This window comes from Stegostoma tigrinum, chromosome 21, assembly GCF_030684315.1.
Source record: "Stegostoma tigrinum isolate sSteTig4 chromosome 21, sSteTig4.hap1, whole genome shotgun sequence".
In the NCBI taxonomy this organism is placed as follows: Eukaryota; Metazoa; Chordata; class Chondrichthyes; order Orectolobiformes; family Stegostomatidae; genus Stegostoma; species Stegostoma tigrinum.
Genome location: NC_081374.1, coordinates 34,443,020 through 34,572,629, shown reverse-complemented (window position 1 = coordinate 34,572,629; position 129,610 = coordinate 34,443,020). Strand labels below are relative to the sequence as shown.

At 40.6% G+C, this 129,610-nt stretch overlaps 1 protein-coding gene and 1 long non-coding RNA gene across 5 annotated transcripts; one reads left to right on the top strand and one right to left on the bottom strand.

The window, feature by feature from the left end:
• Positions 1–23,687: 23,687 nt before the first annotated feature.
• Positions 23,688–47,168, bottom strand: LOC125462943 (uncharacterized). Its single transcript, XR_007249732.1, has 3 exons — positions 47,066–47,168; positions 33,017–33,205; positions 23,688–23,818 (listed from the first exon to the last, which is right to left on the bottom strand). It is a non-coding gene; the product is annotated as an uncharacterized LOC125462943 (long non-coding RNA).
• LOC125462942 (adenosine receptor A1-like) lies at positions 46,457–127,491 on the top strand. Of its 4 annotated transcripts, XM_048553464.1 has the most exons (3): positions 46,457–47,012; positions 121,977–122,192; positions 126,053–127,491. In XM_048553464.1, the coding sequence occupies exons 1-3, from the start codon at positions 46,651–46,653 to the stop codon at positions 126,087–126,089; spliced, it is 615 nt and encodes a 204-aa protein (XP_048409421.1). In that variant the 5' UTR covers positions 46,457–46,650; the 3' UTR covers positions 126,090–127,491. The 4 variants fall into 4 exon arrangements, with proteins under 4 accessions (XP_048409421.1, XP_048409420.1, XP_059509423.1 ...); XM_048553463.1 differs by lacking the exon at positions 126,053–127,491 and having other exon boundaries at positions 121,977–124,921; XM_059653440.1 differs by lacking the exons at positions 121,977–122,192; positions 126,053–127,491 and adding an exon at positions 68,892–69,093.
• The last annotated feature ends 2,119 nt before the right edge of the window (positions 127,492–129,610 follow it).

Genomic DNA, 129,610 nt, shown 5'->3' with positions numbered 1-129,610 from the left:
ACTGTTTGACTGTTAATATAAATAGCAAGGTACTGACCACATCCAACAGCCTACACTTGCAAAACTCACCACACAGTGTTTAACATTTGCTGTGAGAATGCAAAATTAGATGATGTTTGCTGGGTAGTCCCGAGTGTGCAAGGAAGTGTGCCGAGAAAAGGAATTGTAGTTGGGCTCACAGCATTTGGGACTCCTAGAAACGACAATGTTCTGGTCTTTGCAGATGGAAAGACCATTTAGATTCACTACAGTTCCAAGTCAGCACAACAGGTAACAACCATCTAGCTGGTTAATTTTTTTAATACAGGATGGTACTCTGATCAGAGTCAACCAGCGTTTACAATTTAAACAAATGTTTATTTAATTAATGTCAATCTGCATTTGTGGGTGCGTTCTCCATTAGAATGCCTCCACCAATCAGAGTCTGATTACCAAGAAACAAGCACTCGCTTCTCGTGTAATATAAAAGTAGCTTTCCTCTCGAATTTGTATTCTTGAAACTTGTCCCATTGTGGGAAAACAAAAGAATCCAATAAAATATATCTTTTCTCAGCATTAAAACATGTGTCTTAAACTAAATCATAAATAAAACACTCCAATACCTACAGTGCCTCTTATAATTCAATTTCAAACATATACTGTGGAGCCAACAAGAAAATGGGCTAAATCCTACTGAACTGTGCCAGACATTTCAATTAAATATCCCATCAGATTTGGGGCCGCCTTCACACTGAAGGATGGTATGGAAAAAGCAACCCAGATAGTGATAGAGGTCGCAAACTCATCAACGGCCTGTATGAGGCAAGACTGTCCTCAGTCTTAACACTGCAGAGTTGTCCTCAATTCCAAACAAGAATTATATTACATATAAACCAAAAGAAAATGATGGTTCCGTGGTTAGCACTGCAGCCTCGCAGCACCAGGGACTCAGGTCCAATTCCACCCTCGGGCAACTGTCTGTGTGGAGTTTGTGCATTCTCTCCATGTCTGCGTGGGTTTCCTCCAAGTGCTCTGGTTTGGTCCCACAGTCCAAAGATGTGCAGGTTAGGTGGGTTAGCCATGCTAAATTGCCCATAGTGTCTGGGAGAGTGGAGGGTCAGAGGAGTGGGGTGGGGCTGGTTGGGATGCTTTTTGGAGGCTTGGTATGGGCTGAATGGCCTGCCCCCACACTGCAGGGATTGTATCCTTTCATTGCAGAGGCTGGAAAACAGAAATTGCTGGAAAAGCTCAACATCTGTGGAGAGAAATCAGAGTTAATGTTTTGAGTTGAGTAAGTCACATACCTTTGGCAGAAAACAAAACCAATCCTCAACCATTGATAAGGACATTCTTGTTTCATTCAATGGAAGCTGTCTGGATCTTGCTCATGATCACTCTCTAACATGTCACTCCTGCTATTTGCATTCCTCTTTTTCACATTTCCCATGCTGACTATCCCATGGCTGTATGTTGGTAACAAGCATTGCTGGAAATAGAAGTGGGCTTGACCGTATTAGTTTGTGGAACTGTGAAATGTACTGTACAATGGGGCAACTGAAAAATTTATAACTTAACGTGGCCCTCCACTGATCACTGCAGTGGAGGGACTTGGATGAATTCAGAGGGCAAAATGTAAGTGAATATGTTTCTTGGTGTAATTGGACATCAAAATTGCTATTGATCAGAATGGTGTGTGCTTGAACAGCCACAAACTCTGGCAGTATATTACAGTGTTAAATGATTCCCATTTAAATTTAAAAAAGGTCAAAATCAGTCATTGCAAAGTTTGGTTGAAACAGTTTTATGATCCTTTCCACGCAATGATCCATTATTGGAGACAAATTACATTGTTAATAGTCAAGTATCACATCTCATCAATCAGTGAGGTCAGCAAAGGAATTTCTCATAAAATTCATTGTAATGTCAGTAAACATTCCCTAGGGATTTCAGTTGGCAGATAGTTGTAACCGAGTCAGTGCTATAAGATTCGTTCCGAACAATTCAGGCACAGTGTCAATGCTACAAATTACAATTTCATCACCAACAGCCTCACAGCATTGACAATGGAGTCAACATTGCAGCACGACTGATCTCATGATGTGTCTAGTCTGCATAAATATCGCGTATTCTCCTAATGAACTCGGTACCATGTTATCCTCAGGAGCTGCACCAAATGTGTGTGCACAGTGCTCAACACAGATGTTGTTGCCACCATGCCTTCTGCCTCGACATAACATACACGGATGCTGTGACATTAGGCTTATTATGATCCAGGTCAATCATACAACAAGAAGGAAGGAAGGGAACATTTAATCCAGATGGAATCAATTCTGTTAATTCCCCTCCTGATTGCTCAGTTTGTGGCCTTGAATAAATAGCCTTATAATTTAAAAAAAGTCTCGCAGTATAGTGTTTGTCACTTCATCAGTGAGGTGACAAAGGACAAAGGCAATGTACAAGAGGCAAGTCCAGGATTTAGTTTCTGGATCTTCCTTTTATTTTCAAAATATGTCATGGCATTGTAATATAAATTTGAATACGTAATACATAGATAAGTCTTGATTGTGTGTTCTTAACCACAACTGAATAGACCCAAAAGAGCATAAGATATTGTAGCACAATTAGGCCATTCAGCCCATTAAGTCTGGTCTGCCATTCGATCATGGCTAATATGTTTCTCAACCCATCTCTCCTGCCTTCTCCCTGTACCAATTGAAAGTCTATCTATCTCTGTCTTAAGTGCACTCAGTGCCTTGGCTTTTATAGCCTTCTGCTGCAATGAGCTCCAGAGATTCACCACCCTCCAGCTGAAGAAATTCCTCCTCATCTCAGTAAACCAATAGGACAATGCTAAACCTCACTTGTCCTGCAGTGGAATAACAGAACTAGTATGTATTTACTGCAGCTTAACTGGCAGCCATCTTGCATCTGTGTTGTTCAAACCTCACTATACAGACCTGTTGATGGATTCTAGACTGAATCTCCAGTGCTATACTGAGGGAGTGCTGCATTGCCAGAGATACTGTGTGCAAGCTGAGACATTTAAGTATTGAAATAACTGCACACAGCCTAGAACCCTAACACCAAGTCACACTTTATTTACATGTGTACAGCACATGGACTCTGACTAGTTAGCTCAAAGCCAGTCCCTACACTGAGGGGAACTTTTGACACTCCTGTTTATATCTGTCAGCCAGGGCTCCCTGGTTGTCCCAGGTTCACAACCCCAATAAAGGATCTCATAGTCAATAAGCGCTACCTGGCCTTTGTTCCGATCACTAGAGTTATATTCCATTTGCCCTCTCAGATGGATATTAAAGATCCTATTGTACTATTTTTGAAAAACATGCAAAGACTTCTCCTCTATGACATGCAAATCATTTGTTGCTTAACATCACAAATATAACTTAGTTGGTAGCTGTCGGTTTGCAATGCAAAAATTGGCTGGCGCGGTTTAGGCGTTGCAACAGCGTCTATTTTCTTTAAAAGAAGTAGTTAATTGATGATAAAACTATATGGGACATTTTGAAGTTTTGAAAGATACTATCACCCAGGTATTCTGATAGCCAGAGAATTGTTGGAGAATAGCAGACTAAAGTTGCACTTTGAGACCATATGGAATCCCCAAGGCATTTGATTCCATTTCAGTTGCTTGAAAGATTGATTTTTCTAATGGTCTAACTTTCTAATTCTCTGCATGTCAAACCTTTCAATAAAGCCCTTTAAATTTGGAAATTTCGGATTGTTCTAACCGACAAAAGCAAGATAGGTAAAACATTAATGTTAAACGTTAGCACTCTGACTCCTGGGTAGCCATTAAATTGACACTGCTAATTCATCACTGGCACCCTACAACTATATCCCTGTGTCACACTGCTACTGGCACGGCCCCACTATGCAGATGAAGCTAACAATCACCCTTCCCAAACCAGATAAATCCAACTTTCTGGAGTTGGCACTCAGCCCCAGCCCATCCAGGCATGACACAAACCTCCCTACACCTTCCCTATTCACTTACCAAAGCCCCTGCCCTTCATTTTCCTCACCAAAGTCTCTATCAAAAGTGCCTTTGTGATCTTCTAGGTCCTGAAATACAGCAGCATGTGCTGAAGTTTATCTTCTTACTCTAGTTTGGTAGTGAAAGGAAGAGGATTAGCAGACTCAGATGTAGACCCACGTATTCAGATTACTGTCGGAACAGTTTTTAACCGATTGTAGCCTGCTTTAGAATTCTCAGTTTACCTTTTGCCAGCATTTCTTGTCAAATTCTCAAGTCTGGCTTGCCCCCAAATGCATGCGTCAGAAATAACCTAGGAGGAATCCACCCGATGCAGCAGAACATAAGAGCATAAGAACTGGGAGCAGGAGTAGGCCATCTGTCCCCTCAAGCCTGCTGCGCCGTTCAATAAGATCGTGGCTGATATTTCGAGAACTCAACTCCACGTACCCACCCACTCATCATAACCCTTAATTCCTTTGCTGTTCAAAAATCTATCTCTCTTTGCCTTAAAAACATTCAACGAGGCAGCCTCAACCACTTCACTGGGCAGGGAATCCCAAAGATTCACAAGAATTTGGGTGAAGACCGTCCTTCTCAGTTCAGTCCTTAATCTGTTCCCTATTATTTTGAGGTTGTGCCCCCTGGTTCTAGTTTCACCTGCCAGTGGATACATTCTCCTTTCTTCCATCATATCTATTCCCTTCGTAGTTATAAATGTTTCTGTATGATTTGCCCTTGTTCTTCTAAATAAGTAGATGAGCAGTGCAGCATTCCAAGATGTGCTCCCATCTCTTAAACATAGAACATAGAACATTACAGCACAGTACAGGCCCTTGGGCCCTCGATGTTGTGCCGACCTGTCATACCGATCTCAAGCCCATCTAACCCACACTATTCCATGTACGTCCATATGCTTGTCCAATGACGCCTTGAATGTACCTAAAGTTGGTGAAACTACTACCGTTGCAGGCAAAGCGTTCCATACCCTTACTACTCTCTGAGTAAAGAAACTACCTCTGACATCTGTCCTATATCTTTCACCCCTCAATTTAAAGCTATAATTTATCATCTAGTAAAAGCATGAGACCAAACCAAAAAATTGCAATCTGGCAGCATCTGTGAAGAGAAAACAGAGTTAACGCTTCATGTTGAGTGACCCTTCCACAGAACTCTTATGAGGAATGGTCATTGCACTCAAGATGTTAACTCTGCTTTCTCCCCACAGATGCTGCCAGATCTGCTGAGTTTCTCCAGCAATTTCCATTTGTGTGTGTTTTAGAGCTCCAGAATACACATTTATTTGTTTTGTTTTACAGTAAACTAAAGATCTGGCACATTATCGGATAATATTCTGCCCTTACATCTGAATTCTCTTTTAGTTTTCAGTTCACGGAATTTGTGTACTGCTGGATGGGTCAGCATTTGTAGGTAATCCATCATTGTCAGTTCTAGGTAATATTCCTAATATAATTCAGAAGCTTTACAACAATTTATCACTTATGAATACCTGTCTTAATTTTCAATACTGTACATATCAGCTAATTCCACCCTCTATCCCAATGTAAACTTTAAAATTGAAATGGAAATTCAATTGAAAAACACAACAGTATTTGTGAAACAAATGTCAATTAGTTCACAATCAAGGCAAACATTTTGTGTAAATATTTGGCTCTCTGAATTCTTCCAAAGGTGATAGAATATTCCTCACCCAATCAATCAGTGGGAAGTGTTCGAAAAGCAGATTGTTTTGGCTCCTTTGCAGAATGGCCAATTCTGTCAGTGAAGAACAGAAATACCACTTTATGATTCCACTGCATAATATCTCCATAGATGGTGACTGGATTGCGCTCTGAAATAGTTTATTTCACACGTCAAGAAAATTAACTTATGCTCAGTCAGCTTTGTTTCTTTTAGGTAAAATAGTGGCAGTTTGCAACAAAGCTAATGATAGTAATTCATCAATGCAACGTTGAGAAAACTGAGACATGAATTTTCCCCATCATAAAATATCTTTCATCATGTAGCTGAGGAATATGAAGCTGAATTAGGCAATGTATTCAGTTAAATGTTATGAAGGAGCACCAAGGACGTAGTGTTGTCTGTTAATTACAATGTTTTATTGCACAAGATGAAATTCACATATCATAACACATGGAAATGCTTTGTAATTGAATACTGTATTTAGTAGAAATCTAATTAGAGTCAGATATTGATAACAATCAAACATGGTGCATTATGTAATGACTTTGGATAGGGATTAAGAAAGAGAAAATTCCCAAGAGGGAAGAAATCAGGACGGAATGATTTATGAATGATAACGCAGCAGGTGAATGATGGGTATGTCCATCTGTTAGGGCACCATCATCCTTCTCAATGGTGCTGTATGTGCAGCTAAAGTAGAAGTGCAGTTCACCCTATGGGATGTTTGCTGCCAACATCCTCCGTAGGGATTCACAAAGACTGCTTGGTCTTGGGTGCTAGAAGAAATTCACCTAGTGATCTAACAAGAAAAGGCTCTTGTCTTCAGTACAAAGTGGTTTATTGCATTTTAGCAATAAACATCGGCATAATGGACACTGTCCCAGAGACTATGAGGAGGATCCGGATGTTGGGTTTCACTCCTTTGAGATTCAAAGTTGTTGCTTCCAGAAGCCCACATGACATCATCATGTTGGGTGGTGTTTATGGCAAATCTCTGTATTATCCCTTTCAGACCTGTAGAAATCAAAAGGTGACTTTAATCACACTCTGCAAGTACTACAGTTGGGGGTGGCTGGGGGTGCAGTTTGCACCATACAATAGCATGTTAGTTTTCAATGAGGCAACACAGGGAGTAACCACACAGTGCAGTGCTTGGTGCTAAAGGAACAAAATGATAATGAAGATAGGTTCAGGGACATGGAGTCCAAGAGAACAGGATCCATGAAGGGAGATAGGAATCATGCAACCTGTGTTAACTGAATGGAGCTGGTTTCTTGAGGCTTCAAGACAATCTAGGGAACTCAGAATTAAGATACCTACAAATATAGAGATAGCTGTGTGGAGTTCCTGGAAATGTGCACGTCAGGGGCCATAGCCTGGCAATGGGGATGAGGGAGACCGTGGACATTGACATTGGGTACAGAATAATGGTTAACTGGGTTTAATGCAGAGTCAGATGTTAGAAAGGTGATTCCTGTTTCTCTTGGCTCCACAAGTGTATACAATATTTGTTGTGGGTGATCCCTTGAACTGATTTTCCTAACAAGCGCAAGCATACTTACTAGCCACTATTTACAGATGAAAAACTGAAGTATTTGCTTTCTGTTAATGTCCTAGGGTGACAGTCAGGATTTTTTTTGTTTTGGTTGATCAATATTTTAGAAAATGTGAATAAACTTGTGCTTATTTTCTCTTGACAATTAGAGATTTCTAAAACACTATGGCTGTGTGTCTGACTTTTCATTAATCTTCAATTCCGAGGGTTGGTCCATTGAATTTGTTTGGACTGGTTCAAGCTTGAGGATAAAGTGCTGCAGTGATTTGCTATGGTTTGCAAAACATAATCATAATTGAGAAAGGAGTCTACTTAGAATGTCACCACTATAATTTAGAAATACTATTAAACTATGCTGATTTAAATTTCTCCATTAAGATTTCAGCGTGACTGAGGTTAGTTTACCTAAACCTAAAAGCAAAATTCTCAAGCATTTCTTTCAAGAGTTAAATTCAGCTATCATTCCAACCATCGCTGAAGGTGTTCAGCATAATTACTACAAAAATATCTGCATAATTCATTATTATGTCCATGCATTTTGTTGAGGAACCCTGGAAGTCAAATTTATTTCCTGTTCATATTTATAAAGTTCAGATCCTGTTTCTGGCATCAAGCAATTGCACATCAGGTGGTTGCTGGCTTTTTCTTAATTGCCCAACGGAGGAATAGATTCAAGTTGTTGCACCTAGCTCTGAGAACAAGTTTCTACTGCAGACTGTAATGATTGGTTGTTGGGGAATTAAAATATAAAAATATTTAAACTCTTGCACATTTGCTTTCTCAGCCTCAGGACGCCCTGAAGCATTTTAGTGTCAATGACGTACTTTTGATGAATGGTCACTAGTGTGATTAATGCAAATACCAAGGCTATTTGCACACTACATGTTAGAATGAACAGCTATGCAAATGAATTTATGCTGCAAACTGCAATGATTGGTTATTGGGGAATTAAGGTGAAAAAGTATAAAAAAGGAATTTGCATTTATACAGTCGTTTTCACAGCATCAGGATGTCCCGAAACATCTACATTATGGTAATCAGATCTGGTATTTTAATAATGTTTGGACAAACATTTACTAGGACTGTGGTATTTTCTCAGTTGATCACCACTCCTGACACCTTGTGGTATGTGTGAGTGATAATGGGAACTGCAGATGCTGGAGAATCCAAGATAATAAAATGTGAGGCTGGATGAACACAGCAGGCCAAGCAGCATCTCAGGAGTACAAAAGCTGATGTTTCGGGCCTAGACCCTTCATCAGAGAGCAGTCTCTGATGAAGGGTCTAGGCCCGAAACATCAGCTTTTGTGCTCCTGGGATGCTGCTTGGCCTGCTGTGTTCATCCAGCCTCACATTTTATTACCTTGTGGCATGTTCTACCTTACCACCACAATAAAGTTTTTTTGATTTAGGTCTCAGCTATAAATCATTCATTGTCTTTGCTTTGTCTTGGGCTTTCAAGTGACTTGTAGTAAAGGATATACCATTGTAGAGTATCCAAGGAAGAATCATTTTTCTTAGAAGGAAGGTTTGTTGCATGATAATATTAAATGCACCTTAGTTGTAAATGCTAGTATCTTAGGGAAATGATAGATATACCTGCTCTCTCTGAATGCTCAAGTAGAATTCTTTGGGTGTGATTTCCTAAGCCTGCCCAGTGCATTCACAATGTGAGGCCAGGGATCCTAAAATGGGGAGAAGGCAAAATTTCTGTTTCCTAAAAACATGCTCTCATGACGTTCTCAAAACATTCCAGGAGGGTTGTGTTTTCTAACTGCATTCAGTGGGGACCTTTACTGGCATTCATTAGTCTGTCGAGCATTGACATTAACGCCCCCAGCTTGCTGCAATTACATTGAGCAGTGTGATTGTGTTAGCCAGAAATGGGAAAGTTGTCTGTTCACTAGCCCAACTGTATGGAGGAGGCAAGTGTTGACTACTTGCTCCAACCTCTGGTCAGTAAAAACTTTGTCACTAATTCCTCAGAAAAGAAAAATCTGCCTCTTTGCACAAACTCTTGCAGAGTTAGGCCTGAAGTCTTTCCATGTTCATACGTACCCAGCCAACACGAACTGAGATGCCTATAATGTTAGGGACGCAGGCTGAATGGATCCATTGCCCTACCCCAGCGAAGCAGCCATACTGGCTGATTCTAGCAGATGGGACCAGACCAGAGAAATGGGGCTCGATATGAAAGGGAGGATAACTTAAAATGGAAGATCAAGCTAAACAGGCTTCAGCCTAAAAGGGTGTGTGCTATTGTGAGTGGAGAACACAATGGAGTACATTGGTGTGCCACCAGGCAGAGAGAAAAAATGGTCAAAATGAATGGGGAACCTGTAAGTGGAAGGATGTGCATGGGATCTCGATGGGAGCGGAATCAGAGGGAGTAACAGAAATATCATGGGACACAGTGAACATGTCAATAATCAAAGAGAGGAGGGTGATTTGAAGAAAGTCAGAGGGGATGAGAGTCAAAAGAGGGCCGTTAAAGTTAATGGGGTCAGCAGGGAAGGGTGGAAGGTGAAAGAAAATCAAAGTTAACAGCCACCGGCCTTTTTCCAAATGAAAGTTTTTAATCTTGCACAGTACAAAAACAAGGACAGCATAGGGTCAGGGGAACTTCCACTCAAATGAACGTTCCAAAACTAAAAGTGCCAAAAGCTATTGCACAAGCAATTCCTTAAGGCCCTTGCCTTGAAGGCATAGAATCACTGCACATTAAAGGCATTTAAGATCTAAAAGTTACAAACAGCTAGTTCTAAATCATTCCCATTGTTCATCTTTTATAGGCAGGGCTGATATGATTCATCAGCACTGACCCATGCATAGGAGAGTTAACAGCTTTGGGATGAATCAATTATTCAGACTGAAGCTTTCAACACGTCAGTACTGCATTGCAGCGGGCAATGAAGGGCAAATAAATTTACATTGTGCTATTTGACACATCCAGGCAAAACAATGTTAAGATAATGTGCACAGCTATCTTGCATGAGTCAGCATTAGGATAGAAGTGATTCAGTTATGGGTGATACAGTTTTCACTTCACATACAGGTGATGGCAGGCCAGACTTTCACCCAACGCTAAAGCAGGCTGATATAAGGCCAAAATTACGATATGAACAAGTTTACACTGCAAGTTGTAATGGTTGGTTATTGGGCGGAAAAAGTGCTTACTTGGATTTTCTTGCATTGCTTTCACAGCCAAACATAAAACGTACATCTCATTCCTGCTCTTGCTTCACAGGTAGTCTATAGGTATTTAAGGAATAAAAGAATGACGAAAGTAAGGTTAGGGCCAATCAAGGATAGTAGCGGGAAGTTGTGTGTGGAATCAGAGGAGATAGGGGAAGCACTAAATGAATATTTTTCGACAGTGTTCACTCTAGAAAACGACAATGTTGTCGAGGAGAATACTGAGATACAGGTTACTAGACTTGGTGGGATTGAGGTTCACAAGGAAGAGGTTTAGAAATCCTACAGAGTGTGAAGATAGGTAAGTCCCCGGGATTTATCCTAGGATCCTTTTGGAAGCCAGGGAGGAGATTGCCGAGCCTTTGGCATTGATCTTTAACTCGTCATTGTCTACAGGAATAGTGCCAGATGACTGGAGGATAGCAAATGTGGTTCCCCTGTTCAAGAAGAGGAGTAGAGACAACCTTAGTAATTATAGACCAGTGAGCCTTACCTCAGTTGTTGGTAAAGTGTTGGAAAAGGTTATAAGAGATAGGATTTGTAATCATCTAGAAAAGAATAATTTGATTAGGGATAGTCTGCACGGTTTTGTGAAGGGTAGGTCGTGCCTCACAAACCTTATTGAGTCCTTTGAGAAGGTGACCAAACAGGTAGATGAGAATAAACCGGTTGATGTGGTGTATATGGATTCCAGCAAGGCATTCGATAAGGTTCCCCACAGTAGGCTATTGTACAAAATGCGGAGGAATGGGATTGTGGGAGATATAGCAGTTTGGATCAGAAATTGGCTTGCTGAAAGAAGACAGAGGGTGGTAGTTGATGGGAAATGTTCATCCTGGAGACCAGTTACTAGTGGTGTACCACAAGGCTCGGTGTTGGGTCCACTGCTGTTTGTCATTTTTATAAATGACCTGGATGAGGGCGTAGAAGGATGGGTTAGTAAATTTGCAGACGACACTAAGGTCGGTGGAGTTGTGGATAGTGACGAAGGATGCTGTAGGTTGCAGAGAGACATAGATAAGCTGCAGAGCTGGGCTGAGAGGTGGCAAATGAAGTTGAATGCGGACAAGTGTGAGGTGATGCACTTTGGTAGGAGTAACCCAGGCAAAGTACAGGGCTAATGGTAAGATTCTTGGTCGTGTAGATGAGCAGAGAGATCTCTGTGTCCATGTACACAGATCCTTGAAAGTTGCCACCCAGGTTGACAGGGCTGTTAAGAAAGCATACAGTGTTTTAGTTTTTATTAATAGAGAGATCGAGTTCTGGAACCAAGAGGTTATGCTGCAGCTATACAAAGCTCTGGTGCTTCTGCACTTGGAGTATTACGTACAGTTCTGGTCACCGCATTATAAGGAGGATGTGGAAGATTTGGAGAGGGTGCAGAGGAGATTTACTGGGATGTTGCCTGGTATGGAGGGAAGGTCTTACGAGGAAAGGCTGAGGGACTTCAGACTGTTTTCGTTAGAGAGAAGAAGGTTGAGAGGTGACTTAATTAATGACATATAAAATAATCAGAGGGTTAGATAGAGTGGATAGGGAGAGCCTTTTTCCTAGGATGGTGACGGAGAGCACGAGGGGGCATTGCTTTAAATTGAGGGGTGAAAGATATAGGACAGATGTCAGAGGTAGTTTCTTTACTGAGAGAGTAGTAAAGGAATGGAATTCTTTGCCTGCAATGGTAGTAGATTTGCCAACTTTAAGTACATTTAAGTCGTCATTGGATAAGCATATGGACGTACACAGAATAGTGTAGGTTAGATGGGCTTCAGATTGGTATGACAGGTCGGCACAACATCGAGGGCTGAAGGGCCTGTACTGTGCTGTAATGTTCTACATTCTATAGATCAGAATTTCATGTCAGATGTTTTAACTGCTGGGCCCAGGCATTATCTTCACATTGATAAAGCTAAGAAGCTGAAGGATGAAGAGAACGGAAGAGCCATAGCAGCAGAATCAGAGACATGAGGCTCAGGGGCTTCAACAGTGAGTAAACAAGCAGTGTATGAAGATGGGAACCAGGGGCTTCAGCAACACATCCAGATTACTGAGAAACAGTGTACAAAAGGAGTTCCAGCTATTTTCAGAAGAGTGAAGTACAGTTCATGAGATGACTTTACAAGACTAGGGAAATTGTCACCCACACCTGGAGCTGTAGATCACAGCAGAATTGAATTTCTATGCCACTGTGTAACTTTTAGATAATCTGGGGTGACATAAGAGGATCAATTAAGGAAAATCTTTTTAAATGTAAATTGTTTTGAGCTAACTTGCTTAAGGTGTTGATGAAGTATCAGAGAAGATTGATGTGGGTAATGCAGATGATGTGACGTAAATGAAGTGCCAAAACCTATATGAAAAAGGTTTTTGAAGTTTTAACTTTAATGTACTTAAGGCAAATAGAATGAAAGGGATAATGGCAGCATGGATACACATTTGGCTCTCTAAAAATAACACGTAGTGGTGAACTTATGGAACACAGGATGCTCTGTTATGGACTTCCCCAAGGATAGTCATTAGGAAAACTGTCATTCTTCATCCATATTAATGATCGAGATTTGGTGGTTCGAGGTACAATTTCAAATCTTTCAGCTTCTGCAGCATCGGAGGTGGGTGGCTGCAGTATCTCAGACAAGAGTTTATGGAATGCCGAGGAGTGGCAGATGCAGTTTAATTCAGATAAACGTGAGATGCTGCATTTTGAAAAGGCAAATCAGGGCAGGACTTATACATTTAATGGTAAGATCTTTGGGAGTGTTGTTGAACAAACAGACCTTGGGGTACAGGTTCATAGTTCTTTGATAGTGGAGTCGCGCGTGTTTAGGATATGAAGACGGTGTTTGGTATGCTTGCCTTTATTGGCCAGTGTATCGAGTATAGGAGTCGGGAGGTCATGTTGCGACTGTACGGGACATTGGATTAACCACTTTGAGAGTATTGCGTGCAATTCTGGCCTCCCTCCTATAGGAAGGATGTTGTGTAAATAGAAAGGGTTCAGATAAGATTTACAAGGATTTTGCTGGGTTGGTGGTTTTGAGCTATAGAGAGGCTGAATAGGCTGGGGCTATCTTCCCCAGAGCATTGGAGGCTGAGGGGAAACCTAATAGAGGTTTATAAAATCCTGAGGGGCAAAGATAGGGTAAATAGACAAAGTCTTTTTTCTGAGTTTGGGTACTCCAAAACTAGAGGGCATAGGTTTAAGGTGAGAGGGGCAACTTTTTCAAGCAGAGGGTGGTTGATGTATGGAATGAGCTGCCAGAGGAAGTGGTGAAGACTGGTACAATTACATTTAAAAGGCATCTGGATGAGTGTATGAATAGGAAGGGTTTAGAGGGATATGGGCCAAATGCTGGCAAATGGTACCAGATTTATATGGGATATATGGTTGGCACGGATGAGTTGGACCAAAGGGTCTGTTTTTGTGCTGGATATCTCTATGACTCTATGATTCTGTGAATGCTCAAGGGCAGTTATCTTAAGGACTGCATGCCTGACAGCCCAGCTGCTGATTCACATGCTGGCCATCTGCTGAGATAGGGTGATTCAGCTGGCTTTCTCACACTAGCACTCTACTGGTTAAAGAATGCATATTTAGCCATTGCCAGTCATCCTGAGAGATGTCAGTTTATTAAGTTTCTTCAACGGCGCAGTTAGCTCTGTGAGATTTGGAACTGACTAATGGCTAATTCAACAAGATGCCCAAGAACTATTCAAGGTTACGGGGGGAATGGACCGACTCAGAGTAACTCAATCATCTGCCCTAACAATATGTCTGTGGCTGCTTGAGAGATTTCAGGGACGCTGCATGATATCACATTGCCTGTTGACTATCAAACTCACTCTCCATTGACTACTGTTGAAATGCAGTTCTTCCTTTTCAAAAGGCTGCAGGCTATCTTTAATTAAAGTCCACTCCCAGGGCCCTACCTACGTCATGAGGACAGATTTCCTGACCTGTGAATTGCTCAGCTGCTGATTAGGAGGTAATTAGTACTGGCAGCTCACTTATTCAATTTCAGTGAAATGCAATTTCACTGGGTCAGCAAAGTTAACATGCATAAGTTGCACAATACTAATTGGAAAACAAGGTTTATATTCACAGCTCAAGTATTAGCGGTAATGGCTAACACAGTGTGGAGCTGGAGAAACACAGCAGGCCAGGCAGCTTTGGAGGAAGAGGAAAGCTGACGTTTTGGGTCTGGGCCCTTCATCAGAAATGGGGGAGGGGGAAGGAAGCTCCAGAATAAATAGAGGATGAGTGGGGCTGGGGGAGATAGGTGAGATGGTGATAGGTGAGTGTAGGTAGGGAGTGATGGGGATTGGTAAGTTAGCTGGGAGGAGCGGATTGGTGGGAGAGAAGGTGGACAGGTTGTGTCAGGTCAAGGAGGCAGGGTTAATTATGAGTTGAAGCCAGGGGGTGGGGAGATTTTAAAACTGGTGAATTCCATGTTTAGGCCATTGGGTTGTAAGCTTCTGAGGCGGAATACGAGGTGTTGCTCCTCCAGTTTGTGGGTGGTGTCTTTGTGACACTGGAGGAGGCCCAGGATGGACATGTCGCTCAGCAAGTGGAAGTGGGGCGTTGAAATGTTCTTGCTGTCTCTTAGTGGTAATGGCTCCTTTTACAGGTTTCCTCCCTGATGCTTTCATGACAAAAATCTAGAAATAAATGATCACAGTTTGAGAAGCCAGGTTTCAAAAGCAGATTAAGGTGAACTACTACAAATCTGAAGTAAAAATAGAAATTGCTGGAGAAACTCAGCAGATGTGGCAGCATCTGTAGAGTGAGATTAGAGTTAATGTTTCAAGTCCAGCATGACTGTATTTCAGTTCTAAAAAAGTCATATTCGGCTCGAAACAGTAACAGTTTCTCTCTCCACAGATGCAGCCAGACCTGCTGAGTTTCTCAAGCATTTTGTTTTCAAAATACAATGAACTATCTAAGTTTGACAGGTTGAAGGTAATTTCTATTGCAGTTTATTACAGGAGATTTTTGTTCTTGTTTGCCATCTATAGCTTTCAGAGGAAGCACGTAGCTGTGCTATTAGTTCAGTAATTGGTATGTTTTGATGCAGAGTCACAATTTGGGCTGTACAGAGAAGAAAAGAAAAAGATGCTTTGGTATAAGTTTTCAGACCTGCTAGGATGTGTATACAGCATGTGATTGACATACCCTTGAACTTGCTCCACAACTGGCAAAGCAGAGATTTGGATTTATTTGCAACCACTGGTTTAGGACAGAAATGGCCACCCCATCATCCTTCTGACCACCTTCCTGCAGCATGGCTGGTGGTGAAAAACTTCAGAGGAAGAAGAACTCTTTTTTTTAAATATCTCCTTCATACCATGCTCCAGAAAAAGAGCTCCCATAATGGTTTACATTAGTAAATAAACTGATTTGTGCACATCATTTTATACTCATTGCAGCTTTACATCAGCGTATAACGTGATGGGCAGAAATAAACCTGCTTGCTCATTATGCCTGCACCATGTCATCACAGTAAACATATCTTTCATCCCCAAATCTCCCCATTGTCACCAATCCACCCTCCATCCATATAATCTGGGATGGGCAAAACAACAGAAAATAAACTAGAGTCAACAGTGCAACTCCACTCTGACCTTCTCAGTTAATCAACAGAAGTCCCTTCCATGCCCTCTGGCTCAGCTCCTACATGATGTAATCTCTGCTTTGGTCAGGGAATGGTTTAGCTCCCTTTGGAAGCATGATAGAAGAGTCAACGTCCATCTCACCTGGTGACAAGGGGAGGTGATGGTATAATGGTCATGTCACTCAGTTTGTAATCTGACAATTCACAGAATAACAGGATATTTACACGGCCAAAGGAAGCTCGTCAGCCCATTATATCTGCACCTACTCTATTATCTAGTCTGGATCTGTTATCTCGTCTGGCTCTATTATCTAGTGCCAATCTTCTGCCTGTCCCCCATATCCTTGTATCCATTACTAACCAAAAAAAGTCCAACTCCCTCTTGAATTCCTCCAAAGAACCTGCCACCACCACTTCTCTAGGCAGTGCATTCCACACCCTAACTACCTGATATAAGGACAGGTTTTTGACATATCTATTTAAATTTTGCAGAAACTATTGTTTCTGAGTACAAATCATCTCTGAATTAAATGACATCCAATGATGACGATGGCAAATCCAGAGACTGAATTTTAAGATGGCCAGTTTGCATAGCATTCTATCAAAAGACCCTGCCCGCCCCCATCCCAGGGTACCACAATGACAATATCATGCTGGACCTGACTTTAACAAAACAACCACAAATTCTGATTTGTCTCTGCATTGTGAGACTTCTGGGCTTCACCAAATTAAAATCTTTCCTTGTGAACGGCTGGTTAATTAGCTGAATAGGACCAGCAGTATGAGACCTCTCCCCTAATGACCATTGCTGGGACTACGAGCAGTTCTAAGAAGAACGGAGGCAATGTGGTTACTGGAGATTTTGGTGCCCTGTGTGATTGGGATCCTGAGGGAAAAGTTAAGGGGAAGGCGAAAAGGGGGCTGGTAACATTTTGCCGGGGCATGGGGTGTCCTCTTTAAATGAGGTAGTTCTTATTCTTTCCCACCTTTTCACCTGAGATGAAAAAGTGGTGGTTTAACCCTATCTTCCCCAGCTACATATGTTATTGTGGAAGTGGTTGGTAAAGGAGCCCTTCACTGGTCATCGATTGGTCACCTAAGGGCCTTAGTAGGTCCAAGGTTTGTGTGGCTGCATAATATCTTAATATTACCCATCATATTATAGGAGATGGCTCAGGAGGGACAAGAAAGGCAGGGTGTTAATGATCCATTTTATTTTACACCAGCACTGCTGAAAATACCTCTAAACACCCTGCATCAGGGACCTTTGACATTACTCCCCCAAGTATATTCTCCCCAAAGTCTTAAACACAACTTTCTCATCCTTGCACTTTGGGTCCTTTGCAATGAAGGCCAACATATCATTTGCCTTCCTAATTGGTTGATGCCTGAATTTCTTTTGTTTTTTGTTTTTGTTCGTGTTTTAATTTTCAGAGCTGAATTTTCACTTTGGGATGGGAAACACGAGCAGGAGTTTTTTTTTAATTAACTGTAGTAATAAAGATTTTACAAGCATAATATTCAGTATACTTTACAATGCATTCTCCCCGAATAGCCAAAGGCATGGTATACTTAGAGTCTGCAAGCTGATGCATGTTTGGAAAGTGAGAACTGCTAACCACTGTTATATCAGATGTTTTCAACATCACATATTGCCTTACATAAGTTTATGTTGTTAATGTGTTAACTCCTCCCCTGCTAATTTTAGGCTCTCTGTGCCTGCATTAAATAGAGAACTTTGGGTCACATATATTTGTTTTTTCAGGTAAACATGGTGAATATGATTTAAAATTGGCTTCAGCTGAAACCAGGGCCCTCTGGCTTTTTGTTAATGGAATGGCCAAAATTCTTTGGATGTATGAGCAATTTTAAACAGTGGCAGTTACATTTATCGCTTTGCTCTTGTTGCTGCTAGAACGGAGAAACAAATTAGGTCAAAGCTTCATGTCAGCTGGCCATGTCTTCCTTCGAAATACCAATGCACAGGAATCAGCAGGCTACTGCAGTAGGCAACAAAACAAAATTGGCTTCAAATTTAGCTTTTGAAGAAGTTCTTTCTAGACTGGCCAGTTGTTTAAAAGACATTGACGGATAGCAAGAACCAGACTCAATAAAATTTCAATTAAGATGAAAAGACAATGCACTGGTGACTTGCACTCAGCTGGGGTAGGAAACATCTCCAGGGAGAGGAGACGAGTAAATGTTTCAGATTCTTTTTATCAAGGCTGTAAGCTCTCACAAATAAATAGCAATTAAAAAGAAGCACAAGCACACTTATCATTTTGTTTTCCCCTTTTACTTTCATCTCCGGAGAAATGCACTCTACAGTCACAGTCACAATCAAAAATTCATTGGTTCCATTTGATTTCAAATGGTTAAGTGCTGACAACTTGCCGACCATTGAAACCCCTGCAGTGGAGTATTCCTTATCTGACGGCTATACACTGCCACAACCCACCAAGTTTCACTCCAGGACTCAAAACAAATGTGATGTGATTTTGAATTTGTCTCTGAATTGCAAAAGCAGACCAATTTTCTTCAGTGACTGTTAAAACAGAGATGAGGAGAAACTTCTTCAGCCAGAGAGTGGTGAATCTATGGAATTCACTGCCATAGAAGGCCGTGGAGGCCAGGTCATTGAGTACATTTAAGACTGAGACAGATAGGTTCTTGATGATCAAGGGTTATGGGGAGAAACCAGGATAATGGGATTGAGGAACTTACCAGCCATGATTGAATGGCAGAGCAGACTCGATGGGCCGAATGGACTAATTTCTGCTCCTATGTCTTATGGTCTTTAAAAAAACGCCAATTTTAACAAGAACAATAAAAGAACAGGGCTTCAAATTTATTTGTATTAAACTTTACCCTGTTTAGAATTCCCACGCACATGCAAGTATATTCAAACAAAACATAAACAAAAATATACCAACATCAGGAGTGGAAAGAACTACTGTAGTCAGAGGAAAATATTATGTATAATGAGTCCAAAATTACAAAATAAGATGGTTTATTTTCACAATCCTCAATCGTTCAATGATACATTGATGTCATCTACACAATAATGGTCAGTCTGTAGTTTTCATTGGATTCTTGCTTTGGCCCATTGCTTTTCTGTTCTGGTCGCCTCATTACAGGAAAAATGTGGAAGCATTGGAAAAGGTGCAGAGGAGATTTACCAGGATGCTGCCTGGAATGGAGGGAAGGTCTTACAAGGAAAGTTTAAGAGAGCCAGGGCTTTTCTCTTGAGAACGACAACAGATGAGAGGTGACTTGATAGAGGTGTACAAAATGATCAGAGGTATAGATAGAGTAGACAGCCAGAGACTTTTTCCTAGGGTGGAGGTAGCTGTTACAAGGGGGGATAGTTTTAAAGTGAGTGAAGGCAGATACAGGGCAGACGTCAAAAGTAGGTTCTTTACTCAGTGGTCGGGATGTGGAGTTGGCCTCATTAACGGCATTTAAGTGGCTACTAGGTAGGCATATGGATGATAGTATAAGGTCAGGGTGGAGATTAGATAGACGTTAGGATTAGGGTAAAGGTTTGGCATAACATCGTGGGCTGAAGGGCCTGTACTGTGCTATACTGTTCTATGAAAGGGGATATTGGAAATGGATCTTGACCCTATTATGACCTGGTGAAGAGGAATGATTTTGTTCTTTTTTCAAAATTTCCTCAGTTGATCACAACAAACATTTAAAACCATTTTAGCACACAGCTACATCATATTTCAATTAAAACACAGTTTGCCAGATTAGAACACTGCAATATATTCTCAGCAAGTGCATTGTGTCATCCTGGCATGCACAATGGGAGGAGGCAATGTTGCCTTGTGTTGGATGCTGAGGAATGGAGTGAATGGGAACAATTGTCTGATGGGTGGATCAGGACATTGAGGAGGAGGGAGCTCTCCTTCTATGTGACAGAGCTCAGCTGCATCAGGCACTACAACAAGATTGATACCAGGTTTCAGCAGATGGGAAACAAAAACAGAAATTGCTGGAAAGACAGAGCAGGCCTGGCAGCATCAGTGGAGAGAAATCAGAGTTAACTTTGTGGGTTCAGTGACCCTTCCTCAGAACTGAACTAGGTTCCAGTAGATGAAAGCTACGTGCAGCAAACAATTGTGGATTGTAAAATAGTGACGGGTCACCATTGCAGTATTGTGTTTACAGTGTGGGGGGTAATCTTTACTGAATTTGTTTGCGTTAATGTTTGGTGGCTATAAATAAAAGAATCATCTGTGGAATTGTCTGAATGCTTGGTCCCTGTTGGATAACAATAAGATGCTGGTGTATCACAGACACTGGGGTCAGAGTGACTGTGACTTGATGAAAAATGGAATATAGCTAAAGCCAGGTAAACTGTATTGTTGGGACATCAGGCCTGGGGTAGGAAAAAGGAGCTGAATGCGCCAGGGAGTGTCAGCCTTGTGCTGAGATCAGCTTGCGTCTGGGGCTACTGTGCCATTACAGTGCCGATGAAGGGAAACTCTGGAATGCCAGCCATTGGCTGGGTGTTTGGAGAGTATTTATCAGGGATGCCAGTCTATTCTGAGATAATTGAAGAGTGGTGTGTTTTTCCAGCTGTGGTGAGCAGTAGAATTAAGCTAGCAGTGGATTAGAGAGGTGCTATAGTTAATGGATAGTAGTTAATGCTGTGAATTTTGCGATCATACAACAAGGAAGATTAAGAACCTCATGGAGAAATACCCTCAGGGAAACTCAATAAACTTGCCACAGCCAAAATATAGTAAGTTTCAGACCACAATCTTTAAAGTTCTCTTCTAGAAAGATCAATGGAAATGGGATCCGTGCATATATTCAAGGCTGGGTGAAGTATGTTTTGAATCTATAAAGGAGGCAAGGAATTTGAAGGACAGGCAGATAAAGTGGGGTTAAGTTTGCAATCTGAAATAATTACACTGGCTAGCAGTGCTGGCATGATGGGCTGAATGGCCTACTCCTGTTCCTATTTCTTACAATTTTATGATCTTATCATTACAACAAGCTGAATAAATTCTCTTTCTGTTTTTGTCCAGCTGAATTTAACATTACAGGCTTATTCTTGCATTTGTTCAAGTAGTGGACCACAGTGATAATTGGACATGCTTGGCCATAGCAACAAAGTATGAGTTTACATTCACCATATTCACCCACCAATGCTTAATATCCACTGAGCCAGAGGTGGGAGAAAGGGGGCAACATACAGATCTCTCCTGTTTAGGGGAAGCAAACTACAGAAAGCAATGAATTACCAGGAGGCATTTTTACATATTTGCCATTGGCAAATTAATACATCAATTAACTAAAATCAGGGACTTTGTTTCTGACAGTTCTGACACTGGGGGGAGATGATGATGACCTCAAATCTTAAGATGTATAATGGTAATAACAGCAAAACTAACAACAAAAACACTGGAAACTCTGAACTTTTATCTCCTTAACTAATCTTGTCAGACATGTGCCTGACTACTAAAAATGTGCATTGGTGCCACACTGTAATCTTAGTGCTTTGATATTGCAATATGGTTCTTTGGAATCAATGTAATTATAGTTAAAAGTCATAACATTGAAACAGTCTGGTGTAATCATTTTTGCCTCTCACTTACACAATATTTTTGTAAAAAATGAGCCAAAATGCAATGATGTAAGGAAGATGAAGGGATTTTTAAAAGTTGTCTTGTCATTTTGTTTCCCTTTAAAGTAAATCCTCAGAAATCCCTTGTGTGGTTCAATGAGCTTGCCTGAGCAGAGCAGGCGCCATGATATGATTAGCCCCAAGAAATACTAATATTATGATGTTTGGCAAATTGTTGAGTCAATCATAGGAACATATTTCAATCCGCTAAATTGTTAGCCAATTCAATGGATGATCAATCAAAATCATTCACTTACTGAATAAAATGGTTATGAATCCTATTACATAGCAATTAGGTGGAGAGAAGGTAAAATGTCTTTAAGCACCGGTCAATTTCCCCCAGTTACTTGGTGGTTATTGGGATTAGTCAGAGTGCTATTAAGCAGAGTGCTATTAATGTTAAATCTGACCCTTGTCTCTGCTGTATCAGCTAATATCAAGAAGGGCAGCAGATAGGGGTATATATTAACACAAGTGGGTTGCTGTGTTGGTGCTGGGGATGCAGAGGTGGGAGGGGGTTAGAATTTCAGATGGGGAAATTGAGTCCATATTTTGCAGAGATTTAACTTCGCAGAATGAGCCTTCTGACCTGAACACATTTCTTCTGCATATCATGATAGCAACTCAGCGTTCATGCAGTTCCACAAGGAAGACTCTGAAGTAGATCACAGTGTGAGATTCAATCCCTGATAATGTAGTGAGTTTGATGCAGAGAAGAAGCTAAGAGAGAGCGAGAGCGAGAGCGAGCGCATGTGTGTGTGTGTGTGTGTGTGTGTGTGTGTGTGTGCGCTTGTGCAGTCTCTCACAAAGCTGTCCTTGCTTCCTTTGTACTGCCAGGTTTTCAGAGACCTGAGAAATGCAGCTAACCATTGTGAAAGCTGCAAGTCTGCCAGCCCAGGAAAATAATTAACTTGCAACACCACATACTGCATGTGGGTTGGCTCGGTACCCCAAGATTCACCTTAATTAAACCTAAAAATAGAGGCCCGTCTGGATCTTTAAAATTTCAACAGGTCCAACAACTCCAAATGGGACCTGCATGAGGCAGTGTGGGCCATCAGCATGCATAGAATTGTATCCACCTACACTGGTATCTGCATGACCTGAGATATCACCTACAGTACCATTACCACCACTGCACAAACCATTGAATGAAGAGTGCAGGAGTGCAGGCCAAGAGCAGCACCAGGTGGACCTAAAACTGAAGTGACAGCTTGGTGGTTACAAAACAGGAGGCTACTTATATGCTATACAATAGAAGTAGCTAGCAACAGACAGAGCTAAGAAATCTCAAACCAACAAATTAGATCTAAACTCTGCAGTCCTCAGACACACAGTTGCAAACGATGGTCGACAACTAAATTACTAATAGGAAGAGGTCAATTCTCAAATATTCTCATCCACAATGATGGGGGAGCCCAGTACATTAGTACAAAATACAAGGCTGAAACATTTGCATCAGTCCTCAGCCAGAAATGTCGAGTGGATGATCGATCTCAGCCTCCTCCTGAGGTTCCAACATTACAAATGCCAGTCTTTAGCCAATTCATTTCACTCCATGTGACAGCTTGCCACATAAGTGCCAGGAAATAATCATCTCCAACAAGACTGTATATAACCATCTCACCCTGATGTTCAATGACATTACTGTTGCAGAATCCTGCATTATTAACATCCTGGAGGTTACGACTGACCTGAAACTGAACTGAACCAGTCATATAAATATATGGCTGCAAGAACATGTTCCAGGCTATGAATCCTACAATGAGTAACTCAGCTCCTGACTCTTCAGCGCCTGTCCCCAATTACAAGATACATGTCAGCAGTATGATGGTATATACGCTCCACTGGTACGGATGAGTGTAGCTCGAACAGCACTCATTAGGCTTGATGCCATCGAGGACAATGCAGCCCATTCACCATTAACACTCAGTGGCTGCACTGTGCACCATTCACAAGATATGTTGCTACAACTTACCAAAACTCCTTTAACAGCACCTTTCCATCCCATGACTTCTACCAATTAGGAGCATGAGGAACAGAAGATGCATGGAAACACCACCATCTGTAAGTTCCCCTCCAAATAATACACCATCCTGAGTTGGAACCTTATCACCATTCCCTCCTGTTGGGTGAAAATCCTGGAACACAAGAGCAAGTAGCGATGGGTAAGAAATGCTTGTCAAGACACTGATATCTGCATCTCATGAACAAATAAAAAACATCTGACCCACTGTTCTAATCCACCCATTTTGAAAAGGGGGAACATTAACTGACTCCTGATTATTGTCCATTCATCTCTGTGGTGACATCAGCATATTGTAAGGGACCACATCCTTTGGCCTGTAGACTGAAAATGAAAAGGATGGGCACTGCTTTAAAAGCAAGGAAAATTAGAGGGTGTTGTTTTCCAAAGGAAGCTAACTTATCAAACAATGATAACTTTTGGAGTCTGTGAGCCCATACAAATTGGCACCACATTTTATGGATTCAAGAGAGCTCCCCAAAGTAACAAGCCTCTGAGTGGTCAGGTTGCTGTTTAACACAGACTCTGTGAGGGGATTGAAACAGATGAAGAGAAGTAAGGAGATCTCCAGAAGATAGCTGTATTGGTCTTTCTCCAATTTAGTAACAAAACACTGCAAACTCTTTTTTTTGCAAAGGACAAGTCACATTGAGATTGGTGGAGTCGGATCTGGGCAAATTTGTTCACCATATCTTACCAAACTCACCACTTTAATTGATATTGAGCTTCCCTGGTGAGCAACTCACCCTGTTTCTAACCCATGTTATTACACACTGTTCCTGGAGCAACACACCACACACTGGAGACCAAGGATTGAATTACATCCAGTACACTGGCACCATCTTTAAAAGGCTCTTGTGCGCCTGGACAAACATTACCAATGCGGAGCTGCCTCACACAGTTGCTGACATTTGCCCTGAACATGGCAGACTGGGGCAAATATGTACTCCAGATCTGGCCGAACCAGGGATTTGTACAACTGGAGCATTACTTCATGGCTCTTGAACTCACATTAGTTGGTGATTTCACATCATCCAACTAATGGGTTAACCACATTTCCCTGTTGGCAATCTGAATATTTTGTTGCAGAATAGCGGAGAGATGATGGGCTAATTTTAGGATGCTATTCATCTTATTTAAGGTGATATTCATAATCTGCAAGCCAACGGAGAAGAGCTACACGCAGTAACATATTTGTTGAATTTGTTGCTCTGTGCATGGATGCAGTCATCATTCCAAAGCCCTATGATATCCTGCCACTCATGCCTGAGATGGATATGTCCAATCTCTCTGTAGCTTTGCACTGTGCTTGGGGATCCTATCAGCACATTGTACTTTGCCAGTGACTGCTGCAGAAGTATTCTGTTTGTCAATGGCCCCGAGGTATAGCACCTGTACCCAGCTAACAGCTTGAAGGATCCTGTGCCCTCTGACACAGGCTCACCATTGCTGCTCCTGACTCCAACATCTGCTCCTCTTCTTGTGTGAAATATGGGCCAACAAGTGAAAGCCCAACTATCTGCATTACCGGCCCCAGCACTGGGGTGCATCTGAACTGGAGAATGGTTTGCCTGAGTCCTGTGATGGTGCACCCTCAGGGGAGTAAGCCCTTCTGAGGAGTTGTCACTATTGATACATGATCTGGACCACATTCTGAGGGATGGATGAAAGCTACCTGCAAGATGAAAGATGTGAATATGTACAGCGAATGTAAGAAGGTGTGGGCTCCCTAGAATGCATTTTCCATTGGCGCAGCAATGTAACCGAAGGTGTAGCAGCAACATCAAGAGTCATAGACTTCGAGGAGAGAGCAGCATCAATCTGTACCAAAGAGAGATATGCTACCTTACAGTAGAGAATATACTATAGTGGAAACAGATTCTACAGACACCTGCCAGAGTCAGAAAATAGTCACGCTTGAGTAGAGACATGCCATAATTGCTGGAAGAGACATCCAAATAGAATTTAAATGCAGAACCTCATACGATTAGGCTCACAATTATGTTAATTCATTAACTGTTGTTATCAATGTGCATTTCTTACTCAGAACAATAATCTTAATAATTTGATTTAAAAATCATCTACAATTCAGAGGTCATACAAAAAGCAACATTTTTCATTAGGCTTATTTGCAAGAAAAGAGAATTATTTATTCTCTTTGTTACCTTTTTTTCTTTTAGTTAATCAGTAACTAGACCAGTCCATATATAAAACAAGTGTTTTATAAGTATTTTCATGAGTGGTGAAATAAAGTGAAAATAAAATTATGTAGTGAAGCCGTGAAAACAGTAAAAGTGATGCATTTTCTTTGTGGTTAATACAGTTTAAACTATTGGCTGTGACTTCAGAAAATACTAATAAAATACAGCAATTTTCACAATGTAAAGAAATCAGCTATTCATTGGAAAAGAATTGTAAGATAAACCCATTGAATAACTTTGTGATGAACTTGATAAATGGTGATCTTGCTTGGCAATCACTTCCACCTATTTTAATCAATCAATTTTAGCTTAAAACCTCCAACCTGAGCTACAGATGGCTATCTAACAGTCTTTCAGAGGAGAACGCATTTCTGATTTATTCTCTTTCAGAAGAGTTTTTTGAAACCTTCCTTCAAAGACTTGGACATATTTAATTTTTGTACAGTCCAACTGTTCATTTAACATTTCAGTTCCAGCTCTGCAATATGGCAGCATCAATTATGTTACAATTCAGGAAAAACCCTTAGTCAACTCATACAAGATTCTAAGGTAAGTACATTTGAAAGGGTAAATTAGAGGAGGCGTTCTTAAAATGTCACAGTGTACATTCATCATTCAGTATCTCTGAAATCCTCAGGAAAAAAAAGCCAATCTGTAACTGACAAGATTATATTTCTATGAATGTTCTTTATAATCAGGCACATTAGAGGTAATTTCATAAAAAGGCTCCCAACTCTTACACTGCAAGTGAGTATAATTTTATGACATGTTAGTATCCTCCATGGGATACTGCATTCACATACTTTAATGAAGCCCTCACAGAGCAAATGACTTATCCTCACACTGCACTACACCTCTCTCTTGATTCCCAGCCCATTCGTGACAATACTAGGACTTCTTAAATATGCAGCTTAGAGTTTGATTGGAGTGGATACAGAAACTAATTTATTATTAAGGGTCGTACTGTTTAAAACATGGATTGATATCGCACTTGTTTACGACTCCCCTCCCAATTGCCGGAGACTGTGCTGAACGATCCCATGGTGAGGAATAAACCTTTCCAGCCTCTGCCAGGCTATCAATCCAGCCAACATTGAAAAACAGAAATTGCTAGAACCTGAGTAGGTCCAAAAGCATCTGTGGAGAGAAAGCAGAGTTAACGTTTCGGGTCCAGTGACCCCTTACAGCGAAGGGTCACTGGAGATGAAATGTTAATTTGTTTTTCTCTCCACAGATGCTGCTAACCTGCTGAGTTTTTCCAATAATTTCAGTTTTTGTTTCTGACTTCCAGCACCTTACAGTTCTTCATTTGTTTTATTTGGTATCAATCTGCCCAGATAAAAAGCGTGCAACGAAACAAAAGTAAACGATATATGGCCCATTTAATTTGTTTACTGTGGCTTCGGTAAGTCCAGCCTTGACAAGCTATTTGGTTATTTTTGACCTCCCTTGCCTTGTGAGATCACTGGGTCCTAACTGCCCATATTTCTGGGGTAGAATGGGATTGAACAAACATTTTTTTTAAAACTTACAAGCAAACATGCTATAATTAAACAAAACTCTTCTTCTCTGGGCAGTTAAATCTCAATCCTGCTCTAAAACCAACAAAACACAATGATTGGGGATCCTATTGAGCTTCCCAAGCTCTTTCTTGACATAAATATTGAAGGTTTTACAATGTCATCTTCCACTGTTGCACAACATCATGTAGAATTGAATTATTGACTTTTCCAACCAGTTCCTCGCCATGAATATAAGCAATGTTGAACACAGAACATAGAAAATTACAGTACAGTACAGGCCCTTTGGCCCTCGATGTTGCGGCGACCTGTGAAACCAATCTGAAGCCCATCTAACCTACACTATTCCATTATCATCCATATGTTTAGCCAATGACCTTGCAGTGATATAGAATGCTATAGTTTCCTCCTGTGGGTTATTTGCAGCGTACTTCCTCCACTCTCAGTTTGTAGCTAAAATTAAACTCTCACTTCATCTGCTGCCAATGGTTTCCACCTGGTTGTCTCACTGCTGGCAGTCCTTTCTATGTTTGAATCCATCTGCTTCATTTAGCCTCTTTGGAAATACAGAATTTTTATTGCTAAAGGATGAATTTTAGTACAAAATGTTTTGTTCCATAATCTCCGGGAAGTGCTTTGAAAAGAAGGCAATTTGCATTTAATCCGAGCACAAGGACAACTCATTATTTTACATAATTACATAAATATGCAATGGTTAATGTACTTGCATGTACTAAAAAAAATTACCTTAAATCATTTCACAAAGACAGTTTTCCACATGATTTAGCTCATGCTTGGAAAATTACCCTCATTGCCTAGTATAGATTTGTTAAATGCTGATATCAGTATCGTGTAATCCTCTCCAACTGATCATTATTTTATGTTTCTCTCCTTTTGTTCACTTATTCCTTTTCGGGTTTAAATTGAGGAAATTAGTTTTCAATCTGCCTTTCATTCCACTAGTACATTTCACTTTTCACCCCATTGCTTATTAAATGTTAGAAATTAGATCTTCTGGCTTTCAAGAGTCATTAAACAGTCTCAACAATCAACAAATCATAAGATTCAACATTATTTTGTAAAATATGCTTAAATCTTTAATATAGACATTATATGGGCTTTACTACCCGAAAGAACAATGCAGATGAAAGAATGTCAGAGAGCATTTTGATCCACTTGAAGGACTTGCTCATTAGCTTGTGTAATTCGGCTGTGATAGACTAGGCAATATTCTAAAATATACATATTGTAAGTTATAATGGAAACAACTTGAAACTAAAGTATACCACGCCAGGAAGCGGGTGCACTTGTGAGATACATGCGGTGTAAACAAATACTGCAGCCTACAACGATCCTCTAATTTTAATGTGCTACAGAACTGGCCCAAAGGTAGAAGACAGAGGGTGGTGGGGGATGGCTTTTCAGATTGGAGGCCTATGACCAATGGTGTGCTACAAGGTTCGGTTCTGGGTGCACTGCTTTTTGTCATTTTATATAAATGATTCGGATGTGAACAAAGGAGATATGGTTAGTAAGTTTGCAGATGGCACTAAAATTGAGGTGTACTGGACTGCAAAAAAGCTTACGTCAGAGTACAACAGGATCTTGATCAGATGGGCCAATGGGTGGCAGATGGAGTTTAATTTAGATAAATGTGAGGTGCTACATTTTGGAAAGGCAGGAGTTATATACTTAATGGTAAGATTCTAGGGAGTGTCATTGAACAAAGTAACCTTGGAGTGCAGATTCATAGTTCCTTGAAAGTGGTGTCACAGGTAGACAGGATAGTGAAGCAGGTGTTTGGTACACTTGCCTTTATTGGTCAGTGTGTCGAGTATCAGAGTTGGAAGGTCATGTTGTGGCTGTACAGGACTATAGGAAGGACATAGTGAAACTAGAAAGGGTTCAGAAAAAATTTACAAAGGTGTTGCCAGAGTTGGAGGGTTTGAGATTTAAGGAGAAGCTAGGGTTATTTTTCCTGAAGCATCAGAAGCTAAGAGGTGACCTTATAGAGGTTTATAAAATCATGACAGGCATTGATTGGGTGAATAGGCAAGGTCTTTTCCCAGGCTAGGGGAGTCCAAAACTAGAGAGCATAGGTTTAAGGTGAAGGTCAAGATATAAAAGGGACCTAAGGGGCAACTGTTTCATGCAGAGAGTGGTGTGTTATGGAATGAGCTGCCAGAGGTAGAGGAGACTGGTACAATAACAACATTTAAAATGCATCTGGATGGGTATACGAATTGGAAGGGTATAGAGGGAGATGGGCCAAATGCAGGCAAATGGCACTAGATTTATATAGGACATCTGGTTGGCATTGTCGAGATAGACCAAAGGATCTATTTCCGTGCTGCCCACCTCAGTGACTCTAAATATTGGCCATAGTTTGGTCAAGAGAAAACATGCTCAGCAAGTAGAAAATCTGCAAAGGTTCGTAAACTCAGATTAAAAAAGGAGCTTGAGGTAGTGACAGGAAAATAAACTAATTGTTTCCATGATGACATTGAAGAGATGTAGGCAGCACTGTTCTTTTTGGCTCTGCAAATCATATTACAAAAGATGCACTAAATGTCAAATGGGTTATTGGAGGTGAAGGACCCTCTTAATAAAAGCCACCACCAGGAAGAGACTGCCAACTAAATCAATGCAGTCACCCAACTCTGATTTTATCAGTGCAAATGAAGACTAAGCATACTGATGTTAAGAGCAAAGGTGAAATATTAGTCTGTTTTTCAGTTTTCGACACATTTCTTTAGACAAACAATGACAATTGCGTAAACTTTTGTTGGAAATGGTCTCTTACACATTTGAAGCATTATGGCATTTCTCCTTTGCACATTGTGTTACCTTGCACAAAGCTTCATGGGATATGTTTCTGAAAGGTGGAAATAGCAATCAAAAAGCAACAGGCAGATCATAAGGGATCCAGGGTATCGTTTCTTATGGAATTTTAATTGACTTACTGACCATGGTTGCAAAGGATGGCCTAGTTCTCTAAAGATCCATTCATCCAATGCTTTCTTTCTTTGAAATAATGCACCACAGCCACAAACATTTACTCACTGCACCACTAATGCTCAGAGCAGATGCAGTGCACTAAAAAAATTCACCCCAAAGATCCTTAGATAGCACCTTCTAGATGCATAATAGTATCCATCTAAAAAGACAAGCACAGTATTTACATGGGAGCACCAACACCTGCAAGATCCATACAAGCTACTTACTGCCTGACCTGGAAAACGAAAGTCCTGAAATTCCCTCCATAAGGGCTTTGGGGATCAATCTAGAGCACGTAGACTGCAGCAGTTCAGAAGGGAGCTCACCATCATTCTCTCACAGGCAACTGGGGACAGGTAATAAATGCTGGCCAGCGCATGGTGTCCACGTCCCACAAGCAAGTAAATATAAAAAACTTACATCTCACGGAATTGTCAACAGTGAATAATCATGCCAGATGCCACATTGATAGGGTGATAATGTGAGACCAAAACATTTAGAGGCCATTGTATGCGCACTAGTCAGTCCTTCGCAAACATCACTTCCTGATCTCAATTACACTGCATACTTGGAATTGCCATCCTTACCTTACAGTGAACTTCGGCATCAAAGGCAGCTGTGGTTAAGAATTAATATGCAAAATGGAGGCCCAGTTAAACAAAATCTAGTAATGAGTAATAAATCATAAACCAGTATTTAATACAAATATTTATTTTTAATTCTACCTTCTCCACTTTTATGGATGGGGTTGTTGTCATTGGCAGAGATGCACTGCATACAGTTAAAAAGTCACAGGTTTGGTCTTGTGGAGTGTGCCCAGCTCTTGTGGACTTTTACACGCTGTCCCAGAATGGTACCACAAAAAAAAATGGTTTGCCTTCTCAGGTATACGTAGAATAGATATATGAAAGATAACCAGTTCCGAGGAAGGGTCACCAGACCCAAAACATTAACTCTGTTTTCTCCTTCACAGATGCTGCCAGACCTGCTGAGCTTTACCAGCAACTTTGTTTCTGTTCCTGATTTACAGCATCCGCAGTTCTTTTGGTCTTTATGAAAGATAACCTACTTGGCCTCAGGACCTCATTTCTCTGCTTTCAGTGTAAGAGCAGCTATACCTAACTCGACAAGCTTTGGAAATGTCATCAATCAACATAAAGAAAAGATGATACTCTGCTCTCTCTCTTACCTTTTGAACCAGGGAGCAGTGCATTGCATAATTCGAACTAGTTAGCTCGATAGAAGGTGTTTGAATTTGATTAGTTGTCTTCACATATTTAATGCTGAGTCACATTGACACAGAGCCATCTTACAAAAATTACATTTACTCATGGTTCATTTGTGATTGACAAAATTGACTTTAGTATTTTAATATATTGTGAATTTATTCATTTGGAGATGAATTGAACTTCTTACCTTGGTTCTCCACATTTTGCCTGTTGCAATTTAGAATGTTTCTTTTTTTCCAAATGTAAATAAAGTAGTATGCATTCTAAATATGGCTCCTGCTCTGCCTTATTTCATCACATGATAACCTCATTATTCCTTCTCAGGAATTATAATTGGCGCACTTTTGCCTGATCCTAATAGCAGCTGTTCTTTTCCCCAAGCATTTTAATGGAGTCATATTTTGTGCTTTTAGTGCCATTTGTATTATTTTCATTTTGCCATGAAATCTATCAAAGCACACATTTATTAAATTAATTTGGTCTCTGGCAGATTTGTTTGGGTCAAGTACCTTTTACAATCACACTCCAACTGAAATCAATAAATATTTTAACCTTGTATTTTGAAGATGAAGTGCTATTCTGTGAATTTTCTATTCAATGTTAAACTGAATGAAATTATATGCATTTTAACTTGAGAGAGTTATATGTTAATTATATTCAACCCTTTGGTGGTTGTTAATTTATTATCTGTTCTTTTCGTTTGCCTTTCAACAATATATTAACTCATTTTGGGATTTAACTGTACAAGCATACACCTGGAAATTAATGTCAACAAATTGTTTCCCAGTAAATCAGCCATGTACAAGTTTTATCCTAGAGATAATGGGAACTGCAGATCTGGAGAATCCGAGATAACGAAGTGTAGAGCTGGATGAACACGGCAGGCCAAGCAGCATCTTAAGAGCACAAAAGCTGACGTTTTGGCCCTAGACCCTTCATCAGAAAAGTGGGATGAGGAGAGAATTCTGAAATAAATATGGAAAGAGGGGGAGGCGGATCGAAGATGGATAGTGGAGAGGATAGGTGAAGAGGAGACAGACAAGCTAAAGAGGCGGGGATGGAGCCAGCAGAGGTGAGTGTAGGTGGGGAGGTAGGGAGGGGATAGGTCAGTCCGGGGAGGATGGACAGGTCAAGAGGGCGGGATGAGATTAGTAGGAAGGAAATGGGGGTGTGGCTTGAGGTGGGAGGAGGCGATAGGTGAGAGGAAGAACAGGCTAGGGAGGCGGTTCTCATGAGTCACACGTGCTCTCCAGAAGGGACCACTGAAAACCAGATCTATAACTCTGACAATTCTTTCAAGAATGTCATGGTTCGTAACATACTGTTCATATGCCATGCCAACACGAATGTAATCTGTTGTACCCACCTGCACGATAACATGCTGCCTCCATTCCTTGATGCTTATACAAGGCCACCGAATGCAAAGGTGGGCACTAAAGCACGATGTCTTGTTTCTCAGCTACTTGACTGTTGGAGAGTAGATCACACTGCTACAAGAGATCAGCTTCAAACAAAAACAGAAAATGCTGGAGAATCTCAGCAGGTCTGGCAGCATCTGTGGAGAGAACAAGAGTTCACAATTTGAGTCCATTGGACGATTCAGAATCCAGCTAAAGATTATCTTCTCACACACAATACAGTGATCCTTCACATTCACTGCATTATGTTCAAATATGAAAATGGCTATAATTTGATGTATCCTGTTGGCTGACTAACTTTTTGTCAAGGTACAATGCATAACCAACAACAGGTAATGAAAGAGCTGCTGAATGGCAATCCAGCACATTGCATAACTCTCACCAGTGTAGAGCACAGTTTAGGACAGTAAAATTCATCTCCACTTGTCAACTGAGAGCTAATGGATCTGATATTACAAACCTGATGCAGTACTACAGCGATCACTACACCCCAAGTATTCAATATGGCATTATGAACTGATTACGCATGATAATGTAGCATTGTTTAATTTTCAATGTTTCAATGGTTCTTCCAACTAAATACATGATACTTGTAGAGCACCTTGCAGGAAAGGAAGGGTCTGGCTGCCAGGTCATTGCTGTGGTTTTGTTTTACATTTCCATCCACTGGGAATCTGGGATCTCTTACAGAAATTAGTGTCTGGATATTAGGAATCCTGAGATACTGAATGTGTAAAGTCAAGTTAACAGAGTAAAGTCAACAGAGAAGACTGCAGAAATTCAAAGAAGAAATTTGCTCCATACCAATGTTCCCTCTAAGCAGCAGCCAGAATGTCTCCATGAAAGACAGGCCTTGGAATGTTTCCTTTAAATTATAGAGGGATTGCATGCACAGCCAGGTTCAAAAAAATAGAGTTGAGTATTTAAACAAATCACTCATGCAGACGGGGGGGAAAAAGAATTAAATGCAATATTGTTCTACACCAGTCTACCCAAATCATTTGTTCCCAATATTTCGAAGATATTACAGATAGTTCTGCGATAACACGTGTCTCTAATGCAAACTGGCTTGTCGTGATTGATGAACAGTGAACGCTGTTTGGATAATGCCAACTTTTTGCTGTAGAGGTATTGCGATTTTCTCTTCAGATTTCCCTACAACATGATTTTCTATAGCGGTTTTCTATTGCGTGAATTTCTACAGTGTGAGGTCATACAAAAATATAACTCTCACATTACCTGAACTACCTGTATCAGAACGTTCTCAATTTAAGTCATTCTAAGCTTCTTGAAAGTCTATTTATGCACAGGTTCCAAATATGTCACTTATTGTAGGTGACATTAAAGTTCAGTTCATCAGGGATATAATAGCTGTTGTGCATGGGATTGAAAAGGTTTATATCTGCAAGGGTGTGACACACTCCACCCACTGTAATGATGTCCCACAGTCATAAGTCACAGGCACTGTCCAGGGAAGTATTTAGAAATTCTTGTGTAACCTGTGCATAGTGCAAAAAAATCTTTTTCTTACCATTCTCTGGCTCTTGAGGTAGATAACCTCCATCCACCACAGGTCATTACAGACAGGCAGCAGAGTGCACATCAATAGGTCCATGCCTCTTTTGTCTATTCAATCTGTCTTCCATCACACTGTTGCCACAAATATGCAACATTAGTACCAGCTTGGCTGTCACATCCTTGTCTGCTTCCTCTCATGCACTTTATTTAATCTACAAATACTAGGGTCAATTGTAGTATTCCAGTTGCCGGCCTAACAAAGGAATCATTACTAACTTAGGTTCAGGTCAGGGATATTCATGACTTAGTCAAGTCAGTAGCAAACCAAATACCACTTTTTAATTGATTACAACAAAAAAAATTCATAAGTTACCGACAAGCACATTATAAAGCAGTTAAAGTCAAATTAAGTCAACCAATTAGTTATATCACAGAAAATATAATAAAAATATCATATTTGTTAGTTTGAATATTGTAGTGTAAAGTGCTTCTATCTAAATGCAGAATTGGAACATTTACTAGATATGACCGGAAGCTATACATATGTCATATCAAGCAAACCAAATACCCATTGTTCAGCAGCTGAGCCCTCATGAGCAATGTTACCTCTCGACAGTTGTAGTGTGCTTCTATAGTCAAACCCAGACTACGTGCACATTCATTAAACATGGAAGGAAGCAGTCATGCTTCATGTCTCTGTACCTAACTGTAATCTCTTTGATCAACATTTATTGCCTGTTAGTTTTGATTAGAAGGACTGAACAGACCTTCAAAGCTTCTGAGTTCTCTGATGATTTAGCACTCAGTTATTTCTGTTACATTACACTCAGAGTAAACAACGCACCAGCTGAATCTGAGATTTGAACAATGCTCTTTGAGAAGTATTCTTAAATTGACTTAAAATGATCTAAAGGCAATAAAACTATGTTATTTATACAACAAAGTGTGAAGCTGGATGAACACAGCAGGCCAAGCAGCATCTCAGGAGCACAAAAGCTGACGTTTCGGGCCTAGACCCTTCATCAGAGAGCTCTAGGCCCGAAACGTCAGTTTTTGTGCTCCTGAGATGCTGCTTGGCCTGCTGTGTTCATCCAGCTTCACACTTTGTTATCTTGGATTCTCCAGCATCTGCAGCTCACATTATCACTGATGCTATGTTATTTATATATTGTTTTCACATTTATATCACACAACACATGGCATAGAAAAATTGAATCTCACATTTCGTGACATAAGCTTGTATTGTTAAAAAACATCTATATGATTTATGTGAGGTATGAGCTTCCTAAAGGTACTCGCATCTCAGTCAGCGTACAACCTAGGTTGATATGACAATGCTGCACTACGTCCCAACTTCCAAATCACGTGTCAAACTGAGGCCCTATCTGTTTTCTGAAATCAGATAGAATCAATCTTCTAGCACTTTACATCAAAGAAAAGGGAATTTCTCCCACAGTCCTGACCAAAATTTGTCACTTAACCGAACCATTGAAAGCAAATTATTTGTCCATTATTTTGCAGTTCTGGAAAGTTGCTCTGCACTATTTGGCTGGAGAGCTCCTTACATTAAAAAAATGACGAGAGCAAAAATCAAATCCCCAGATCTCCTAAATACTTAACAAATTTTAATTACAATTTTTTTATATGACAAAAGTTGATTTAAAATGTGAACTCAGTGACTGCTGCTCACATCTGGTGAGGAACTAAAAATGCTTCAAACAGATCAAAATGCACTATAAACAGTACTTTAATCTCCTGTGATCATCTCTGGCTGTGAACATTATGGCTAGAAAGACAGCAGCATGGACAAGATGTACATTTGTATTTCACCCTTTCAAGAATACACAGGCAAAGAGATTAAAAGTGAGCTTTAACTGTGGTCTGAATATTAGTGGATTGATGTCTTGATATGGACTAGCGTGTTGTGAGGGTCACAGCTTCATGAGGTGCCATCTAAACATCCCTGTGTTGCAAAGGAATGTGCTGTCAGTCAGCCACTGGCAAGAGCAATTGGGACAGAAAGAGTTTCAAACAAGCTACAAATGTTCAACAATCAAAGTCAACACGACTGGTAACATCCACTGCACTACATTCAACTGATGACAGCAGCTGCCACATTTCCTAATGGATCTCCAGAAATGACTCTTGGATTTAGGTGAGATAAATTATCCATTTTTCAAACTCCTGATTGATATTTAGTGAAAGTTTTTGGAACGTACATGTGCAAATATCAAATGAAAATTGGCTCATAGAATCACAAAATCCCTACAGTGTGGAAACAGGCCCTTCGGCCCAACAAGTCCACACCGAACCTCAGAACATCCCACTCAGACCCATCCCCCTATGGCCTACCCAATCTACCCATCCCCAAACACTACAGGCAATTTAGCACGGCCAATCCACCTAGTCCGCACATCTTTGAACTTTGGGAGGAAAGGGGAAGGAACGCACGCAGACACAGGGAGAATGTGTGAACTTCACACAGACAGTCACCCAAGGTTGGAATTGAATCTGGGTCCCTGCTGCTGTGAGGCAGCTTTGCTAACCATTGAGCTACCATGCCACTCAGGTTGTGATACGTTCCTGTGATGCTCCCTTTAATCAGATAGCCCATTGATATATAATATCTGGGCTCTGTAATGAGTAAGAGGGGGAAATAATTGCAGAGAGGCCAATATCCCATGGCCAAGTCACTTTTATTTGCATGTGCACAGTACATGGCTCTGACCAGCCAGCTCGCTCCAAATGAGGAGATTTTCTGCATCGCCCGTTCACATCTGGCAGCAAGGGCTCCCTGAATGGCCCAGTTTAACAGCATCAATCAAGGGTGACCTTCCTTGACCCTCCTTCCAATCGCTACAGAGAGGTTCTTCCTTGAGGTGATATAGAGCTTAACTGCTGCATAAACTATCATTCATAAGTTTGAAACCTCTAGATTTGACTACTTCAGTGCACTCATGGATAAGTCCCCAGTTCTGCCAATCACATACATGATGTTTTATAAAATTTTACAGCCAATACCTGAAGTCACTCCAAGTTCGGTTGAATCATTGTCCCCTGTTTGCTGCCCTACATTAACTGGTAATTAAGTTATGCCTCAATTTTAAAATTCCCACTGTTGTTTTTGAATGTTCCTATGGCCTTGCTGTTCCCTGTGTCTGCAACCTCCTCCAATCCCACAAACCTCTGTGGCATTCTTCCAGTTCATATGGCCTCAGCATCTCTGATTTTTATTGGTTGGGACCAAACTAATTGTTACTGCTGTTTATCATTCCACAAAAAAAATCCAAACAGAGCTGCTAGGGGATGAGGGAATGGCAACAGGATGGGGGGGGGGGGGTGGACGGATAGGGCAAGGTGATTATAGTGATAAGGTTAAAAAAAAAACGAGGTAAGCCTCTTCAAAGTATTTTATGGGGTTTGCAAATGTGTGAGCAATCACACAGTTAACAACTTATTAATACCCTCGATTTTCTGCTTGCTGATCTTGTTGCATAGTTTGGCCTTTTTAAGACTATCTGCTGTGCATGTATGTCTCTTAACTGTTGTTTGCATAAGGCTTATTGATCCCTGCACTGCATTGCCATGTAGCTTTGAAATCCACAAGAAACAATGAGTACCACTGCATTTCTAATAAGGTTTGCCACAACAAAGGGTTGAACTTTAAATTATTCAGGAGTTTTCTCTTTAAGCACAACCTGAAAGCCATACCTTAAATGAGGCAAAAGCAGGCTTCATTAAGCCAATCTCCAACCATATACACTTATTCCTCTCAGTCTCATTAGACCAAACACAAACCTAACTCTGAAAAACCTAATCGAAAATGGGTATCATCCTTGGATTTTATGTTCCAACTCATTAATCTAGTATTGACATAGAAATCAAGCTGAGTGGATTGAATAGCTTGTGGAGGGAAGGCTTGTCAATTTTTAAAAGTGACTTATGATGGATTTTTATGGCAAAGTATACAAAATGAATGCAGTCCAAATTTTAGTGAGAATCTTTTCTTCTCAAATGCTCGAAAAGTGCAGGTAAACAAGTAATAAGAGGACAATATTTCCTGCTGTCGGAATGCCTGGTTGCAATGAAGAGTCAAGTGCAAGTGAAGGGATTTTAACAATGAGATTTGGAGGCCTCGTCATTTCTGGGGAGGTCTTCTTCGCCAATGGGGGCGCCAGTGCCAAGGGCAGCATTTGTTGCCCACCCCTAATCTCTCTACAGAAAGTAGGCAAGAGGAATTCTAGTGGAGGGTTTGATAGGTGGATCTATAAAGATCACCGAGTTTCTTTTATATTGCTCTTACATGTGTGAGTTGTGGCAGCAATTTTGAAATTCTTTAACTCTGGGAGCAAATAATAATGGAGCTTGAGGACTGAACAGCAGTGAATCCCTTCAATGTTTTAGCCAGCGTATGTGATGCCACTTTAGGATAAAATTGCACCGGCACCATGTGTTTATACTGCAGCATAAACTCTAATTAATTCCATTACCTCTACTTAGGCTGAGGGTAGCTTTTTACGATATGACCACTGCTCCTATCAAGTATCATGTGAAAGAAATGCAGATTATCTTTGAATCCAGGTGGAAACACTGAGGGTGTAAAAAACTTCATGCTTGAATTGTGGTTGTGTTATTGTGTCAGGTGAAGCTGTGCATTGCTGTCACTAATTCTTAACCTTACAAGCAGCAGTACTTTTATTGATCTAACTCTTTTAAGCGACTCGAAGAATCTTCCTAAGGATTTTCATAGAACGTAAGCAGAACTAAAACATGTTGACATTCAGCCAAAGAAGATTTCAGAACAGGTTACACAGCTGGATTTTATGAAGCGTCATAAATAGGAGAGAGAAGCAGAGGGTTCAGAACAACTATATGACCAAACTCATCTGAATGATAAGTTATGCTTTAAATTTGCCCACCAGAGGATGTCTCGTATGTATGAGCAAATAAACAGCACCACGTCAACCACCAGACTTACAGAACACCACTCACTATGTTATGACAGTGGAAATCCAACATCTTGAGACTCTTGTCATTAACAGGTCTGATTACAGAGCAGATCAAATTTCAAGACAATCCAACACATTAACCAAAGTGTTTTATTAACAATAGACTACACACAGCATCCAGTCATTTGGATTTTGCACATGAGACAACCGTGTCACAATATTTGATTTTAAGGCATTCCTTCACACAAAGACTAGTACCTGCAGGGGGTTCATTCATTCACAATTTCAAAGCTGAGATCAAGTTTTCTTTCAGTTAAGGGTATCAAAGAATATGAAGATCGGCTCAGATCAACTATGATTTAACTCAATGACAAAAATAGACTTGAAGGACTGAATGGCTTACTCCTACAAATTCCTATCCCTACAAATTCCAGAATCAGGTCTCAGTATTAACATCAAGTATTACATACAATGTGCACCCTAATAAAATTGGGAATTGAACAAAAATGACAGTAAAGTTGTAGCTACAAGTGGTCTTTCTTTTGACTAAAAAAGCATTTACGAGTGATCTTTTGCTTATAAATAAATAAAGCCTAAGAGTTCTAACCGGGATAATGTGAACTGCAGCTGCTGGAGAATCCAAGATAACAAAGTGTGAAGCTGGATGAACACAGCCGGCCAAGCAGCATCTTAGGTGCACAAAAGCTGACGTTTTGGGCCTAGACCGTTCATCAGAGAGCTCTCTGATGAAGGGTCTAGGCCCGAAATGTCAGTTTTTGTACTCCTAAGATGCTGCTTGGCCTGCTGTGTTCATCCAGCTTCACACTTTGTTATCTAGAGTTCTAACAGAAACATATTTTGCCAAATCTATTTAAAACACTGGTAAGGTCCCAACGAGAGTATTGTAGTCAATCACATGCAACAAACTACAGATAGAATGTCAAATCCTTAGAGAAGGTACAGAGGTTTACAGGAATGGTACCAGGGATGAGGGACTTCATCTATATCATAGAAGATATGATTAACAGTTAAATTGATAGACATGTTCAATATCATGTATAGTTTCAATTAAGTGCACAAGCAGAAATGATTTCCAGTGGCAGAAAAAAAAGTAACCACAGGGACACAGGTCAAAAAAAAATTAGCAGAAGAACCAAAGCCAGCATGTAGAAAAATAAATTGCACAGCAAGTTTTTATAAATTAGCATGTACTGTCAAAAAGATTGGGAAACAGATTCAATAATAATTTGCAGTGGCAAAATGTGCAGGGGTTCTTGGACTGTTACAAAGCAGGATAGAGATTAGCTGCAAAACCTTTCCAAAGAACTGGCACAAGTCTCTGTGCTCAACATGGTCTCTTCATTCTGCCTAATTCTATATTGACAGCATACAAAATGTGATACTGTTCTATTTTCAGGGAAATGATTCACAGAGGGGAAAGCAGAAATGTATGGCTTGCCTTCACCACTGGTTTTAGAAAACAGTCCTATGTTGCAAATTCCAGCTTTTTTTAAAATAAGTCTATTATTTAGCCGTTCGAGTAGCTCCAGAGTACATACAGAACCTCAGAAATACCTGAAACGTCAGCTTTCCTGCCTCTCTGATGCTGCCTGACTTGCTGTGTTCCTCTAGCTCCACACTGTGTTATCTATATACAGAACCACCATGCGTGTGCGTGCAGGCCCTGCCTTTGGGAGCATACGGCAGCCGTGGAGATATTTTTAAAAACGCTGTGAGTCTCACACTATCATGCAGATTTAAGGGGAGGCAATGGTCGAGTGGTATTATCACTGGACCGTTAATCCAGAGACCCGGATAACATCCCAGGGACTCGGGTTTGAATCCCACCAGGGCAGATGGTGGAATTTAAATTCAATAAAATATCTGGAATTAAGAGTCTAATGATGACTGTGAATCCATTGCCAATTGTCGGGAAAAACCTATCTGGTTCACTAATGTCCTTTAGGGAAGGAAACTACCATCCTTACCTGGTCTGGCCTACATGTGACTCCAGACCCATAGCAATGTGTTTGCCTCTGAACTGCCCTCTGGGCAACTAGTGATGGACAATAAATGCTACATAGCCAGCAATATCCTCATCCAGTTAATGAATAAAGGAGTTGGACACAATAATTGTAGAAATCTAGTGCTATCACAGAGGGCTCCAAGCGTAAAAACAGGCCCTTTGGCCCAACTTGCCCATGTCACTCACTTTTCACAATTTAAACTTGGTCCCATTTGCCTGCATTTGGTTCATATGCCCACAGACTTATCCCATCTATGTTCCTGTCTAAATGTTTCATAAATGACAAAACTGTACTCACTGCCATCATTTTACACTATCTCTTTTTGAAGGCAGCCATGAGGAGAAGAATGTAAAGAAGAGAATAGAGATTCAAAATACGAAAATGAGTTATCTCTACACTTCATTTGCACCAAGTTAGTTGTGATAATTTATTATGCGAGAGTGGCTTGTACGTCCCAGAGTGCCTATAAAGTAGATTCATTCTGTCATGTGCGCCATATTTATTTCTGCTTTTAAACTTAGAGGCGGTCGGATCATTTTGGCCTTACTAACTTGTTTTTTTTGTACGATGATTTGTGTTGAGATGAGGAAACATATATCTATAAATGCCCGGCTGTTCCCATGTACTGTTTCAGTGGCTGAAGGAAAATGGTGCAATTATATTTCTGATTACATAGCTCAATAACAAATCAAACCGGCATGTCTGATCGCATCTTAGGCTGTGTTCATCCAGCTCCACACTTTGTTATCCCAGATTCTCCAGCATCTGCAGTTCCAATTGTCTCTGGCATCCCTGATCCCTCTCTCTCTCGCTCTCTCTCCACAGACGCTGCCAGGGTTTTTTCAGCATTTTTTGTCGGTGTTCTCTTTCCGCTTAGTGTATCCGCTGAAGTTACAAAGGAGCTGAATGGTGCAGTTGTGTCAGTGATAACGGGAACAGCAGATGCTGGAGAATCCAAGATAATAAAATGTGAGGCTGGATGAACACAGCAGGCCCAGCAGCATCTCAGGAGCACAAAAGCTGACGTTTCGGGCCTAGACCCTTCGTCAGAGACGGGGATGGGGAGAGGGAACTGGAATAAATAGGGAGAGAGGGGGAGGCGGACCGAAGATGGGGAGTAAAGAAAATAGGTGGAGAGAGTATAGGTGGGGAGGTAGGGAGGGGATAGGTCAGTCCAGGGAAGACAGACAGGTCAAGGAGGTCGGATGAGGTTAGTAGGTAGGAGATGGAGGTGCGGCTTGAGGTGGGAGGAAGGGATGGGTGAGAGGAAGAACCGGTTAGGGAGGCAGAGACAGGCTGGGCTGGTTTTGGGATGCAGTGGGTGGAGGGGAAGAGCTGGGCTGGTTGTGCAGTTGAGAGATAATGGGAACTGCAGATGCTGGAGATTCCAAGATAATAAAATGTGAGGCTGGGTGAACACAGCAGGCCAAGCAGCATCTCAGGAGCACAAAAGCTGACATTTCGGGCCTAGACCCTTCATCAGAGAGGGGGATGGGGGGAGGGAACTGGAATAAATAGGGAGAGAGGGGGAGGCGGACCGAAGATGGAGAGTAAAGAAGATAGGTGGAGAGTGTGTAGGTGGGGAGGTAGGGAGGGGATAGGTCAGTCCAGGGAAGACGGACAGGTCAAGGAGGTGGGATGAGGTTAGTAGGTAGCGGGGGGTGCGGCTTGGGGTGGGAGGAAGGGATGGGTGAGAGGAAGAACCGGTTAGGGAGGCAGAGACAGGTTGGACTGGTTTTGGGATGCAGTGGGTGGGGGGGAAGAGCTGGGCTGGTTGTGTGGTGCAGTGGGGGGAGGGGATGAACTGGGCTGGTTTAGGGATGCAGTAGGGGAAGGGGAGATTTTGAAACTGGTGAAGTCCACATTGATACCATATGGCTGCAGGGTTCCCAGGCGGAATATGAGTTGCTGTTCCTGCAACCTTCGGGTGGCATCATTGTGGCAGTGCAGGAGGCCCATGATGGACATGTCATCAAGAGAATGGGAGGGGGAGTGGAAATGGTTTGCGACTGGGAGGTGCAGTTGTTTGTTACGAACTGAGCGGAGGTGTTCTGCAAAGCGGTCCCCAAGCCTCCGCTTGGTTTCCCCAATGTAGAGGAAGCCACACCGGGTACAGTGGATGAAGTATACCACATTGGCAGATGTGCAGGTGAACCTCTGCTTGATGTGGAATGTCATCTTGGGGCCTGGGATGGGGGTGAGGGAGGAGGTGTGGGGACAAGTGTAGCATTTCCTGCGGTTGCAGGGGAAGGTGCCGGGTGTGGTGGGGTTGGAGGGCAGCGTGGAGCGAACAAGGGAGTCACGGAGAGAGTGGTCTCTCCGGAAAGCAGACAGGGGAGGGGATGGAAAAATGTCTTGGGTGGTGGGGTCGGATTGTAAATGGCGGAAGTGTCGGAGGATAATGCGTTGTATCCGGAGGTTGGTAGGGTGGTGTGTGAGAACGAGGGGGATCCTCTTGGGGCGGTTGTGGCGGGGGCGGGGTGTGAGGGATGTGTCGCGGGAAATGCGGGAGGCGCGGTCAAGGGCGTTCTCGATCACCGTGGGGGGAAAGTTGCGGTCCTTAAAGAACTTGGACATCTGGGATGTGCGGGAGTGGAATGTCTTATCGTGGGAGCAGATGCGGCGGAGGCAGAGGAATTGGGAATAGGGGATGGAATTTTTGCAGGAGGGTGGGTGGGAGGAGGTGTATTCTAGGTAGCTGTGGGAGTCGGTGGGCTTGAAATGGACACAAGTCGCAAACCATTTCCACTCCCCCTCCCATTCTCTTGATGACATGTCCATCATGGGCCTCCTGCACTGCCACAATGATGCCACCCGAAGGTTGCAGGAACAGCAACTCATATTCCGCCTGGGAACCCTGCAGCCATATGGTATCAATGTGGACTTCACCAGTTTCAAAATCTCCCCTTCCCCTACTGCATCCCTAAACCAGCCCAGTTCATCCCCTCCCCCCACTGCACCACACAACCAGCCCAGCTCTTCCCCCCCACCCACTGCATCCCAAAACCAGTCCAACCTGTCTCTGCCTCCCTAACAGGTTCTTCCTCTCACCCATCCCTTCCTCCCACCCCAAGCCGCACCCCCCGCTACCTACTAACCTCATCCCACCTCCTTGACCTGTCCGTCTTCCCTGGACTGACCTATCCCCTCCCTACCTCCCCACCTACACCCTCCCCACCTATCTTCTTTTCTCTCCATCTTCGGTCCGCCTCCCCCTCTCTCCCTATTTATTCCAGTTCCCTCCCCCCATCCCCCTCTCTGATGAAGGGTCTAGGCCCGAAACGTCAGCTTTTATGCTCCTGAGATGCTGCTTGGCCTGCTGTGTTCATCCAGCCTCACATTTTATTATCTTGGTTGTGCAGTTGGTCGGCTTTCAGTCCCTGAATAGCTCCCTCTGCTGCATTGCCGTGCCATTGATAAGAAATTCCTCTTTCTCAGGTCACCAAGCATGAATGAACAATTAGAATGAGGTGGCTCATTCTTGGGGGACTTTCTTTCTCTCTTTGCTGTCTCGCTGCGTGTTCCTTGACATCTGGTTTACATTAAAAGATTTGTAACTAATGGATTGAGGGATTATCAATCTCGGCCGTTCAAACCCTATTGCATGTCGCGGCTCCATCATTGACTTAGATCGAAATACTGACAATTAACGCAGCAACGCGGTTCATGTTCCTTTTTTAATATAACCATGGTACAGTCCCAGTTCTTGAGTCGAAATGAAACAAGGACTGGTGTCTCTATTAGAGATAATAGGAACTGCAGATGCTGGAGAATCCTAGTGTTTCTATTGTATCCTTTCCAACTATAAATCATTTATTTATAGAGTGATTAACTTTTGTAAAGAGAATGTTGCATTCTCTATCCATTTCCATCAATAAATAAATGGCAGTGGAAACAGGTTTTTAGATTTGGCTACAAATACAATAAATTTCAGCTGTCCGTATAACTTTACCACAGCCGAACACATGTACATTGTTAAATTTACATTCCTACTTAATCCAACGTGGGACGTGCGTTTCTGATCATGAGCCCCGATCCAGACTGGTTTTAGGCTAAGTGTGAGCTGGATGAGCACAGCAGGTCAGGCAGCATCAGAGGAGCAGGGAAGCTGACATTTCGGGTCCGGACCCTTCTTCAGAAAAATTCTAGGCTGTAGATTGTTGCTGCTTCTGAAGAATGCGGTGATTTGGAAGCGGACAGATCCTTTCCTCCCAGGCACTGTACCTTATCTGGCTGCTGGGAGCGAAGTGTACGCTTTAAATCACCGCAGAGACACTGGGAAACCAAAGACGCGAAGCCTCTCCCCCCCCCCACCCCCCCACTGCCCAAACAAACACACGCACATAGGGAGCATTAGAAGTGAAGCACTCGCAAACAGAACCACACACACACACACTCCAGGCAGATAGAAATACACTCAGCAACTTTACCAAACCTGTTCAGACACCGCCTCCCACTCCAATTACACACACCCCCTCCCCCCACCACAGGCCCCTGTAAAATGAACTCACAAACCACATGGAGAGCAAACACACAGAGGCTTACAAAGGCAGGAACTCACACCCTCAGACAGAGCAGCACATCAGCAGAGAAACACACACAAGCTGTGAAAAGGGAGAGCCAGGATTGAGCTGGGCTCGGAAGGACACGCAGTTCTAAAGGAAAGGTCATCGACCTGGTGGGTTAGCGCTTTATCCTTCCAGACAGATGCTGGCCACCCTTGCTGAATACCTGCAGCACCGTGCGTTTGGACGGGAGCTGCTGCTTGCAGACACTGGGTTGAGCTCCGAATAGATCACTGGAATTGGAAAGGTGCGCTGAAAGAGGGGAGACATTTCTTTTGCTAACGTCCAGGAGGGTGGGGGGGGGGGGGGGGGGCGGGGTGGTCGGCAGTTTTGGGGGAGACTGGGTGACGGAGACACACAGCTGGCCGGCAGTGAAGCAGGAGCAGCGTCTAGCTGCCTTCCCGGAGAGAAGCGGCAGTGAAGAGGTAGGGAAAGAATCCAGCGGCTGGCCCAATGCAGAGAGCTTCCCAGGGAAGGGGCTGAGGGAGTGCAGGCGGGACAGCTCTAGCTGGGCGGATTCAGGATGCCTGCTCCCGGGGAGAGTGAAGCAGTCACTATCACCCCTTCCCTAGTTATCTACATCGGTGTGGAGGTGCTGATCGCTGTAGCCTCGGTGCTGGGCAATGTGCTGGTCTGCTGGGCGGTCAGGATCAACCGTGCCCTTCGAGACACCACCTTCAGCTTCATCGTCTCGCTGGCGCTGGCTGATATCGCCGTGGGTTCCCTGGTCATCCCCCTGGCCATCACCATTAGTATCGGGCTCCACACTCACTTCTACAGCTGCCTGCTCTTCTCCTGTACCGTGCTGGTTCTCACCCAGAGCTCCATCCTTGCGCTTCTCGCCATCGCCATCGACCGCTACCTCCGGGTCAGGATCCCAACCAGGTAAATGTTCCCACCCCGCCAACCTTGCAGCATGGCTTCCCCCTTATACACACCTTGTGCGAGCTAGGGGAGCGCTTTCCTTGTGTGCAGCTTCAGGTTGGAAACATCAGTAAAGGGATATGTCCTTCAGCCAGTGTTAAAGCAAGGACATTAGTCAGGCTGAGTGGAAGCTGTATTTGGGCGCTTGGAGAAATGAGTGCGGCTTTTTGAGCAACTTCTTTCAGACCAACGCAGTGCAGGTACTGAAAACAGCATCGTCCGTCTTGCTATTCCCTTACTGTGGCTTGTTTTCATCTCTCTCTCTCTCGCAGTGTGTGTGTGTGTGTGTGATTGTGTCTGTGTGTTGGCATTTCTTCCCCAGGCTGACAACAGTCACTTTCACAGCAAGCTAGTTAAAATGAAACCTTTAAAACGACTTGTCTGCTGAAAGTGGTTGCGTTGGGCATTTTAATACGATGCGTAACACCCCAGGGGACGCCAACATCAGACCGAAGCGATCAGTTAACAGAGGGCCAGTGTTTAGTTCATGCACGTTACAGGGTCAGAGAATGTCTTAGTCCCACTCAGTTCCTTGTCAGGGTCAGGTTAATGTTTCTAATCCCGCCTGCTGCACTTGGAGGTATTTTCCCGTCTCTTAGTTTCTCCAATATTTGGGGGCAAAGAGACAATACCTTCTGCACTTTCATTCACTGAGAGATCCCTCTATGGGCAACAGAGCTCCTGACTGGCTCATGATGTTAAGAACTAAAAGAAAGAACCTCAGCTCGAGCTCACGTTTAAAGATCAAATTTACCAGCTGGGCTAAATTGTAAGGGCTCCGAGACCAGCTTGGTGACTGGTCATTGCTCAAAGATGTGGTGAGAAATGTATACTTCCAGCGACACTTGCTCCACAATGTTTACTTCCCGTCATCCGGCACAGCAACATCTACAGCCGCTGGACAATGACTGCCCCGTCAGATTGGGAATAACGTTGAGCTCGGGCAATGTGTGGCGACATGGGACACATTTCACTGTACTCCTGTATTTTGTACCTTGACAATAAACCTCATTCTGACTCTAAAAAATTCTAAATAAATGCAGGTGCTAATGTAAATTGGAGATCTTTCAAAGCTATTGCATTTCTAGTAAATCTTGTTTAGGTATTGGGTTTCTAGTTGCCTTCAGGAAATATCACACGGGACCTGATGGGAACTGACCTTATGATCACCCCAGTCTGTTCAATATAGTAATGTCAAGCAAACACGTCTCAGCAACTTGATTCTCGACCAAGCCCTTCGTTACAGTCTTAGCTTCTTCTAAAAGTGGACAAACTGTCCAAGCAGAAATGTAAATATCCGTGAAAACACCATTGTTGCCTCCTGTATTCAAGCTTTAGAAAACTGTGTCCTTTCATTAATGAGGTAAAAACTTTTTGTAAAAGCCCATTCTTAGAATCATCAATGACTTTGTTTTTAATCCCAAGATAACAAAGCTTTTTGTTTTGTGATCAGTTCAGCAGCAGTCAATGGCTAGTAACTCTCCTAATCGATATGGTTTTCTAGTTGTGAGCACAGTGTTTAGTCCCCACATTCAGGCTAAAAAAAATTGCTTACAGAATACCCCACATGCCACAAAAGAATGATTTTAGTTCCCAGAGGATGAAGACAGTCAGTCTTGCATTAATGACCGTGATGATTTAATTATTCACGCAGTTTATTTTCAGGCGCAATCTATTTATCAAAATATTTCTAAATGGAAAACACACTGAGGTATTAATTATTGCGGCATTAATTACTCCTCTTCAATTAGTCCGTCTGGAATTCATACTACTCTATAGTTACCACTGGTATGAAGCTCTGGCATTTCCTTCTTAAAACTCTTTGCATCTGCACCTCCTATCACAGTTAAGACATTTGATAAAAACTGCCTCTTTTGATCATCTTCCCAAATTTTTTTTATGTAGTTTGGGATCAAATTTTATTTTGCAAATTTAAATTTTATCAATTTTATTGTATAATTCTCCTGCGAAGCATCTTAGGACATTTTATTACATGGGAGCCTTTGTATAAAAAAATTGTTCTAATTTACAAACAGGATTTTTTTCACATAGTACAGATTCCATTTATTTTTACTCTCCCATGTAATTTCAGACTTAGCAACCATTACGGAGCATGTTTACCTGCTGCAATATGAGCCAACAGCAAAGGTAGTCTTGCCACCCGGTGTTCCTAACTGTGAATCAGACTCCCCAGGTCCAAGTCTCACCTCAGGACTTGATGACTTTACAATATGTGATGTAAAATAACCAAACAGGTTAATTGCCAATCTGTAAATCCTCTCGACAGGCAGTAAGAGAAGGATAATTTTGTGGTAAGCTGAGCCCTGTGATGTACCAGCAGTGCAACCATCTCCTCATGTTAAAAGATTTTACATGTAGGTTCCTGCCATTAGGAATTGTCAGCCTCATATCAAGGGACCACTACATGGATATAAAATAAAATAGAATGGCAATAATCTTTTGGGGAAGATAAGGGTATGTTTTAACCTTAAACGATGAATTGGTTAGGTACAGGCAAAAAGATCAAGTGTTGCATCAATCCTGGCCTCAGCCTTCTTTCATCACACCAACTGCTATTTTTAAAGGTGGCAAGGTGACCAAACTCTTCCATGGAGGTGTGGTGTAGTTTAAATACAATAATAAAGCAATTGAATCTCATTGTTCATTCTCTTTTGAAATTGAGTTGAGGGCTGTCAGATCTAGGTAGTGAGTGAATTTTAAAATACCTGCTCAGTACAATGTGCATGTTTAAGTAAACCCTACATAATTTGAGAAAATCCACACCATTAGGTAATTCTCCCAGTCTTTCAATCTCTACCCAACATTTTCCCTATGAGGCATTCGATACCCTATGAGGATTTTGATTCACCCCACAGATGAATAAAAATCCAAACCAATGATGCAATGTCCTCCAGTTGTATACTTGAGCTGCATTTTGGAACATAGCTGGATTATCAGAATCCTTTCAATGACATAAATTGCAAAAGAAAGCCAACTCCAGTAATTCAAAAATCTGGTTTCTTCTAAAAAACTGCAAAATTATCAGACACTTGAAAGGAACACCCAATGAGCTGTTGCAAGTCTGAACATTGATGAACATAAAATTGTAGCTACCTTATTAGCCTTCAAATAGAAGTGTATTTAACCCTTAGTTCTGCATATAAAATGCTAAACTTGTACACTCTGGATCACTGCACAAAGCTATTCCAGTCAAAATCTAAATAGAAGTATTTAAAGAGAAACAAGTCATGTGTTCTAAGTTTTGACATGCATTCTCAATGGCTGAGGCTCCTCATAGAGAATAAAATGTGGGAAAATAGTTTCTTACTGTTCCACGTCTTGCATTAGATTTGATCCTCTGCTTAAAAGGATTTGTAATCTTTCTCCCAGAGGACATGATTCATCTGTATCTTAATTCAGTATTAATTAATTAATTCAGAGAGAGGCTGCAGCAATTGATGCTTTCACCTAACCTTCTTCACAAAGAAAGATAACAACTTTCCTCTTCTTTGATCAAGGTTTTTTTTGACCATGCTTGCCTTTCCCAGCAAATAACATAGCTGCTAGTGGGGAGAAACATAACAAGTTGTGTTGTGTATTGTAACGTAACTGAATAGGATGAACAGACTATTTCTATTCCACTTTTTAAATATTTGTATGTGTGGTGAATCATGTAGATCAGTGTAATAGATGCCAAGATTGTTGGTCAATGAAAATGAGTAGTGGAGAATAGAAAGAGGATTAACGTGGGTTCTGACATACAGGTAGTTCTAGCTTCATTTGCATTCCAGGGCCTAAGCATAAATATCAAGGCTAATGCAGCAGTGTAGCACTAGGAATGTGTTACACTCTATCAGTGAAGTTGTATTTTGGAAGAGTTCCTGCCAGATGGATAAAAAAATCCTATGACGCCCTATTGAATGAGCAGGGGAGTTATCTCAGGTAGCTTGATGAATATTTATCCCTCAATCAGCATTACTAAAATAGATTATTTAATCATATTCAGATTGCTGCCTCTAAGAACTTGCTATATGCAATTTGTGTGCTACGTTTTTTAGGTTATTGTTTACAGTGTTAATATTTGCAAACTTCTGAACTCATGTAGGGTTTATAGAATAATTTAGAATGTGAAGCATTGCAGGTTCATGTTTTATCTAGCTGAACAGTGAAAACAATTAGTATTCCAATTGCATGACTTTTTGGGATAAAGTCTTTGATCTTGGATATTGAAATGGAGATTCAAAGGATTTGCATTTAAAAATATTTGTTTCCTTACATCTGCAAGTTCTTGTGGTCACATTTCTATCTTCCAGTTAGAAAGGCTTTGTAAGTGTCCACTTAACTTTCTGAGAGCAGCTTAACTCTAAAGTAGTAAAATAAATGTGATAACAATTCTGCGCTCCTCATTGTTTTAAAACAAATTGGAGGTCACATTGAGTATTATATTGATAGTTTCGCTTTCAAATTTTCACTTCTGTGTAATAAACCAGTATCCAACAATTAGTATACTTTGAATATAACAGTTGAACAATGTTCTATTTTCCATCCTTTGTGTAGAAATGAAGCATTAAAGGACAAGCCATGTGATCTGTGGTACCTCAGCCAACAGGAAAAGGGGAATTCAAAATCCTGAGTCATTTACTCCTTACTCCATCATGCTTATGGATGCCAGTTCTAAATAATTGAAGGTGTAGAACAATGAGAGCTACTTTTTTCTCTGCCATTAAAACAAGCAAAGTTAACTGGCATAAAGCATTAGCTCCATTGAAATCTATTTCTTTTATCTTTGAGCAATGAAATCAAAATGCCATAAGAACTTTGTGTTGAGTGTTTAAAATGCTGTGCTATTTTTGCATTCAAATGCTGCTGCCACCAGTAATTAGAATGACGTTAACACTATTAAACAACAGTGTTACTGTCTTAAAATTCAGCCTACACTTCAGTAAATTAAAAACCATTCTAGATTTGTAATGTGTCTCTCAGATCCACTCATATTCTGTGACAGTCTACAGTGAATCTCTGAGCAACAGGTAGAGCCTGGAAGTATGACAATCTAATTTTCATTAATGCCAAATAAACGCTTGTGTCACATCCGACAGAGTTATTCTAGATGAACAAAGAAAACATGTTCTAAAATGTCAGATGGTATTATACACGTACTTGATGACCATAAAGAATGTACTGACTGGTCAAGACCCAGCTGGATTTTTATCATTGATTAGAACCAGGATTCATTTTCTCAGTACATGCCAATATCATTGGCAGGACACTCCTACTTCTTTGACATGTGTTAGAGCTGCAGATTCTCAACATGTCTGCGTGCTCATTAAGTTCTGTATATAAACTGTGTTTGTCAATATGCTTCCTTCGCGACAATTAATTCTTCACCAACTTGCCTTAAGGAACCATTATCTTGTCAGTGACTAGAGATTTCAATATAACACTGTAGATGACCCAATTGCACAAGGTACTGTTGCTTGCTTCCTTATTGTAAATACTTCGTGATCTCTGAGTGACTGAGGGTCACTAAAACAGCATGTGACCTCTGGGGATTTCTGTTAAGTGCAGAAAATCTTTTCATGAATGATGCAATAATGGAGAAGATAATGTTTGAATGGAAAGATGTATTGCTAAACTACAGGTATCAATTCTAGCAATACAAGCCAACACCTTCTATAAAATATTGTTGTAGATTGAGGCCACAAGTCATTCAGCCATGATCTTTGTAAATGGTATAGCAGGCTCAAGGTGCCGAATAGCAAAGTGCTTCTCCTAATTCATGTATGCAAATGATCTCCCATAAGTGATTTGCACTTCTTGGAAAAGATACGTCTGTAGAAATAATCACCAGCATAGTAGGCAGACACTGCATCATTTTTGCATGTTATTAATTTTTAATGCATAGGGCTTGCCCAGATACCATTCAATTCAATGAATGTAAGAAATACTATAGTAGGCTTTGACACATAGGAACATAGGATTTAAGACCAGGAGTAAGCCATTCATTTCTACTCAACCAATCAATAATGTTATACTTGATCTGGGTGTGGTATCAATTTCATATCCTTGTCTGCAGCCCACCCCCCCATAACCCATAACACCCCATAACGACTCCATTGTCGATCACAAATCTGACATTGTCCTGTATCAATGCAGTGACCCAGCCTCCACTGCCCTCCAGGGAAGAGAATTCCACAGTCTAAAAACACAACCGCACTAATGCAATTCTTAGCATTGGTTCCCTGGAACCATATCTCTGCAATATGTAAGAGGTCATATATGTTTATTTTAATCCGTGTGCTGGTCATTTGGCTATTTTGCCATGAATGCTATGTGCAATCAGATATCAGATAACTCCATTTTCACAATTTCTGGCCTTATATCTTGGTGCACTCTGCAGTTTTTGCTCTATTTCTTGCTGCTACTCCCTTGTTATCGCTATTCAAATCACTACCATGCTCCAAAACCTTATCATGTTTCCTCTCACATGATTCCTTCCCTCTCAACTTAACCTGAAGTCTTCCCTGCTGCCCTAGTTATATGACGCAACAGAAAACTGTTGGAACTCCTCCCAGTGCTACAGTTTTCACTTTTACAAGCATTGGTACTGGTTAGCCAGGGAATAAATCCACAGTATTTTTTTCTAAACCTGTATTTGAGCCTTCAGTTCTCTAATTAGTTACCCTACGCTAATTGTAGGTCACATAATAATTTTTTGACCTCTTTCCTGAACTTATCTATTTTATCAGTACCCATGTGGGCAATGGCAACTGGATGCATTCCTCATTCTGAACATTCTTTTCCAGCCCAGACCAGATGTCCTGAGCTCTGACAATGGACAGGCAACATAACCTTCCAGGCTCACTGTCAGCTGCAGTGAGATTTGTTTATGACTCTCACAATATTATCCTCTACAACCACAATTTGCTTTCTTGTTCCCCATAATTGAATGGCTTCCTGCATCTCAGTGGCATGGCCAGTTCAACAAGGCACAGAAGATGTTTGTTTATATGCAAAGGGACAGTTTCACTAAATTGATTAAATTATAGCATTCTTTTGTATGAGAAAAATAACACGTCATTATGTCTCAAGACTGTATCCTTTTATTTTTTAACATATCATTGGATTGATATGGTCGCAAATTAAATAGAGACAAGTTTAAAAAAAGTTGTTTAAAAAAATATGAAAGTGATGGAACGAGAACAAATGAGTAGCCCAGGACCATGAAGTAGAGTGCAATAAGAGGCAACGCCTACAATCCAAGCCTATCAAAACCTATTACAGTGTTAGGAAGACATTAACAAATGCAAAATACTGGACAATGACAGCAAAGCTGTTACAAACAAATCTGGCTGAAAGGACCTGTTGAAAATACATACTGGAATCAGTATTTCAAAGGAGATTCTGTAAACCTTTGAAGGCTCCTAAGCAGAAAGATGCTGTCACTATTATTGTCCATCTTTCTCTCTAAAAGAAACTGGCCTGCTTCCCTCAGACTCAAGCAGAGAAGAGCCAATAGACAGAGAACTTTAAAAAATAACTGTAAAATTAATGACTGCTGATTGCATCCACAGAACCAACTATATGACCCTGCTCTTAACTTATTTCTCAAGGACATACCCAAACGGCTTTGAACTGCATAGTCTTGTAATCCTTAGAACCCTTATAGAGTGGAAACAGGCCATTTGGCCAAATTGGTCCACACTGGCTCTCCAAAGAGCATCCCACCCAGACCCAAACTCCTTCCATATTCCTGTAAGCCTGCATTTTTCCTGGCTAAAGCACCGAACCTACACATCCCTGAGTACTACAGGTAATTTAGCTTGGCCAATCCATGCAACTTGCACATCTTTGGACTGTGGGATGAAACCTGAGCACCTGGAGGAAAACCACACAGACTGAAGTATTGTATCTTCCTTTGTACTGGATACAATCCTCTTTAACTTATAGAAACCAAAAGACCTGTGGATGCTGGAAATCAGGAACAAAAACAAAAAAAGCTAGAAAAGTTTGTCAGGCCTGGCAGTATCTGTGAAGAGAAATCAGAGTTAACATTTCAGTTCAGTGATTAGGAAGGGTCTGAGGAAGAGTCACTGGGCCCAAAATATTAACTCTGACTCCTCCTTACCTTGCACCTGTGTTAATTTGCAGGTGTGGATGTTTGAGAGCCCAAATGAATGCATAAAAGCTGAATGCTTGAAGCATTTATTATTTTGCTTGGGATTAGTGGGCAATAAATTTGCTTTCTGCTTAACTCGAGATAAGCTTGTGACTGACTTCTAATTGCTTATGGGAAAAAAAAGATGCGTTTTTGTTGGAGAGAGGTAAACGTTTGTTGTCATCAACTGTAGAGTTTGAAAAGAGAAGAGCTAGTTCTCACCTAGTGGTAACAGAAGAAATGTTGAAACTTAGTGCAATCTGACATTAAGAATTTAAGTCTCATAACTGTGGTCCTCATTTAAACTCCACTTGCATATCCTCACTTTAGCGACTTTATTCCTTTCTGCTGCTGTTATCAGCCCTGTGGAAGCAGATGACTGAAACTGCATATAAAATCAGTGCAAACTTCTTCTAGTAAAATTAAAAGAAAATAACTATTTCTTCATTGTAGTGAAAGATATCCATGTTGACAATTAAAGCAGTTTATTTACTGTTTCGTTGCTACCACAGACATGACCAAAAACTTGAGATCAGCTTTTAACTACTTAGATTCAGATTAAAACTTCCTTTGAAGGCTTAATCAATAACTTGAAGAGACCATGCATGCTGCACTGGTGCATAATTCCAACTCCTTCCAATTCATCTTTGTGTATCTTTTAGAGTGAAACTAATTTAATTGCAATCAGTGCCAAATCAAGAGCAGTTCATGTTGTGAGCTCACAACAACTGAGCTGAATCAAAACTGACATAATTAATTTTAATTAAAATTTTAGTAAGTGCCAAGAAAAATAAAACTTTCAATGCATCTGTCTGTGATGGAAACCAGGCATCAAAGAGTGATGTGCTTTTCTATCAAAGCAGCTATTCCACTGTCATGTAGAAAATTGTTTTAAAGAACCAAAGAGGTGATTCTGGCCAAGGTTTGAGGTCATGGAAAGCTCAAACAAAATATATGAAAATGTTAGAATGTATGCCTTAATGTTCCGTCCGGCTGAGTACGTTATAAATAAATGGAGGTGAAGGACCTTTTCTGTCTATAATGTAATATATGAGTTGGGAGTCATGTCACAGTTGTACAGGACATTGGTTTGGCTACTTTTGGAATACTATGTGCAATTCTGCTCTCCTTGCTATATGGAAGGATGCTGTGAAACTTGAAAGGGTTCAGAAAAGATTTGCAAGAATTTTGCCAGGCTTGAGCCTTAGAGAGAGGCTCAATTGGCTGGGGCTATTTTCCCTGGTGGGTCGAAGGCTGAGGAGTGATCTTTTTGAGGTTTATAAAATCTTGAGGGGCATGGATAAGATGAATGGCCAAAGTCTTTTCTGGGACTGGGGGAGTCCAAAACAGAGGGCATAGTTTGAAGATGAGAGGAGAAAGATTTAGAAGGGACCTAAGGGGAAACTTTTTCATGCAGAGGTTGGTGCATGCATGGAATGAGCTGCCAGAGGAAATGGTGGAGGCTGGTACAATAACAATACTTAAAAGGCATCTGGATGGGTATATGAACAGGAAAAGTTTAGAGGGACATGGGCCAAATGGGAGGAGATTAATTTAGGATATCTGGTTGGCATGGGTGAATTGGACTGAAAGGTCTGTTTCCATGCTGTACAGCTCTGTGATTCTATAGTAAACATTCTGCAGGTGGGTGGACATGAAACTTTTTCTCCCATTTTGATTTTCTCTTTCCACATTCATAATTTAAAAATTTTGATGTAAAGAACTGTACCTGCCCTCAACAGGAGGCAAAGCCATTTGAAAGAGGAGGATATAATCACAATGTATCTACTCTAGATAGGCATACTCCATTATAAACAGTGCTATACTGACGTGGTATGGGCCCATAAATTTAATGAAAATAGACATTTTACTTAAAACAAAATGAAGGATGTTTCATATTGCATTTGAAACAATATGGGGCTGAGTGTTAAGGTGACCTTTTCTTTCCTTTCTGACAATATGGATGGAACTACAGAAGACCCTTGACATAGCCTGCATATTTGGATATTTCACTCAGAAGGCAATAAAATGCAACAAACCTTTCCTGTGAATTAATTGCTGCCATTATCCAAATAGCTACAGAAATTAATTTATGATGGACTTGCACATTCCTGGCTTCAGACAGGAATTCCAAAGAATGGGTGTGGAAAAAAAAATCTCTATCAAAAAAAGTATTCTATCACCACATTGTGGATAGAAGTTGCACACACTGTATGTCAATGCCAAGTCATCAGAAATCATTTGTGAAGATGGTGGAAAACCGAGGTGACAGGAACTAGGTTTTTGATAGAGAACACTTAATCATTTTTGGGAGCATTACACAGAGTGATTGAGGAAACATTCCAGAATGGCAAGGAGTCCTGCATAAAATCCACCAGGACACATGGAAATATGGGTTAGCCTCTATCTATCTTTTCATTGCATGCACCTTGACTAGAATAAGACCAGAGAAACCCACCATTGAATGCAATAAGTTACTGTGAATCCATCTTCATCAACCTCCAAAATCTACTTCTTCAGTGGAGTAAAAAGGAATCATAAGCCTGCAATGTTTCAAAATTTCTTGTGGCCTTGGAATTTTTGAATTTTTGTAAAAAACAATCTTTTATTTTGTAGATGTATGTGTATCTGTGGAGTTGTGTATGTGCTGTTGAGAACACATTATCTCTGATCTCTGTTTCCCACCTCCCATTTCCACCTCCTAACAATTGATTCCATCCCGTACAGAACTGCCCAGAATTGGCAATGTCAGTTGAAAAAAGTCAGTTCAATTTGTGTTGGAAGCATATGTTAATGCGACTGATACTAAAACTGTTATATCCCTTCTAATAGTTATTTGCAATAACTATGAGCTTATTCCCCCTTACATAGAGTACTGCCTGGCTTTTACTTGTGGACACTTTGATTTCTAATTATGTTTCAGACCCCAACTAGACAACTTTCCGAGATAGAAGTCAAACACTGAGTATGACCAGACAATCTGTTTAATCTTTGCCTTTATCAATTCATTCCAGCAAGAAGATGTCATTAGTCTAAATAGTTGTGAACGGAGTAATATCTGCAGGATTATCAGACTAACTGCATTGTGCAATGATTTAGTTATAAAGTTATTCCCTGTAACAAATGACTAGGGAACCACTGAAACATATGGTTTCTCAATTGGCATAAATATGGACATAAAACGCATAAAAACAATAACCTCTGGAAATTCAAGATAAGAATGTCAACCTGCTTTTCCTGTTCAGATCATAGCTGACTGGCTATAAATTTTACAACAGATTCTGTTTCACTTCATACTCCTTATTTGGGAGCAGTAGTTTACACAGTTGATTCCTCAGGTTTTAACAAAATAAGAAAAGGTTTTGTGAGTTACTGATACAATGATTCAGTCAATCACATGCCAATTACATTCAGTGAACCCATTTAGCTCATTCTAAGATACCCATGGAGAGTAGCCCTGAAAGATCGTTTCTCTCAGAATCCAGTTATCACCTCCACAAATCTATTTGCAAAACAAAGCAATTACTGACATCAATCATAAACTTGCTTTTTACTAGTTTAAACCAATACCCCTTCATCACCTTAGAATTGTTTTTAAAATAAAATTCTAAGATGATCTTTTCCATTGCATTTACTGAGATAATTCTTTAAGATGATGTCAGAAATTCCTTCATAAATGTTTCAGTTTGTCCAATCTCTCCCAAATAACTCAGCCTCCCTTCTGCCTTGGTAAGGAGAAAGAGGCATAGTGATCAAAATGCACTTTGAACAGATAAGTGCTTAGTTTGCCCACCTCCAACTCATATTGTATGGTTTTACTTTTTCAATGTAAGAATTTGACTTTGATTTTGCATCTGTTCTGTAGACCCAGATCTTTCCAGTCCCAAGGAAACAATGGGACACCCACAAAATCCTATTAGTGATTGTGTAACCATTATTGACTGTCAAAAAAAAATCTGGTTGACTCGTTGCCTTTAGGGAAGAAAATCTGCCATCCTTACCTGATCTGACCTACATATCAGTCATGAGTATAGACCCATGTAATTCACTCTTAACTACCCTTTGGGCAATTGGGTAATAAATGCTTTTCTAACCATCGATGCCTACATCTCATGAACAATTTTATTTAAAAATTGATCCAAGAATGTAGAAAGCTTCCTAGATATGTCCAATGACTAAAATTCATGACAAAAAAAACGCTAAATGTAGTTCCAAAACGCAAACACCTTCAGCTGCTTCATCAATGATGTTTCCTCCATTAGAAGGTCAGAAGTGGGATTGTCTGCTCATGACTGCACAACGTTAGTCACCCTTCCTCAGATACTGAAGCAGTCGATGTCTAAATAGAGCAAGGCCCAAAAAAATCCAGGTTTGAGCTGACCAATAGCAAATGACATTTGTACCATGCAAGTACAAGGCAATGACTAGCTCAACAAGCATGAATCTAAACACTGCCCTTTGACATTCAGTTATCATCATCACCGAGTACCCTGTTATAAATACCCTGGGGCTTACTATTGATGAGAAACGGAAGTTGGCTAGCCATATACACCACTTGTCTGAAAGAATGGATCAGATGTTGTGAAGTCTGTGGTGAGTAATTCACCTCCTGACTCCCCAAGGCCTCTCCACCACTTACAAGCCACAAGCCAGGAATGTGATGGAATGCTTCCCACCAGCTTGGATGAGTGCAGCTCCAGCAATGCCATCCTAGACACAGAATCCAGCTTTATTAGCACCATATCCACTACCTTGACGATGCAATCCCTTAACCGCTGACAGTGGCAGTAGCTGTAGCATCTACAAAGTGCAACTCGCTTGAGCAATTCTGAAAATCTCCTTTGACAATGCTTTTCAAATTTATGAGCGCACACACACCGAGGAGGACAAAGGCAGCAGATGCATGGAAATATTACGAAAGAAATGGAAATGACGAGTATGTGGACCCCAAGGACTGAAGCGGTTGAAGAAGACTGTTCACTACCACCTCCTCCAGGGCAATAAGAGATATACAATAAAGGCTGGACTAGCCAGCAATGTCACATACCCTTGAATAAATAAAACAAATCTAATGACAACTTCGCTTTCTGAAAATGCAATTAATTATACAATTGACTTTTTGTACGAAGCATTTGGATATTGTGAATAAATTTTTAAAGGTTGTTGGTAAAAGTGCCTGTGACCTTAACCAGATGAAATTGCAGGGTATCTGGCAGCATGGATTGGCATAGCTTAAATAACAGTGAACAGAATGTTGTATCAACCTTAATATCATGGAGAGTGTACAGAAGAGATTCATTAAGATATAGTAAGGGTGAAAACTTTTAATTATGAGGCAAGATGAGATAAATTGGGCTATTTTCATTGTAATGAAGATGCTTATTTGTTTCAAATGATAAGGGTCTTGAAAAACCACATCATAAAAGAAATCCATTGATTGCTAAGTCAGTTAGTAAAGCGTATTAATTTGTAGTAATTACCAAACACAAGAGGTCAAGAAATTTCATATACGCAGGAAATTATTCTGATGCTGAATGTCCTGTCAAAAGCAGTGAAAGCAAAATCCGTAACAATTTTAAAACAGAAAATGGAGCAAAGCATTAGAGAATTGGTACAAAGTTATATAATTTTCAGAGACCCAGCAATATCGCCTTTCAGTACTTTGTAGTATTAAGATTATAGGGACACATGAACATTTAGAAGGTGTGGGAAGATTAACTCACTACATATATGTTTAATGATTTATTTTTCATCTGGTAATTAAATGAATGCAAATTTACCAAATTGTACTAAATTGCCCAGAATAGTGAATATTAGTGATTGTTAGTAGGGGACGATTCTGCTTAGACAACAACAAAAGACCAGATTTAATTTTTAGGCACAGGAGGATCATTCAGAAACTCAGGGCATTGAGGGTGGGACTTACAAGGCTAAAAATTAGCAATAATGTTTGAGTTGTGAAGGAAGGCAGAAGAAATGGCTTTTTAGCCTTGAAAGGAAACAACTTGAAAGAAATGTTAGAATGACACAGTGCAATAAAATTTAATCTCGAGTACTGGCTACAGATTATTCAATTTGATAGATGTAAGGATTAATATTAGCAAATTCCAAAAAAACTGTCATTGGACTTGAAACATTAACTCTGTTTTTCTCTCTCCAAGGAATGTGCCAGGCTTACACAGTTTCTCCTGCAATTGCCTCTTTTATGTCAGATTGCCGGCATCTGCAGTATTTTACTTCTTTTTGGGAGAAAAACATTCATCAGAAAGAAAGGGCCAGAATTGATTTCTAGAAGAGTCAAAACCTTGACTAATTTACAATTTAATTGGATTAGGAAATGCAAGCATTTTATTGGTGTCCGAGACAAATTTCCTCTCCTGAGTTCACCTTGTGAAAATAATGTTTGTGTTTTGCTGCTAAAGGTCCAGTGGCTGTTTATTGTACGGAGGTCTCTAATACGGCATGTAACTTATGTAATGATCCTAGCTGACGATAACACTGGGCAAGTCAAATCCCAGTGGGAAATCTGGTTTGATAGATCATAACTTTATTGTTTCAGTTGGTTACCATAATGTTTAGTGACTGAAACATATTCATATGAGGCTGCCATTGTTGTTTAACAAAATAATACATTCATTACGCAAAAAATACACGCATAAAATAGAACGCAAAAGAACTGTGGGTGCTGTAAATCAGGGACAAAAACAGAAGTTGATAGAAAAGCTCAGCAGGTCAGGCAGTATCTGTGAAGAAAAAAATCAGTTAATGTTTTGGGTCCGGTGTCCCTTCCTCAGAACTATAACATATAATATAGTTTTGAAAGTTTTAACATAAATAGCAAAATAAAGTTTCAAACTACTTTCCAGTAATTTACACATATTCAATAGCAATGAACAGCCCCTCCTGTTTCAATGCTTTAATTTCTTAGCTAATGAATTCCTTCCAGGCCTGATGATCTAGAATCCTATTTCTGATTCTAATGTGCTAACCCTCTTCGCGATTCTGACAGATTGAAATTTTCTACACATTATCTCAAAGCTTGCAGACACCACAAATTAACCTACTATTCTGCTGATATGAAACCATTCTTCTGGTCTGAACTCCTGACTCTTTTGAGCAGAAACCCAATTCTGAATCAAAACCTGATGCCTTTGAATTCAAAAAATTACTGCTTCTGATTAGTTTTCTCTCTATATCACAGAAGTTCAACTTTCGAAAACTTCATGAATTAATGTACCCAATTTGAAGAATTTAAATTAAATCGTACATTTTCTTCAAAACTATGTAGTTAAATATCTGTTCCAAATGACTTGCTGACCAATTTTTTTTAGAAAGTAACTTCCACAGAACTGAAACCACAAACCTATTTTACTTCCATCCTAAAATCCAAATTCTAAATTTTAAGAATATATTATACCTGTTTGGTTTGATCCACATCTAGCTCTCTTAATGGAAATTGATTGCTGGGGATAATGTAACAGATTTGCCTACATTCCTCCATGACCATCACTCCTTTCAGCTCAGTATGTGTCCACTCAATGTGGCTAAGAAACAATATTAGCTTTAAATGAAACAGGGGTGAACTGTAACAGTGGTAAGCAAACATGGACCAAATAATTTGCTTTACATCTATTTTAAGTCCAATTTTCTTTATCACTGTCTTTGATTTATCCCATTGTGATTGACAAAATTAAATTTACCCAGTAACATTTTTTTTGTTTTGTCTAATAATGTAGCATGCGATTGACACTAGTAATTGTATTTTTTAATTCATTTACCTTCGAAGAGGGTGTTGCTGGCTCAGCAAGCACTTATTGCCCAGAGGGTCAATCAGAGTCAAACACATCTCTCTGATGAAGGGTCTAGGCCCAAAACGTCAGCTTTTGTGCTCCTGAGATGCTGCTTGGCCTGCTGTGTTCATCCAGCCTCACATTTTGTTGTCTTGGATTCTCCAGCATCTGCAGTTCCCATTGTCTCTGTCTCAAACACATTGTTGTGGGATTGGAGTCACATGGAGGTCAGACCAGAACAATTTGCTAACAAATCTTATGAATAAACCATAGATAAAAGTAACTAATCATGGAGTTGCTGTTCTGCTGAGCCTTCTGGTTGTTAATTTGGTGCCCAGAGGTGGAATCTTACTGGGGGAATGAAACTGGAGGGAAAACAACCTGAGATAAAGTGAGAATGATTGATCAAAGCCAGAGGGCAGGAGTGAATGTTTAAGAATCTCAGGAATGGTAAACAGCATTTCAAATTATAAAGCTTAGACAAAGAATTCAGTACTTTGAAGGGTATTTTGAAATAAAAGGAAATCAATGTAAGCCAAAACAATTGTGAACGGATTTTTTCTGTCTCTGGAGGTAGTGGGAGAAGGGATGAGGAGATGAAGAAACTGGGTAAATTAACCCTGGAGGAAAATCTTGCTGTTTTCTCTTGAGTTTGGCAATTGGATGCTGGGTAAGAATATACTTGAGCAACTTTCATAAAATCCATAGAATCTCTACAGTGTGGGTACAGGCCATTCGGCCTAACAAGCCCACACCAGCTCTCCAAAGAATATCCTACCCAGACCCATTCCTCTACCCAATCTCTGTAACCCAGCATTTCCCATGGCTAATCCACCTAACTTACACATCTCCATTTACCAGGAGTTAAGGCCCTTTAGTGGTCAGTTAATGGCCATTTAAGAGCCTCAATTCACCACCTCCCTGATTACTTACCTCCCCATGTAGATAGAAAAGGTGATTGGTATCCTGATTACATACAAACCAAGTTGGAGATGATAGTCGTGGTGGGGAGGGGGCAGTGTTTTGGGTCAATTACAGGCATAGATAGTTAGTAAAAGAGTGTCTTCTGAAAGCCTCCTCCCTTCCATTGTCTCTGACCCCACTAAGTGCCCTCCCTTCAAAATTTACATCCAATGAGATGAAGAAAAATAAAGTGCCTTCTTCCAATTGGATCCCCCTGGAGTGGGTCTTGACCAGCAGTCACTAGGACCTAGAAACTGCTGACCTTTGATTGGGCTGCAGCTTTCATCATTTCTCAGCTCCTGCATTTTTGCTATTACAACAAGGACAAACACTTCAAAGACATTCCAGTGGGTGTGAAGCACTTTTGAGTACCCTGACTTGGAAAAAGTACTATACAAATGCAAGCTCTTCTCTTCACTCGTTGGCTTTGTGAGGACAACCTGGGTACTCTCCTTACCCTTCCTACCATCTCCATCCAGGCAACAGGTAGTAGCTTAGGGCAAGTGAAATCATAATTGATGGCACAGTCAGTGCATTCCCAGAGACTACACAGTGATTGCAGCCCATGGATTCTTAGTATCTTTGTTAATTACATACTTCCTGTTGACAAGTTTAAGTATGGTGATTAAATTAAAAGATTGAAGAAATATTGAAACAGTCTAGGATACAAAAAGTTGAAATATGACAGTAGGGGTAGGTTTTACTCAAAGTTTTCAATACGATGCAACTACCTTCTAATAGTAAGGAAATATGATGGAGTAAATTTTTTGCTTTGCACACAAGTGCCATTACTAGTGTTAAATTACATCCAATGTTGCATGTGGTTTGAAAAGTGATTTTTTTAATCCTTTGGGTTTCCATTCAAACTATTTGCATATTGCTGAATGCAAAATCTGCCTTGCAGCAGTTCAATAACTTAAATGTGTTCACGAAATGCTTTAAAAAGTACTCCTTCATGTTATTTTATGTGGTAACAGGGTGAATTTTGATTAAAATAACTGAAAATAGGATTGTTATAAAGAACAAACATTTTAGTTATTGGAGCGTTTCATCACTTGAGTAAACCAATTTTAAATTATTGAAATTCACTTCTCAAATATATATATTTTCTTGCAATATTGGAGTATAATAATGCTCCATAAAACCGGTTAGTTTAGGACAGAAGTGTGACAAAATCTTTACACACTTCTATAGGCATTACATGCATGTACCTCCTAACACAGCTACCACAGTTTCACTCTGACTTTAGGGGCACTCGTGAATCCCTAGTTAATGTCTATCACTTGTACACACTTAAACATAACAAATCAACAGTTTGCACATTGATGGGAAGCAATGGTATGAAGGTAATATCATTCAACTACAATCCAAAGGTGCAAGCTACTCATCAGAGGGCATGAGTTCAAATCCCTCAATGGCAGCTGGTAGAATTTAAACATTAATAAATCTGGAATATAAAGCTAATATTTGTGATAGTAGTCATGTCATTCTTATTGATTGTTGTACAATCACTTATAAAATATTCAGTTTGGAGCCCCTTTGCCCAAAGATCCAGCTTAACTTTTGGATGTTCTTCAAATGCCCATAAATCAGTTGTTGTGTTACCATAGGGCTACTCTCCCATTAGACAGAAATAACTGTAGTGATTTAACCTGAGGACCACCAGACCTCAGGTGAGGGGCGGAGAGTCCTACATAGTAACCTTAGATAGTTTTGGGAATTGAGCCTACACTGTTGGCATCACACTGCTTTACAAACTAACCATTCAGCTGACTGAACTAAACTGACGTCCCACCACAAATAGGTTTAGCTTTTGGAAACTCCCAGTGAGAATTAATTATTCTTGGGATTGTGGTGGTGGGTCAGTTTTGGTGGTGTACAGTTTTGTGCACAGAACCAGCTATCAATATGTCATTTTTGAAATGAACTCAAATGCTCATGAAGTCTAGCTTTGCTCTATGTAAAGGATGATATCCAGTTCCATTAAGTGAAGTGGCCAACAATTTGGTCAAAAGTTTTTTTTAATGTTTGTTAAAGGTCAGTGACAGCCAGAAAAACAGAACTGTAGGGAAGATGTTACAGGAATTTAGAATAGGGAAATTGATGATGCTAGCATCAATATCCTTAAAGGTGATGTCATTAAAATTGGGTTGTACAGGAGGCCAAATGTAATGTTATGCAGATATCTTGGAGGTTAATGAGATTTGAAGAAATTTGCAGATAGAGAGAAGGGTGAAAGTTGGATTTGAAAATCAATACGAAAATTTTAAAATCAAAATTGTCATTTGATCGGAAGCCAGTATAAGTCACTGTGCACAAGGATAAGTGAGCAGATCTTGGTATGAATTAACGCATGGGCAGCAGAGCTTTGGATGCTTAAGGGTATAATTTTTCTGATTTCCATTAAAAGTGTTGAGAAAGCCAGCACAAAGTGTTTGAAAACTCAAACAAGCTTCAACAAACAAGAAAATGTTCTCCAGTATCTCACTTTCAATGTTAATGAAATAACTGTGCATCTTCTTAAAAAGAAGACTCTGGGAGTATATCAAAAGCCTTTTCTGTTATTTGAAGCTTTGCGAGTTACAAATACTTCTATCACAAATCTCTAACTTGACATGCTGCTGGAAAGAATCTGTGTCTTGCAGAACAGATAACAACGTAGCTAAAATAGATCACAGCACATACCATCCTACATTTGTTTTGGGTTACATTTGTAAGATAGAGTCATTGATTCAGAGATAGTGGTGGCTAGATTGAGTATGTTGCAATTTTTTTTACCATAAACCATTTGATGAGGCTTGTTAATAGTATGGGAGGAAAACTTCCAATGACATTCTTCAACTCTTCCAGCTAAACCAATTTAAGGAGAAATTCATGATGTCATATTTTGTTGGAGCCAACAATTCTTCTGGTTCCCAAGTTTTAGTTTGAATGCATTGCACATTGACACATGTTCTCAATCATGACTCCAGTATTGCCCTTAATCTTTTTATTTCTTTCACTTACTTTCCATGTCCCTTGTACAACATTGCATCATAACTCTGTCTTTCCATTTTTCTCACCATTCCAGCAATTAATAAGCAACAGACACTGGTTGTAATCCCATTTCAGGGTATGGAATTGGATTTACTTTTAGCAATGATATACACATCAAAGTCAATTTCTGTAATCACCTGGAGGCATGTGGTGATCATTCAACAGGATTTTAGGAGTTTGGTAGCTTTATGATCATGTTTTGATACTAACCCATAAATGATGTAATTCAGTTTCACAACTTGCTATGATGCTACCGTGCTACCAAGGACATTTTTCCCTCATCGAAAGTTTTGAGTCTAGATGACTTTTCATCAGAACTGACTTGAAGTTTCGCACAAAATGTTAGCTAGCTAGCCCTCCTTGGATGCTGCCTGACCCACTGTGATCTCCAGCATTTTTCGTTTTCAGTTGATGTACCGTGCATTAGTTATCGCAAGCATAACATGCAGTAGCTTGAAAGAAACTCTTCTGCTGTGGAGGATTTATTTTAGCAGATGCGCAATTTTATCATTGCTTCAGCAATATGCCAAGGCTGGGAAAGTTAGTTCCTCGCAGAGATTACAGATAGTAGGTAAGTCTTGTTTCATAAAGAGAGATGCCCAAGAAATGGTAAATGTTGACAGGTCACTTCAGATTGAGGCAAGTCTTATTGACATACCTTCTTTCTTCTGATTCTCTCTGTACCCCAAAAGTTTAAACAAACAGATGGGGAGAATGCTCACTGTAGAAATGTTTGCTCCAGCAATCAAAAGAAAACCTTTAAAGATGTCACTACTTGGAAGGCAAAAACATTTCTGACCTTTTAAGCAAGAACTCTATAGAATTATTTAACTCAGAAGGTTATCAAGGCTGGATTATTAAATAGATTCACCATTGAGACGGACAGATGTATCATCAGAGATGGAATTAAGGATTATGGGGAAAAGACAGGAAAGTGGAATTGAGGATTGTTAGCTGTGATCTCGCTGAATGGCAGAGCAGACTCAATGGGCTGAATGGCCTACTTTTGTTTCTATGCCATTAGGCCTTATGGCTTTGCATAACTGGGAGACCCCATTGCAAAGGAAAGAGAATCTGTGCATGTAATTAGCAACTAGATTACTGACATTATTCATAACAAAGAAGTCGAATATGGCAGATGTGCTTTTAATCAGGTCTCATGTTCCCAAGCTAGGCTGAGTCGACATTCAACATCGCCTTTGCACCATATTTGGTAAATGCAATTTTAGAGCTAAGTAAAAAATTTATTTATCATTCAGAAATGTAAAGAAAATAGCAATCAAATCTATCCATATCATTGCTAACAACAATTAACTGTCTGCCTTTTATCAGATCCCATTTAAATGAAGATGAGCTATTGAAACCTATGAGGATGGGCGTTTAAATGAACAATTTGATCACCTATTGTTCCAAACCTTCTCAAATTAGGACATAGTAAAGCCTCTTATTTCCATTCCAGTGCCTGTGACTTCAGGTTAATTAACCATATTTTACTTCCCACAATTAAAAACAAATTTCAGGTTCTGTTATAATTACTGATGATTAGATCTTTTAAAACAAAAGATGTGTAATGCAATGACATCGTGTGAATTCCATCTGTGCTCTGTGTGCATAAGCAGTAAAATTCTCTCTTGTTCAGAAACCATAACTTGCAGCAGCGTGAAATTAGATCCCTCTCTGATTTGATAAACCTCTTAGTGTACAGCCCAAATCCCTTTTAAATATTGTTATACATAATTGATAATACTATATGATGATTTGGTTGTTGTAAGAGTCACTCATTTTGACTACATGCTATTGCAATTGATTAATAGTTTTGACTTGATTAGTTGCATTATCCAAATAAAGATGTGACAGTTAACTTCCCAACGTACCAAATTTTGTCTTGCGCAGTCAATTAAAATTCCATGAAAACACCATCCGAAGACTTGGTGTAATTCTGGAGATATCCAATTCTGTGATGAAAAAGAGACTGAAGAATCCATGAACAGTTGCTCCAGAAACACTGTGGTATTCAGACATTCCATAAGAAACATTTCAAATAACAGAACTAAGATCTATTTCCCAGACTCCATTTGAACTTTGATACAGAATAAATAAATAAATACATGGGCTGACAATTTATCTTATTCTCGTAGAGAAATCAAAGTGAATTTTGTAAGAGAACTGGCTACAATAGTCCATTTCCCTTTTATTTCTGTTTAAGAAATACTTGTGGATTTGACAATTCCATCATTGTTTATGCTTTAAAGAAAATGAGAAGTTTCAAAGCATTCCTTTGTTTTGAAAATGAAACTTCAGATAAGATATTTTAGCACCATACCAATTGTCATTTTCAGTCATCATTATGTTTGAAAAATACTGAAGAAACAATCATGCAATCTGATGAATAAGCACCGGTTTGCTTTTGAACTTAGTCTGTTAAATCCATGCTGGTTTAGTTAAAAATCCAAAATTCTGACAGTAATTGTAAATGACAAATTATGTTACTTTTCATTTTTGACTTGCTGGATTTAATAGACGATTTTCATCTTTTGTCAACATATAAATTGGGTTGTTAGATACCCACCTAATGCATTACCCTCCAGTGAAGTCTTTGCTATATTTAAGAGATTTTAAGTGGCAACACTAATTATTCATCAATATGCGTTATTGTAAATAAATAAGAATTTAATACACATCCCCTTGAACATTAGTAGAGTGATGGCTTTGTTATTGCTAGACTGTTCAATCCAGAAACCCATGTAATGTTCTGGGGACTCAGGTTCAAATCCTGCCATAGCAGATTGTGAAAATTGCATTTAATAAAAAAAAATTCTGGAATTCAGAGTCTAATGATGACCATGAATCCATTGTTTATTGTCAGGGACAACCCTTCTGATGCACTAATTTCAGGTAAACTGTTCACCTATAATGTATTTTTTTCAACAACTCTAGTCCACTTGTACACGCTATTGAATTTATATACCTCAGTGAACATCCTAATTGAGCAAGGTCAAGTGGAAATGCTAGCGTAGCTTTGAAATATGGTAGCTTGATTTAAGTGCCTTTTGTGGCTATATATCGTTACACTTGCCAGAAGTATTCATTTCACTGGCTGTGTTGCCATTTCCAATAAAATAAATGCACAGCACTAAACTATCCCTTTATCTATTTCAAGCTTATTAAGCGTGTCCCTATATGATAATTGAATAGTTAATTTCTAACAGTAACCCAGTAAATTCAGTTGCAGAAGTCAGCTTCGAGCTGCTCAATTTAAAACTAGCTACCCACTGCAGAGGTATATGCAACAGCACTTGGACAAGGTGAGAATGGAACTCTATTGCCCCTTAGGAACAGGATCCAGATCTCTAGATTGGCTGGCCAATCCAAATGGCTAGGAGCTGGCTAGTTCCAGTATTGCCAGAACACAGTCGTGGCTCCTGCCAGTAGGACAAGAGTCCTGTGGAACAGATTCATGGACACTACATTTTAAGGCAAGTCTGCAGCTTTTAGGCAGGGAGGATTCAAGAACCCCAGAGAGGGTGGTCAGGTGAGAGGTATTTGGGTTGTGTTCAAGAGGTTGGAGGTAGAGAGGGTGGCACAAAGAATTCCATTTCAGTCGCTGGGCACAGGGGATTCCTCAAAGAATGTAAATCCCTTCCTCCCCACCTTTTAACCTTGAATTACGTTGGCTGAAGTCATTATGTGGCCATTAACTTGGAACTTAAATGTTTCATCAGGCCAAAAAGATATTGGGCTGCGCCTTACCCCACAACAGCGTTGAAGACCCCTCTCGGGAGTCGGTAGCAATACAGTTGGCTAGCTACCCATTTCATTTTATGTGGCATGCTGCCTTCAAAGACTCTGGCCTGGGTTACCATGAAACTCTGGCCTCTGTTTGTCCAGAGCACACTCCTGGCTTGCTCTTCGCTGCTCCTTGTTCCTTCCACCTTTTACCCATTTTACATAATTATAGTTTCATTAACCCTGGACTGTAGGCCTTGACTGACTCTTCAGAATTTGGCTGACATTATAGTCTGTATTCATGATGACAAGTTAAGAGATGAATAAAGGACTTAGCTCATATTCCATGTGCTGCTTGCAAACTTAAAATCTCTTCAATTAATTTGTTCTGTCGTGATCTTGATGGAAAATTTAATGAAGAATGAAATGGCTTCCCTGTATAGTACAGTACATCTCCTCAGTTGTGATGAAATACAAATACAGATTCAATAAGGCACAGGAGTATTACAGTCACCATGTTGAGGGACCTGAAGACACAAGTTTCTTTGCTTGATACACTACTGTTCTGCTGATGTTGTGTCATCTGATCAAAGCATATTCTTTGATTGAGGACATAGAATAATAGTTATATTTTCCAAATAATATCTTGACAAATTCAGAACTGTCTTGTAATACTTTGTTCATATTTTTGTAAATAAAATCAAAGTTTGGAGTAAGGACTGTGTTTGTGGGGCAGACAATGCTGCTAGGAACCTTCCTTTAATCCCTTGCCTTCCAAAAAAGGAAACAGCATTTATTTCAGACTGCACGTATTGGTGAATTCTGAAAGAGAACATGATGTACTGTGTATACATATGAATCCAACTAATTGCTATGTCAAGCTGAGAAGGGATTCAATGACTCCCCAGTTGTCATTTTGCTTTCAATGGGTTTTTGCTTTAGAATGGGTACAATTAAAACATTTAAAAGGCATTCAGATAGGTATATGAACTGGACAGATTTAACGGAATTCGGGTCAAATAGAGTCATAGAAAAGTACAGCATGGAAATGGACCCTTCAGTCAAACTTGTCCATGCTGACCAGATATCTTAAATTAATCTCGTCCCATTTGGGAGCATTTGGTTCATATTCCTCTAAACTCATCGTATTCATGTATCCATTCAGATGCTTTCCAAATGTTGTAACTGTATCACCCTCTACCCCTTTGCCAGCCTACCATCCTCTGCATGAAAAGGTTGCCCCTCAGGTCCCTTTTCAATCTTTCCCCTCTCATCTTAAACCTATGCCCTCTAGTTTTGAACTCCCCTCGCCTTGGAAAAGGATCTCAGCTCTTCACACTGTCTGTGCCCCTCATGAGTTCTTAAATTGTAGAAGTTCACCTCTGACACTCCAAGGAAAATAGCCCCAGCATATTCAGCGTCTCCCTATAACTCAAACGCTTCAATCCTGGCAGCGTCCTTGTAAATTCTTTCTGAATCCTTTCAAGTTCAGCAATATATTTTCTCCAGCAGTAAGACCAGAACTGAGCACAGTATTCTTAAAGTGCCCTCACCAACGCCCTGCAAAATGACATCCCAACTCCTATACTAAATGCATTAACCAATGAAGGCCAGTGCGCCAAATGCCTTCTTCACCACCTTGTCTACCTGCAAATCCACTTTCAAGGAACTGTGCACCTGCACCCCTAGGTGTCTTTATAAAAACTGAAAGAACTACAGATACTGTATATCAGAAACAAAACCACAAGTTACTGGACAAGCTCTGGAGATCTGGCAGCATCTGTGAAGAGAAATCAGCGTTAATGTTTCAGATCTGATGGAATGGAGGAAGTTTTGAAAAAGGGTCACCGAACCCAAAACGTTAACTCTGATTTCTCTTCACAGATGCTGCCAGACCTGCTGAGCTTTTCCAGCAATATCTATTGTTGTTTCCTCGGTGTCTTTGTTTGGCAACGCTCCCCAGGGTCTTACTATTAACTGTATAAGTCATGCCCTGATTTGTCTTACCAAAATGCAGCACCTCACATTTATCTAAATTACACTTCATCTGTCATTCCTTGGCCTATCCGTCCATCTGATCAAGGTCCTATTGTACTCTGAAACAATTTTCTTCGCTGTCCACAAGACCACCAATTTTGGCATCATCTGCAAACTTACCAACCATACATCCAATATTCACATCCAAATCCTTGATATAAATGATGAAAAGCAATAGACCCACCACCGCTCATTACGGTACACCATTGGTCACAGGCTTCCAGTTTTTAAAGACAATTGTATTTCATTTTAAAATGCCATTGTCTAAAACAGTTCTCAAACTCTCTTATTCAAATCACATCCAGCCAGGAAAGGGAATGATGGAAATGTATCTTCAGAGAGAAAAAAGGTTGTATGACACGAACCTCAACTCATTGTGAAACAACCCACTCAGACTATTGGTCTGAATATAGCCACCAGCACCAATGCAAAGTTTGACCTGCAAGGAAACAGCACACACAGATCTAATGATCTAGTCATTATCCTTTTCCCTTTGATAGTTTTAACCTGGCATCATATTAAAGAGATGTGTAGTCTTACAGCTGCTGTGATACCAGCAATGAAGCCTGAAGCATTCATGCATAATTTGTGCACAGCCAACCAGGAAGGCAGAAGAACTTCAAACCACCCACTTTTTATTTTAATTTTAAAATGGAAATAAATGCACAATTGCATTAAAATTGATGCCAAATCAAAGATAAATAGGCTTTTAGAAATTAATTTTATTTAAACTTCGCAAAATATGTAAAACTTTTATTTATTTTGTTAGAAGTTGATATTCCACAAATATAAAATTAACTTTTCAGGAGCAGTTGAGGATGTTTAGAAACAATTATGAAGTGAGTCCACCTTCAAAGGCTCAGGACATCTCATTCAACGAGGTGTAATGTTTTGTATGAATTTCTAGCAGAGATTAACAGTATAAGACAGGAAGATCTCATTAATATGGCTACAAGAGAGATAACAGACTATGGGGACTTTTAAGGCACACCTTAGGTCGTGGTGACTGAATAGCAACTTTTTGATTTCTCCATTGTTCTGCACATGTGCAAGCACCTGAAGTTTCTCTCGGTTTTTAGTCAAGTAGTGACAATGAAAGCTGACAAATTTGACAGTATTTCTTTACAAAATCCAGATCATTTCCTCCTCCATTGCACAAGTGAGAAGTTTTTCTTTAGAAATTGTTTTTGCTGTATGCTTATAGCTGAACTATAGGTGAATCAAACTCTCTGTACGTGATAATGTGTTTGCCATTTTGCAAGTATTGTTCCCTGCTGGAGCTGACCTGTAAATTATGTCATTATTTGCCATGTGCTAACTCAATATATTCATTTGTAGGATCTTTCAAGTTGACGGCCAAGGTTAGAGTTAACCCTAACCCTCTTGCTACAGAGTCCCCTGGCAAATTTCAATTTTAATTGGAATCTTCTTTTTTTGTTGCCCTTAATTGTTTGGAAAACAACTTTAATTATCTGAAAATACTACAAATCTGCAACAAGCTCAGTAATTTCTAGGAAGAGAATACAAGTCTTGACATTTGTCGAATGTACCCTTTGTAATAACTAAGGTCTCAGAAAATATAAAGATGTATTCTCATAAGTTTGATAAGAAAAGCAAGATGAATGTGTGGAGGTCAGTAAAATGTTTATTAATTTCACCTGGTTACGTAGACGAGAGGTCAGTTGAATGGCCAAGGTATTGTTTTTGGAGAACAAAAACAAAGTTGCTGGAAAAGCTCAGTAGGTCTGGCAGCATCTGTGAAGGAGAAAGCAGAGTTAACCTTTCAGGTCTGGTGACCCTTCCTCAGACCTGATGAGCTTTTCCAGGAACTTTGCTTTTGCTCCTGATTTACAGCATCTGCAGTTCTTTTGGTTTTTAATGTTCTCGGAGAATGGGATATTTTAATTCATTCTTGAGAAGAGAACATTGCCAATATGGTCAGCATTTATCAGCAGTCAGCAGTTTTGACACCACTGATTAGTTTGCAAAGGCCTTTTTAGGGTGACGTTGTTACCACCAGCATTTGTTGCCTATGCTTTATAACTCTTGAGAAGCTAGTGGTGATCCACCTTGTTGGACTGCAGCAGTAATAGTCGCCATGATTCCAGAGGACAGCAGTCTGTTAGAGGGAGACAACTGGTGCTGAGGTTAACTATGGTGTGGGTCACCATACCTCAGGCAAGGGGGAAAAGTTTGAGAAGGTGGGACCTCTGTGATGACCTCAGCTGGTACGGAAATTGAACCGATGATTGTTGGGATCATTACAGCCAGCTGTCCAGCCAACTGACCCCCAGTGTTGCAATATGTCAGGTCTAGATGCAGGCACAATGCTGATAGGAAGGGAATTACAGGGTTTTGACTCATTGACAGTGAGAAATCTAGTTCTATGGCAGGATACTGTGTGGAGAATTGGCAGGTGATAGTGTTCCCATGCGTTAGCTTCTGTTGTGTTAGAGGTCATAGATTAAAGAAAGTGCTGCTGATGTAGGAAAACATAGCTCACCGCATTAGTGTGGAACTGGAGATGCATGCTGGCCAGATTAGATACAGAGCTGCCCTATCTCCCTGTATAGAGTTATACAGTTCAGCATTGTGATCCAGATAAATGTTATCATTGTCATACTGTAGCGGCTGACACAATACACTCCTGCTTACGTATCGCTTCCATAAACTCTGATTAGAACTTAATGATTTCACAAATGCTGTTTGAAGTGTCCGTGCTCTGTAAACATTAAAATGAATTCAAGGTTGCTTGGGATATTTTTGAACCTGGATTAAATCATATCATTGCCAAATATCCAGCAGCACGCTTACTTTATGTACACTTTTATTCTAGAGCCTACATGTTACTTGATTTCAGTTAGTGCACCGGTAAAAACCTTAAATTTATTTGGAATGGTACCAGGTTAGTAAATTAAATGGAATTATATTCAGCATTGATATAGAATGAGGAAAGAAATTGTGGAGGAGGCATACAATCTTCTACAAATATTTATTTCAGAAATATGTGAAGGCACTTCAGAAATATCAGATCATTTTGTGCAGCGATAATTACAACAGATATGGCACTCATTTTGTACATAAAATAAACACTGACATCAGAAAAGAGATATTAACAAAGAGGTGCGATATGGGGTTGTGGGAAAAGATTGCGAACTGGAGCCAGCTTTTCAGAGTCGGAGAAACACTGAAAATCTTTTTAAAGATGGTAGGTGTCAGAAGTACCACACCAGAAGCCCATCAGATCTCATTTTTTCCAGGAATAGGAAGGGGATAGGACATGAGTCACTGAAAATTCAAACTCCGGTGGTACAGTGCTTAGTTCAGAGAGATCCCATTATGGCTGTTCCAAGTGCTCTAACCTTTACTGTGAGAGTCATGAACACATGGAGTAGATATAAATAATTTTGACAATTCTATTTACATGTCATGCTGTGAAGTTAGTTAAATACCCAACCTTTTGACCGTGAGAAAAAAGCTGCAGCTATCAGAGTTTACAATAAAAAGATACAGACTGCTGGACTGTTGGTTGACAGGCCATCTGCCATACAATAGAAAATCCCAATACAGGTTGTTCTTCCATAATGTGATATTTGCTTTCTTGTGTGACCTCATGCTATAGAAAATCATGTAAAATGGGAAATTGCTGTAGAAAATCGCTATACCTGTTCAGCAGAAAATTCTTTTTTCCAAACAGCATCCACTAATCGTTAATCACGTTACAACCAATTTGCGTTAATGAAACACAGGTTATAGCAGAGCTACCTGTATCATGTGTTTCTGCAGTTTCATTGAATTCATTGTTGACAATTCCAAAGGACAGTCATTACAGCTGAGCTCATTATGAATTGGAGTTGAATTTAGTTTCAAAAGAGAAAAAAACACTTTCTCAGAAGGATATACTGAATGGACTTTTTTTATTAACACTTTAAAGAGATGTTAAAGGATTCACTCTCATCAATGTAGTTAGTAAAATAAAAGTTATTTTTGCATCAATAACTGATTGACCACTTGAAGGGATTTGACGTGGTGCGGTGCCTCAGTGGTTAGCGCTGCAGCCACATAATACAAGGGCTTGGTTTCACCCTCCGATGACTGTCTGTGTGGAGTTTGCACATTCTCTTTGTGTCTGCATGGCTTTCCTTCGGGTGCTCTGATTTCCGCCCACAGTCCAAAGGTTAGGCGGATTGCCATGGCAAAATTGTCCAGAGCATCGAGGGATGTGCAGGCGTGGTGGATTAGCCATGGGAAATGTAGGGTAAATGGTATAGGGCAAGTCTGGGTAAGATGCTGCTCAGTGTATTGGTGTGGACTCATTTTCACAAGGCTCTTGATTTGTTCCTATAGTGGGTGCCAGGCAAGTGGCTATGCGAATGCAATCGGGCATATTAGTGGAGATAAGAGAAGGCTGAGAGAGGCTATGTGAATGGCTTGGAGGGCTTGGTGATAGTATAGTGAGTTAGAGAGGTGTGGGGCTGGTAAGGACCTAACAGCTTTTTAAACACTTGTGGCAAAGTCCAAGAAACCAAGACTTGTAGCCAGAGATAGTAGGAACTGCAGATGCTGAAGTATCTGAGATAACAAGGTGTAGAGCTGGATGAATACAGCAGGCCAAGCAGCATCAGAGGAACAGGAAAGCTGACGTTTCAATCCCGGACCCTTCTTTTCTGAAAAGAAACATCAGCTTTCCTGCTCCTCTGATGCTGCTTGGCCTGCAGTATTGATCCTGCTCTGCACCTTGTTATTTAAGACTTCTAGCCAACTCAGTTGGCCACCTCAGATCTGTTTCAGGAATCAGTGGACCTAACTAGATCCTACCCTACTTTTCCAGAGTGAAAATTGCCCATGAAAGGCACTTTTATATTGAGGTGGAGGTGCAGAGCATATCCAGATGATTATTGTTGTACAGAGATGTGGGCGACCAACTAGTACAATACAGAGCCTTAGGGCGAAGGACAGAATAGACTATAGTGTGGAGCTTTACTCCATGGCCAAACCCATTCAAAATTAGGAAAGGTGTTCCAAAAGAATATCCTGTCAAGGTTCATCAGTGGAGGAGGCTGATTAAGTCATTCTGCTGGAGTAGCAGTGGTTACATCTCCACTTTATAGCTGATTTGATTGGAAAGAAGACCAATAAACTTGAAGTTTTTTTTATTATAGATTCCCTACAGGGTGGAAACAAGCCCTTTGGCCCATCAAGTCCACACCACCCCTTGCAGCATCCCATCCAGACCCATCCCCCGAAAACCCACACACCCCTGAACACTACGGGCAATTTAGCATGGCCGATCCACCTAGCCTGCACATCTTTGGACTGTGGGAGGAAACCCATGCAGACACGGGCAGAATGTGCAAACTCCACACAGACAGTCGCCCGAGGCTGGAATCGAACCCGGGTCCCTGGCACTGAGAGGCTGCAGTGCTAACCACCAAGTTGATGTGGCAGAGCAATAGAATTTGTATGATTGCAGCAATTCTTTGTGGTTACTTAACATAGTCTTTACCTCTTAATACTACCTTCATCTCAGCATAGGTGGTTGAGCATTCACCACCTGAACTCTATAGTCAAGCATTCGTCTCAGCTTCTCCAGCTTGTCCTTGAAGCTCTACCTCAAAACCTACCTATGACTGAGCTTTGTCTATTTAATATCTGCTTCTTTAATTCAATGCCTATTTTCTGAATATTCCGACTGCAGGCCACCTTGTGCTGTTTTCTACATTAAAGAATCCGTATAAATGTAATTTTCTGCAATATTTATTTAAATAGATGTTTTTAACAAATCTGCCCACATCAGAGCATGATATGACTTTGGTATATAAGCATAAGTACATAAACATAGGTAAGAGAGCAACAAAATGCAAGGACTACTTCTTCTGCCCTTATTCCTGCAGTGTAATGTCAAGAAATCCCACAATTCCAAAGAAGATTAAGCAAATGAGGATGGCAAACAATGATGTGGAAGGCCTAGCTTTGTCAACTGAGTTAGCTCATCATCATTACAGTGAAAAAAGGGAGTTGTGAGGGCCGAGGGCTTACACCTTCCTAAAGTTACAGCTAACCAGTGCTAATGCAAATCTCCTATCCAGCCCATCTCAGCACTCATCCTGTCCGCAAGGCCGACTGCGATCTTCTTTCAGAGTCGCTGAGCCCAACTCTTCTCCTGCTTGGAATAAAAATAGCATGTAATGGGGTATTTTAAACCAAAGCACCTGTACCAAGTTGGCAAATTTCATGCCTCAAGCTACCATCTTAGTAGCAAAATCTGGTCCTTTTTCGATGACCAGATTAATGATGAACATATTAAAGGTTAGGGACCTTACCTCCACCCTGTGTCAGCGTAATAACATCGAGGCAGAATTTCCATTGAGCAAGTTGTTGAGCCAAAAAAATTCTTAAAATGTTACTGGACCTTAGGAATTGCCAAACATTCCAAACATTTGATCTAAAAGTATTTTTTAGAAAACAGTTACGGTGATGTACAAGACAGGGAAGTATTTGATTGCCACTATACAGTAAAGCCAAAACCAGATATTGCTGAAAAAACTCAGCAAGTTTGGCAGCAGCTGTGGAGGGAAAGCAAAATTAATGTTTCAGGTCAAGTGTCCCTTCTTCAGAATAGAAGGGCCACTGGACCCAAAATGATAATTACGCTTTCTCTACAGAGATGCTGCTAGAACTGCTGAGTTTTACCAACAGTTTGTGTTTTTATTTCTGATTTCCAGCATCCACAGTTTTTTGAGTTTTTTATTTGAACACTGAAGCCTACCAGAACTTCCTAAGTAATGACAGTAACATTTCCCTGCTGAAATAAAGGTGAGAGTGCTTTACTTTAACCAAATTAATATTTCCCTGAATACTCTTGTTTAAGCTGAAGTTTTTCTTCATCAATCAGCTCAGACAGATTATGACAAGCCTATTCGCCCAGAGGTAGAGAACTACCATTGCAAACAAGGCCCCATTGTTTAAACTGAAAATATTTTCTGTTCAACCTCTTTAGAAATTATTTTTTCCCAAAATTACACCCCACTAGAGTAGATAGGACTTGAATTCCAGTCTCCTGGCTCAGAAATTGGGACGCCAATAGAGGACACCAGCTGATGTGACTGACCTATTAAAACTGCTACTCTTGGCATTGTTTATTGGTAAAGTACAATTGGCTTGATTTTAGTTTATATTGCTTTCATTCTACTGAAATACCTTTGGAAAACTCCTATGTTAATCCTGTATGTTAAACATCCTACGTTAAATGTGTTTTATAAATGAAAACTGTTGTTGTTGATAGTCAACTACTTAAGAATCTGCTCAGCCAGGTTTCCTACAGGCTGTAACTGTAGTTGAGAAATAATGCCAAAATACAAATGAAAACTAATTCACATAATCAAATCACTAACCAGCATTAGATAGAAAAATACACACAGATGGCAATAAAATGTTATTGCCTACTGACAGTCACAATCCATTAACAATCACAGAATATGTTAAAATCCTTACGTGCACATTAATTGGCAATATTTCTTCAAAACATCATTTATAGTTGGTTGCATCATGTTGCATGCACACGCTTGGTGTACTGCAGTGAGCAATGGCTCATTATACTGTTCATCCTCTCTGACAAAATACTGAAAACCTCAGCTAGCATCATAAGTCATGCAGTTTGGATATAACTGCTAGTCTCGGAGCAAAAAGCAGAGGTAGATTTTGAAGGATTAAAATAAATTAAAACTTTTCTTCTTATAATAAATACAGAAAATGGTAGATTTTTCTTTTGCTTTTGTATTCCCAGATCAGAATGTTTCACACCTAAAGCATTAACTGGACACCAAAAATTGACTGTCCATGATGCAACCCATCCAGTATCTCATCCAATGGGGAGAAAGGGTTTCTGTGGTGGAAATGCAGAAACAGGAAATATATCTGACAATGTGACTATTTTTCCTAAAGTTCCTGAAGTCAATCTATGGAACATATTTCTCAGGAGGCACAGCGGAGTAAGATTTGTTACGATAAAAAAAATTGATAGGATTCACTCAAAAAGTACTTTCTGAGATAGAGTGTGTGAGACATTACATTTGGAAGGTGTTGCATATTTGGAAGGAACGGGTAACTTCAGTCTTCCCAAAACTCTATCAATAAGGACGTTCCTCCTGATGAGACTGAGTCTGTTGTAAAATAATGAAAGAGGCCATGCTTAGTCAATGACTATCTATCAGGGAACGGGAGGTGACCTAGATAAGTGCTATTCTTTTAAACTAACAAGATACATTTTCCCAAGCCTTTTCAAAAGTCTATGAATGTTCACACAGTTGAAAAGGAGTAGGTGACTATATAAATGGTGAAGGCCCCATTATTTTATTCATTTCCAGCATGTGAGCATTGTTGATTGGGCCAACAATTTGTTGCCTTTCCCTAATTGGCCTTGTGAAGGTGGTGATGAGCTGCCTTTTTGAACTGCTGCAGTCCACTACTGTAGGTAGACTCACAATACCATTAGGAAGGGAATTGCATGACATTGATCCAGCAACACATATGGAAAAGTAATATATTTCCAAGTCTGGAAGAGCGGCTTGGAGAGGGATTTGCAGATGGTGATGTTCCCACATATCTGCTGTCCTTCTCCTATTCCATATTATGGGCTTGGAAGATCCTGGCTACACCGCCTTGGCGAATTTCTGCATATGGCCTGTACTGCTGCTACTGAGCATCAGCGATAGAGGAACTGAATGTTTGTGAACGTTGTGCCAATAAAATGGGTTGCTTTATCCTGAATGATGTCAAGCTTCCTGAGCGGTATTGGAACTGCACTCATCCAAGCACATTATATCACCCTCCTGAACTGTGCCCTGTTAATGGTGGAAAACCCTTGGCAAGTCAGGAAGATTCCTAACCTCTGACCTGCTCTTGGAATTATATGGCTAGTACAGTTTCTGGTTAATGATAATCCCCAGGAAGTTACAAGTCAGGAATTCAATGACAGTAATGCTGCCAAATATCAAGGGATCATGGTCAGATTTTCTCTTGTTAGAAATAGCCATTGCCTGAGCCTTCTCTGACATGAATGTGACTTGCCACTTGTCAGCGCAAACCTGGATATTGTGCAGGTCTTGCTGCATTTGGTCATGGATTGCTTCAGTATCTGAAAAGTCGTAAATAATGCTGTACAATGTGCAATCCCTAGACTATGCTGAATCTTCCAACCCACAATTTGACTTCACACCCAAGTACCAGTGAGGTTCACTGCCTCTAGCTCAGAGTACAAAGAAATTATAGAAATGTTCATGGCTCATCATCACCGTAGGCACCATTATAAATAATGGATTGGGAGAGAGCTGAGTTTATCTCTAGTGGCCCTTGCAATGAAATAACACCTGAGGTTCACTTAGAAGGGATAAGTAAGAGCAGGCATTACTGAGAATGTGTCGAGCCTTCCTTCAACCTCCAACAACTCTCCCCATCAGTGAGGCAGTAGCACCTTCAGAAGAGATAATCAGTGGGGAGATTATCCAAAACAGAAATCAAAGTATTGCAGCTATAATTTAACATCTGCCGAGTCAGGTGTAGGAGTTAGAAAGCTTTTTTTGATTTTCTTGTCAACCATATTGGTCTGAAATTTCTTTAGGCTAATTTTTATGTTAAAGAAGTAAATGTAACTCATAGATTGCTGGCAAGGATAGGAAATTTCAATATATCTTGTATGTGTATTGTACAGTTGAATGAAGAGGGCATTCAAGCTCCCAAGTGTCTGACAGCTTTTTGAGAGAACTACCTAACCAACCATTTTTAATATTCAACTCTAAGAAGAAAGTAACTGCTGCATATGACAAGAATTTACACAACAAAACACTTATGGGTATTGTAAAGAAGACTAGAAGGCAGCAAACAAGAAATGAAAAAAAAAGCTATGAGAGATACACTAGTTACACTCAAAGAGGTAAATTTCACAAAGCTTTGAAAGAAGAGAGAAAGTTACAAAAATGTAATACTTTAGGGAGACAGTTCTAGAGTCCAGTGATGCGCTCTGACCAACTGACAGTGGAGAGGGTTGGAAAATAAATGTGGAATGGAGTAGGGGTGCTTAGTGAGTGTAGGTATCAAGAACATTGCAGATATTAGCCAGAACACAAGCATGTGGATATGGAGATTTGTACAAGGAAGGTTTGAAGGGATTGGTGATGTTCGAGATTTGTGAAGGCAGATATATGGGAAGAGTTGAACGTGTGGGGTTAACCTTTGGAGAACAGAGGGGAAACCACACTATGTGGCACATAGATATAGAAGAAGGTAATGGTAGTGAACTGGGACAAAAATAAGCAATAATGTAACAGTGGATGGAGACAGTCTTCATTTGGGATAACACGGTATGGAGCTGGAGGAGCACAGCAAGGAGTGGTGGGGATTGGTCAGTGAGGTGGGAAGGGTACCTAGGCGGGAGAGAAGATGGACAGGTTGTGTCAGGTCAAGGAGGTGGGGGTGAGAGGGAGGGTTGGTCATGAGATGAAGCTGGGAGTGGGGAGATTTTCAAACTCGTAAAGTCCACATTGAGACCATTGGGCTATAGTCTCCTGAGACGGAATTTGAGATACTGCTCCTCCTCACTGACCAACCCCCAACACTCCCTACCTGCACTCACGATCGCCATCCCACCAACCCTTCATAGACCTAACCCTCTTCTCTAATTATTTCTGTGCTCCCTTCCTCCTCCCCATTTCTGAAGAAGGGTCCCGACCTGAAACATCATCTTCCCTGCTCCTCTGTGTTCCTCCAGCTCCACACCGTATTGTCTCTGACTCCAGCATTTGCAGTCCTGACTACCACGGTTCTTCATTTTGGAGCAGACCTGGTATTTGAAACACAGCTCAGCATCAATAGGACTCTTGAGATTGCATACAATCATGTTCGGTTTCAACAAGCATTTGGGAAAATTGATTAATTTAGCCCATAAAGTACACGCTTACTGACAGGAACTGAAGTAGGATGTCATGTTATACTGAAGTTATCATAACAAAGCTATGCAGGTCTCACAACAGCTTTCTTTTTTAAGTAGTAATACCATTCCTTCATAACTAGATAGAACACTAGAAAAAATCATAAAGAAAATATTGTTAGTATTGTCTTTTTCTTCATGATTTCTGTGGTTTTTCATTTCTCTCCCATTCTCTATTATTTTATGTCAATTTAACTTAATTTCACAATTCTTTCTACTTTTCATCAAAAAATGATTTTATTTATCAGTTTTATTGGTAACCTGCCAGGCCTCAATGTTTCAACATTTGTATCTTCCAGCAGTTCTCAGTGATTAACAATCAGGAATGGGAGCCCTGGCTGATTGTTTCTCTCTCTAGTCAATGGATTTAGAAGTAAACTGTCATCTCTAAGGCCATGTTTCGAGCAGGGGTTTATGACTAAGTAAGGCACCAGGCTGTGTGTTTACCTCTGAATGAAGGGAATTGGAAAACATTGGACAATAGTCAATACAATGACATGCTCTGACAGTGGGGTGTTGTGGCTTTAAGAAGTATTTGCGCACCAATTATCCAGTGTTTCAACTTTCAAAGGCTAAAAACCAAGCAAATGGAACCATCAAGCTGTTTCTAAAGTTAGTCAGAGACATGCATTGGTTTTAAATTGTTTGTATGGTTACTTAGCCAGGAAGGGTTAGATGATTAAAACCTGCACTAACTCCTGAGTAATTTTAAAACTGTCAAGTATCCCCTGATAGCATTAGAAACATGCCCCCAAGCTGAACCCACACGCCCAGTTCAATGCCCCTCTCTGCTCCAACACCCCCAACTCATTCACAACCTGCTGTGCCCTTGCTCTTCTCCACTTTACAACCTGAAGTGTCAATGATCTGCTCTACTCACCTGGCACCCTACTCCTCACCCACTTATCTTGTATAATCATCTACTCTCCATAGCTTCTCAAAGTGCCTTTGGGACCTTTTAAGCCCTAGATTACAGCAGTTGTCTCCCCCCACCCCATATCTAGGGGGTGGCAATAACTTAGTGGTACTCATGCTAGACTATAAGGGCGGTACGGTGGCTCAGTGGTTAGCACTGCAGCCTCACTGCACCAGGGACCCAGGTTCGATTCCAGCCTCGGGTAACTCGTCTATGCAGAGTTTGCACATTCTCCCCGCGTCTGCATGGGTTTCCTCCGGGTGCTCCGGTTTCCTCCCACAGTCCAAAGACGTGCAGGCTAGGTGGATCGGCCATGCTAAATTGCCCATAGTGTTTAGGGGTGTGTGGGTTATAGGGTTATAGGGGGATGGGTCTGGGTGGGATGGTCCAGGGGGCGGCATGGGTCGAAGGGCCTGTTTCCACACTGTAGGGAATTAAAAAATAATTAATCCAGAAATTCAGGTAATGTTCTGGGAACCTTGGTTTGAATCCCACCATGTCAGAAGTTGAACTCAATAATAATCTAGAATGAAGAACCTACTGAATATCAGAAAATCCCATTTTGTTCAGTAATGTCCAACAGGGAAGGGAATCTGCTGACGTCACCTGGTCTGGCTGACATGTGATTCCAGCAACAAAACTGATTCTCAACTGCCGTCTGAAATGGCCCAGCAAGCCATTGTGTTCAAAGGCTACTGAGGACAGGTAATAAATACTGGCCAGCCAGCGTTACCCACAGTGAATAAAATAAAAGGGCTCACAATCAGCCTCAGCATGGATACTTCAATGTATTCACAGAAAAGGTGTGGTCCTCAAGATGTGACATTCAGAATTCCAGATGAGAAATATGGAATTCCTCGGCACGTTAGAGAAAGAGAAGGGAGCTGATAGCAATTATCATTCTTGGGAAGATTCGACCCATGGTTGGAAAAGTGATCGGTTTGCATTTACAACTGATAGATTTTGCTTGAGGATTTATCTTAGGGGACAAATGGAAGACAGTTAGATTTATGTCACTAGAAACCTTAACAGTGTATTACAGGGAAAACAACTTCATAAACTAGAATGCTTAAAGTAAGAGTAATGCTTTAGCAATGAAGAATCAACCATTTGAGACTGAGACTGCAATTTGTAGCCCAGATACAGCACTTAGCCAACTAGAAAGTGATGACTAGCAGTTTACATAATGGAGATCATTTGTAGTTCCACAGTGATTTCAGAGTATTTTGACATTTTTGAGTGACAAAATTTTCCAAGCTTGCTGATTATAAACAATTTCTGCGAATATGCTTATCAGTGATAAAAAGCCAAGTGCAGGCAGGTCTGAATGAATCAGGAAACTGGATCAAATGGAGAGAGATGTTATCTAAAATGAAGAAATGCTACAGAATACAAATAAGTCATAGGATAGTAAAAATTGGCTGAAGGAGTGCTGCGTATATAAGTAAAGATTAAAGTTGCACAGCATGTTTTTAAAAAAGTGACCATTATTGAGGTATTTAAGACCCCAATGGAAAGAGGAAAAACAATCTCAACAAGATCTCCAACATTAATATAAACAGTTAAGACAAAAGGAGGTGGGGGAGGGTTTCACCACACAGGAAGTGGTAAACATTTTGAATAGGCAAAGTAGGAAAGATTGGAAGTGAAAGAATTGTACAACCATTGATATTCCTGAGTGTGGGAAGAATTATCCTAATAACCAGTGTTGGATTGCTAGACTGGCTCACACTTGGCGCTTAAATTAATACACAACACCCTATTCTTTGTAATCACAAAGACATTGTATGCACACAGCTCCTGCTTTAATTCAACAAAGTTGGTGATAGCCATTTACAAGCACAATACTGCAGCTGCTGGAGATCTGAAATAGACGGAAAATGCTGGCGAGACTCAACAGGTCTGTCAGCATCTGTGGAGAAAGAAACAGAGGGATGGTTTTGTGTTCAATGGCTATTTTTTTGAGAACTATTTCTGAAGTTTCTGAGTTTCTCTGGCACTTTCTGATTTTATTTCAGTGACAGTCATTGCTTGATCAAGGCATTACCCTGAGATATGAACCGATCAGGTCAACCTGCCTGGCTTAAAATGTAAAACAAAGCTTGACAGTTAACTGCCAGTCATCATCCAATTGGTGCATTCTCCATTGGGATGCCTCACATTACACATGCCAACCAATCAGTATTTCCCTCTTTATATTGTATACATTTCTTCTTTTTATTTTGATACTCTTGTGAATTGTCCGGATATGTGTTCGATCAAATATTTAGAAACAAATGTTATTTTCTTTAGAAAATTGTAAGTTTTCCACTACCAAATGACAGTTTGATTATTGCTGACAGGAGACCTATGTTGTCAAAACATTTCCTTTGCACGCATTAGAACAAATGCAAGAATGTGAAATTTTCTTCCAAAAGGGAAAATGAAAGATTGTTCCTTACCTCAGAAATACAAAGATAAGGAGGTGGTACTTTAATATCGCAGTGCCTTGTTTGGACTGCTACATTCAGTTTTGGGCACAACACCCCAAGCAGAATGTGTTGGCACTGGCAGTGTTACAGCATGCTATCAGCAGAATGATATCATGCTTCAAAATTATGATGATGCGCTGTGCAAACTTGACTAGTGTTTCCCTCAATTTCGGGAATTAAGGAGGGATCTAATGTTGTTTTTGCAATGTTTCAATAGTGCAGACACAGAGAAATAATCTCTGGAAGATCCTGGAGATATTGTATAATCTTAAAAATTATAATTAGGCCAGAATTCAGAAGCACTATCTAGCTGTGGATGAAGTGTCATTTGAGATTGATGAATGTTTTATCTATGACCATTAAGTGGCATGGAACTATAGAAGAGCTTAATGGCCTGCTCTTGTTTTGATAGCAGTGCTTCCCAATTTTCCTTGTCCATTTCGAGGCTTTGAAATTGTTGCAATCCCATGATGAAAACTGTGAGGGGTTTGGGGGCTGGCAGGGGTGGTTGGAGGGGCTATGACAGCTACAGCACGGCTGATATCACTTGGTCTGAGCTTCATGCAGACACTGCTGCCTCAAAGTTTCAGTTCACTTGGGCCCCCAACTACTATATCCTCTATTTTCATTTACAGTGTGTGGATCTCCATGGTCTAAGTGTGGGAGAGGCTTCCAGAAGCAAAAATGGCTGCACAGCATAGAGGATACCTAGCATAGAGGATGAATCTTATAGGGTATCCAAATCCATTCTCCCCAGCTGGAAATTCAGTGGTGTTCACCAGCCGTCTTGAAATTTTTTTATTCTTTGATTGGTTTTGGGCATTGCTACTGAGGCCTGTCTTTGCTGCCCATCCCCAATGCCCTTGGGAAGATTAGAAGGCCTGTCCTCTTAAACTACTGCAGTCCACCTGGTGCAGTTAAACCGACAATGCTGTTGGGAAGGGTGTGCTAGGATTTTGACTCAGTGACGGTGAAGAAACAGTGCTATAGTTCCACGCAATGTGGCTTCAAGGTGACCCAGCAGATAGTGGCACTTGCATGCATCTGCTGCCACTGTCCTTCAAGTTTACAGAGATCACTGATCTAGAAAGTGCTGTCGAAGGAGCCTTGGTGTGATGCAGCATTTTATCTTGTATGCAATACACGCTGCAGTGGCAAAGTATCGGTGTTGGAGGGGAACAGTGTTCAAGTTGGCAGAAGCAGTCTTGATCAATTGGACTGAGAGATAGTAAGAACTGCTAATGCTGGAGTCAGAGATGACAGTGTGGAACTGGAGGAACACAGCAGGCCACGCAGCATCAGTGGAGGAGGAAAGTTGACATTTTGGGTTGGGACCTTTCATTTTCTGAAGAAGGGCCCTGACTGGAAATGTCAGCTTTCCTGCTCCTCTGATGCTGCCTGGCCTGCTGTGTTCCTCCAGCTCCACACTGTGTTATCTCTTGATCAATTGGACTGCTGTGTCCTGCATAGTGTTGAGTTTCTATCCGCATTCGCTCTTCATTAGCGTTCACGCCAAGACAAAACAAAGAAAAGAAATATTGTGATAGGAGCTGCACATTCTGATTCAGTTAATCTGCCATTTATGAAACCTATTCTATCTCTGTTTTATCATCACATAAAGAGTCAAGTAGATATCCATGAAGGTCTCTCCCTAGTCCACTACTAAATACTATATTTTGTAAGTATTAAGCTAGGCACTTTGTAACATCTTTTATCTAACATTTGCTCTCTCCCTTTGAGGAAATATTTTGCCCCAGCTCAAAGTTTCCCAAAACCAGCCTAACTTTATCCATACCTAGTTAGAATTTTAATTAGCAGAACATAGAACATAGAACAATACAGCGCAGAACAGGCCTTTCGCCCTTCAATGTTGCTCCAACCTGTGAACGAATCTAAGCCCCTCCCCCTACACTATCCCATCATCATCCATATGCTTACCCAAGGACTGTTTAAATGCCCCTAATGTGGCTGCGTTAACTACATTTGGCAGGGAGGGCGTTCCACGCCCTTACCACTCTCTGAGTAAAGAAGCTGCCTCTGACATCTATCTTAAATCTATCACCCCTCAATTTGCAGCTATGCCCCCTTGTACAAGCTGAAGTCATCATCCTCGGGAAAAGACTCTCACTGTCTACCCTATCTAATCCTCTGATCATCTTGAATGTCTCTATTAAATCCCCTCTTAGCCTCCTTCTCTCCAATGAGAACAGACCCAAGTCCCTCAGCATTTCTTCGTAAGGCCTTCGCTCCAGACCAGGCAACATCCTGGTAAATCTCCTCTGCACCTTTTCCAATGCTTCCACATCCTTCCTGTAATGGGGCTACAAGAACAGTGCACAATATTCCAAGTGAGGCAGCACTAGCGTTTTGTACAGTTGCAGCATGACATCACGGCTCCGGAACTCAATCCCTCTACCAATAAAACCTAAAACACCGTAAGCCTTCTTGACAGCACTATCAACCTGGGTGGCAACTTTCAGGGATCTATGTACATGGACACCAAGATCCCTCTGCACATCTACACTACCAAGAATCTTTCCATTGACCTGGTATTCTGCCTTCATATTATTCCTCCCAAAGTGAATCACCTCACATTTATCCATATTAAACTCCATTTGCCACATTTCGGCCCAATTCTGCAGTTTATCCAAGTCTCCCTGCAACCTGCAACATTCTTCCACACTGTCCATCACTCTACTGACTTTAGTGTCATCTGCAAACTTACTAACCAATCCACCAATGCCTGCGTTCAAGTCATTTATAAAAATGACAAACAGCAGTGGTCCCAATACAGATCCTTAAGGCACACCACAAGTAACCGGACTCCAGGCTGAATATTTTCCATCAGCCACCACTCGTTGCCTTCTTACAGAAAACCAGTTTCTAATCCAAGCTGCTAAATCTCCCTCAATCCCATACCTCTGTATTTTCTCCAATAGCCTACCATGTGGAACCTTATCAAAGGCTTTACTGAAGTCCATGTACACCACGTCAACTGCCCTACCCTCATCCATATGCTTGGTCACCTTCTCAAAAAACTCAATGAGGTTTGTGAGACATGACCTGCCCTTGGCGAATCCATGCTGACTATCTCCAATCAATCTGTTGCTTGCTAGACGATTATAAATCCTATCTCTTATATTCTTTTCCAAAACTTTTCCTACAACAGCCATAAGGCTCACAGGTCTATAATTACCTGGGTCAGCCCTACAGCCCTTCTTGAACAAGGGCACAGCATTTGCAATCCTCCAGTAATCTGGTACTAAACCTGTAGACAATGAGGACTCAAAGATCAAGGCCGAAGGCTCCGCCACCTCCTCCCTAGTTTCCCAGACAATCCTTGGAAAAATCCCATCCAGCCCAGCGGATTTATCTACCTTCACACCTTCTAGAATTGATAACATCTCCTCCTTACTAACCTTAATCCTTTCAATTCTGGTAGCCCATAACTCAGTCATCTCCTCTACAATACTCTCCTGTTCCTCAGTGAAAACAGGTGAAAAATAATCATTTAGCACCTCTCCAATCTCCACAGGGTCCACACACAACTTCCCACTTCTGTCTTTGACTGGCCCTATTCCTACCCTAGTCATCCTCTTATTTCTCACATACCTACAGAAAGCTTTAGGGTTCTCCTTTATTCTACCTGCCAATTTCTGCTCATGTCTCCTCCTTGCTCTTCTTAACTCTCTGTTTAAATCCTTCCTAGCTAATCTGTAGCTCTTCATCGCCTCATCTGAACCATCTCATCTCATCGTCACATAAGCCTACCTCTTCCGCTTAACAAGAGTTACAATTTTTTTAGTAGACCACGGTTCCCTTACCTTATCATTTCCTCCCTGCCTGACGGGGACATACCTATCAAGGACACACAATATCTGTTCCTTAAACCAGCTTCACATTTCAATTGTCCCCATTCCCTGCATTTTGCTAAGCCATTCTATGCCTCCTAAGTCTTGCCTAATCGCATTATGATTGCCCTTCCCCCATCTATAACTCTTGCCCTGTGGCATGTTCCTCTCCCTTTCCATTGCTAAAGTAAACATAACCAAATTATGGTCACTCTCTCCAAAGTGAATAAGCTGCTTCTTAGAGAACTAGAATTAATTCTTCATATTCCCAGTCTGCCTACAACTGTTTAGCAAGTCATAGAGCTGCTTCAAAATTTACTGTCAATTTTTAAACGATTTGCTCAATTAATTGTTAATTGTATCAGTTGAGATTAAATGCAAACATGTGGAGGCCATTGATTGGGTTGTGAGCACGTATAAAGGGACATCCATCTGGTATTTACATGGAGGGAGTTGCATGCAGCAATCCTGTGTTACAGAACTGTGAGGTGGTTCATTGGCTCAGTTGGCCTTTGCTTACAGCAACCTGAAGAACTCCATGTTTCCTGCATGTATGGATTGTGAATGGCTACAGCTCCCTTTGTGTAATTTAAAGGTGTTTCTTCTGAAAATGTGTTTACGCTTTGATCACATACTCCTGATCTTTGGCTACCTGTGTGGAGGGAGGCAGGAATGTGCCTTTGCAAATGAAGGCTGGAGAGAAATGCAGTGGAGTTTGCCCAGGTTCATCCCGAGCAGCTCCATGACACTGGACTCTTTGCTCTACGGTCTGTTCCCGCTGATATACACTGAGACAAACATTGACTGTGACTGGAGGACCATCAACTCAGTGAAAGATGCTCTTTGGCCTGCTCGAAACTTGTTGGCCTTCCAGGGCATGGAGTTGACTACAAACCAGTGTGGCAAACTGGCACATTCCAATGTCCAGGACTATATGCTGAGGGCTGCACTGAAGCTTGGGGCAGCTGTGGCCAAGGGGCAGTCTGGAAAAACCACCATTTAAGGCCTTCTTGCTGAAGGTATATAGGGGTCTGCTCAGTTATTGAACCCTCCTCCTGCCTTACTGCATGTAAATATAGACTTGTATGTGTAAGAGATGCCCTTGTTATGATAGAATCAAATTTAAATGTTTTTTGCTGACTTGACATGCTATTCTACAAAATCGAACTACATTTGTGGCAATGTATATATACAAAGATGCTTTATGAATAAAGTATACTTTTGAAATTACAAAGAAACTTTGCAAAGGAAGTCTGGAGAGAGATACAGTGGCTTTTGTTGAGATTTGTCCCAAGCAGCTCCATGACATAGGACTCAGTGCTCTATGGGCTGTTCCCTGGGATGCACTCCAAGACAAACATCCACTACACCTGGTGAACCATCAACTCAGTGGAAGATGCTCTTTGGTCTGTCTGAAACTTGTTGGTGTTATTTGTTACAGTTTGAACAAGTTGCAGACAACTTTCTGCCCAGAATGTGATGAATGATATTGCCCAGGTGTCCCACAATACCAAAGCAGTCAAGTGAATATGAACTCAAGCTGGTACCAATGCAAAACACTCCCACTTTATTAGTAAGAAAACTACAATAATTTTTGATACTAAACATAATATCCCAAATCCAGTTTTGCCCCTTAAAATTACAATACTTAACTGAGTGTCTTGTAAATTTATGCAATTGCTCTCTCTCTCTCTCTGACTTTGTCTCTGGGGCTGCAAAGTTGCTTTCTTGCTCTCTCTTGCTTTCGTGTGCTCTCTCTCTCTCTCTCTCTCTCTGGATGGTCAGCTGGTCCCTACCTCTTGCCATGCTGGTCTCTCCAGAAGGCCTCTGACAGTTCCAGGAGACATTTCCAGGTGATCTCTCTTTTGCTTTATTCATGATGGTTTTCTTGAACTTCTCTATAGTTTTGGCCAATCAGGGAGATATGCTTGATAATTTTAAATGAATCAACCATTTAGATGGCATACCACTGTTAGTTTCTTTGTGTAGCATGACCCAGTGTCTTTCTGTCTGGGCTGACCTTTGCTTAATGGATAAGTCATTAAGGGTGCATGTGCAAACTAACTGTTGCCTTTTACATTATGCTAATATTATTAGTACCTGGTTACTACTAGTATGTGTGTGTGTGTGTGTGTGTGTGTGTGTGTGTGTGTGTGTGTGTGTGTGTGTGTGTGTGTGTTTCCAAGTTTCACTTGACCAATGTAGCCTTCCAGAGCAAGGAGCTGACCTCAACTGAATGTTGCAAACAGGCACTCCCAAGGTCCAGAAACACATGCTGAGGGATGCAGTAAAGCATGAGGCAGCTGCCACCGAGGCTCAGTGGGGAATGACCACCATCTAAAGTCTTTCAGCAAAAGTTAAATGGGGGAATCAGACCCTCCTAGTGCCTCAGATATATGTAAACTTAGTACTGCATAAGTAAGAAATGTCTTGGATTTTTATTTTGTTCTCAAAGTGCAAAGATTATAGATTTGAACTGTTCTAGTGACTATGTACGTATACAAAGATTTTTATGAATAAAGTATAGTTTTGAATTTAAAAAAAAGGGTTCCTTCCAGTTCTGCTCCTGGCCCTGGTCAAAGTATCCATAAAAAGGTCCAGGCATGAGCTGTTTACAGGCCCATTTGCTTCCTTCTGTCCCATGGTATGTCCACACTTGGGTGCTCCTGGGGAAAAAGCACAAGGTGTCTACTGACTAGTTGAGGCTTCTGGGGATAATAAGCTTTGCAGGATCTTGATTGTATTTCTAAGCCCCGGTCAATTTTGTAATTAAATTTAAGGTTCCTTTAATAATTGGATTTCAGTTACATTACCCCTTTTAAGGGTCTTTCACTGAACTTGTGCAATTAGGTTTGAAGGGTGTTCAAGAGATCATTAAAAGAAATTCACTTTAATGAGTGGTTCTTCAGTTATATGGTTAATTTAGTTCATTTGCTTTATTTAAAATGGCATCGAGGGACTGATACAAGAGCTGTGGAGTCAGAAAATATTTATCTGTTACGTACCTATCCCAAGTAAAGATTGACCTTGCTTTCTTCTAATACCAACTTTTTGTTATGAATGTAATAGTAGTGTTCTGAGGTAATTTAGTATTTAAACAAATAAAACACATCATACAAGGGATACAATATTGGAATTTCATCTCAACCTGTGCTTGTAATTAATCTCACACAGGGCAGTTGAATATCATTCTATCAGTTGGGGGCAAAACTTACCGTAAAATTAGTTTGAATGTTGGAATTCCAGCTGTGGTACAGGTCAACAATGCAAAACCACTATCAGTTTAACAAAATATAATTTGTGAATTAGCATATTGCTGAGAGAAGACATATAATGGCTGGTATGTGAACTTGAAAAGGATCACACTGGTACTGTAGCAGGTGACTGGAAATCGCAGCAACAGTATTAATGAGCGTCTAAAGTATTCTGCATCCCACAACTGGTATATCAGATAGTAGATGTTATCTTTGTTACTGTTTTTCCATTTAGTGAGAATTAAGCAAAAAAAAATGGATAAGTTTTGTACCTTTAAAAAAATTGAGCAAAAACAGCATCTTATTCTTTAGTGGACTTATTGTTTCCATAAACTGATTATTTGTCAGAATTGAAAAAGACAGTCTGTGTTTCCAGAATCCGTTATCATCATGAGCTTCTGAGGTATTTCAGCACTATAATGAGATCACACGATGAAATATTAAAACCATAAATAAAACAGGTTGTTAAAAGCAAGAATGGTTCCAAATTTGTATTTTTTGAAAAAATAACTTGCATTCAGAAAATTCTTTCATTTCTGCCAAAGAGAAAAGGCTATCCAGGGTCTAGTGGTGCACTGGTAATGTCCCTGCCAATGGGCCAGATGGTTCATCTCAGGATTTGATGACCAGGGAGATGTATCAGAATAAGTACACAAAGAGATAAAAGCTTACCGTTCAATGTATATGATTTGATGCTCAGATACATTTATACATCAATCTCTCCCTGGTGTTTGGGGATCTTTTATGAAAGATATTTTCATTGCCCTATAAGCAGTGAATATAGAAATGTTGTTGTGATGGAATACTTGGCCCAGCTGTGTTACATCTGAACATGATCCAATCTTTCCCAACCACAATGTCATCCCTTTATGTAGTGAGTTGAAGATGTGTGGTGCTGAATCTCCTATAAGCTCCACAGCCCACACTGCTGTTGATTGTGTACAAACCTAAACATCTCTACGATGTACTGATGACAGTGCATGATGATGTCACCTCGGACAGTGAGAAGTGGGGGCCACAATGCATTTGTGGTTTTTGCTGATGAAGTCAATGTTGCCAAAGCACAAGAAGCTCCCACAGTCAGGAAATCTAGTTATTATGAATCTTTCTGGTTAACGTGAGCCAGGAATTTTATCTTGACATGTTGGACTTAATGTAGTCAATGTAAAAATTAGGTTTCTTTGTTTGAAGTCCAACTTGTCATACAGACTCCTCTAACCTAGCATTCTGCTACACGTAACATGACTCTCCACGCAGCTGTAAATATGCCCAACTGGAATACTTGTGCATACCATGTTATTCTTATCTGACTAGTTTTTGGACTCTTACAGACATGCAGCATGGTGTAACAATAAAATAGCCCAAAGATCTGTCACCTTTTTTCAGATTGATGATTTGTGTTATCACATTGGAGCATTAAGTGCACTAGTTATAATGTTTAATGAAGTGTGATGCATTTTGATTTTGACTTCCATTGATGTGATATAATGATGTAAATGACTATGATACCATAAATGGTGGCTGCAATGACTGCCCATGGCATAAAATGAATTCAAGCTGTGAATGCAATGGTTTGTAGTGGGCTTGCATTGTTTGCATTCCTTTTATTATTACCAAATAACACCAAACTTTGAAACATTCAAAATGCATGGCTAGAACTTATCCATGAATTATTTAAATTTAAAAAAAACACATTAGACAAATATTTGGATTTGTGGAAATCTTTGAACGGCAGTACGGAAGGTAAAAATGGAAAATGTGTGGGCAAATGTGATAATGCACATCTAACCTGTACGGATTTTTAAATTGGCATCATTGTTCAAGTTAATTCATCTAAGTTGAACTTTCAATATCTTGAAACAATTAATTGTTGAACAAGAAGGAAGGGTCAATGGAGAGTGAAACGAAAATAGAAATGCTAAAAAAACTGAGGTGAATAAACCAGGAGAGTATCTTCTGCTGTTGCAACATATAATGCTGAACCATTGCTAATATTTTTGATATCATTGCAACCAAAGCTTCAAGCGAGAGAAAATATCTTGTATGCAGTTAAATCATTTAGCAATGAAATCTTTATTAAAAGAAGTAGATTTACTATCCAAGTAATAGGAAATATTCCACTGTTCCATTCCTGGATCTTGGCCAATTTTCCGATAGCACAATAGCTTGCTAGCTTATTATCCAAGCAATTGTGTTCCCTGATTGCAAATGTACCAGGTTGTACCAGTATGCTGCTATTTTTCTGGGAATTTGTGTTATTACAAGAGTTGGGCTTTCTCTCTTGTTGACTAACTGCTGCACTTTACAGGAAATTGTTGATGAGTTGTATGTTATCATTAGTGACCCAGAAATTAAGAATCATAGAATCGCTACAGTGTGGAAACAGGCCATTCAGCCCAATAGGTCCACACTGTCCCTCCAAAGAGCATTCCACCCTGGCTCATTCTCCTACCCCTGTGTTTCCCCATGTCTAACTCACCTAACCTAAACATCGCTTGACACTATGGGCAATTCAGCATAGCCAATCCGCCTAGCCTGCACAGTTGTCCGAGGGTAGAATCGAACCTGGATCCCTGATGCTCTGAGGCAGCAGTGCTAACCACTGAGTCACTGTGCATGGGATTATATAACTTCCCACCCACATTCCTTTCATGAAACCAACTATTTTAAATATTAAGTTCTGAATATCCGTTCTGAGGAAGGGTCACCAGACTCAAAACATTAACTCTGTTTTCTCCTCTACAGATGCTGCCAGACCTGCTGAGCTTTTCCAGCAACTTTGTTTTTGTTCCTGATTTACAACATCTGCAGTTCTTTTGGTTTTTGTTTAAATATTAAAGTAATTGCATTATAGATGAAAAGACAGTAGGTTTCTGGTCAGCAGTAAGCAATTTAAAATTAATGGGCCACCACTAATGCCTATTGCAAAATGCAGGGCAAAAACAGGTTCAATTGAAAGAGATTTAAAAGAAGTGAGAGTAAGAATTGCTAATTTCAGAGGCTTGGAAATTAACTATAACCAAACCATGATGGATAAGTGGCTGGTGAGCCACATTTTATGAATCTCCACCCGACTGCCAAATCCCCTAGCCAGGGAGAGAAAATTCAGCCTTTTATTTTTAAAGGAACACAATGTTTAAGCAGTCTCCTGGGAATTTGTTTCTGTGCAATTTCCAGTATTTACCAGAGTTGATAATATACCTGCTGATATCCTCCTCAAGGTGATATTATTTCCATATTTGTTAGATGTCTGTTTTACCTTCCACATATTGGCTTTCCTTAGAAGTGTATAATAATATATGAAAAAGTATAAAGTGCATGACCAGAGAAGGCATGAAAGGCAGATGAGATTTGACCTGACTGGTCTGTTCGTAATCATATCCAGTATCTTGTAAATGTTAACGTTGCCAGAGACTTAATAATAAAGACTGTAGTTCCTGAAGAAAGCTAAAAAACTTTGCATAATCTTGCAGTCTGTTCCATTGCAGGAAAATGCACCAATCAATTAATTTGATGTGCCTTACTGTGAACTATAGAAGATCTCAATTAATGTGCAATGCATCTTTTAAAAATTCATTTTTCATGGGATATGATTGTTTCTGGGTAGATCAGCATTTAATTTCCATACCTAAGTGCCCAAAGGGCACTAACAAGTCAACAACATTGTTGTGTGTGAGCATTCTCGTGTAGGTCAAGCCAGATAGGAATAGCCAATCTTCTTCCCTAAGAGTCGTTAGTGAACCAGATGGGTACATGATAACTTAGTTACCAGCTGCCCCTCTAAGATGTGTGGCCATTACAAAGTCCTGTGCATGGCGATCGGTGATAATATACCGATCACAAGGTTCACTTCCAGTTCCAAAAATCAGTGGATCTCAGAGGCCAACTCAGCTGGAAGGAAAATACTGGCAATTTCCATTAGACTGACTTTTAATTTCAGATTTTTTTTTTCTGTTGAACTTCAGTTTCACCATCTGCCATGACGGGATTTAAACCCAAGTGCCTAGAGTATTAGCCTGTGTTTTTCTAAATTACTTCTCCAGTGACATTGCCAATACACCACCACTTCTCCCCGTGACCATAGGAGCAGAAGCATACACATCAATTTATGTTTCCATGATCTATTTGTTACAAAGCAGTCAACCATTCCAACCTTAATTGAATGATCAAGAAGAACCCAATAATAGCTTTTAGAATCACTATTACTAGCTACACAGCATTCATTCCAAACGTCCCTGCACTATCCAGCCGGGGGTGGCGGCGGGGGGAAGATGAACCATTCTACACAAATATTCACTGAATCGAAGAGAAACAGGCCTTCAATTGTTTATACTGAATAGTGGAGTTTCAAGTAAGAGCCCATCTGAACTAATCAGACTTGATGGCTTGTCCATCACGGCAATTTCCATGCGGAGGACCCTAAATATCTACTAGGAGACAAAAGACAGTGGGATGATAATGAAGAAGGTGATGAGAAGAATTAGTTGCTGCTGAGTTAAATAAAGAGACTACTGAAATCATTATAAAACATGTAATACTGTTGCTATCTTAATGATTTCCTTTGCTGCCATCCCGCAAATTTTGAATCCTCAATAATATATTACCTACTAGTAATTAGATCCAGAACTCAAAGTTTGCATTAAAATCACTTAATGAGTGCAGCATAAGATGTATAGAATCACAACAGTGTAGAAGCAGGCTATTTGATAGCCATCGAGTCATGTCAGCGTCCAAATAGCATTCTACCCAGACCTGTAACCTTGCATTTTCCAAGGCCAATCCATCCAGCCTGGACAGTATAGGCAATTTAACATGGCCAATTCACCTAATCTGCACATCTTTGGACTGTAAGAGGAAATCTGAGTAAACCCACACAGATATGGAGAGAATGTGCAAACTCCACACAGGCAGTTACCAAAGGCTGGAATCAAACCCAAGTCCTTAATGCTCTGAGACAACAGTGCTAGCCACTGAGCCACTGTGCCACCCCATACCGGAGCAACTGAAAGGTGTTACATGGATGCAATTTATTGTCACTAACATCAGCAAGAATCATGAGTCCCAGTAGGAAATTAGGAAATGAAGTTTCTGTGTCAGTGCTGTAATTGATTTTTTTTTGAGAAATTGACAAAGTTAGTGAATGTTGGCATTCTGATTGATGCATCATTTTGATTTCCAAATGGCTTATTAAATACTGGTCAGAGCTTTGAGTGCACCAAGTGTATTCCTTCATCGCTGAGGATGGCCATTGGTTCCGTGCAGAGTCATCTTGTGAATATATCACTACCTCAGAAATTTTGTCATCAGTCATTTGCACTGACACGGCAGTTTTATCTGAGCTGAATTTTGAGTGCGTCAATTCTTTCCAGTTTTTGTTTAAGACATCATTGCGGTGGAAACATTGTTCTCACATTTGTTGCCCATGATGTTCTGAATGTATCTTGTGAAAGCTATCCACCTGCTTAATGTGTCTGGAACAGGTAGTCCATGCATCTCAGGTATTGCTCTGTTTGTATCAAGCAACTTACAAGTTTTTCTCTGCCTCCACAGTCCCTTGTTCAAATAGATAAATACTAAACATACTCTGGCAATTCTGTTCACCACTGCAGTCATTGTAGATATTTCTGCAAATTGTGCTTCTGTGATAGGCAAAATTACCTATGGCATTCAGGGTTCAGCCTAGAAGGTTACTGCAAAAGAGCTCACCAGGTAGGCCAGAATTACACTGCACAGAACCTTTTCTATAATCCTGTCGGCAAAGAGTTTTCATCAAAATAGGAGCAAAAATGTACAAGGGTCATCATTGAAGTTTTGACTAGTGCAGCTCACTATTTCCATTAATGAATTAGAAAGGGCAGCTTTGCACATTTGAGAATCTCGATCAAATAACTAGAATACAAGGTAATTTCAGGGAGTTTAAGATGACTTTGTGTAAATCATGTCCAATTCCATGCCATCTAGGGATTGAGCCACAGTAAGTTCCAGAGGTCAACTGGAACCAGTATGGGATTTCAGGCAGGTTGGCCAGGGTGCTGTTGATAGAAGTAATTGGCCAATTTTTCCCGCAATGAGACAAAAGGAGAAGTAGAGTATGATGGAACTGGATTCAAACCAGCTTTGGCACTAGCCTCTTTTTGCTACTCAATGCTTATTTAATTTGACTCTTTCAGAGTGATTGTTCTCTTGCTGTGGAATTTGCTGCTGCCTCCATCTAGGAGCACCCGGAGGAAACCCATGTAGACACAGGGAGAATGTACAAACTCCAAACAGACAGTCACATGGGGGCGGAATCGGACTCTGGCTGCTGGAGCTGTGAGGCAGCAGTGCTAACCACTGAGCCACCGTGCTGCCCTGTATGGCTTTCAAATCTTTTTAAATTCAACTGTGGTTGGTGCTGGCTTTCTCTGGTATCCTCAGCCTCTCTGGGCAGTTGTTTCCTTTTTGACGGAGTTAGTTTGCTCCTAGCTAAATAATTTCACAATTAGAGATCTGTCTTTGGGATGGGGAAGCTTGGGATGATCCTCACTGTTCCCATACCTGTAAAAAAAACTTACTTTTTAAATAACTTTTTTTTAAAATTAGTGACATCTCAACACTATATTTTCCATGTGCCCTTTTAGCAGCACCCTGTAAATCGCTTTGTTTTTAAAAAGAAAAAATCTTATTTTCCCCACCAGCAAGGTGTCTGAGCATCCCATAGATCTGTGAAGATTTCTCATTCTGGCTTTTTAAAATGTCGCTGTCCACCGTTCCTTTTGGTTCAAACTCCTGACGCCTATTCTGATCAGCAGTCATGCCTGGGCCAACAGTGGCCACCATTAAAGCTACTGACAATGGTCTTGCATATTCCGCCTCTGGAGCCCATGCTCCGATGGCCTAAACGTGGAATTCATCACCGGTTTTAAAATCTCCCCACCCCCTGGCCTCATCCTATGTCCAACCCTCCCTCTTATCCCCACCTCCTTGATCTGACACAACCTGTCCATCTTCTCTCCCATCCATCCCACTGACCAAACCCCACCACTCCCTACCTGCAGTCACATATCACCATTCCACTTACCTTCCCAAGCCCCGTCCCTCCTCTCTCTATATTTATTTTTGAGCTCCCCTCCCCGTCCCCAGTTGTGGAGAAAGGTCCCGCCTCAAAACACTGACTTTCCTGCTCCTATGATGCTGCCTGACCTGCTGTGTTCCTGCAGTTCCGCATTGTGTTATCTTTTTCCTTGACTCTGCCTTGTTGCTCAAAAGCAGTTATTGATAAAACTCTATTTGCATATTATTGAGTCTGCTCACTATTTTTCCAAGCTGAATACACCACAGAAAACTTTTCACCATGATCAAAAACTTTCCGAAAGATATCAAATAACTAAGAGAGAGACTGAAGTTTCAGAACCTCTTATAACTAAGTTTTTAATTTCAGATCAAACAATCCTTGGTTACTGATGATTTCATTAGCTTGACTCTACACAGTTAGGTGAATTAAGGTTTTATGCCAGTATTTGTCCTTTTAAAACCCATCTATTTTCCATGAAAGTCTCAGGCATTTAAGTCAAATGATGACAGTCACATCAAGATCGTAACTTTCACTATGATTGCTGTACTATAATGACTCTATGTTTACTTAGTAACCTTGTGCTCTCTTAAATGGTATCTCAAGGAAGACAAAGTGGTTAATTAATGTTTGCTCAAAAAGGCATGAATGTGAACAAGTCACATCTGCTAATGGATCCACTGCCAGTCAATGCAGTACACTGAAAAATAGTCTTATCATTTGAGATTTTTGGCAGAGAGATACTCTGAGAAGGTCTTATTTTGATCCTGAGATAGTAGAAACTGCAGATGCTGGAGAAACTGAGATAACAACGTGTAGAGCTGGATGAACACAGCAGGCTTCCTGCTCCTCTGATGCTGCTTGGCCTGCTGTGTTCATCTAGCTCTACGCATTGCTACCTCTTATTTTGATCCTGCTAGTGCCTGACATTTTCCCCCACCCCACAATCAAACTGGTTAATCCAGAGGATACAGTCTGCTCTAGACTGGTGTTTAAACTTTTCAAGCATTCTGGAACTAGATGCCTCACTTAAAGCCAGAGCTAAGGAATGTTCTGCCATGAATAAGCTCAGGAGCAACCAACCTTCCATTCAGGAAGTCTTTGTCTGGAAACTCTCTTCAATTCCTTTGGATATTGGACTTGTCTCCTCCTGCACCAAAGTCTGCAGTGTTGTAGTGGGGATTCTTTGCAAATGCCTCTGGTTTATGCAGTCCTTTTTGTTGCAGGACAGTGACTTTGATTTGATTTAATTTATTATTATTCCATGTACTGAGATACAGTGAAAAGTACTGTTTTTCATGCTGACCAGACAAATCATGCCTTAAGAAGTATACCAAGGGAATGGAACTGAATACCGAATATAGTGTTACAAATACAGAGAAAAAGTCAAAGAGAAAGTTCAACTCGAAAATACAAAAGGTCTGCCCATGAGTCTAAGCAGGGAAGAAGCTGTTTTTTAATCTATTGGTGCATGTTTTTAAGCTTTTGTATCTTCGGCCTGATGGAAGAGGGTGGAAGAGAGTATACCCAGGCTTGGAAGGGTCTTTGATTATAAAGAATGTTTTTTCAAGGCTACGGGAAGTATAGATGGAGTCAATGGAAGGAAGGCTGGTTTTGTGATAGACCGGGCTATGTTCACAACTCCCTGCAATTTCTTGTGGTCTTGGGCAAAACAGCTGCCATGTCAAACTGTGTTGCATCTGGATAACGTGCTTTCTTTGGTGCATCTGTAAATGGTACGAGTCATTGTGGACATGCCAAATTTCCTTAATCTTCCCAGGAAGCGGAGACGTACGTGTGCTTTCTTTACTATAGCATTGACATTGATAGACTAGGATGGATCATTAGTGATTTTTACTGCTCGGAACTTGAAACTCTTGACCATCTCCACCTCAGCACCATTGATACAGATGGAGCCATGTCTTCCGCTTCACTTCCTGAAGTTGATGACGAGCTTCTTCATTTTGCTGACATTGAGGGAGAGATTGTTGTTGTCTTTACGCAATGCCAATAAGCTATCTATCCCTTGTTTGTTTATTCTGCCTTATCGTTGTTTGAGACCTGACACAACGTTGTGGCGCCATCAGCAATTTTATCAATGGGGTTGGAGCTGAATGAGGCCATAGAGTTGAGTGTATAACGAGCATAGTAAGGGGCTGAGTGCATGGGGCACCAGTGTTGAGGAATATTGTGGAGGAGGTGTTGTTGCCTACCCTCACTTATTGCAATCTGCAGGTCAGGAAGGCAGGGATCCAGCTGCAGAGTGGGAGCAGCTCCCTAGGTCTCACAGTTTGGAGATGAGTTGGTTGGAATTATCGTGTTGAAGGCAGAACTAAAGTCATAAAAAGGAGTTGGACATAGGTGTTCTTGTTATCTGGATGTTCCAAAGATGAATGTAGGGCCATGGAGATGGTATCTGCCATGACCTATAACCACAGTTTCCTTATTATGTCTATACATGCTTCAGTCAACACGCACCTCACATTTAGGTAGTGCAGGCTGGCTTGTTGTGCTAGCTTGTCTCAAATTTCCTTTCCTTAATCAGGCACACAGTCGATCAGTAATGCACTCATGATTGTGTCATGCAACCAATGGTAGAAATGACCAAACAGCATGACGTTTACTTATAAGGATAAAATTATGAGGATTGAAGAAGTTGGGATTGTTCTTCTTGGAGAGAAGAAGGCTGAGAAGATATTTGATTGAGGTCTCAAAATCATGAGCAGGCTGGACAGAGTTGATAGGGAGAAGCTGTTCCTGCTTGTAAAAGAGAAACAAAAGGGTGGGCGTGGATTAAAGCAATGTGAGAAAAATCTTTTTTTACGCAACGAGTCATTAGGCTATGGCATGAATACCAGAAAGTGTGGTGGAGGAAGGGTCAGTTGAAGCATTTAAAGGGCATTGGATGATTATTTGTATAGAAATGGTATGCAGGGGTATGGTCAAAAGGCCAAAGTAATGGCATGAAGTAATGATGCTCATTTTAAAGAGCGTAAAATGCACTGTAACAAGTCTGATTCTCCTTGATAGTTTGTATGCTGTCTGCAAAGTAGTAGCTTCAGAGCAGAGGTCCAAGGGCACAGAACAAATTGCTTCAATTCTGTGGGCCAAATTCCCACTGAAATTTCCCAGTTCACTGAAATTACTGGGCACGACTTGGGTGCAGAAGTTCCATCCCTCTTTCTACCAGATCCAATGTTTGCAAGTGGAGCAAGTTGCAGTGTATAGTTCACATAACAATGAAAGCAGAACTGAGAAGTGACAATTGAACTTAGTGCTGAGTCCAAACAGGCTCCACTATGGCCAGTCCAAGGTCTGCAATGTGGAAGTCACAATTTTATGGACAATTTGCAAATGCCGTCAAAGAGCGCATGAAGTCTTTTTAATTGTCATGATCTGATTTTCCTAAAATTCCCTGCTCTTTAAACGTGAAATAAAAACAAGCAGAAATTGGCAGAGATTGTTGGAAAAGAAATCCTCTGCTGCACTTTGACAGATGTCAGATGGAGGCTATTAGAAATTCTGGTGGGTTCATGCAGTTCCATTTAAAGGTTGAATTAGCATTTCCAAAAAGAAATATTTATTACTAGAATACTGCTACAAATGCTTGGCTAGGTTTCTCTCTGTAGCTATCTATACTGTGCACAGTAGTTTGGTAAGCCTGACTCGATTCCATTCCATCATCACCTGCCCAAAGTGAAAATTGCGTCTAACAAAGCCTTTTACACTGAAACAGGTCTGCTGATTTGGGAAATATCCCCAACTCAGGCTTTGATAGCCAAAACTCTGGCACTGTACATTTGATTAATCCATTTTAGGAGATCTAAGTTGCACACAACACTAGAAAAGGAGCTCTCTTTCAAAAACTGTAAAGTTGACAAAAATGAAAAGAATGCACAGCTGAAAGCTATTGATTCTGTTAAATCCTCAACTTTGGAATTGTTGACAGAACCCAAATATAAGCATTTTACTCAGCTGTTATTGTCAGCTTGACTATTGGTCATCTATGGAATTTATTATCACATCATTTACAACTGTAATGTATTCAAAGTGTATATAGATCAAAATATTTAAGATGTGGGTTGCCAACGAATTAAATGAGACTTAATTGCTGAATGAGCATGATGCCTGCTTTTTCTCTGGGCAGAAACTTACTGCCGTCTGAGCAGTGTGCACTGTGCCAAGATTTATAGCCGAATCAGGTAAAAAGTCTGATAAAGCCTATTTTGACTTTGGGAGCATCTCACTCCAGCTTATACGCTTTTGACAAGCACTCTGAGTTTCCTGTTGGACATGAGCAAGTTGAAAAAGTAAGGGAGAATATTTAGAGACAGTAGGAACTGCAGATGCTGGAGAATCTGAGATAACAAGATGCAGAGCTGATGTACACAGCAGGCCAAGAAGCATCAGAGAAGCAGGAAAGCTCATGTTTTGGGACTAGAATTTTTGAAGAAGGTTCTAGGCCTGAAACGTCAGCTTCTCTGCTTAGCCTGCTGTGTTCATCCAGCTCTACACCTTGTTATATCAGGGAGAATATTTACTTGTTCTATGTCTTGTTAGTAGCTAGACTTGTCTCATTAACGTTCAGCTTTTATACCTGGCTAAATCTATAAAACTCGACCACTGCATATGGAAATTGGAGTGGGTACCTGGTGGTTTCAACTCACCACTTGACCAAAAAGATCTCTTGGATTCCGGATATTGATATCTCAAAGCATGCTCCGTGGGTGTCGGCCACATGCATCCCGAGTCCAAGACATTGATAGCTTTGGTCAGGAGGTTCCAGCTCAGGGGGAAGTCAAGGGCAGCTTCCAACACCAGTCCAGGGACTTTGTGGTCTCAGTCAGGTTTGAGGCATTCAGGGAGTGAAGAACATCCTGAACAAGGCTAACGAGCCAAATTTCAGGTTGCTCATAATTCATCTTGACACTTCCTGACCAATTCTGGACTGTTTTCCTCCTGGGATGATGGACAGGAATGTATTATAGGAGATGAAAGTGGGTGACACAACTATTTATTTTGGTGGAGGTGCTCAAGTGCCCGGAGACTGGGAGTAGGTAGTGCAGAGTGTAAGCAATGTTAGTGATGTCAGGAGTTGGGGGTGAGTCACAACAAGTAAGAGACCATGATGCTGGCAATAGTGAGAACAGTAGAGCATGAGTTTTGGTCAGAAGAGGGTATAACAGCAGAGATAGAGTGAGTGAGAGGTGTTGGCGAGAAGATGGATGGCTGAGACTGCTTTAATCAGGGTAGCAACCTTGGACAAGATTGGCATGGTCAATGTTGTGGCCTCCACTGCCAGTCCTGGGATAAAGGCTGTCCACTTCAGCACCACCTTGTCTAGCAGGACCGCTAGGTACGTATCCACAAAGCTGGGCTTCAATTTTCTCTTGCCTGACATGTCCAGGGAATTGAAATTGATTCCTGGTTAATGCTGGGATATCCTGGAAGTAGCGAGTTATTCTAGGAACAGTGTATGGTAAATTGGGGTTGAATTTGGACGTGAGGGGCAGGGTAAGTAATTAATAAAATACGTTTGGTGAGTAAATATATTAGGCCTTACAATGAAAAACTCTAAATCTGCATACAATTTGCAGTTTGCTAAAAAGAAATTCAGTTCTTTGCAGTAGTTGTGATGGGTGTGAATTGTTTCTGCGATAAATTAGGGCTTCTTTTGGAATTAACCCGAATAATGGTTTTACAAAATGTTCTCATTCCTTTCATGATTGCGTGAATTATTAATTTTCATGTTATGCATCAAATCATCTATTACTAATTTGAACAAGATCCAGGCAAACAATAGCAGAAGCATTTCTACACAATTAATTATTATTCTTTCTTTTAAAAACAAGTGCCAGAGGCTTAGCATATCAATAATGTAATTGTGTTTAGAGCAGGAAAGAATATGCCAAGGGAATTACAGATCCGTCAGCTTAACATATTTGGTAGGTAAATAATAGAATCCATACAAAAGGAGAGAATAGAAAGTGTATGGAAATAAAGATCTATTAATAATGAATCAGAACAGATTCTGAAGAGATGACACATGGTGATGCAGTAAGAGTAATAACGTGTTCTTTCAAAAGGCCTTCTATAAGGTACCCCATAATAGATTATTGCCTGAGGCCAGGGAATGCAGAGCCAGGAGACGAATAGAGAAATGGAATACTAGTTACCTTTGAAACATAAAGCAGAGAGTGGACATAAAGTAGTTATTCACATTGGTGGAGTGATGTGTCACTAAGGTCAGTGCTGGGGTCGCTGTTGCTTACAATTTGCAGTCGTTATTTTAAATCGAAAGTGCAACTTCTATATTTATGGCTGACCCCCACCATCACCAACTGGGGAGGGACTCATGAATGCCACCTTACTACAAACTACAGGCAACATTAATAAACTTGCAGAACAGTAAATCATTGACAATGCTGAGCGTGAAAACATTATTTTTCTGACATTGGAGTTTATATTCCACACAAGTCTGCTCTCTTAGGAAACAATATTTTGAAGAAGGAGTTGTATTGAATTTGAAACATTAGCATTGTTTTCTCCCACCGCACATGCTGTTAGACTTGCTGAGTTTTTTCTACCACTTTCTGTTTTTACACTCCGATCTCCAGGAGGTAGGATATTTTGCTTTTGTTTTGACGATAAATGTAAGGCAGTGCATCTAGCTAAGGATACTGGAAAAGTTACTTATTACTTGGAAGGTGTAAGTGTAGGTGAAGCGAAGGAATAGAGGGTTCAGAGTACAAATGCTGAAGTTACTAAACCCAGAAAAAGCAAACAAAGTAATGAGTTTTACTTACAAATGAATAGAATTGAAAAACCTAGGGATTTATGTTAAACCTTTATTGAACCTTAGTTAGATAACTTTTAGAATGCTGCATGCAGTTCTTGTGACCATATTATAGAAAGATATAGAGACATTAGAAAGGGCGCAAAGAAGATTTATGAGGATCATAGGATAAATGTGAGGTTTAATATAGCAGGAAAGGACAATATGCTGGCTTTCTCAAGCAGAGAAGGCTGAGAGGTGATCTAATCAAGTTATTTCAAATTATGCAGAATTTTTTTGGAGTGGATACAGAATGACTCCATTTGCAGTGAAAAGTTTCATTAGAGTCCACCAATCTGAGATCATTACCAAGAAATCCAATAGGATACTCAGAGAACCAAAGAATGGTGAGCATGTGGAACTCCCTACCATAGACCGTGGGAACAGGAAAAGTAAAGACCTGCTTAAGGGAAGGCCAGGCCAATATTTGAGGGAGAAAAGACTAAAGAGTTGTCATTAATTCTGATGAGGAAATATAGTTGAAGCCTTGAGTGGAGCATAAACACCAGGATTACATTTTTTATTTTGTTCACCTGTGGAATGTTGGTTTTGTTGGCTGGACCAGCAATAATGTCCCATCCTTAGTTGCCCCTGGGAAGGTGGTAGTGAGCTGCTTTCTTGAATCACTGCACTCCATTTTCTGCAGGTAGATCCACAATGCTGTTAGCAAGTGAGTTCCAGGTACGCAGCAATACTGAAGGAACAACAATTTATAAAATTCACTTCTGACCCTATTGAGGGCATTGATTTGATTTATTGTTGTCACATGTGCCCAAGTACAGTGAAAAGTTTCTTTCTGTGAGCAGTACAGGCAGATCATAACATACAAGGACAGATCATGGAGTCGTTAGACAGAATGAGGCATATAAGGTTATGGCTCCACAAGAGGTGCACAAAAGCAAGATCAAAAGATTTCTGTATGGGCCTCTGTAATTTCACTCTGATAACAGCAAGGAAGAACCTGTTGGCAGGTGCATTCAAACTTCTGAATCTTCTGCATGATGGAAAAATTGGAAGAGAGAATTACTGCAGTGGGAGGGGTCTTTGCCGTTCGTAACCACCCTGCAGCAATGAGAAATGTAGATGGAGTCCTTAAATGGGAGGTTGGCTTTCGTGATGGTCTGGGCTGTGTACACAACTTTATGTAGTTTCTTGCGGTGCTGGACAGAAGCTTTGAGCCAAGCCATTATGCACCAAATAAAGGTCTTTCTGTGTGGCATCTGGTGAGGGTTCTTACGGACATGTTGAATTTCCTAAGCTTCCTGATAAAGAAGAGGCTTTGTTGTGCCTTCCTTTCTGGCACTGATGAAGCAGTTGAAGATGATTGGGCCAAGGGCACTACTCAGAAGCTCATGCAGAGATGTCCTGGAGTTAAGGTGACCCACCTCCAACAACCGCTACCATCTTTCAATGAGCCAACATTGACTAATAAAGCTGAATGTCCTTTTTCAATGATCATTATCTTCTGTAATCCATTGTTGTATTATATACCGATGTAATGTTAAATGTACCGTGTTGCGATCAATGATATCTGTGTGGCCGTGTTGATGCAATTGTGCATCGAATGATGTTTGATGCTTGGGTGTTGAAAGACAACTAGGGAACAAACAGTACAGCTCCACAAAATTGTGGCAATCTTACTTAGAGAGGTGGTGTGAACAGAACATTAGTGTTGAGGGTGTCTTTGGTTTATTGCAGGTTCCATTTGCTTAGAATTAGTTCATTCTGATCATTCTTTCCCTTGGCACAGATTTGCATAATGCTCTTGAAACAGCTGTTATCACCACCCAAGTTCATTCACAACCTAGACACAGATTTTAATCATTCTTTGGTGTGATAATGCCTTCTATGTCAAGCTATTACATTTATACCATGAGAATGTGCTGTGTGAAGCATTGCAATGAAAATGAAATGTGGAAATGCCTTGTGACCATTTTATTAACATACAACAGGTATAGTTCCATTTCTAACAGACGACACAGTCATCTAAATCCCTCACTAATTTATATATTCATTCTATCAAATGCAGATATGTAAAATTACATTTTGTAGATAGCATGGCATCCTGCAAACATTTAATCAGTGTTATTTAAAGGGTATTGGCTGCCGATTTATCTCAGCTATGTCATATTTTTATCTGTTTTGTGTCCAAAATAACATTTATCTGCATATTTCTGGTGCAGACTGCACTAAACATTATTTTAGTTGCTCCCTAGTGTTGCAGAAGCATGCAAAAAAAGTTGCTTAATTTAGAGCAAGAACTTGTAATACTTGGCAGCTTGTAATACTTGGCAGCATGCAATGCTGCTTTGGCTTTTCAACCTCAATGCCCTTGCTTTTTAAGATATAAATCTGTTCAGAGGTATTATTACATACTTCTTGAGCAGTTGAGACTTGAACCCAGCACTTCTGGCTCAGAGGTACCACAACAGCCCCTACCCTTTATCACAACCTCAGCAAGGAACATTGAGTTAGACACTTCTATTTCATGAAAGAGTTGCTCACTGAAGTATCCTGCCTCTTAAAGCCTGAACTGTAACTTCAGAGCAGGCAAACAGGGCAATGCTAATGATGGTATAGAGGGCCACGACCATGAACGGACTCTCGTCAGCGCCTTTCTATTCCAAAACAGGGGACTTCTCCGAAATCCCTCAATTCTCCATCCGCTGTTATATAACATGGCAACTAACACACTATATACAAAGAGGAAAATATATTGCAGTTTTCCTTTCCAGCGAGAAGGCAGTAGAGTGTGCCTTTAACTAACAGTGAGCTCCCTCATGGTGAATCATTTCATTTTGTGATACCACAATAACACTGGCGTCCTGACTTCAATCTTCAGCAGTAACTGTGTACAATCCATCATGCAGGTTAATGTCCAGAAAGTTGGCTGCAGTTGTGAGCAATGTTCCTTCTGAGCTGTGCAACTACATAGCTATGCAGAAGCTTGAATATTCCTGTGCAGGGAAGGAAAGTGGCCGTGGTGAATGCATGACTGGAATCACCATCAGCTAAGTCCAGGCTCCACGGTTTCTAAGTCTCAGCCACAAGAGCGTAGGGTTGTGTCAGGGTGGGGTGACCTGCCTGTTGTTAGGAGTGGGAGTGGAGAGAAGGAGAGGCTAAATAAAGTAGAATATTCCTAGAGGTGGGAGAACAAGGGGGCTACAAGGTGAGGGGAAAGAAGTTGGATGCACAGAGTAATAAAAGGGGCCACTTGTGCAAGGGGGATGAGTGAGGCTGAGGAGGCCAAAACTAAAAGCTAAAAGTTGAGCGAATAGATTTATACAGGTCAACAAAAGGAATATGCATCAAAATAGGAGGCAGGAGAAGTTGAACTGGCGGAGATAACAAATTTCTTGAAAATGAAAATTGAATCTCTAGCTTAAGGCTGCTTGTGTTCAGGAGGTACTATATATGTAATGAACACCGTGTCAATTGTTAACTTTAAATCTGGAATTATGTTTAGATAGGATGGCACAGTGGTTAGCACCACTGTCTCAAAGCACCAGGGGCTTGTGGAATCAGGCTATTTGGCCCATTGAGTCCATACCAACTCTCTGAAGTGCATCCTCCCCAAACTCACCTCCCTATCTTGCAGTTTTCTCAAGACTAATTCACCTATCTATACAACCCAAGACACACTGGGCAATTTAGCATGACCAATTCCTTGGACCATGGTAGGAAACCAGAATGCCCAGGGAAAACCCACACATGTGCCTGAGACTGGAATGGAATCTGGGTCCCTGGTGCTGTGAGGCAGCAGTGCTAACCACTGATCGACCATGCTACCTGATGGAATTTCTTAGCTTCGATGCCATGGGACTTGGAGTAGTTGACAATTGATGTAACAAAGTATTTCTATCCCGATGGGATTTCAATCACTTTTGTAGCATTGGTCAAATGATAGCTATAATTATGTTTGAGACCAGTGTTGGTTGATCTTTCATCCTGCTAATAATAGAACATAGAACATTACAGCACAGTATAGGCCCTTCAAGCTCTCGATCTTGTGCCGACCTGTCATACCGATCTCAAGCCCATCTAACCTACACTATTCCATGTCCGCCCATATTTGCTTATCCAATGACGACTTAACTGTACCTAAAGTTGGCGAATCTACTACCGTTGCAGGCAAAGCGTTCCATTCCCTTAATACTCTCTGAGTAAAGAAACCACCTCTGATATCTGTCCTATATCTTTCACCCCTCAATTTAAAGCTATGCCCCCTCGTGCTCGCCATCACCATCCTAGGAAAAAGGCTCTCCCTATCCACCCTATCTAACCCTCTGATTATTTTATATGCCTCAATTAAGTAGCCACTTAACCTTCTTCTCTCTAACGAAAACCGCCTCAAGTCCCTCAGCCTTTCCTCGTAAGACCTTCCCTCCATACCAGGCAACATCCTAGTAAATCTCCTCTGCACCCTCTCCAAAGCTTCCACATCCTTCTCACAATGCGGTGACCAGAACTGTACACAATACTCCAAGTGCGGCCGCACCAGAGTTTTGTACAGCTTCACCATAGCCTCTTGGTTCTGGAACTCTTTCCCTCTATTAATAAAAGCTAAAACACTATATGCCTTATAACAGCCCTGTCAACCTGGGTGGCAACTTTCAAGGACAATTTTGTCTGGGTCTCTGGATTAACAGTCCAGTGATAGTACCACTAAGCCAATGCCTCCCCCACTGTGAGCTGATGGTGGGAGGAGTTAAAATTGAAAGTTGTGGATGGCGTACCAATTGAGTAGATTGCTTTGTCCTGAATGTTGTTGAACTCCTTTAATATTGTTACCACTAAGTCCTCGGGACAATAGAGGAGCATTTGATCACATTCCTGATTTAGGTTTTGTAGATGGGGGACAATCTTTGGGGATTTAGGAGAAGAGTTAATCACTGAAGGATTCCCAACATCTGATCTATACTTGTAGGTGTGTTATTTATGTAGCTGATGCAGTTCAGTGCCTGTTAAGGGTAATTAGCAGGATGTTGATTGCGAGGGATTCCGTGATGGTATTACCTTTTAAACATTCAGGAGCGAAGTTCATATTCTCCCTTGTTGGTGATGGTCACTGCTTGGTACTTCTATTGCGGGAAAGTTATGTGCCACTCACCAGCTTAAGCCTGAATCTTGGCTAGATCTTACTGCAGATGCAAAATAACTGAGGCATTGTGAATTGTGAAATCAGTGAACCTTCCCATTCCGAACTGATGATGGGGAAAAGATAATCAACAATGTTGAGCCTGGAGCATCACACTGAGGACTTCCTAGAGCAACATCCTAGGACTAAGATGATTGACCAACAACCTCCTTCCTTTTGATGTTGAGGTTCCGATGTTGGACTTGGGTGTAACAAAGTCAGAAGTCACTTGACACTAGGTTATAGTCCAACAGGTTTATCTGAAATCACAAGCTTTCAGAGCGCAACCCCTTTTTCAGGTGAAGCGAGAGAGAAGAGCACACAGACATATGGTTTATAAGCAGAGGGATCAAGAGCAGAGAGCTCAAAAGTTCATACAACTGGTGTGAGTGGAGTGTCACATAATATGTCTCTGCAGGTGCACAAGAGTGTTAGATGGTATGAATAAGGTGCCAATAGCTGAATAACCAGTGATGGGATGACCTATGATAACAAAGTGTGAAGTTGGATGAACACAGCAGGCCAAGCAGCCTCTCAGGAGCACAAAAGCTGACATTTTGGGCCTAGACCCTTCATCAGAGAGGGGGATGGGGAGAGGGTTCTGGAATAAATAGGGAGAGAGAGGGAGGCGGACCAAAGATGGAGAGAAAAGAAGATAGGTGGAGAGGAGAGTATAGGTAGGGAGGGGATAGTTCAGTCCAGGGAAGACGGACAGGTCAAGGAGGCGGGATGAGGTTAGTAGGTAGGAAATAGAGGTGCGGCTTGAGGTGGGAGGAAGGTATAGGTGAGAGGAAGAATAGGTTAGGGAGGCGGGACAGCTGGGCTGGTTTGGGGATGCAGTGGGGGAAGGGGAGATTTTGAAGCATGTGAAGTCCACATTGATACCATTGGGCTGCCGGGTTCCCAAGCGGAATATGAGTTGCTGTTCCTGCAACCTTCAGGTGGCATCATTGTGGCACTGCAGGAGGCCCATGATGGACATATCATCTGAGGAATGGGAGGGGGAGTTAAAATGGTTCGCGACTGGGAGGTGCAGTTGTTTATGGCGAACCGAGCAGAGGTGTTCTGCAAAGCGGCCCCCAAGCCTCTGCTTGGTTTCCCCAGTGTAGAGGAAGCCACATTGATACAGTATACCACATTGACAGATGTGCAGGTGAACATCTGCTTAATATGGAAAGTCATCTTGGGGCCTGGGATGGGGTTGAGGGAGGAGTTGTGGGGGCAAGTGTAGCACTTCCTGCAGTTGCAGGGGAAGGTGCCGGGTGTGGTGGGGTTGGAGGGGAGTGTGGAGCGGACAAGGGAGTCTATAATCTGATTAAATGCGGCAGAGAGACAATTATAATTAATTTAAAAATAAGATGGTGCTGGAGACAAACTAAATGACTGGAATAACAGGATAGGTGTAAGAGTTACTTGTTGAAGGTCTAACCAAAGTAATAAGTAATTCAAAACTTTTCAAACTAATTAAGGAGGAGAGATCATAACAATTTATCAAGGTAATGGTGTCAACAAAGGACAGTAACGAAGATTTTACAGATACAGAACAGTGTGGTGGGATCACATGTAGCACTACATAAACCCACGAACACAGTTGAGGCTGTTTTCATGGGTATGGAACTTGGCTGCCAGTTTCTGCTCGGTGATCCTATATTGTTGTGTGTCTTGAAGTCCACCCTGGAGGATATTTACCTGAAGATCAGAGGCTGAATGTCCTTGACCACTGAAGTCCTCCCCAACTGGGAGAGCACATTTTCTGTCTGGCAATTGTTGCACAGTGTCCATTCATCCTTTGTTGTAGCGTCTGTATGATCTCACCAATTTGCCATGCCTCGGGGCATCCCTGCCTGCAGTGTATGAAATACACAACATTGGCCAAGTCACATGAGTATCTGCCATGTATATGGGGGTGGGGGCTCTTCCCACATGTTCTAGCAGTATCCATTTTCTTGATCTGACATGTCTTGCAGAGTTGCTATGTCAAGGCTTTGTGGTGTTGTGGTCAGTGTTGTTCTGAAGGTTGGGTGGTTTGCTGTGAACACTGGTCTGTTTAAGACTTAAAGCTGAGAAGTTGGGGCGTAGGGAAGATCTCAGTGGGATGCTCATCCTCATTGATGACATGTTGAAGGCTGCAATGAACATGGTGTAGTCCCTCTGCTCCAGGGGGGCACTGGATGACAAAGGGTACTCTATCAGTCATATCCTGTGTCTGTATTCTGAGGAGGTTGTTGCAGTTTGTCACTGTGGCACCTCAGAACTGACAATCAATCAGTTGAGTTCTTATCTTGTTCTTATGAGGGCATTCTTCAAAATCTTCAGATGTCTGTCCTGTTCCTCCTCATCTGAGCAGATCCTGTACATGTATTGGGCTTGTCCGTAGGGGATGGCTTCTTTAAAATGCTTAGGGTGGAAGCTAGAGAAGTGCAGCATCATGAGGTTATCTGTGGGCTTACAGTAGAATGACCATAAGACATAGGAATGGAAAGTAGTCCATTCAGTCCATTGAGTCTGCTCTGCCATTCATGGCTGATAATTTTCTCAACCTCATTCTCCTGCTTTCTACCCGTAATCCTCGATCCCCTTGACAATCAAGAACCTATCTATCACTACCCTCCTCCCTCCGGACCAACCTCAGGGAATCTACTCTCCATCTTCGGTCCGCCTCCCCCTCTCTCCCTATTTATTCCAGTTCCCTCTCCCCATCCCCCTCTCTGATGAAGGGTCTAGGCCCGAAACGTCAGCTTTTGTGCTCCTGACATGCTGCTTGGCCTGCTGTGTTCATCCAACCTCACATTTTATTATCTTGGAATTCTCCAGCATCTGCAGTTCCCATTATCTCTGATACTATTTTAACCTCACTGCGAAGCCTCTTCCAGGGATGCCTAACCTGAAGAAGTTACCCTCCTCCCTCCGGACCAACCTCAGGGAATCTACTCTCCATCTTCGGTCCGCCTCCCCCTCTCTCCCTATTTATTCCAGTTCCCTCTCCCCATCCCCCTCTCTGATGAAGGGTCTAGGCCCGAAACGTCAGCTTTTGTGCTCCTGAGATGCTGCTTGGCCTGCTGTGTTCATCCAGCCTCACATTTTATTATCTATTTCCTATCTAACACTGCCTTAAATATACTCAATGTCCTGGCATCCCACAGCCTTCTGTAGCTGTGAATTCCTTAGATTCACTACTCACTGGCTGAAGACGTTTCTCCTTTATCTCCATTCTAAATGGCCTTCCCTTTACTCTAAGGCTGTGCCCTTGGGTCTTGGTCTCTCCCACCAATGGAAACATCTTCCCAACATCCAATCTGCCCAGGCTATTCAGGAATCTGTAAGTTTCAATTAGATCCCCTCTCATCCTTCTAAACTCCACTGACTATAGACCCAGAGACTTCAAATGTTCCATATGTTAAACTTTTCATTCCCAGCACCACTCTAAGCTGAGGCTTAAGCAAGGAGTTAGGAGGGCCAAAAGGGACTATGAAGTGCCTTTGGCCAACAAGATTATGGAAAATCCTAAGACATTTTATACACCTATAAAGAGCAAGTAGGTAGCTAGGGAAAGTGTAGGCCTGCTCAGGGATAAGAGATAATTTATGCATGGAGCCGGGTGAAGTGAATGAGCTCTTTAACAAATACTTTGCACAAAGGGTAAGGACATGGTGAAGCCTGGAGATGGGTATTCTAGAGCACATTGATATAAAAAAGGAGTTACTGGGTGTTTTGAAAAGCATTAAAGTGGACAAGTCCCCCGGACCTGATGAGATTTATCCCATAATACTGAGGGAAGCAAGAGAGGGAAGTTCTGGGGCCTTGTACAAAATCCTTTTATCCTTTCTAGCCACAGGACAGGTCCCAGAGGACTGGAGAATAGTAAATGTTGTACCTGTACTTAAGAAAAGCAACAGGGACAATTTGGGAAATTACAGGCTGGTGAGTCTTATGTCAGTGGTAGGGAAATTATTGGAGAAGATTCTTAGGTACAAGATTTACTCACATTTAGAAAAGTATGAACTTATTTGCGATAAACAGCATGGGTTTCTGTGGAGGAAGTTGTATCACACAAACATGATTGAGTTTATTTGAGGAAGTGGCAACGATGATTGATGAGGGCAGAGCAGTGGATGTTATCTACACGGACTTTAGCAAAAATTTTGACAAAATCCCTTATGACTGATATAAAAGTTGAAGTCATATAGGATCCATGGTGAGCGAATAAAATGAATACAGGACTGGCTTTGTCATAGAAGATGGAGAGTAGCAGTGGAAGAGTGTTTATCTGACTGGAGATCTGTGATCAGGAAGTTTGTGGATGACACAAAGATTTCAGGAGCTCCAGATAATGAGGAGGATTGCCAGAGTATACAGCAGGATGTAGGTAAGCTGGAGACTTGACCAGAGTAATAGCAGATGGAGTTTAATTTGGAAAAATGCGAGGTGATGCATTTTGGAAGATTTAATTCAGGAGGGAAATATACAGTAAATGGTAGACCCCTGAGAAGCATAAACATTCAGAAAGATCTCGGCATAAAGGTCCACAGTTCCCTGAAAGCAGCAACACAAGGATAGCGTGGTCAAAAAGGTACATGGAAAGCTTGCCTTCGTCGGTCAAAGTGTAAAAATTGGCATCTCATGTTGTAGTTGTATTGAACTTTAGTTAGACCATATTTGGAATATTGCACACGGTTGTAGTCACCATGCTACCAGAGGGTGTGAGGCTTAAGAGATGGTACTGAAAAGGTTTACTAGGATGTTACCTGATTAGAAGTGTATTTGAGCTCGGTCTCTTTTCATTGGAGAAAAGGAGGAGGAGAGGGGACCTAATTGAGGTATACAAGATAATGAGAGGCATAGATAGAGTTGATAGCCAGAGACTATTTCCCAGGGCAGAAATGGCTAGCACGAGGGGTCATAGTTTTAAGCTGGTTGGTGGAAAGTATAGAGGGGATGTCAGAGGCAGGTTCTTTACGCAGAGAGTTGTGAGAGCATGGAATGCGTTGCCAGCAGCAGTTGTGGAAGCAAGGTCATTGGGGTCATTTAAGAGACTGCTGGACATGTATATGGTCACAGAAATTTGAGGGTGCATACATGAGGATCAATGGTCGGCACAACATTGTGGGCTGAAGGGCCTGTTCTGTGCTGTGCTGTTCTATGTTCTATGTTCTATGTTCTAACCTGCTCCAGGACCAATACATCTTTCCTGAGATATGCGGCCCAAAACGGTGTTCAATATTCCAAATGTGGCCTGACCAGAGCCTCTTAGAGCCACAAAAGTACATCCCTGCCTGTATATTCAAGTTTTCTCAAATGCCAAAGTTGCATTTGCCTTCCTAACCACTGAATCAACCTGCAAGTTTACCTTGAAAGAATCCTGGACTAGAACTTCCAAGCCTCTTTGCACTGCAGACTTCTAAATTTTCTCCCCATTTAGAAAATAGTCCATACCTCTATTCTTCTTACCAAAGTGCATGACCTCGTGCTTTCCCATTTTGTACTCCATTTTCCACTACTTTACCCATTCTCCTAACCTGTCCAAATCCTTCTGCAGCCTCTCTGCATCCTGAATACTACCTGTCCCTCCACTTATCTTTGTATTATCTGCAAACTTAACCAAAATGCCCACAGTGAGGTACTCAGGTGCCCATCCTTGGTGGGGATACATGTATCCAAGAATGGGGCAGATTCTATAATTAGCCCATGTTAAGTCTGATGGTAGGATGAAACTTGCTGATACCACTATGTAGTCATTTCAGTGATTCCTCGCCATGAGCCCAAAGGAAGAAAATGTTGTCAAGGTATCTGGTGTATGGCTTTGGTCAGAGGTTCTACACAGTAAAGAAATCTTGCTCGAACTTTTGCGAGAAAATGTAGTTATATTGGGGAGCAAATTTGGTCCCCATGGCTGTTCTGTGTGTCTGGATGAAGAACTGGTTGTCGAAGGTGGAAGTCTAGTGGTTGAGGATAAAGCAGATGAGTGTAGGTGGCTTTTGGAAATTGGTAGTTGTTGGTATTGAGTATTGAAGCTGTTGCAGCAATGCAGTCAATGTGGGAGATGCTGATGTAAAGTGCTGAGACATCCATTGTGACTAGAAATGTTCCTGGTTCGACTGGTCTGTGGGTGCTGAGTTTCTGTAAGAAATCTGTAGTGTTGTGACAGAAGCTGGGGGGTCCGTGGGTTTCAAGATGCCCTCAACGTAGCCAGAGAGGTTCTCACACAGGATCCCATTGCTTGATACAATCGAACCTCCAGGTGCATTGGCTTTGTGTTTCTTTGGAAGGCAGTAGAAGTTTTCAATGTGAGAAGTATTTTTGTTTTGTAAATATCCCTCTATCTCATTATTCAGCTGTTGACACTTTAGTTCGCCATCTAACACTCTTGGCCACCTGCAGAGATTTATTATTTGACACATCATTCACACCAGTTGTATGATCTTTTGATGTTCCTGCCCTTAATCTCTCTGCCTATAAACTCTGCATCTGTGTGCTCTTCTCTCTCACTGCCGCAATCAACCAAGAGGTTGGATGAATAAAAAAGGAGAGACAGATTATCCTTCCTTTTTCAGGAACTTGAACAGACTGAGGTAATTTGTTTGGAGCCAGGTTGGGGAAAATTGCAGACCATAACAATCTTACAACCATCAATGGAGTGAGCTGGCCACTGGGTCATGACCTTCTGAGCACCCGTTTCTTCATTAGATTTCTCCTTCAAGTGAGAAGTTATGGTGGATACTGACACTGGAAACTGGGAGACAGTTGCTGATGGACATATGCTCCAAAGACTGACTACATGTTTGAAAGGGCACCGATGGAAGTGAGCAGAACTGAAAACTGTCAATAACATGCTGTTTATACTTCGTACTATGTAGTAACTTCACGGGATTGGCTTTTCATTATTAGATGTTCCTGCTTCTGCTCCAGATTTGCTCACTAATGCTTATCATTGAACATTGAAGTGTAGTTTCTGAAATAATCAACAGAACAGCACTTAGTTATGTCTGTGACAGTGAACATGATATTCCATGCCTAAGCCAGTGCTTATTTGCCTGTAGGCCATAACAGGCTTTACTTGGACATTAACACCAGCAGATTATTTCAGACTTTCGGGTTTCTCTCAGACAGATGAATGGCTGGATGTTAAAAGTGTAGAAGTTAATTAGGTAGAGCTAGTAAAGGCAAACAAATTCCATAAAGTGTTTTATGTTTGACAATGTCTGAATTATGGCCAGTTGCAAATGTCAGTTCTGTCTAAGTCAGTGAACAGTGTTTGCCGAAGCACAGATTTTGCTGCACAAAATTGATGATCAGGATTTAACTCTCAGCACTCTTGTTGCTAATCAAATTGATGTTGTTATTATGGAATGACTTTGCCTAAGCTAAATAATCAGTGATGGAAATAGGATTAGTCCTGTGTTGGGCACAGCGATTGCAATGTGTGATGTTCCCATAAAGGCATGCAACACATCTTTGTGCTGACTGCTTTTAAAATGATTTCAACACACAGTACTGCAAAAACAGATTGTGGGTTTGCTGCACACTCAACAGGGAATTAGTTGCGTCTTTGGCAACCATGATGTATAGTTATCATGGACAAGGGACGGGTTCTAAGCATAATCTGCACTCATGGATATTGCTTCTTGAGAGCTTGGTTTATAAGGAGAATTGCAACAACTAGGACAACTTGTAAGGGGTGGGAGAGGCTCGCAGGTTTCTGGGTGTGGTACTAGAGGCAATAATGATGGAGGTGGATAGGAGATAAAACAGGGACCAGGAAGACTGAAGGCAGGTCCTGAAAATGCATGGGAGCTGATGAAAGTTAACTTAGAGTCTGACCCCGAAATGGTGGTTCGGAAGAATTTGATTTGCCCCTGGGAGCATGCCACAGTTTGGTTTTGCCCTGGGCCATCCACTTTCCTGGAGATACTCTGAGGATTTCTGTGGAGTGGTGTAGAGGAGAATGTTGAAGGGCATACACATTGAAATGTTTGATGAACTGTCAGGCCTGTCTCAGAGCCTATTCTTCCCACCAAGGAGGAATTCCGCTTCTAACTACATGCAGAGCATCACACTGAGTTTGAAACCCATCCTTTGCAATGTGGAAATGGTGGCTCATTCTATGACATTTTCTTGTTACTTATTTTCAGGGATGTGGGCACTGATGGCAATTTATTTCCCAATCCTAATCACCTGTGAAGTTAGTGGTGGCTTCATGATCTACTGATTGGCATTGTGGTTTAGGTATATCAATAGTGCTGTACAGAAGAGAATTCCAGTACATCGGCAAGGTGCCATTTGAGACAAATTCCTTTCTATCAATTGCTTGAGATTTTCAAATGCCATCTCAGTGGCTAAAATCTAGCTCCCATTTACAATAGGTAAATAAATGTTAACCAGTTGGGAATTAAAGTTAGGATTTACACAGCAATTATTCCAAGGAGTATCATCATTGCTTGTCCCTTTACCAGGTTAAATGGGGTAAATCAATCTTCTTTTCTCCTACCTGTTGAGTAGCATTTGCTTTTGGTTGGAACTATCTGACGATAAAAAACAGTTCTGTATATTTAGAGAATGAACTGTTGCCCCATCACTCCCATCAAGGTTTTGTACATTGCTGTCCAAGCATTGTGTGTTCTTAGAAATAAACTGGCATCATCTCAGAAGGCAAATTGTCACATTGAACTGAAATGTGGAGTTGGTCATCTAACCTGGTGTTTTTGTTTTCATCTTACAGCTATAAGAGAACAGTTACACAGAAGAGAGCTGGGACTGCCGTTGTCCTATGTTGGGTTATATCTATAATTGTTGGCATGATCCCGATGTTCGGATGGAACAATTACGCTGAAGCTACTCAAGATGGGGCAAACGCGAGCCTTGTGAGCAACATGATTGTGTGCCAGTTTGAGACAGTAATCAGCATGGACTACATGGTCTACTTCAACTTTTTCGGGTGGGTGCTGCCACCTCTCGTGTTGATCTTTGTCATCTATGTGGAAATTTTTAATCTTATTCGAAAGCATTTAAATCAAAAGGCAGTGTCAATCAACAATGCTGATCCAAGCAGGTACTTTGGAAAGGAATTGAAACTTGCCAAGTCGTTGGCTCTTGTGTTGCTTTTGTTTGCAATATGTTGGCTTCCTCTTCACATCATCAACTGCATCACACTATTCTGTCCTTCGTGCAACAAACCAATTATTGTGATGTACATTGCCATCTTTCTAACCCATGCAAACTCTGCTGTAAACCCCATAGTATATGCCTTCAGGATAAATAAGTTCCGGGTGACTTTTCTGCAGATTTGGAGCCAGTACATTTGGTGTAACAAAAATCACAATGCGAATAATTTAAGCAGAGAACAGTTAAGGGCTATACGTGAACAGAAAAGTATTATGTAATTTACTTCTTGACTTGATAAATTGGTGTGAATAATCAAGTGCAAAATTATGAATGAAACTGATTTTGATACTTTGCTGCTGAGCTTATTAATGATTCAAATGTTGTGCACCATTATGGTGACCATTCAAACTGAATCCTCAGCAGCCACCTTATACCTTAGCAAAGAATGTTTTATTTCAGGAGTTGCTGGCAAAGTCTCTGTCTTCAATTCTCCACTGTTTGCTCTGTTTTTTCTCTCTTTGTCATGTTTACATATTGTCAGATTTTAGCAAAGACACTAAATCAGGAACAGGGTGACCACTAGGTGAGATAACTGGCTGCCAGAGTAAAGCCGCTGCCAGTCAGAAAGATTTCAGGCCATCCTCAGTGGAGAAAATCTTTCACTCCCAGGTCTTGACTTCAAAGGTCTCACCTAAAAGGAAAGGATTTCAAAGTTCCCAGATAAACAAATCCTTGCCATAGCAACATCATTGCTCAAGTGCCAAGATGGAATATTCCATGTGGACAGCAAACTTGCACTGAAGGATTCAATCATTTTAACAGGCTGAAAATATTTCTGATCAAGACACTGACATACTAAAATGGACAAAATTAAAACTGCTGCTTAAGACCATCAAGGCGCATCATTTTACAGAATGTGGTGACCTGACAATATGCTTTACCAGCAAATGGATTTTATAAAATGATGAGTGTACTTTTGCTGATACCAGTGGTTTGTTTCACTGTATTACTCTGTAAAATATAGCCAGCACGCCTTACATTTAGACTAAAACTGTTGACGTGGTATTTTAATTAACATTTTAATCTGTAGCAGTTATTTAGAAGGCAAAAGTCATCATTACTGATCTAAAATTTGCACTAAGACATTCATTAACATCAGCTGTGTTGATTGCTCATGCAGCTTAATGCAAGTTTGTAAAGAGCAAGTTGTATGTAATGTTCTCTGTATTTAGTCTGAACATTTATCTGCATACAGATGGTGTGAGCCAATGTACAATTGAACAATTTCTATGTGTCAAATATATGCCATATAATGGTTGCTGTTGATACTAGTTAATCATGCGGATCAATCTAGTACCATCAATGATTCATATTTGTGAAGGTGACTCCCAGTGACTGTTGAATATCACTGATCAATATTGCTCATCATAATAGTAATTATGGATTCAACTTTCAATGTAATCATCAGCTCATGTTTACAATGATTTTCTCCTTCACAGTAACTAACTTTTTCTTTTGGTTTCAGTTCTTTATGTCAACCTTACAATAAAGATCTATCTCAGCCATTGTCTCTTAAGTGGATGTACAGGAGTGCCGCCTACCTGTACAATTTTAGTAGAAGCTCCAAATATGGTAGAATTATTCTGTAGGATTCTAGAGGTTAGTGGCTATCAATGCTACTTTTCACTAGGGAATTGCAGTCTTCAACTGGAGCAGTTTGATTTTTAAAAATTGCATTACCTAACAAATGGAGAAGTTTCATTTCAATAAAATGTATTTTGCACTAATTAGTGCGATTATTACAATAATCGTCACAGTATTAACAAATGACTATAATGTCAAAGTCTAGATAAATAGTTTTATTGCGGCACAGCAGTTGTTTCAGCAGACAGTGACTAATGCCAAAGCACTCATGCATCTTGAACTTTCCTTTTTCCCTCAATTTCTTCAAAACATAAACAAAGCTAGATTATATTTTCCTACTGCTCCAGTGATTTCTTTGCATGTCTGGGCTTCTAATTAACATATTACCACTTTTAAAACTAATTGAAAGTCCTTGTTTTGCTTAGTAAATACATTTTAGTTTGCTTTAATTATTGACTGTAAAATGGACTGTTTACTTTAGTCATATTTTAAGTCTTACCCCACCTTAAAATCGTTCTCTAACACATTGATTCCTATAGATAATCCAGCCTACCAAGTATTTTTTAACTCCTGCATCAGCTTGCATGAATTAAGTTTAATTTTATTTTTTCTATTTCGCTACATGTTTGTCTTTGAAACTGACCTGATTGCTACTCAGAAGTCAGTGATACCTGCAATCATTTTGAAGCTGTTTAGGCATACACATCTCCAGTGTTAATTCAGTGGAACCAGAAGTAAACCACCCAGAACAGAATTAGATTTTAGTTTCACTCCTCAGTTTATCCTTTGCTGGCTGACCTCAACTGAAGCACCCCAAAGGCTGACACTTGGCTTCAGTGCATCTCTTTTCAACTGAGAGGTCAGTCGGCCATATTTTTTTTCATCATTGCAGGCAAACAGGAGTAAGTTCATAAAATGTGAGGCTGGATGAACACAGCAGGCCAAGCAGCATGCTCCTGAGATGCTGCTTGGCCTGCTGTGTCCATCCAGCCTCACATTTTATTATCTTGGATTCTCCAGCATCTGCAGTTCCCATTATCTCAGGAGTAAGTTCAGTTTAGGGAACTTGATTAGCATGGACAGAAAGGGCTGACGGGGTCTGTTTCTGTGCTGTATGCTTCTGACCCTTATCTGCTTCTTTAACCAGTGACTCATGATGGATGGTAGGGAGAGGTGAGTGCACAAATAGGTTTGAGTGCAATTCCTTCCACAGTGTAATAATGTTCCATTACTCACTGTCTGGACCTCCTCTTAAAACAAATGGCCATCTTTGTGAAGTATATGTTTTTCTTGATGCTTAGTACCTCAATGTGAATCACTGCCTTCAAGAAAGGATCCTATGCCTTTTCAGGCATTTAACAACATCCTCATCTGGGCAAAGGTAATGTACTTCACTATTACAAAACGAATCTACAGGAATGCACTTTAAGAGTTTAAGATACTTCAGAGAGTGTTCTAGTGAGCAATTACTTATTTTGATTCAAAATCTTTAACCATTCTCTTAAAACAAACATCCTGATAAGTCAATTTGTTTTTTAAAATCAATAAATTAGTTTGTCTCTGCACATTCAGAATATGATTATTGCAAATGTATTCATAAACCTCTCCAACGCACTTTATTACTAACAGGTTCGAATGGACTCCCTGTTGTAACTTGTGCTTTTTTTATTTGAAGATTATGAAGTTAAAATGTGAAATTAGAAATAAACTGAAAATGAATTTATTGCAGTAAGTATGAGCCTGAACCTTTTATGTGTATGCCATCTCCTTAACAATGTAAACTGTAATGGATTTCCACCACCTTGGATTCAGTTTAATGAAGGTAACCTTATAAATTAACCACTCACTTTATTTCCAGCAGTTAATAAGTGTCGAATGCACCAACTTTCCAAGTTCCAGCTTAGGTATTAGCAGTATTGTGGACTTTATTTTATGTAAAACTGTCTAGAAGAAAAGCAGTTTATATTCTGCTTGCCTTTTTATATCTGTATTATAAACAAGATTGATAAATCTGTTAACACCATCTCTCAATGTGTTTAAATTCCACAGTAATGACAATTGCATGGGCAATGCAGAAGACAGCTGAATTTGTCCAAGCTCACTATTCCATGTGTGAAAAATGACTATTTAATAGACACATTTACCAAAATTCCTTGCATAAACATGTCTTCTCTTCCATTGCAAGAAAATTATTTGGTCTGAGTTAAACACCAGCTCTACCAAGTTTTAAGTGAATTAATTTAAACCCTGTTTTATCCATCATATACAAAACAACTCCAGACCAATTTGAGAAGGCCTTTCTCTTACTAGCATACCGTGGCATCTATCCTCATCTATTTCATAGAAATCCAAAACAATGATAGTCCCACCTTTGGAAGAACTGGTCTGTGTAACAGAGGAAGACCTTGATAGCATCACAGCCAATCATACGGCACTCTGAGTTAGAATGAAAGACCTTAATAAAGGAACTGGTAAATGATGAGCCTTATGCCTTGTTCTGATAGCATTTTATCACGTGAAAAGGCAAGTTTCTGAAAACATTTCTGTATTATCTCATACAAATTCTTCATATCAAGGTTTTGAATCGAACAGTTGAACACGTTGAGGCTGATTAAATAATATGTAATCAAAACGCAGCAAACGTTGCTTCTTGGTTGGTCCTGTTACATCATAATGGAAATCATTGGCATCCTTCAAGTGGGAATTGTTTCTATATTATTTGACTTATGACTTTTTGGGGATGCACTTTATGGAATCAGCGGACATAGGAAGAGTGTAGTTGAAGTTGAAAATTATTTTGATTGTTATCAGGTATAATTGCTTCATAAGTTTGAGCATTAAAAAGTGCACTGTGATTCAATATAATTGTAAGGTGGCCATTTTGGGAAAAAAAACAGCAGAAATCAAGTAAATCTATTGTCAACAAAATCATACAAGGCCTTTCAATAGAATCGAAACAATGGTCTTAGATCTTTGAAATGGAATTCAAGGCACAGCTTATTTGAATGAATCATTTTTGAATACAGATTGACTTTGCATTGTACTTCGTATAAAATAAACCATCAAACTTTAGAGTGGTGTTCTGAATGTATCAGATTGTTTATCAATACTACCAATATCATGCCCCATAAGAAGTAATCTCTGTTTAGTGTTTTCCATCAGTACATGAAATTAATTCTCGATTTTAAATTGTTTAGGCCCTGCGTAGACTTTTCATTGAATTCAAAATGTAGCTGCTCACTTTCATGTATTTGTTTATTTGTGAGTTGATTTGTTGTTGACTAATGTTTCCCATCAGATATTGTTTTCTAAAAGTAAAAGGAATTTCCGAATAGCACAATGAGAATGTAGCCATGTACAAACTAAAAAATCTTATTTAAATTAATTGGTAAATGCAAATGTCATGGTCTGAAGTAATAAAATTACTTTGTTCATACAGTAGGTGGATGTGTAAATAAATTATATATTTCGAAAAGTATTACAATAAAAAAGACAACTCATCAGTTTGGCTGTTACTTGTGTTCTTTGTTTTCCAATTTGTTCCTCTGATCTGTTATTCCACTCCTATGTATTGCCCTGAAGCTAGCTCAACGGACAAACAGATTTGGTTAACTGTAATCTTCTGTTGTCCATAACAAAATAGCAAGGTATGATAGCACCTTGGAAAGTTCTCTTCCACTTGTTGCTTTGATGGAGAATGATTGAAATAACCTATATTTGACAATGCATAGAACATACATACATAAATTTGTGAACTGCTACAGTCCATTCAGTATAAGGACTCATTGATGACAGGGATTTGAACCCATGACATAAGGATCAGTACTAAATTTCCAAGTTGAGATAATACATGGTTTGGGGGAGAATTTTATAGGTGGTGATGTTCTTGTGTATCTGCTGCCCTCTTCCTTCTGGATAATAATGTTGTGGATTTGGAAGGACTGTTTAAGGAGTTTTGGTGAATTGTTGCACGTTGTAGATGATGCACACTGCTGCTGCTGATTGTCGACAATGGATGGAGTGAATACTGAAGGTGGTGCATGGGTGCCTATCAAGAAGACTACTTGTCCTGGATGATGGCAAGCCTCTTGTGTGTTGTGCAAACTGTATCCAGGTGATTGAGGAGTATTCTATCCACTCCTGACTAACACGTAACTAAGAATTTTAACATGAAGCTGTTGCCAACAAATCAAAAATTACTTTTTGCTGTCCATTTCTCTCCTCCATCCTTTGAAGGTGTAAACACAGCGTGCAATGTTCACCAGCAGGGGACAACCCAGCTACAAGCTTAGAAGCGGCTTAATTGCCTTCTGCTGAGCATCTTCATTGGTTTCTGACAGATTTAGAGGGTTTTCTATCAACATCATAACCCACTGTGGGGAAAGTCAGAGAGTGGGGTGATTCGGGTTCCTAAAATGATATTTCTTCCAAGCGATTTTAATACTCAATGTCTTCACTGACCCTTACCTGAGAAGATTCTGCTCATGCTAAATTTTCCTCCACCATTCTACTGAAAATCTTTGAGCAGAAAATAGAATGATCTCAGGGGAGTGGAACTAACTGAGTTTGTCTTGCAAAGAGTCAGCAAGGAATTAAATGGCCAAGTGGCCTCATCCAGCACTGAAATGTTTCGATGATTCCATGTCCTAAGACCATGGCAGTATAGTTCCTCTTCTAATGAAGAATACTGATTCCCTTGTCACTGCCCCAAAACATGAGGAAAAGCATCGGGGATGTTAGTCTGAGGTAACAGAGTGGTGGAGTACAACAGTTTACATAGAAGTAATGATCTTGATTAAGGCCTCCTCTCCCTCTAATTTAACAAGCAGCACTAACCTTCATAGACGAGAACCTCAACAAAGGCCTAGAAAATCTCTGTATCACTTAGTAAGTCTCCAGTGTTCTTTTTAATCAGCACTATCCCTTCAAATTTTACAGTAATGCTAATGTTGTAGCACCACGGATTCTCTTCCTCAGCAGCCCCAGTGACATGACCCAGAGATGGAGGGTCTCCAACTATTGCTCTGCATGAAACAAAAGAATCCTCCCCAACAAATCAAGTTGCATTTTTTTGATATGTGGAAACCTATTTTACTAATGTTTCGGGATTACATTCTGAAATTTCGCTGGTTTATAGAGACTCAAAAAGTCACATTCATGTTTTTATTCCTTGGAAATGTAGAACTTTGCAGCATTCTCTTGGTGCTTTGAAGATCAGGTTCAGTGACTCAATCCATTTTTGCATGAAAAGTTATGTTTTTTTTAAATCCGGTAACTTTGATGGTTCAACATATTTTTGCCTCTTGCTCGACAATTTTTATGTTTGTACCATTTATAGGATGATGGCTTTTACTTTGAGAAATATGAAATGTGAGGAGAACTTCACCTGACAAGAAGCATTAGAGAATAGTAGTTTTTTTCCATCACCTTTGTAGTGCAAATCTACCCAGTTTTCTTTAGTCTCAATGACACAGATCTTCAGTTCAGAAAGTTCTGTAAGAAGGAGATTTAAGGCTATAAACTGATATTATTTAAATCATTCCACTAGAGAAGAAAACATGTGAAATTGCCTTCAAAGCTCTCCCCAAATTCCTACTAAAAGACACG

Bases quoted from the DNA above. Each gene is read 5' to 3' on its own strand.
- LOC125462942 (XM_048553463.1), top strand. From the start codon at position 46,651: ATGCCTGCTCCCGGGGAGAGTGAAGCAGTCACTATCACCCCTTCCCTA. The intron at 47,013-121,976 runs GTAAATGTTCCC...TTCATCTTACAG, and splicing joins CGGGTCAGGATCCCAACCAG to CTATAAGAGAACAGTTACAC.